General features: G+C 37.7%; 8 protein-coding genes across 10 annotated transcripts; 1 reads left to right on the top strand and 7 right to left on the bottom strand.

Moving 5' to 3' along the window:
• Positions 1 to 26,469: 26,469 nt before the first annotated feature.
• Positions 26,470 to 30,805, bottom strand: LOC113289832 (protein IQ-DOMAIN 32-like). Its single transcript, XM_026539220.1, has 6 exons — positions 30,454 to 30,805; positions 29,646 to 30,041; positions 29,365 to 29,556; positions 29,072 to 29,134; positions 27,291 to 28,971; positions 26,470 to 26,811 (listed from the first exon to the last, which is right to left on the bottom strand). The coding sequence occupies exons 1-6, from the start codon at positions 30,538 to 30,540 to the stop codon at positions 26,792 to 26,794; spliced, it is 2,439 nt and encodes an 812-aa protein (XP_026395005.1). The 5' UTR covers positions 30,541 to 30,805; the 3' UTR covers positions 26,470 to 26,791.
• A 25,397-nt stretch (positions 30,806 to 56,202) lies between these two features.
• LOC113289822 (protein RCC2 homolog) lies at positions 56,203 to 61,418 on the bottom strand. 2 transcript variants are annotated; one of them, XM_026539204.1, is made up of 16 exons: positions 60,944 to 61,415; positions 60,792 to 60,853; positions 60,635 to 60,702; positions 60,178 to 60,299; positions 59,538 to 59,643; positions 59,338 to 59,389; positions 59,135 to 59,252; positions 59,010 to 59,040; positions 58,867 to 58,890; positions 58,593 to 58,717; positions 57,938 to 58,019; positions 57,515 to 57,637; positions 57,343 to 57,396; positions 57,126 to 57,195; positions 57,010 to 57,043; positions 56,203 to 56,907 (listed from the first exon to the last, which is right to left on the bottom strand). In XM_026539204.1, the coding sequence occupies exons 1-16, from the start codon at positions 61,146 to 61,148 to the stop codon at positions 56,564 to 56,566; spliced, it is 1,620 nt and encodes a 539-aa protein (XP_026394989.1). In that variant the 5' UTR covers positions 61,149 to 61,415; the 3' UTR covers positions 56,203 to 56,563. The 2 variants fall into 2 exon arrangements, with proteins under 2 accessions (XP_026394989.1, XP_026394995.1); XM_026539210.1 differs by having other exon boundaries at positions 56,564 to 56,898; positions 60,944 to 61,418.
• Positions 61,419 to 62,501: 1,083 nt separating this feature from the next.
• Positions 62,502 to 67,117, bottom strand: LOC113289814 (tRNA-dihydrouridine(47) synthase [NAD(P)(+)]-like). Its single transcript, XM_026539194.1, has 10 exons — positions 66,747 to 67,117; positions 66,544 to 66,654; positions 66,221 to 66,457; positions 65,590 to 65,989; positions 65,246 to 65,496; positions 63,964 to 64,236; positions 63,476 to 63,757; positions 63,261 to 63,381; positions 62,856 to 63,025; positions 62,502 to 62,737 (listed from the first exon to the last, which is right to left on the bottom strand). The coding sequence occupies exons 1-10, from the start codon at positions 67,026 to 67,028 to the stop codon at positions 62,639 to 62,641; spliced, it is 2,226 nt and encodes a 741-aa protein (XP_026394979.1). The 5' UTR covers positions 67,029 to 67,117; the 3' UTR covers positions 62,502 to 62,638.
• Positions 67,118 to 88,309: 21,192 nt separating this feature from the next.
• Positions 88,310 to 89,448, top strand: LOC113326450. Its single transcript, XM_026574205.1, has 3 exons — positions 88,310 to 88,362; positions 88,455 to 88,505; positions 88,834 to 89,448. Exons 2-3 carry the CDS (start codon positions 88,482 to 88,484, stop codon positions 89,446 to 89,448), a joined length of 639 nt encoding a protein of 212 aa, XP_026429990.1. The 5' UTR covers positions 88,310 to 88,362; positions 88,455 to 88,481.
• A 3,542-nt stretch (positions 89,449 to 92,990) lies between these two features.
• On the bottom strand, positions 92,991 to 94,009 carry LOC113326368. The gene is made up of 2 exons (XM_026574130.1): positions 93,496 to 94,009; positions 92,991 to 93,392 (listed from the first exon to the last, which is right to left on the bottom strand). The coding sequence occupies exons 1-2, from the start codon at positions 93,883 to 93,885 to the stop codon at positions 92,991 to 92,993; spliced, it is 792 nt and encodes a 263-aa protein (XP_026429915.1). The 5' UTR covers positions 93,886 to 94,009.
• Positions 94,010 to 94,059: 50 nt separating this feature from the next.
• On the bottom strand, positions 94,060 to 94,892 carry LOC113326287 (F-box protein At3g07870-like). Its single transcript, XM_026574066.1, has 2 exons — positions 94,874 to 94,892; positions 94,060 to 94,676 (listed from the first exon to the last, which is right to left on the bottom strand). The coding sequence occupies exons 1-2, from the start codon at positions 94,890 to 94,892 to the stop codon at positions 94,060 to 94,062; spliced, it is 636 nt and encodes a 211-aa protein (XP_026429851.1).
• Positions 94,893 to 105,836: 10,944 nt separating this feature from the next.
• Positions 105,837 to 109,833, bottom strand: LOC113326221. The gene is made up of 6 exons (XM_026574009.1): positions 108,994 to 109,833; positions 108,634 to 108,802; positions 108,047 to 108,559; positions 106,926 to 107,941; positions 106,526 to 106,772; positions 105,837 to 106,231 (listed from the first exon to the last, which is right to left on the bottom strand). Exons 1-6 carry the CDS (start codon positions 109,831 to 109,833, stop codon positions 105,837 to 105,839), a joined length of 3,180 nt encoding a protein of 1,059 aa, XP_026429794.1.
• A 931-nt stretch (positions 109,834 to 110,764) lies between these two features.
• On the bottom strand, positions 110,765 to 117,547 carry LOC113289801 (ankyrin-3-like). 2 transcript variants are annotated; one of them, XM_026539181.1, is made up of 13 exons: positions 117,437 to 117,547; positions 117,268 to 117,330; positions 117,097 to 117,162; positions 116,831 to 116,995; positions 116,566 to 116,697; positions 115,718 to 115,857; positions 115,397 to 115,486; positions 113,794 to 113,919; positions 113,231 to 113,383; positions 112,381 to 112,482; positions 111,572 to 111,742; positions 111,407 to 111,486; positions 110,765 to 111,298 (listed from the first exon to the last, which is right to left on the bottom strand). In XM_026539181.1, the coding sequence occupies exons 1-13, from the start codon at positions 117,465 to 117,467 to the stop codon at positions 111,247 to 111,249; spliced, it is 1,371 nt and encodes a 456-aa protein (XP_026394966.1). In that variant the 5' UTR covers positions 117,468 to 117,547; the 3' UTR covers positions 110,765 to 111,246. The 2 variants fall into 2 exon arrangements, with proteins under 2 accessions (XP_026394966.1, XP_026394970.1); XM_026539185.1 differs by lacking the exon at positions 110,765 to 111,298 and having other exon boundaries at positions 111,407 to 111,484.
• Positions 117,548 to 136,835: the final 19,288 nt, after the last annotated feature.

The raw sequence follows: 136,835 nt of genomic DNA, 5'->3' as shown, positions 1-136,835 counted from the left end.
TTCATGTTCAGAGCACATCTTTAGATCATAACCTCTTAAGTTCACAAACAAGTTCGCAGACTTAAGTTAATCGGTTGAGTTTTCCAAACTCAGCAGAAATTCTCGGAAAGAGAACTTCCGCCAGTTCGCGGACTGGGTTCGCGGACTTAGCACACAAACGATTTTTGGAAAATCCAGCAGAAATTCTCGGTCGAGAACTTCCGACAGTTCGCGGACTGAGTCTGCGGACTGGGTTCGCGGACTTGGCAAGCCAATTCCACAATACTCCCGATTTCTCTTGATCAACAAAGTTCGAAAACTTCGGTTCAAGGAATACATGGTTATGTAATCTAAACTCTCATTTCAATCATTGAGACATTCTCAGAGGACGCTATGTAGCCGTTATTCACAGACCGATTCACGTCAGAGCAATTCTCAAATTGATTGAAACTTTTCATGACTTTCGTCACTAGGTGAAGATAAACTTGATCAAAGCGAAACGCTTTACCAACACACGATTTCGAGATAAAAGATAAGCAATGAATGCTCAACTCGAAATGTCAAATGTGTATGATCTAGTCTATATAGCATACAACTTTTGTCTCATAAGAAGTAGGAGATAAAATAGATAGACTTTTGAGTGATAGATAAGTTCAAGTCTCCACATACCTTTTTGTTGATGGAGTTCCACGGTTCCTTGTTGTTGATGGTGGATTTTAGTTCAGGGTTATAAGTGTAAAACCGAATTTATACGTTGACATCCTGCAAAGGATAAAGCCATTAATAAAGTGATGAATAGTTCTTCACTTTTCTAATTCACCTAGAATGGAGCATGTGGCAACAATCCCAGTATTCTGTGAATCAAATACACAAAACTCTTCCAGGTTGGAGCATGTGGCAACAATCTCTTGTACCCTGTGAATTTATAGCATTAATACATGACTAGCCTTGTATTTCCTGTTCCGCTGAACTCTCATTAGTGCGGAATGACGACTGAGTGTTGCTCTCAGCAGAGTAACATGAATCTCCAAGCATTAATAATGAGGCATGCACGAAATACTCGTACATGCTACAACTCTCGGTGTGTCATACTAGCCCGATCGAGCATCTGGACTGTCTACGTCAGTATTAGAAATGATCACGACCATCCAACTTCACCGGCATAATTGGATGGCTTAGATCGGACCCATAGCCACCAGGAAGGTATTGGCGTGTTCACCACCGGCCCAACGTGGGCCCCACATGGTCGGCCTTCCCAAAAGAGAAGCGTGGCTTGCCAATTCGTCCATCCAAAGCAGCGTGGACGTGAAACCCTAATTAGGGTTTGCGGCACATCACATGTGTCGCAAATCAGTCTCAACCATCCATCTTCGCAGGCATAGATGGAGGGTGTAGATGTAGATTCAAAGGGCCCAGAGCATGTCAACACAATCACCGTGGGCCCGCTTACATACATGACTAATCGGTCAAGACCAACTATGGTTGGTCGTCTCGATTCGTGCGCCCAAACTAGGCATGGCCACGCGTTTGCAACTGCAAATCGATCTCGACCACTCAACTTTGCCAGACAAACTGAGTAGCTTAGATCACATCTTCACGGGACAGTAAGGTACGAACGTGTACACTGGCCTACCGACTGTACGCCTAACTGATCGTCCAAGACCGACCATGGTTGGTCGTCTCGAAACGCGCACCCAAAGTAGGCACGACGTGCGGTCTTCAATTCCTTTGCGGCATGGGATTTCTGTCGCAAATCAATCTCAGCCGCTCCTCTTTGCCAGGCAAATTGAGTGGCTTAGATCGCATCTCCATGGGACACTGAGGTACAAACACCTACACCAGCATGGCGTCTACACGCATGCCCAATCGGCCTTGTCGAAAACGTGTCCCATGCTTGGATTTGACCAAGCTAAAGGTTGGTGTTCGAGCACCTCCTAACCCTAATCCGACGGTCGCAGATGTGGGTCTCAAGCCATCTCGTCCTTCCAACTTCACCATCTGGGACGGACAACCTAAGACAGGATTTAGGCGACCAGTGAGGCATCACCACGATCACCTTCCACCACTCTTACACACAAAGTGATCGGCCAAGTCAAGACTTACATGTACAACCTCCAAACGAGCACTTGAAGATGGCTGGACGTGGTGCTATTTTAAGATGCTTAATCCGCGACTTAATTCGTTAAGCCTTAAAACAGCGATGCTTCACACATGCTGAATATATTCGATGCATTACCTGCATAAAATACACACGATACTTCATAAGTATCGACTTCCTAAATAACTTAGTTATTTACTCTAGCATCACATGCTACTTTTTATGGGTCCCACGATCCACACATTCGAGACATCAAACATGTCACAAACTGGGGGATACTTACTGGGGTATTGGTCTGGCGGTTTACAGCGTGCAGCGCACAACGCGCCATCACAAGAACGTGTAAGGAAGACATGGACGGTTAGTGATGATGGGAGAAGTGGGAAAGATTGATCGTGTGACACTAACACACGCAACTCCACTACTCCATCACTCCACTTTATCCACTTCCCATGAGAGATTTGGGTTAGGCTCAATGACTTGTATAAATAGGTTCTCCTCCCTATTTCCAAGACAGAACAAGACAACAAAAACCAAGTGTTGATACAACCATATCCAAACACCAGAACTGATAGCTTACATTCTGCAAGCCAGTTCAGCTTTCGGATACAAGTCATCCAACACCTCCACAATCTCAACACCTTCTTCGCTTCCCTCCCTAAGATCAACCCCATCTCCTTCACTTTGTGACCGAAGCAAGTCTGAACCGACCATTTCTTTGTTTAGGACGGAGTTGTACAGATTGATTTCTCGAATCACAAGCACTCCCGTGCAGTGCATTTTTTTAGGGTTTAGATTCATTTCTCATTCACACACCCCAAATTACCAAAACCGGCAGAAATAGTTTTCACCCATAAAAAATTGGCGACCACAGTGGGAGATTAATCTCTCGGTTGCAAAATTGAATTCTCAATATTCATTCCAACCTTCTCAATTTTGGGGATAGATCTTGGTTTAGATTCAATCATTAACCTATTCATCTTCGGTTTTTATCTCGGTTTTCATCTCACGATGTATCTTCACCCGCTAAATTCTTCGGAAACCATAAATGATTCAGATATCATGGGAAGTGTGCCTAGAATGCTGGAGGATGTCCTGGAAAATCAAGCTGGTATCGCTAGAAGGCAGAGCGAAACCTTCCGCCTTTTGAATGATATAGCAGCACAATTACAAGAAATATTGGCAAGCATTTACCCAGACAATGCAAGAAATGCTGAATCCTTATCTAAAAGTCATGCCTTTACGAGTGGAGATACAGAGAGAGCGCGCAGCCACAGGGGACTCAAGAAAGATGAACAACATGGTCCAGCTGACGACAGAGACTCGAGACAACTCCATAGAAGAAAAGACTTGTCCGGGATGCCACAACATCTGCCGGATAAAGAAAAGGAGCTTGTAGCTTACGGAGCCTTGATGGAAGATTTGTATCTCAAGACTCTTGTCGAAGCTCAGAAGACTGCCCAATCCACAATGACCTTTCAACCAAGTGAAGAAATGCTCGAGGAAGGAGAGATCAATCAAGTAACACGTGAGTATAGAGGATGGGAGCGTTCAATTCATTCACTCAACAGTGATATTACGATGCCTTCCGCATTCCGTCACCCGGTCAAGCGATCCGCGGATATGATGACACACACTGGTCTTCCAACTCCGTTTCCGAAGCGTGCTTCACATCAAAGCCACATAGATGCCACTAGCGCAAGAATAACTAGACTCAAGGTATCTGCATTTCCCGTTCCCAACGAAAAAGATTTTGGAGATGTTGGAGGCGTGGGTACGAAACAGAGAGGTGGAGCTGCCTCCTGTATGGCATCCACCGACCGATCAAGAAATAATGGATCCGAGATATTTTCATTATCACCGGTTCCTTCACCACCCTACCAGTGAATTTAACGCCTTGAAGCGCATTGTTCAGAAGAAGCTTAACTCAGGAGAGTAGCTTTCCCTCTCTGAAAATTAGTGCGGATGATTTCCTTGGAGAGGTTGCTCGGGAAGATTCAGTTTCGTGCAAATGAGGCTCCAAAGAGCAAGTAAGTTCTATCAAACAATTTTACGACAAAGATAGTTTTAGAATTTACTGGGGACTTGACATCCCACACACAGAGAAAGAGATTCGATGATCAAACATCATGTTTGCTTCCTTTTCACACGATGTTTACAATTTCATGTGACATGTATAATCATTCGTAACCAAGATGAAAATTCTATTTAGAATAATCTCTTCCAGAGAATTAATTGTTCATAAAACTATCTCAAAAACCAATTCAAAATTCAACCACCTATTAGTTCAAAACCTGAAATCAAATTGTGAAAGGAAATCCTCATAATCACTCAAAAACATATAAAGAAAGAACACAAGTAGGCGGCACGAATCCTTCAAGGAAAGTCCTTCATCAGCAACTCATCCTTCTGAGCAAGAGCAGCTTTCATCCTTTGGAGTGCAGCCTGTTTCAGCTTCAACTCCTTAGACAACTTTTCAACCTCTTCTTCCTGGCAAGAAATACAGTCCGCAGAAGGAGCTTCGTCTTGCAATTTCTGAAGCTCCTGGATTTCAGAGAACCCTTTGAATAACCAAGGAGTGTTGAAGTCGTACTGCACAAACACGTCCCGATGGCACTTCCAGTCTTCAATCACCTCCTCAGAAACACTGCGACCGGTCGTGACGCTCATCCCGTGAATGGAGAATAAAGCTTCTTGGACGCGATTGACCAATGCAAGGCGAATTTTGAGCTTCGTAGTGGTAGCAATGTGGTCTTGCTTCTTCCATATCACCGTGTATAACTCCTCAAACTGAGCTGGCACACTGAATCCCCCAACCAACACATGACCTGCATAAGGGGTACCAAAGGGAGGATCAAAAATAGCCCCAGGAACAACAGGTTGCCTTGCCAATACTTCATCAGGAACCTTGTCAGCTACAAGAGGCCTTTCAGAAGAAGTCACCATGACTTCCTTATCAATGGGAACCTGCTCAGGAAGATCTTTAAGGGGAGCCGCCTCAGCATTAGAAGATGTTGCCTCTCCTGCATTCCTCTGGATGTCCACTTCACTCTGAATGTTGATTTCCGTCACGACCTCGTCTACAAGCTCACTAAGGTAACCACTTGGGGAGGCACTCCGTTCAGTCGAGCTTGCACCATCTTTGTCATTATCTTGAAGAGGATCAGTATCACCAGACCTCTCCTTAAAAGCATCGCCAGACTTCTCATGAAGACCAGCATCGCCAGACTTCTCATGAAGACCAGCATCGCCAGACTTTTCATGAAGACCAGCATCGCCAGACTTCTCATTAAGACCAGTATCGCTAGACCTCTTGTTATGACTACGAGACAGTCTTGTGAAAGCATTTTCTTTCGAGATTCCCTGATCGCCAACAAAGGATTACCTTTAGTGAAAGTTGCTCAGGAAGAACGAAACCAAGGGATCAAACAGAAAGAAATTTAAAAACCTGCATATTGGAGGAATTGAGGATCACCGAACCACATGCCTTCTTCTTAGACCTCACTCCTTCTTGGGGACTGCAGTCGTCAGCTCTGGTTCGTTTACCTGGGAGTGGTTTCAACCGAAAATGCTCCTTCAAAATGTCAGAAGACGGTTCGCCGCGGGAATCTGTCACAACCTCCTCCGAGAATTTCTGAAAGGTTAACAATTGATCTCTCCAAAATTCCTTATACCTGTCGGTTACCGCTGGTTTTCTTCCGATAGGCCAGAAAGGAAGACTCTGCACTGACGAAAATGTATCAGCATTAAGAATGTCCGGGAAAAGTTCTTTTGGAGCCTCCAACGGACGAAGAAATGGAACACCCTGGTCAAATCCCATTTGTCGGGCAGCCCTGTCAATATTGTACGGAGTCACGGTGAATGCTTCGTCAAATAAAGATGGGATATATCCCGGAATGCAGCTTCGCAAGTAAATAAGTTCCCCAAGACTCGCGGTTTCGGCATCAGTAAGCAACACAACATCAGGAACAGTAACAAAAGTCTTTGGTTGAACAATGGAAGGGTGGATCGGTCCCCATGGGCGGAAATCTATGGATTGCACATTTTCGAAGACATCCACGAGATTCACACCGACCCCGGGACGTCTTTTCTGCCAACGAAGTATTCTCGAACCACCATACAAATTGTTGAGTGAAGTTGCAGCAACAAGAGCATAGCTTTTGAAATGTTCCCACAAAAACGCCTGAAGAAAATCGATGTGGATATTTCTTATACCCATTGGAAGCATGCATATCCGTCGCTAAGGCGTCCAGATGAGAATACAGTGATCCAAGAAACAAGGCACCTAGGGGAAGGACCTCACCTTTTGCCAGCCTTATAGCAAACATAACAAGATCACCTCTTATAGTCTTCCTTCCAGAACCGTCGTCAAATATGCCTCTGGATAACCACAAAGACAGGAATGCAATCACGCTGAGCTCGTCTTCCAACTCCTGACCGGGTTTCGAGTCTGCAGGAGACCACTCCGACACCCACCAAGTGACTATCCTTCAAAATATAGCATTATAATCACGACGCTCTGCATCAGAAAGTTTATAAAGAAGTTTCCGGCAACAGGCAGGTTCATCAATGCAACAACGCTTTCCAGAGTAATGGTCATCTCTCCCCATCTACATATGGTTGTATGAGTATATGGACGCCACCGAGGAATGAAAGTGATCAAGCCTGCATCATCCTTCTTAATCTGAAGAGTGGCGGATGCCATGACCGCGTCAAGGATTTGCGCCTTAATCAAATTAGCTTTAATACTCTTATTATTCAGCATGCGTCTCATCCATCCTTCATAAGGACCCAGCGGGGTATGACAGATCTTGAAGCCAATAGGAGAAGGTGGATACTCATTTCTTCAAAGACAGAATCTCATCACAAGTGCTGAAGAAGAGGATGGATCAGCTTCCATATTTTATGAACCAGAGAGCAGGACTATCTTGTGAGAATGATGCTTTCTAATGTTCGGAAAAGGCACGGTGAACAACTCATCATCTATGTTTGGCATACCTTTGAAGCTTTCAACACTCCCTGACTTGGCATCAACATTATCCCCAGAAGACATCTTAACAGGAGACCTTTTTTTCATTCTACAATAAAAGACAGGGGAGTCAGTTCTTGCATGAAAACGCATGGGATGTGTAGTCACACACGACAGAACACACATTCACGTTGGAGTACACAAGGCTGGGACAATCATACAAGCAAGGCTGGTATTGGGCCACGCAAACAAGACTGATATCATGACAGTAGGCTGGTGTTGGGTCACGTCAAGTCGGTATTGGTCAGGACCGATCAAGGTCACAAGTATGGTGTTGGATCACGTCAAGTCGGTATTGGTCAGGACCGATCAAGGTCACAAGTCTGGTGTTGGGGAACGTCAAGTCGGTATTATAACAAGATGGACCACGTCAAGTATTGGGCCACGTCAGCAAGCAAGACCGGTCGAGGTCACAAAACTGGTATATGGTCGATGTTCAATTAGGCGTACATAGTGGGACTCACGTTCAACCGAGCATATATGGTGAGGCCCGCATTCATCCACACGTATTATAACACGGTTTTCTTTATTCATGGGAGTCGTGTCTACGAAATTCAAGCCAAGGGTTTTTCAAGCTATAGCCTAAAAGCTAGGTTTTGCATGCAACAATGGGAAAAAAGAAGCAAAAAACAACATATTCATGGATTCACGACTTGTTTACTAGGCAATCCTAGCAATATCGGCGATTTTGCTATCAACTTGGGTGAGGAACTAATCATGATATGTCTTGCAAAAGGAGTTTACCTAAACAATTGGAGTTTTCAAAAAAAAAAAAAAAAAACGAACAAAAAGAGGATGACGAAGCACCTACCTGACGGACGAATAGCGGCGGTGGCGATGAAGTCCGGCGACGTGCGGCAGCGTCAGCAACAAGTCCATCACAGCACGTCCGGCAACGACGAGTATCGTGAATGGGAGGAGCTAGGCGAGCGAAGGAAAAAAAAAAGAGGGGTCAGTCCCCTTTTATACAAGAGCAATTAAAGAATCCCAATAGAAGCATGATTCCTTTACCAGCTCGAACACCCAAGGGAGAAAGCCGGTCCCACCAAGACTCCGCGGTCACACCAGGCATGGGCGTTCAAGGATTCTTCAGGTAAAGATTCCTTTGTCTCGACCTCTTATGTTGTATGAGTCACCATCTCATGCCTACCCCACAATTGATGCAACCATTATGTGCTAGGCAGAGAACTTAATGCTGATGGTGGATTTTAGTTCAGGGTTAAAATTATAAAACCGAATTTATACGCTGACATCCTGCAAAGGATAAAGCCATTAATAAAGTGATGAATACTTCTTCACTTTCCTAATTCACCTATAATGGAGCATGTGGCAACAATCCCAGTATTCTGTGAATAAAATACACAAAATTCATCCAGGGTTGAGCATGTGGAAACAATCTCTTGTACCCTGTGATTTTATAGCATTAACACATGACTAGCCTTGTATTTCCTGTTCCGCTGAACTCTCATTAGTGCGGCATGACGACTGAGTGTTGCTCTCAGCAGAGTAACATGAATCTCCAAGCGTTAATAATGAGGCATGCACGAAATACCCGTACAGGCTACAACTCTCGGTGTGTTATACTAGCCCGATCGAGCATCTGGACTGTCTACGTCAGTCTTAGAAATGATCACGACCATCCAACTACACCGGCATAATTGGATGGCTTAGATCGGACCCATAGCCACCAGGCAGGTATTGGCATGTTCACCACCGGCCCAACGTGGGCCCCACATGGTCGTCCTTCCCAAAAGAGAAGCGTGGCTTGCCAATTCGTCCAGCCAAAGCAGCGTGGACGTGAAACCCTAATTAGGGTTTGCGGCACATCACATGTGTCGCAAATCAGTCTCAACCATCCATCTTCGCAGGCATAGATGGAGGGTGTAGATGTAGATTCAAAAGGCCCAGAGCATGTCAACACAATCACCATGGGCCCTCTTACATACATGACTAATCGGTCAAGACCAACTATGGTTGTGTAGGATCAGAATCTCGCGCAGAAGAATATGCTTGCGAAATTATTAACAACACATCGCGAAGACATCGCAGGATGATTTCAGAAACGACAAACAGATGACATCAACTTAAACATGAGAAAAGTGTGATGATCTTGCGAAAATTAGGAATGTTGTGAATGTTACATTTGTAAGCTTGCGAAAATACCGCAAGCCATATCCGAAATTAGGGGAAATGCTAGTTGTACATGAGCTGTCACCCACTATGTAAAATACCTATATAAAGAGAGGCATGAGAGAGAAAGGGGAGGATTATTATTATGAGAGGATTTTCTATTGTGCAGTATTATCTCCTTCTTCTTCCCCAAAGAGAGCTCCAAATACTCATTAATGGAGTCTCAATTGTAATCCATATGTAATTACAAACAATCATAGTGAAGATCCCTAACCCCGTGGATGTAGATCATATTGATCGAACCACGTAAATCTTGTGTCTTATTTTCTATTTTCATTATTTTTATCTTTATTTTCATATCAAATAAGTTTAGATCTAGAAATTATAGTCATGATAATACAAGGGGTGTGTTGTGGGATTTCCTGCAACTACATTTTTGGCGCTAGAAACATGGAGGAGTAAAGGATTTATCCCTCCTGTAGCTTGTTGGTTCAAAAATTTTCCATGAAGATTAGCTATTGTTCATATTTTTCTAGATCTACAAAGTTTCGGTTCAAAAATGGAAATTTTATGGAAGAAATCACACTTTCAGGGAGTAAACATCGTCAACAATTCAAAGACATGAAAAGAGTGAGAGAAAAAATTAGTTGTTGTGGTGAAATTTAAGGAAAAAATGGAAGTTTCAGTGGAAGATTTTCATGTTCAGGAGAAGAAACAAGGGAAAGACGAAGATAAGATAAGAGGCAGGCGCTGTAATTTCTGTCACAAACAGAAATTCGCACAGATGGTTTAAGGTTGAGCGAACAACAAATAGGTCACCGGTAAGAATTCGCAGAGACACATATTTTTCATTTTCTTCTCATTTGCATGGGAGAATAAAAGAATAAGGAAAAAAAGTTATGTGTTAATTTCACAGAGAGGTTCTTGCAAAATTGGTCCAGAGAGCAGTATGTGCGTTCGTGGTCGCAAGTTCGAATTCGCCTGCGAACATAGTCTTCTTGTTTTTTACAGAGAGCGAAAAAAATGATAATTTCGCAACATTGTTTCATTATTTCGCAAACAAGAGGTAGCACAATTGGTCATCTGCGAAGTTAATGAGTTCATGGTCGTGTGATCACATGCGTATTTTTTCACACAGATATTTCTTTGATTATTTCGCACATAAGAGAGTTGATGATAATTTCGCAAAGATATTTCGCAAAGAAGAAGCTTGCACAGTTGGTCAGGAGGCATGAATGCAAGTAGCAGGTCTCGGGATCAATTCTTGCTTCTCGCATGCTTATTTTTGTTACGCGAAATTTATACAGAAGTGCCTCTCACACAGTTGGAATTTGATTACTTCACAAGAACTTTGATTACTTCACAAGAGAGGCTTAGCACAGTTGGTATGATGCAAGAAAATCCAAGAAGTAGGTCGAGGGTTCAAGTCTCACTTCTCACACTTCTTTTTGTTGCACGAAATTCATACATTTCAAGGCATTTATTCACTTCTCTGACAACAATATCGACTCACATGAAAGATAAGAACCACCTCCTTGAACATTTTACTTTATACTAGGAACGAATAAAAAGATTTTTGATTTGATTTACAAAAAGCGATTCAATCGCACGATTACAAAGATTTCAAGATTTCAAAGATTATAAAGATTACTAAGATTTCAAGATTACAAAGACTTCAAAATTATAAAGATTGCGAGATTTCAAAATTACAGAAAACTGAGAAAATTTAATTTATATGTTTCTCTAGAATATTTCTTTTGCAGAGAATAAAAATATTTTTGATTTGATTTACAAAATGCGGAATCATCGCAGAATTACAAAGATTTCAGAATTATAATGTATTAGAATTTCTCTTGAATATTTAATTTGCTTCAAATGATATGATATTATGAGAATGAAAGAATAAAAGAACAAAGAAACGCGAAAATTTCGCAAGAGACAATCTAAGATCCATAAAAATCTAAGATTAGAATGGGGCGAACCTTTATGGCGTACACCCTAGTTCGCGAATAAAATTTCGCAAGAGGCAAATGTAAGACCTAAAGTACGTCAAAAAAGGGGGTACCTGTAGCATGACTCAGGGAAAAGGTTACACCGCCCCTGGAACCTGAGTCATGGAGATTTGGGGTCAATAAATCCCATCCGGGAGAGGCACCTTGGATTCTCAGCTTAAGCATATGACTCAGGTTGGGTGACTAAGGTAATAAGGACTCTCCCAAAGAGTGCGGAATCTGACCAAGGCGCCGAGGTACACGGTTGAGTCAAGAGTGCCAGGGGCGTTTGAAGCGTACCTTGCGATTCTTGACAAGTCTTGACTTATACTGCACTCGTCCCGAAGAAAACCCCACTTAGGGTGCAGTCTCGTAACCATAAGCCCTATAGGTAAAAGGGATAAGAGGCTGCTAAAACAACTGGTTGTTGTTAAGACCGGATGGGAGGAGCTAACCTTGTATGGTATAAGTACGCCTCCTTGAAGGGGAAACCAGGGGGGAGATAAGGGCGTCACCCTCCATTAGGGAGCTGATAAGTGTCTTAAGACGCAAATGTCATGAGGCTTTTTACTCGCAAGGGTATTAAGGCTTGTCATATTTGTGCGACAATCCTGAAGAGGCAATAATACTAAAGAGAAAGATAAGACGAGATCAATGGGCCATTACATGAAAGTGTGAAGACGTCCTGCGATTTCGTCGCAAGACGAAAATGTCATGGGGCTTTATTTTCGCAAGAATATTTAGGCCTGTCATATTGTCGCAACATTCCTGAAGAGGCAATAATACAAAAGAAAAAGTTAAGGCAAGATCAATGGGTTTTTGCATGAAAGTGCAAAAACGTCCTGTGATTTTGTCGCAATGACAAGAGGTGGCAAAATAAGACCTTTAACTAGGAAGGCAAAATAAGACCATATAAGAAGATGAGTAAGCAAATAAGCTTGCGAAAATGATTATATGTAAGCAAATAAGCTTGCGAATATGTATATGGAAATGAAACTGAGGCAATGAAAATGCTGCAGACTTGATATTATGATCATACTGTTATGAGATACTAATAGTGCAGGAAAGAGGAAAGATGAAACACAAGTAAGAACTTGTGAGGAACAATAACTACACGAAGAGGAATGCATACGCTAAAGAAAAAGCCAGAGAAATGGAGAATGGAGGCAATTTAAAGCTACATCAATTTTAGCATGCAAAATGAGTTAAGTAACACAAACATTAGCTATACATTGCAATAGATAAGCATTCTCATCATACAAGTATCATACTCGCATCATAAAAGCATTGCATAAGCATTTCATGGCATAAACATCGCATACACATTTCATAACATAATCATCATATAAGCATTATATTCGCACAAGTACTTTACAAAACTGTACGGAATAATATTGCATAGCTTCGCAATAATATCGCAGGATTTAGCAGAACTATTCAGAATTTCGAAGGAGTATTCAGAATTTCGCAGGATTATTCAGAATTTCGCAGGAGTATTCAGAATTTCGCAGGATTATTCAGAATTTCGCAGAATTATTCAGAATTTCGCAGAACTATTCAGAATTTTGCAGGAGTATTCAGAATTTCGCAGGATTATTCAGAATTATTCAGAATTTCGTAGAATGTGATTATTCCGAACGATATGATTATTTCGCTCAATTATTTCCTACAATTATAAGCAACTTGAAGAGATTATACTATCGCATGAGCACAAAACATGAGACAGAGGCAAGATGAGAATGAAGAAACAATTCGCACATTCAACATTTTCTCAAAGATTCTACCCTCATAGATAAAGAACATAGGCAACTATGGATTACCAAGAAAACATTCTATGTTCTTTATCTCCTCGGAAAGAATCATTTCCAAAGTGGACGTTCACTAATGAACAACAAGAATCCTCACCAAAAATGGAATAATAATTTCGCACGAATAGAGGCAATACTTATTATTCTCATTCAAGGACATATACTTCTTATATTTCGAGGATTGAGTACTTCTTATACTTCTTCAAGGATACTTCATACTTCGCATACTTCAAGGGTTGATACTTCTTATTTACTTCGCAACGCTCCGAAACTTCACAAAAGAATAGAGGCAAGTACGTACTTTGCAAGTCCAGTATTCTTTCGCTCGTTCCTTCATCAACAAAAATCAAAGACTACTCCAACAACACGTATCTCGCTCCAATAACTACAACAACGGATTTTTTCCTGAAGATAGCTCTTCAAGCAATATTCAAGAAAAAAGAGGCAAGATGTAGGATCAGAATCTCGCACAGAAGAATATGCTTGTGAAATTATTAACAACACATCGCGAAGACATCGCAGGATGATTTCAGAAACGACATAACAGATGTCATCAACTTAAACATGAGAAAAGTGTGATGATCTTGCGAAAATTAGGAATGTTGCGAATGTTACATTTGTAAGCTTGCGAAAATACCACAAGCCATATCCGAAATTAGAGGAAATGCTAGTTGTACATGAGCTGTCACCCACTATGTAAAATACCTATATAAAGAGAAGGCATGAGAGAGAAAGGGGAGTATTATTATTATGAGAGGAATTTTTATTGTGTAGTATTATCTCCTTCTTCTTCCCCAAAGAGAGCTCCAAATACTCATTAATGGATTCTCAATTGTAATCCATATGTAATTACAAACAATCATAGTGAAGATCCCTAACCCCGTGGATGTAGATCATATTGATCGAACCACGTAAATCTTGTGTCTTATTTTCTATTTTCATTATTTTTATCTTTATTTTCATATCAAATAAGTTTATATCTAGAAATTATAGTCATGATAATACAAGGGGTGTGTTGTGGGATTTCCTGCAACTACAGGTTGGTCGTCTCGATTCGTGCGCCCAAACTAGGCATGGCCACGCGTTTGCAACTGCAAATCGATCTCGACCACTCAACTTTGCCGGACAAATTGAGTGGCTTAGATCACATCTTCACGGGGTAGTAAGGTACGGACGTGTACACTGGCCTGCCGACTGCACGCCTGGCTGATCGGCCAAGACCGACCATGGTTGGTCGTCTCGAAACGCGCACCCGAAGTAGGCACGACGTGCGGTCTTCAATTCCTTTGCGACATGGGATTTCTGTCGCAAATCAATCTCAGCCGCTCCTCTTTGCCAGACAAATTGAGTGGCTTAGATCGCATCTCCATGGGACAGTGAGGTACAAACACCTACACCAGCATGCCGTCTACACGCATGCCTAATCGGCCCTACCGAAAACGTGTCCCATGCTTGGATTCGACCAAGCTAAAAGTTGGTGTTCGAGCACCTCCTAAACCCTAATCCGACGGTCGCATATGTGGGTCGCAATCCATCTCGTCCGTCCAACTTCACCAGCTTGGACGGACAGCCTAAGACAGGAGTTAGACGACCAGTGAGGCATCACCACGATCACCGTCCACCACTCTTCCACACAAAGTGATCGGCCAAGTCAGGACTTACCTGTACAGCCTCCAAACGAGCACTCGAAGATGGCTGGACGTGGTGCTATTTTAAGATGCTTAATCCGCGACTTACTTCGTTAAGCCTTAAAACAACGATGCTTCACACATGCTGAATATATTTGATGCATCACCTGGATAAAATACACACGATACTTCACAAGTATCGACTTCCTAAATAACTTAGTTATTTAGTCTAGCATCAAATGCTACTTTTTGTGGGTCCCACGATCCACACATTCGAGACATCAAACATGTCACAAACTGGGGATACTTACTGGGGTATTGGTCTGGCGGTTTACAGCGTGCAGCGCACAACGCGCCATCACAAGAATGTGTCAGGAAGACATAGACGGTTAGTGATGATGGGAGAAGTGGGCAAGATTTATCGTGTGACACTAACACACGTAACTCCACTACTCCATCACTCCACTTTCTCCACTTCCCATGAGAGACGTGGGTTAGGATCAATGACTTGTATAAATAGGTTCTCCTCCCTATTTCCAAGACAGAACAAGACAACAGAAACCAAGTGTTGATACAACCGTATCCAAACACCAGAACTGATAGCTTACATTCTGCAAGCCAGTTCAGCTTTCTGATACAAGTCAGCCAACACCTCCACAATCTCAACACCTTCTTCGCTTCCCTTCTTAAGATCAACCCCATCTCCTTCACTTTGTGACCGAAGCAAGTCTGGAACGGCCATTTCTTGGTTTAGGCCGGAGTTGTACAGATTGATTTCTCGAATCACAAGCACTCCCGTGCAATGCATTTGTTTAGGGTTTAGATTCATTTCTCATTCACACACCCCAAATTACCAAAACCGGCAGAAATAGTTTTCACCCATAAACACTTGTATAGATCTTCGTCGTCGTATGATGAATCGCCATTAAGTCCTTGAGCTCAACTACACTAACATTGACAAACATGCTTAAGATAGAAACGCATGCGAGGTAGACCGAGCTATGCTCTAACACCATATATATATGTATATATGTATATTTACACATTCTTACCATTCATTATAAATATTCCATAATTTAAATATTTCCCTCATATGTCATATCAAAGAGTTTATGGAAAACCAGAATGAAGTGGGCTTTCTCCATAATTCTCCAAACATATATCGTAAAATGAAATGATTCCATTAACATCCACTTACACTTATAGTATAACAGAAAGCAAAACTACAAGGGAAGGGAAGGGAAGAAAGGAGAAAAACCAATGCTTTATAAAATCAGAAGTCACATACAAGGTTAAAAAAATTGGGTTGTTACAAACAATCAGTACTCTTGAAGCCTTCTCAAACACCCCCATCTACAAATATAAAACTAAAGCTCATGGACAAAACTTAGAAAAACATTGTTGATTCCAAACAAATATTATCAAACACAAGTAACGTGTGTAAACCAGACAAAATACCTTCATCCTTTGAGCAGGATGCAACATCATATTCTAACTAATTACATGAAACAACCATATTCTTATGCATGTTATTGGTAGTGATTTCCACGATCTTATTCTTATGCAAGTTAGGTGGAGGTGTTTCGCTAGAGAAAACGGAAGATATGAGTGTTGGTGATTTGAGAAAGAGGAAGGAAAAATCAGTGAAGTGCAGGTCACGTCACTGTGGCATATACTCGAGATGCAAAATCACTCACCACCAATAGTTGTATTCTGATGAAAAAATTCCCCTCATCAATCGTTCAAAGAGTTTTACTCATGACGTAAAATAAAAGCTCTATATTAGAATATCATTGGGACCACACAAAATTATTGTTATGTAGAATTTCACTTAGAAAAGATAAACTATTAATTTTAACATATTTATGTAAAAACATACATATAACAATTATGAAAACAAATATTTATCTAGAAATATTCAAGCTACTCAAAAGATTTCACTTGTTCTGTTATGAATGTAATAGCTAGTTTCAGTGTGTCCCAGTTCATACAATCATCAATTGATACTTTTTTTTAATATCATGTTAAATTAACTTTAGGTAAAATAATAAAGGCGGGACTTAAAAATAACTTATTCCAATACATAGTTTATTTTTATTTATTAGGACCAATAAGTTTTGTTATTATATGGAGGGTAAGGTGCATGGATCATAATCTATAGGTTTTACCTATTATGTAAAAGAAGTAAGTATTGATTAAGGGGAGAACATATCACCATAGTATTGCTTCAAAGTTGTGGTGCAATTGAATTTTCAGGAAGATAACAATGATATGCTTTATGTATAACTATCATTGAATAGAGTGATTTTTCATTTTTAAAATCTCTATTTGAGTATTCTCATAAGTTTTTATCGCTATGCATCTTCAACAACAAAGTCGCTGAATCGAACACATGCAGAACCATAAAAGAAGTTAAAGAATAAAGTATTCAAGACGATGTTGAAGAACCAAGGAAATCAAGCATGGTGGATTTTGAGTTTAAAGATCAATTTATTTTGAATCCATATGTATTGCTAGTTTTGTCGCCAAAAATAACAAAGGGGGAGATTGTTAGAGCATTAGTTTTGCTATTTCAAGCTTGGTGTCAATGTTAGATGCAAAAAACTATATCTTGATTTCTAGTCTACTAAATTCAGGTCTCGGTGTAGGTTTAGAGGTTGGCAGCTGAGTATCAGACATTACTGAATGACGCTCGAAGATTGAAGATCAAGCGAAGACATTTAAATTTGGAGAACTTCATCAACAAGAGGTATGTGAAGACTGGACCATTTTATTTACTCACATGAATTACCATTCTATCCATATGAGGTTATGTTGTACTAGTAGATTTAATATTTCAAAGAAAAAATTTCGAGTCAAGCTTGCCTTGTTAAATATCTCGAAATATCATTCAAGCAATGGGCATTCATAGGTCCTTACTTAGTTCGAAATAATTTATTGTTCAAGAACTATGTTTATGTTATATGGATCATTTGAGAATTTCCCAAGAAAACATATTTTATATCCATCACATTTGGGAATATTTCAAAGCATTAAAACATAGTTTTTAGAACTTACTGAAATCTGGACTCAGGATAGGTACACGTACCTAGTAAACAGGAAAAAAGATAGTAGTATGATCGGGATTGGAAAGGTTTCGGAATATGGGTACACGTAACTATGATATATATTTGAGGTTCCGGAATATAGGTAGGTAGGCGTACTAGGGTTTTGGGTTCGTGAATGGGCACAGTACACGTACCTAGTATGCATACTTAAAAAGGATATGAGTTCGTGAACAACCAAGCGTATGCACACCTAGTATGCATATTGTTGGTCCCTGAATTCATGAACTAGTCATAGGTACACGTACCGCTTCACATACCTACCCAATACGAATTATTATGTTCTAGGTTTAGTAATTTCTTTCAGGAGCGAGATAGATAGAAATCGCAAAGTTCTCTTTGTCTCAAACTTTGTAATTCCTCAGGATATATATTTGAAAACTATTCTTAATTGATTAGTTCACAATTTTTCTTAAGAGGTGTTTAAGAGTCCAGGAATCTCAGCTAACTGAGTGTAAGTGTTTCGGATTTGTGGGGTTTTCTAGCTTTGTCTATTGCAAACATATTTCCGAGCCTTGATTTATTCAATCTAAATGGAAATCAAATAGGCCCATCTGTTTGAGGCATATTGGTACCAAAAGTCTTCACCTTAGCTGAAATAACTCTTAGGTTATAAATTCAGCTAAGGGAATCAATTGTGTAGAGCCTTTCGAGATTCAAGAGATGTAAGGAGCACGACTGCAGCTGAACTACTTGGAGGGTGTATTCGGTCTCAACTATATTCAAGTCCAAAGTCTGATAGTGGGCTAATGTTTGTAGTGGCTTAATACATTTCGGTGTTCAAATGTGGACGAGGTCCCGAGGTTTTCCTGCATTTGCAGTTTTCCTCGTTAACAAAATTCGGGTATTTTGTGTGCTTTGTTTTTTCGCATCATATTGTTTTTATCTTTATAATAGGAATAACACAAGTAGTACGTAACCGACTCTAGTAGATAAGTCCATATTAATTGGGATCGATTACGACACTCGTTCTTGTAGTATTCGTATCTTGAAAGATAGATAACAAGTTTCTTACTTGGCAGAATTCAGATTCAATTATTTGGATACAACTAGATTGATCTTGGATATTGATTTTTGAGATCGTCCAAGTGCTCTGCTAAACAATCAGGTTCACGGACTTTGTTGTCTTAAATTTTTGATTGTGAAGAGATAGAGATATAAAATATATATACATATTGTCAAGGATCATTAAGTTGGTCTACTTGCAATAATATTAGGTTTTGTCCATATAGGTTGCCGAACGAAAAAGTTGGTGGTGTACTTGGTACCCTCTACTTTTCCGTAGGTGCAGGGATACTGAAGGAACGAGGTAACTTGGAGTTTGTTTACTTAGTCTCAACTATACGAAGTTGGTAGTAACCTTTGTAAAACAACTCAATTATGAGAATACTCAAAGTCAGACTAGATATCGGGGGTTTTCCGCATTTGTGGTTTGCTCGTTAACAAAATCTCGTGTCGTGTGATTTACTTTACTTCTGCATCATATTGATTTGTACGTTAATCATCACTTGGTCTGATACAACTCTGTTAGTTCAGTCATAACTAACCTTGATTCAAGTAGACACCTTGCTGAAATAACATTTTACTGATTGTTGCTTAAATAAGATTATACAAGGTAGGTACTAGGTAGGTCTTGAACAAGTTTTATTTGGAAAGATTGTGGTGTACTTGGGTATCCTCGTCATTTCAGACATCAAATGGCAGAGAGTTCAATTTTGAACTTGTGCTTGATTGTTTTATATTTGTGGGGAGTGCGGTTGTGAAATTATAGGGAGATGATAGACTTGAGAAACTAGATCGTGTTCCCCAAGATTTATATTGTTCGGATGAAAAAAGTCCCTTCTGGTTCAAGGCACTCTATTTGTGCGGTACAACGGTATATATACGCATACACACACTTACGTTACATTTCATAACCTTGTTTATGATTTAACTTTACTTACTGTCCATGTTGTCTTTCGCTTGCCTTTAAAGGAGGAAGTGGTGTTGATGGTACACAGAAGATTGTTGCGTATGTGGAGATATTCCAGATCATGATGTGGATATTAGGAGAAATTTTCGGGAAGTGAGAAGAAGGCATGAGTAACTAGGGATGTGAGAAGAAGGCATGCACGTAACCTGGAAGACCCTGTGTTCAAGACGTCGAGCAACCTAGAGATAGAGGAAGAGATAGTTCACTCTTGACCCCCTTTAGTCCCTCTGATAGATGTCAGGTCGATCATCCACTTCCTAAGTATACTACTCCTTAACTATTCCCACCAAGTTTTCTTGTGGTAGCTGGATTTCCCGTACTACCTAAGTATAAAAACTAGTATACTCGTTTCTCCAAAAGGTACATGGACTTCGACATAAAGGTTAAATCGATGCGCATACAAGCCACTATGGTCACTGAAATATTGGAGACGATTCATTAAATGAGCGAACTCTGTAGTCGTGATGTCACCTCCACCGACTTACAATGATGGTGTGCAGCAGTTGATACCGCTTCTGATATGGAATTTCAGGTGTCATGGTTGGATGATCAACTTCAGCTTCTCGAGCCTCAAATTCGTGATGTTGAAGAACTAAAGGCGACAAGAAGGAGTCTAAAAGCAGAAGTCAGAGGTAGTGAAAAGAAGATATTTTTGCTTCGCTCCAAAATGGAAGTGGTGAGACTTGCATACAATTCTGTTAAGCTAGAAAAAGTTGAGTTGTTTGTAAAGGTGTCTACTAGGATAGGTAGCCTTGCATCATTTGAAGCCAACAATAAAGCGACGATCTCTTTGTCACATTCAGTACTTTGTTCATGTTTGGGTACCTTTCATCCATTGGATTGCTAAGGATGTCTGCTTCTGATTTTTGTGTCTATGTTAAGGGTTGTTTTTGTATAGGTATACGGAGAACATTTGCAATAGGTTATGTTGGCAAGATTTTCGTATACGTTGCTTCAACTCAATGCATTTTTCCGGTGGGTTTCCTCTTTTCTTCTCTCACCCTCAATATTATTTTTTTTCTTTTTGTAAGGCGTAATCAATTCGTTTACTCCAGTGAACAAACTTTTTCCATAGGATCATGTCAGACTCAATCTTTAAAAAAAGTATATCAAGAGTTATAGCTCAATTTCTCGATTCAATCCCAACTCAAACAAATAGAAATCTGCGAGTCTGATTGAATACAAGAGAAATAACTTGAACGGTACCACCAATTTTCAAGGATCAATCAATTTTAATTAACAACCAAAGGTTGGATTTACCAATTGATCGCTAGAACGCACAACCTGTGATATTTCAATTATATAACAAAATATAACGTGGAAAAAAAATAACACAGACACCAGAAGTTTTGTTAACGAGGAAACCGCAAATGCAGAAAAACCCCGGGACCTAGTCCAGATTGAACACACACTGTATTAAGCCGTTACAGACACTAGCCTACTACAAACTAACTTCGGTATGCATTGTAGTTGAACCCCAATCAATCTCACACTGATCCAAGGTGCATTTGCGCTCCTTACGTCTCTGATCCCAGCAGGATACTACGCACTTGATTCCCTTAGCTGATCTCACCCACAACTAAGAGATGCTACGACCCAAAGTTGAAGACTTTAATAAACAAATATGTATCACACAGAAAAGTCTACAGTAATAGATAAATTTGTCTTCCACAGAAATACCTACGAGTTTTGTTCCGTCTTTTGATAAATCAAGGTGAACAGGAACCAACTGATATACCAGACTTATGTTCCCGAAGAACAGCCTAGAAATATCAATCACCTCACAATAATCTTAATCGACTAGCGAAACAAGATATTGTGTAATCACAAACAATGAGACGAAGATGTTTGTGACTACTTTTCTATTTTGCCTATCGGAGAAATTAATCTCAAACTAATCTTACGATTGCACTCAATCACGATAGAAACAGCAAGATCAGATCACACAACTACGAAGAAAATAGTTGGGTCTGGCTTCACAATCCCAATGAAGTCTTCAAGTCGTTAACCTACCGGGTCTCGATATAAACTTAAGGTTAAAGGAGAATCGACTCTAGCTTATACAACTAGTATCACACAGGAGGTGTGGGGATTAGGTTTCCCAGTTGCTAGAGTTCTCCTTTATATAGTCTCCAAATCAGGGTTTGCAATCTAAGTTACTTTGGTAACAAAGCATTCAATATTCACCGTTAGATGAAAACCTGATTAGATTCAATCTAATGTCTTTCAACCGTTAGATCGAACTTAGCTTGTTATACACAAATGAAATGCACGTTCATTTAGGTTTGTGCAACTGTACCTAAACGTGTACAAGTCGTTGGTTCAACAGTAGTTAACCAATGGTTAGCCATATGAGCACTTTCATATCAACCTTATTCATTTTCACCATAACTAGTTCAAATGACTCAAAAGAACTAGTTAGAGAGTTGTCCAATTGCTTAGATCTCATATAAGTATATAAGACACAATCGAAGCAAAAACGATTTTGATTCACTCGAATCGATTCATGAACATTATAGCCACGGTTTGCAAATATGCATTCCTTAGTTTATATATGTCTTAGTTCACGAATAAACCGTTTTTAGAAAATAACCCACTCAAGTATGCACAACGGTACACATACTTAAGTACCCGGATTGAGTTTGTTTTCAGTTCACAAACTCTAGCAGAAATTCACTGGATGTGAACTTCCGACAATACGCGTATGGGTACGCGTACTTAGCTTCCGGACATCTTGAACCAGTAAAGTACGCATACTTTAGTTCAAGGATTTTGGACTTACACAAGTATGAGTTCACATACAATGTTTATATCCATTCAAGGTTATACATTCTAAACTTTCATTTCAATCATTGAAACATTATTAGAGGATGTTAAATAGAGGTTATTCACACACTATTTTTCATTAAAGCGATTTTCAAGATATTTAAATAGTCAACATGACTTTCGCACTTGTAAAGATGAACTTGGCCAAAGCGAAAGCTTACCAACACATATTTCGAGAAATAGATAAGCGAGATAAACTCGGCTCGAAATAGCAAATGTGTATAATCGAAGTCTATATAGCAATACGACTTTTGTCTCAAGATAGGTGAGAGTAGATAGACTTTTTAATGATAGATAATTTCAAGTCTCCACATACCTTTTAGTCGATGAAGATTCACCAGTTCCTTGAGTAGTACTTCGTCTTTGCATGATGAACGTCGTGGAGTCTAGAGATCAACTACACTTTCTATCCTAGTCCGAGACTTAGCTATAAGTAGACTAGAAATCAAGACTTATAGTTTTGGAAACTAAACTTGACAAACAAGCTTGAGATAGCAACGCTTGTGAGTTCGACCGAGCAGTGCTCTAACACTTTCCACAAAGCTGCAGACAAGTTGACTCGCATGCCTCATTAAAACCTTAACAAGGAAAACACCGTCGGAAAAACCTTGACCAAGGAAAAAGAGTACAACGTAAAAGTCCAAAATATCCAATAACTTTTCTCTTCCACGACTTTACTCCATTTGATGAGGATTCTTCTCATTTGATCATTGTGCTCGACAATACTGCATAGAACCAACCTTTTAATGTCATCGCAAGCTTCAACTTCCTTTACTCGAGAAACTGGATTCAGTTTTCCTTTGTGCAATTTTTTAATAATGGCTTGATTACGCCAGCCTTTTATTCTCTACTAGCTTTGTCTGCAAAACAATCGTAACCCATTGGAGGAAGAACAAGTACCCTCTATTACCAGACTGCTAGCTAAAAAAATATTTAAATGCTAAATTAACCTGCTAAAGATCAAAAATTAAACAACATGATTATATTTTTATCTCTAGGAGACATGATATGATCTTTTTATGCGAAAGATTTAGCTTAATGATACCAAGAAGATAAAGGAGTTCTTTTCGGGCCAATGTCTCGATATTGGTGCGGGGTAGAACCAAACTTTCATGTTTACTATAAACTCAGTATCAGGTATCTATAGCATATTTCACCTAATATACCATTAACATATCTTTCGTGTAACACATTACAAAGTGATATATCTCATTTGTTGATATATAACCCAAACCCGATCAATCTTAAAAGTAATTAAGAGATCACACAATTCTAGTTGTTTTAGCTTGTCAATTTAAGCATGTACAAACCTTAAAGGTTGACAAAATTAATGGACCTTTTTACATATCGAAACCTTATTTCATCGAGATTTTGCATCTCGAGCATTCTTATGCCTTGGAGAATTTTTTCTGGAGTTTCAATCAAGTAGATGTTGTATACGTCAAATTTAATAAATGCAGTTATGGGCATATAAGATGGTTAACATTTCCATGGATAAGATAAATACTCACTTGGATGATTGTAGAACATCCGTCTGGATCACTTCAAAATGCAAAACGCCCGCTTGATCTCTAGTGAATACATATGACATGTTAATTCTTCTTATGACTGAAAACTTTCAGGAATTTTCCTGCAAATACATGTATCTAGTTTTTTATACAAATACATAGTAACCATATCAACATCGAGTCCTTCAAGGCATACCAGATTTAGCTAAATATTCCATCTAAGGTTTTTGCGAAAGACATTGTCCATTAGTTGACTTCACTTTTCTCACTATGCGGAAACACCCACACGTAGCCAATTACACATTACACTACCGGATGTCAGGACTGCGAACACCCATTTATGGTCAAGTGTAGCACATTACCGAGCGTTTAGACTGCAGTTCCAAAGACACACATTTTTGTGAGAAACTGTTGTTTTGCTTTGATCTCTCCTTTCCAGTTTAACCAATCATTCCTTTGGTGACATTCTCATATAGAGAGTGGTACCAACGTCATCATCTGTGGTAGCATCAATGGATAATTTCACTATGTGACCAACAATCATCGTATTACGATCGCGAATTTCTCTATCACACGTATACCTTATGGATCCTCTCATTTTGAAGTCTTATAACCTCTGCGAAGATGTTCTCTTATTAGGAGAAATATATTCAGGGAATATGATCTTCCTTTGACAGTCTCTTCAAGAGCTCTATCTTTCAACGATTGCGGTTGGTCTTTCTTCTTAAAGAGGAACAAAATAATTTGAATCAACTAGTCATCCACGTTGTAGTGTTTTTTAAATGACACACTTGCTACTATATTCACACTTCTCAAGGGAGCAACTTGATTTGCGATTTCGGAAAATTTTGTATATATGTTTCATTGCTGAAAGCATCGAGATGAGATACATCCTGATTTATCTTGTGCAAACCAGGATACTTCACGCTGTTTTTTCTGGCGCTAGTCTTTCCTCCCCAAAACCGTGGGAAGATTTTCTCATCAAATTCGCAAATCTTGTTATATTAAAAACCGCATATAAATGCAACACATTGTTAAACAGAAACATGACAATGTTTTTATGAGTAATAAGTTCAAGATGCCTAATGAATGTTTCAACTAAACCATTTCATGAATGCAAATGAACAATAAAATTACTCATCAACAATGCGCAAAGCATTATTAAAATGATATGATATTAATAATTGACAATTAAGAGTTCATTAAAAATCTATGCGAGTATAGATACACAACTATCACTCAGGCGATAGGTTGAGTCATCTAAATGATACTTCCATCATCCCGATTAAGTGTGTGGAAACTCGTTATCAAGGATTAGCGCTATACAACAAGCGACCTTAATTTTTTTCAATACATTTTCTTATAAGTATCAACCAAAGGTCGCGGATGTTAGGGATGAAGTCCTAAGAGCATATTCGAGTGAGAAAACAACTCAATATGGACTGAGGTCCACATTAGCCAAATAGATAAACTTTGTCGATAATTCTTTGCGAACGAGAGTATTTTATCCATAATGATTTCAGTAGCTACTCTGAACATTATCGTCAACCAATTAATAATCAATTAGTAACGATCTTAGATATATCATTCTCTAGAGTATGATGATATTCTAAACCATTTGGTACTAAATTTTAATATGCGGGTACTCTCTTCCATGAGATATCAACGTAACGCTCATGGATATGCTCATCGTCAGGAGTTATCAACTCATCACTCAAAAAGAATATGAACGCTATTTGATTAGATTGACACACCTCGTATCAGAGGTTTTCGTCTATGCATGTAAGCATGTTTTCAGATGAAACAATCGTTGTGATTCTATGATATGCCGTACAAGGACTTTAAATATGCCGAATCTAGTTAGTGTACTATTGCTGAACCAATCAACAAAATAATATCTAACACCTTGGCTACTTATTGGTTTAAGAATAGATGAGACAGAGTTGGAACTAACCAATATTGTCGATGATTCTCCCCCTGATCTAGGCAAGATCGTCTCATCAACAAAAATTTATGTTCCAAATCACTCTACCCATAAAGGTAGCAGGCGAAAACAACAATAACACGCACCCAGGACAGATAACATTGCCATGTAAAATCCACAATAAATTATAAATAAATTTTGTAAACATAAGCACCATCTCGATGTCAGTCTCATTCCTGCCAAGGCGGCCGACAAAGATAAACATTAATGAACAGCCCATCAGGTACACGTACCATGTCTTTTGTGCCACAGCGGTAGCTGAACAGCCCATCAGGTGCACGTACCATGTCTTTTGTGCGACGAAAAGACATGATATAATTTGTGAATATCATTTAAAGAAAAGCGAAACTCACCGTCGCTCAATTTTTGAACATCTACCAGGCGCGGCTAAAATCGTTGTTGTCGCAACATATACAAAATGCATATTACGCACTAGCTTTTTAAATAAGAGACGTATATTATGTGTACTGTAAATCTCACATAAGCATACAAGGGTGCTACATTCTGCCACTCTCCTAATTGCTTGCAGAAGCAATTCAAACCAAACTGTTTACCATAAAAATCAGTGGTGAAGCAACAAAGGAAAATTTATATTCTACACCATCAAAAAGGGACGCGGAAAAGCAACAAAGCAGGTGGTATCTTTCAGTTCTCCCCATATTCACTTTCTCATTCATTACAAAAGCCATACAACCTTTCCACCGGCTGATGCCTAGGTGACTCTAGTTGGGTATTCATCTCACCCACTTCTTTTCTGCAACATAGGTATGGTTCAATCAGCACATAATTATAATTAAGAAGAATGCTTGGCATAAATAACTCAACCCCCTAGGTCACTAAGAACTCCCCTGTTCGTGCAATGACATGTGCCTATATATATATCTCTTGGCACAAAAATGGAGCACGTTCTAAACAGAATGTTGCAGTATTTAAGGAAGTATAATTTAATAGGGTAAATGTATGACTTCTAACTATTGCAATTCTAGATGATCAAGTGCTACGCATCACTGGTGAGACCCATAATGCAACATTGTTCTACGATAATTTTTGTCGAGAGAATGAAAGTAGAGAACAGGGTCTGTGGCCATGTGGGGTTATTAATTTTGGAAAGGAACATCTCATAAATGAAGAATAAATTTTGAGAAGATTTTATTGGACTAGTCATGGTTATAATGAATCGTGAGTTGGCTTAAGCATTTATTAAAATAACATGGGAGGACATGAAAAACTCACCATGAGGAGAATTTGCATTGGTTCCTTTTACCCCTTGTAGCGCTTGGGACATTGATCGTTGCATGCGGGGGGACCCCTGCTTTCCATTAGTACTAGGCAAAGAATGCCGCTTCTTGATGTAAATTTCCTTGTCCTGCACGTCAGGACTTGACCTTGGCGACACGAGCACTTTAGCCCTTCTAGACTCCGTGACTTGCATGTAACTAGGTAATGTACTGCTACTACTACTATCCCTTGGCTCCTGGTCAAGGTTGCTGGACTTGGCTGAACCAAATGAACTGCGCCTCTTCGCATTCTTCGAGTCTTTTGACAATTGCTCTGCACTACTTTTTCCGCCTGATTCATAATTTTGATTAGATGGGGACCTCTTGACTACTGGGTGATGCTTTCTGGTCTGGGTGGGCGCACTTCTATCCCATTTATTCCTTTTAGCATTCACAGATACCTGACTTGACGGTGTTCCATATGACTCGGGGATGGTAACATGACTTCTTGGAGATCCTTCTGGTGACGATCTGTATGCTTGTTGATATGCCACAACCTCTATTTGACTCTGCGCATCTGATGCACATCTGTCTGGCTGCCTCTCTTCTTCCTGTTGCTCGACAGCTAAATCGAAGTCCAGAGATTCTTTCTTAGCATCATCGCTACTCCCTGGTTGGAAAGAAGCAGGGCTGGATGAAATGGGCTGAGATGCACAGATATCAGTCCTGGGTTCAACATCAAGGTTTCTACTACTAGATGCAGTGTCAGTTGCCATATTAAGTTCAGAGGTCACTTTTTCCACAAATACAGTTTCCTTCTTGACATCTACACCACCAGCTTCAGATCTTTCTGGGGAATCAAGAGTTGAAGTAATAGAAAGTAAACTGCCACAGTCAGAAGGCGCAACATGGACTTTAGTTTCATGTGGGATTGAACTCTCAGTCAAGTTAGGTTCCTGAGTCTTTTTCCAAGAATCCACAGAAGAAGAAATGCTGTTCAGTTTCGATTCTGCTCCAACATCTTGTGTAGTTGAACTAATCGATTTTCGAGAAGTGGTCCTTGAACTTAGTCCTTCGAATTTTGACTGAACAGCAACAAAGGCAGGATTAGTTGCCTTTCGTGACCCAAATACAGTCTTCTTGTTCTCGGTCTCTGGTTCTTCAGAAGCAACCCTTTTCATAGAACGTTTTGGTTGCTCACTATCTGCCATAGGCTTATCAGAGACGGATCTGCGTGCCGTTTGAGAAGGGGCCGTTGAAAGCAACTCTGATTGCCTTGCGTCTGACTTGGAAGAGGATGCACGTGCATCATTAACACCCGAATCATCAACACAAGGTGGCTGCATGTCATTTGTACTTGTAGAAATTGGACGAGAGGCTTGAAAAACAAAATTGTCCGCCTCATATGTGATCAAATTATCTTCATTATTAAGCGATGTTCCTGCATTTGTAGCTGTAGACTGCATATCTTTCGAGGCAGAGATAACTTCAGCTGGGATCTCATTTCCTACTTCAGAAGCGGTATCTATAACATTTTCATCCTGTTTCTGATTCACAGCTGTAGATTGTTGTTTGTTTGGCTCCAGGTCAGGTGATGAAACAGACATCCACCTGTCCAACCATTGCCATGCAGAATCCTGCTTTAAGGGATCACATTTGATGTGAATTTGTTTTTTGTTTGGTGTTGATTGCATGATCTAGAAGCACGTCAAGGACATCAATGTCAGAAGAAACACAGACCAAAAAGCAACCACTAAAGCATTGAATTATCAAACATAATAATAATCAAATACGTACTTGACAAGCAAATGCATTGCTTAGCAATTTCTCAGTGGAAAACGTATCACTATTTTCTTTCACCTGGCAAAGGGTGGAACAGAAAGAAATGTAAGTGCTTGTCATAGAAACAAAAAGAAAAATCATCAATTCAGGGAGGGGAAAACAAAGAATAAATAAGAACTAGTGGGAGCTCAGCAGAAAGCAAAAATAGAGTATCATTCTACTAGACTATCTGGTGGTGGACTTGAAGGTCACTTGAAGACTTCGAAAAAATGATATGACATTACCAAAGGTTGTACATTGCTATATACCTCATGCCCATCAGGCTTTGTTTCAATAGCAAATGCTAGGTGACGAGCACGGCGAGCTCGGACAAGGACCTGCATTTTGGAGATGGCTTGGACACAGCGCAGGGTTCCTACGGCCTGGTTCCTGACCAAATGCCCACGTATAGAAGCTTGCAACTTTATGACATTCTTTTGCTTCAATAGTTTTCTCTTGGCCTGCCAAAAAAAGTAAAATTAATAAAAGAAACTTACAAAAATAAATGAAAACGGTTACGCATAGTAAATACTAGCACGAAAAGGTTTACCAGGTATCCCCTGATAGCAGACTGAATGACAACAGCACTATCTTCCTCCAGTTTATGATCAACCTTTTTGACATCTTGCTTAAAAATAGAGGGATCAATCACACGAGCATGCTCAGTGGAGATTACAGGTTCACTCTTGAAATCCTTCTTTGTATCAATTAAGGGAGCATTTGAATTTGCTACGCCCGTTAAAGGATAATCACTCGCCCAGTGTGAGACAGATATTTTCTCAGGTGTAGCAAGGTTAGACTGCATATTATAGTTAATGCTGGTTGATTCTAGACTGTCCCTATTTCCAATGGATGGTGATTCTGTATTTGCAGAGTTGCTGAGCACTCTATGCCTAGCCGATCTCTTGCGGAAACTCCACCTACTCTTGTCTGTAGAACGTTTACTCTGAAAAGAAAAAAAAAACAATAACCAAATCACAATTAGCCAAACCTTACAACAAAAATTACCTCACACCTTCTAATTCAAAAGCCAAATTTGAAAAGGAAAAAAATTGAAAGCAATTCCGACATTGATACAGAAATTCAGTGATCCATAGAGTTTGCAAGCTTGAATGAGATCTAAAACAATGCATTTCAGAAATCCTAGGAAGTACTGCCAAATTCAGCCTTGTTTGCCATTCAAAATCTACACTAATAAATATTTGGGATCTAGACTCAACCGAACTTATTTCACTTACAACCATATCTACATATATCTGAATCTAGATCAAGCTTTTATCACAATGAATACAGAAAACAAACTATAAACAAAAGATATAACAAATGAAAAAAGAAACCTAGAAAGAACGATTAGTTACCTCGTTAGGTTCGAGATCATCATCGTTATCTTCTGTATCTCTTGCACAGGTAATGATTTTGAAGCAAGAACCCTTGGATTTCATCATTCTTCTACTGTATGTAACAACTTCACTCACTCACTCACTCACTCATTCACCGGCATTGAATACTATTTCTTTTTATTATCTTAAAAGGACAGAAAAAGTTGAAGAAGAAGAAGAGGAAGGCGGACATGAAGGAAAATCCTAAAATCTAGCAGAATGAAACATTGGATTCCGCCATTTATCAAAAGTCCGTTTTAGATTAACTCCAAAGAGTTTCAGGCTCCACTGACTCCGTTCGTTATTATGTACAGAGAGAGTAGAAAGGAGCTAATTAAAATGACAGAAGAAAAAGTAAAAACAAATTTAAATTTTAAATTAAAGCTGTCAGCTCCGAGTTTTGTCGTTCACTGAATTCAATTTTAATATTATTAAACGTTTGATTATCTAACAAGTGTAAGACTCGCGAGAATTTGAATTTCAATCTCGATTTTATGAAAGAGAAAATGTTAAAAGCGTAGTTCACGTGGGTACTGTAATCTGTAACGTGGTTGTTCTTTCTCTTTACTTGGCAGTTTAAACTAAGGTCAATAATACATGGATTACGGATAGCTACTACGTGACCTGTGCTTAGTATGATGCTAATAATTTCCGGTTAGGACCATCAGTTTTTTCATAAGAGATGTTGACAATGTCGAGGTCTCTGCATCAAAAGCAACGTTGCACATTAGATGGCGCTAGCGCATACGTTCATAAATAGAGTCTTGGACAGCTTTCACATAGGGCTTTGGCCAGTTGGTACCTTTCAGTTTTAGTATTCTCGGGGACTAATTACAGTACACATCTTTAATCCCAATTGGTAGTACTTATTGAAAATGATTCTAATTAATCTCATTATCGAGATTTTCTTGGTATATAGGAAACTTGAGTCAAGATACATTTAATATGTCCAGTTGAGGAAAGGAGACAATCTTTTATGTGCACATGTTTTACCTATCATTGTCTTTACAACCCCATTTAGTATAACTATGACCGTCCTATTTTTAGCTGGAAATTGAGAAACTATGAACATATACACTCATTTGCATTTTCCAGTGGTGATAATATTATGGATCTGCATAGCCAACAACAGAAATGATGCAAGATCGGCCCGGAAAGGGTTGTAATCAGCGGAATGGGAGAGCATCAAAATATCGGGAGAAGTAGAATAGGAAGGAGGAAGAAAAAGTAAGAGATAGTAGTACACATGGTATAAAGTAGGCGATGTGCGGGACCGGAACATGGGGCATAAAACATGTGATGCGGTAGACAGAGATGGGTCGTCCATTCCTACATCGAAACAAAACAAAGACCAAAATACAATTTGAAAAACGGGGGGTTTTAGAGCATCCACAGTGGGCGAGTATAACCAAATTTATGGGATGAAATCCTAACACAGTGGGACGGAGTAAAGATCAAATTTGGACCAAAGATCAAATTCCAGACCAAATATGGTCGCGACCAAATCCCAAATTCTGATATAGTCGGGCGTAAATTTAAAGTACGTTTGATGCTGGGCGTAACATAAATTTACGCTTGTTAACGGGCGGAGATTTAAATTACGCCCGATGAAAATTGAAATTAAATAAAAAAGAAAAAGAATGGGCGGACTTTTAAAGTCCGCCTGATGGAATTTGGAAAAGAATGGGCGGACTTATAAAGTCCGCCTGATGGAGTTTTACAAAAAACGGGCGGACTTTTAAAGTCCGCCTGATGGAATATAAATGGGGCGGACTTTTAAAGTCCGCCTAATGAAAAAAAAAAGGGGCGGACTTTTAAAGTCCGCCTAACGAAATTTTAATCCTGTACCGTTGCGTCACAACACGGACTAAACCCAAAATTTGGTCTTTTTTTTGATTTTTGATCTTTGGTTTTGATCGCACCACTGCAGTTGCTCTTATGGGGGCTGTCTACTATCGTTGCAACAAGCTTTTCACTAAACGGACCTTCACAATCTTTTTGGAATGGTTCCACACTAAGACACCTAACCATTCTTTGATTTGACTCCAATTGTTCACCCGCATTCTAACGATTGAATTCTTTTTTTCCCTTTCTTACAAGCATCTAATCGATTTTTTTCTTTCTTTTTTCTTTTTTGAAACATGCATTTTATTCGTTTAAACAGAGATTTCACGGGAAATGAGTTTCTTGTCGTTATTATCTTGAGCTGAATTCCATGAATCTTTCGGGGTCGTGGAATTGGATTGTGTTATACCCATAAAGCCTGCTATTACAACAAAATTTATAGGTGGGGGAATTATATTGTCCCACGCTGTTAATGCAAGCTTCCCTATAAAGCAAAACAAAAAAAAAAAGCTTCCCTATAGAGCAATCATTCGCCGCTTGATTTTCCAGACTGTCCGCTGCTTGATTTCCTTCTCTGTAGACGTGTCTAATAGTATATTGCTGAATTTGGATAAACCTATACTTGATTTCTGCAATCTGATTAGAAATATACCATGGAACGTCAGCTTCCGAGGTTAGAAATCTCGATAAGTTCTCTGGGTCTGTTTCAAATTGAACTTTTGGTTAGGGGTGTGCAACGGACGGACGGTTGCGGATTAGGGGCCACCCGCAACCAAACCGTCAAAGTTGCGGATTTGGAAAATTGAACCTTGACCGGCCCAATTATCCGCAGATTTGACCTTTGCGGATCAGCGAATTGTATGGACCGGTTGCGGATTAACCGCGGATTATGGGTAAAAAAAAAAAACCACTGCCAAGTGCCAACACCTCACTGTCCACTGCTTGAGTCATTAATCAATAATCATGGCTATCACCGATGCAACAGCAGCTTCTTGGTCTACAGATCTATTCGAGGTCCAGAAGGAATAGCCCATGTTAAGGCGATACACGTTATAGGTCCACTGTGACTATTTGAGCCCTCCAAAGTCCAAATAACTACATTCAAACAATGCTGGGCTTAGTGACCCAAATGCGGTGCGGTTGAATCCGCGGTTTTCAATATTCAAGCGCACCCAAACCGCTAAAACGTGCGGATTTGAGAATCTCATCCGTGTCCGGCCCATACTTCTTGCGGTTTAGGTGAAATCCGCAATTTTGCGGACGGATACGGGTCAAATCCGCGGTTCCGGTTTTTATGCTCACCCCTACTTTTGGCCATCCTCGTTCCGTCGTCGTTGTAGAAGCGATGAGCGTGGCCCAAGTTTCCGCTTTAAGTATAATGGTGATACCCAGGGATTTAGGGCTGCACAAAACCGACTCAACCCACCAACCCAACCCACACCCGCCTGAAATAACCCGCACCCGACCCAACCCACTTAGGAGCGGGTCGACTATGGGTCACAACATCAAAACTCATCATATGGTGGGTCGACTGGGGGAGACAACTTCCCTCACCCGACCCAACCCACCCACCCACCTAAATATTTCTAAATTAATGCTAACCCTTAGATTACCTATCCCAGATGAACCACATCCATTGAAGTGATAATATATAATGCCTAAACCTAATCATCGGTAGCTTCTCTTCACTGAAGAGTCTTCAATCAGTTCCCTTCAACGGCAGTCTCAGAGGCTCAGTTTATTTTTTCATTTTCTCTTCGCTTTGTAAATCAAATCAAAGCATCACCAGTAGCAATCAATCAACATCGTCACCAGTAAACCAACAACCAAAGGTGAGACTAGGAATCATTGTAATTTGTAAATACTAATTAGGGTTTTGTTTCCTAAGATTGATTTTGGGTTGGCTTATTTCAATTGGGTTCTTAATGTAATGTTCATTGTATTTTATGGTGGGTAACCCACCACCCACCCGATCCAACCCACCGTAATGTGGGTCGGGTGAAAATCGACTCGTTGTAATGTTGGGTTGGTTGCGGGTGAAAACTTCTGTTACCCACCATCAGTGGGTTGGGTGACGGGTGAGGCCAAACCCGACCCATGTGCATCCCTACAGGGATTGTGTTATTGCTAAGATTGTGTCGATCCCCTCGTTTCGGCATATAATACCAGCTCCCGCTATTCTATTGAATGATGCTGTCAAATTAATACTCTTTAAAAAAAAGTCCACATAATTGATTATGTTTTTTAATAATCAAGATAAATACAGAAGCTTACTACATCCTGTGATCGCTATTAAGGGCAGACACAAGTCAGACTGGTGGGACTGACCATGCCATATGACTTACCTTTTTAACAGCCCATTGGGCAAGTTCATGCGCAATTATGTTACAGGTGCGACAAGCATACACAAATAAGATAGACTGAAAACTCGAACTTAGGATTATATCCTGGTAAGGAGATCCGCCAAGAAAATCTTCTTATTAATTTTCTCAATAATCATTTTTGTATCACTCTCTCCAGTGATCTGATCGAGCTTTTTCTCCTTCGCAACTTTCAGGGCATCTCTAATGACATAGGTTTTTGCTTCTTCCGCAGAACAACATATAAAGTTATTTGATTCAACATATATGAAACTATGAATTGAATCTCTATTTATAAAACTTTTTCTCTCATTCAGAGAGTTATGAATACAAGCTCTGTCAATGTTAGTTTTATCTCAATCTCTAAGTGGAGACACCAGGGAGAAATAGTCTGATTCAGAGGTATTGCAGAGATACAAGTAAGGATTGAGTGTCTTGATGCAGTCAACAACATTGATTTCCCCCTTGCAAGAATAGTCACTAGTTCTTCAAGTTTATCAATATACACAATTGCATTTCGAATTGTCCAGATTGATCATAGAAGGCAAGCTAATAATGGGAAAAGCTCTGCTCTACTTGACTGATTTTGATATGAGTGTCATTGCATCCAGTATCTACGTACTTGAATGATTTTTTATTTTGAATGCTTAGAAGGATCCATACTCATGTAAGACCTTTGCAGGTGATCCAAGCATGCATAATTGATTTGGTTTTCATTCTACACCGTGGATATGTATAGTCCGAGATATGTGTTATGTTATGGAGAATCTCTCTGACGGTAAACCTCCTTTTAAAGCTTTTCAGGAAAACAATTGGAATCTAGAAGGTATTTTTTATTTCCAAATAGAAGTTCAAAGATCATCAATACTGGTGTCTCCACTTACACTAACAGCTGCATAAGCAGACTTAATAGAACAATTACCATCCTTAGATGAAATCCAAATCCTTATATTACTAGAAGGATCCAGGGAAAGGAGAATATGTTCAATCTTATCTCTTGAAGATTGATCAAAGACGACACTAATTTTTGTTGTATCCCAAGTTCTAGTACTTTTTAGATTTTTGTTAGGAACAATATTTGTTCTTGTTATATGTCCCTAATCCCTATACCAAGAATCCAATTGTCACATCGAGGATTAGTAAAATTTCCTTCTCCTACCACCCATGAAATGCATGGTTTAATCTACTCATGGTGTTATGAAGGCATTTCTATATCCAAGAGGCAGTTGGAATTTAACATTTCCCTTTTAGCATAATATTTAGCTTTAAGTACTTGGCCTAGGAGATAGGTTGGATTCTCAACCAGCCTCCACATACTTTTGGCCATATAGCTAGATTAATAATTTCACTAATTTTGAGGTCAAGTCCCCCTTTTTTCTTTGTTTTCCAAATGTTAATCTACACCAACAAGTGCATCTTTCTCTTCTTTAATCTTGTGTCATCTCCCCACCAATATCTATTGAGGTGACAGTCAATTTTCTGACACAGACTCTTTAGGATTAGAAAGGTAGTCATTTCGTACAAAGACCCAAATATTTTACCAGACTGTCAATTTTTCTGGCTGAGACAAGAATTGAGTTAGCCAGCTATTCACTTTATTCACACCTTCAAAACTAATTTTTCTTTTTAAAGCAACTGCACTCGTGCGAGTATAACCAAAGACCAAAGAGGAAAAAAAAGACCAAATTTTGGGTTTAATCTGATGTGTGACCCTATGGTGGAAAAACTAAATTTGGTCAGACGGACATTATACCAACACCTGGTGTGGGGCGTAGAATATACCAACGCCTGGTGTGGGGCGGGGAGTATACGTTCGCCCGGTGTAGAAAAAAAAAAGAAAAAAAGTGGGGCGGAGGTATTATGCCTGCCCCATGCATTTGAAGTTTGTAAAGAGTGGGGCGGAGGTATTAAGCCCGCCCCACACAAAAAAAAAAAAATAAATAAAAAAGACGGGCGTGCATTATACGTTCGCCTGGTGTGGGGCGTGGAGTAGACGTCCGCCTGGGGTGGGACGTGGACTCTACGTCCGCCTGGTTATGGGACGTAGACTATATAAACGCCCGACTATATTTGGATTTGGTCTTGGTCGCCGACCAAATTTGGTCTGAATTTTAGTCTTTGATCAAATTTTGATCGATGGTCTGTCCCACTGCGCCTATCCACTGGACACTATATTTGGGTTTAGTCTTCCATTGTGGACGCTCTTACTAAAAGAAAATTTGCCAGTCAATTTTCCATTATTTTTTTCCTCCAAATCCTTGTTTAAGATAAAGTTGGACAACATAATTTTCTAGCTTGCTTGGCTGACATGTCAACAGACTTATTACGATTTCTATATACCTATGGATCTAATTACTAATGAAATTAAGATAATATTTGAATTATTTACAATAATGTTGTTTTTTTCCTAACATGCTTGTGCTCTTCACATTTGTAGCATTTTCAAAATTCGAAGAGTCTGTCCCTGCTATGATACGTTGTAATCGTAATGGTAGTGCCCCAGTTAATTACTTTTAATAGTGCCATGCATTCAGCTTCCTTGATCTGCACTCATATATGAAGATACATCTTGAAAATGTATATCCACCTGCAAAATCCCTCATGATTGGTCCAGTAACAGTAATAAAGGGACTAAGGGCATCGACAATGGTGCGATCAAAACCAAAGATCAAAGACCAAAAATCACGACCAAATTTAACTTTAGTCCGTGGTATGACGCTAAGGTAACGAGTATATTTATTCGAGCGGACGTATAATCAACGCCTGATAGTGGAGCGTAGCAATTAAGTTCGCCCAATTGGGACGGCCATAAAGTTAACGCTCGTCATGGGACGTTGATATAATAAACGCCGGATATGGGGCGGCCATATAGTTTACGCCGTGACATGGGACGGTAATATAATGTACGCCCAATGGGGCGTTTATATAATTTCCGCCCGGAGAAGGGCGTGCATATAATCACCGCCCCACTGTATTAGGATCGTAACCAGTATAACCATAAACAGGATTAGCTTTAACAATTTTGAAATCCTCAGTATCGCAGTTATAACCAAGCGCATATGTGTACTGGATTGGCGTTGAATCTTCATTCCACGGTGATACATAATATGTTTTATCCTTTAATATTTTCTTGTATTCTTTTGTAGTCGGGTTCCAAAGGTAAACATTAATGTCATCTCCATCCCGAGTATGGCCAGTCATTAAAATCACACCATTACATGAGCCATGAGTTCTAATGCTTAGGTTTTCCCACTTAACTATTAGAGACTCAAATGGCAATTCCTTCACATTAACAGTTTCAAAGTAATCACCTTCAAATGTTGTTAATGATGATGATTTTTCTAATTAGCATATTCAGAAGAACATCCCCTTAAAAGAAACTTACTAAATGGGGTGGTGACTTTACAAACGCCTGTCATCGGGCGAACTTTAAACAACCGCCTGGTCGGGCGGACATTTCAGCTTCGCCTGACTAGGGCGTACATTATACAACCGTTTGACCAGGGGACGAAACTTATACAAACGCTTCATCCGAAGTGTGTATTATATAAACGCCCGTTAACGGGCGAAGTTTATAACTTCGCTCGACCAAATTTGGTTTTGGTCTCTGGTCCAGACCAAATATGGTCTGAAATTTGGGTATAGTCTGATTTTTGATCTTTATTCTGTTCGACTGCGTCACGTGTCTGGACCAAAAAATTGGGTTTGGTCGCCCATTGCAGTTGCTCTAAGAAGTGTAGTCGTCTTCTTTTCTAATTAGATATGGTATCTTTGCAGTTGTGGTTGACAAAGTTTCTAAGATTGTGAATCATTCTATTATTCTAATATTTAAGGCGGGATTTAGTTTGATATTACATCAAACACACACTTGCACTTGTCGTTCCTAATAAGCATTGCATTTTTGAAAAACTATACCCCTTTTGTCCCACAATAGGTGATCTAGTTCAAGTTTGTGCAATTCTTAAGGTAATGAGTAGAGAAGAATATTTTTTACAAGTATACCCTTATGGATAATAAATAGTAAAATTTGGAATTGATTTATCTCTCAAGCTATACCACGGATATTCTTAAACTTTATATCATTGAAAAGCATTTTAAAACATCAACGTAACGAATAAAAACATAGCTATCAAATTATATGTATTTCTTATACTAACAATAATCAATTAAAATAGTAGTCCCCTGATTTAGGTCGCCTATTAGTGAGACAAAATTGAAAAATGAATATGTCATTTATGGGACGGAGGGAGTATTAATTATCTGAACAATGTGCTTAAACAAGATTGTCTAACTTAGATTTTTAACAAATTTGGTTTTCTTTTACATAACTCTCCCCAAATTTTATCATATTATTTGTCTTGCGTTTATCTTTTTGTTATGAAACCGAGTCAAAGATAATCAGGCATGGTTGCTCATTGTATACCAATTTATTTGGGGTGTTCCGGAATACATATAAAACAGAGTATTCCTCTCATTGAACTTGTATACCTCCGAGCAAATTAGCACGCATATTAGCAACATTGTAATCAAGAGCCAAATTATTTCGGAACTTATTTGCTTTCCTCGTAACAATCATGTAGTATTCATTTTTATTTAAAGAGGGGGATCGTTGACAGCGTCATCCATTGAAAAGATCTAACAAGCTACTATAACTGCTGGATCGAGATATATACACGGTACATATTTAATAAATTCTACTAATATTAGGTGGGTATTTTGGGAGACCATTACCCGATTTAATAAAAAAGCTTTCCAACTCAAATCCCCGTCCTCTCTCCCTCATGTAACATGTTTCTTTATTTCACCTTCTCTATCTCCATCTCTATTATCCTCTTGAGTGGCAAAGCAAGAAAGATTGATCATGGAGTTCAAGAATGAAATCAATGAACTAATTTTGAATGGTAAACAAAGTTATAATTATTATCAATAGCTACAATTAATTTACTTGAACTTGTGAAGTAAAAGGGGTTCACCAAGAATTCATGGGATGTGTAACATGTGTTTGTTTGATTATCTACACCAAGTTCAACTAATCTTCCATCATTTTAGATTTTCAATACAATGATTTTTTTTTCTTGTAAACATATATGAAACTTTTGAAACCCTAGATCTATATGTAAGCTTCCCCAGTATCTATTGCTGGTCACTATGTTCATTTATTTTAATTATTTCAATAATTGATTAAAGACTTATTTGATGAATAGATCTTTCTTTATTTCCATTAATTACAAGTTCTCATTCTTTAATTTATATAGTGTATAAACTTGATTTTTTTCATTTTATTTTGGTTGATAAACTTGATAAAAAAAACATTTCAAAGTATAAAGTTCTTTTCATATATCATCAGTTATTAATGTATTTGTGTAGAAAAAGGAGAAATGTTAGTGTTAAACTTCTAAAAAATAATGCATGTAGGTATGAAATATAAAGATTTGAGAATAAAAAGATAAAGATAAAAGAGTACTTCGAGGGACTCTTACTAAACACAAGGCATTTCAATATGATTACTTTGATAATTCACTTGACACCAGACTGAGATTCCACAACCCCAACATAATAGGAGAATTCCTTACATATAGGTGCACTACTAACTACTTATTCCTAACCGCTATTTGAAAAGGCGATGGTACCCAAATATACCTCAATCTAAAACTCTTCCACCTATAAGTCCTTTCTCCGAAAGTGATTGTCTATGAACTGAGTCGAGACAATACAACTAATCGGTTCACACTTCGTGTGATCGTCTATGTATACGAGATCGAGATAATACAACAACGAAGTATGTTTACTTGATAAATGGTTCAGACTTAACCAAACACAATAGGATTACTATCAAGTAAATAGGAATTAATGTTTGTGTATTTTACTTCTAACTATAATAAAAACAATTATAATTGCGGAAATAGAAAAGTAAAAGACACAACAATATTTTGTTAACGAGGAAACCGTAAATGCAAAAAAAACCCGGGACCTTGTATAATCTAGAGTCGATTCTCCTATAACCTTAGTTTTTTTCACGAAACCTTGTAGGTTAACGACTTAAAGACTTCATTGGGATTGTGAAGCCATACCCAACTATTTTCTCTGTAGTTGCATGATCTGATCTTGCTATTTCTATCGTGATTGACTACAATCGTAAGATTGGCTTGAGATTTATATCTCCGATAGGCAAGATAGAAAAGTAGTCACAAACACCTTCGTCTCATCGTTTGTGATTCCACAATATCTTGTTTCGTTAATCGATTAAGATTATTGTGAGGTGATTGATAATACTAGGCTGTTTTTCGGGAATATAAGTCTGAGTTATCAATTGGTTCTTGTTCACCTTGATTTATCAAAAGATGAAACAAAAACTCGTAGGTATATCTGTGGGAGACAGATTTATTTATTCAATAGAGTTTTCTTTGTGATACAGATATGTTTATCAAGTCTTCGACTTTGGGTCGTAGCAACTCTTAGTTGTGGGTGAGATCATCTAAGGGAATCAAGTGCGCGTAGTATCCTGCTAGGATCAGAGACGTAAGGAGCACGACTAAATGAATCTTTGTTTATTCCGCAGTATTGATCTTCCCCGATCCATATCTTTACGTAAATATTGTGTGGCTCCGTAAGTTCTCTTATGTGAGCATTTCCGATTAAATTAATCATGGGTTCTCTTGTGGTTAATTTATCGAGATTTTTGAATACAAATTCATATTCTTAGGTCGTTCTTGTTGTTCTTTCGGGAATGTCATTTTATGGGGGAGAGTTCTTAATTGAACTTGTGCTTAATTGTTAAATATTTGTGGGGAGTGCGGCTGTGGAATATTATAGGGGTTATCTTGTATCTTTATAAACTCCTTGATGAATGCATTTAGTTTCGGCTATATGATTGCATCTAAAAAAGTTGATATGTGCTTTTCTTTTGGTCATGAAGTATCTCTATGAAAATTTCATTAGGATCCTACTAATTTTTGTTAACGAGGAAACCGCAAATGCAAAAAAACTCCGGGACCTAGTCCAGATTTGAACACCATACTGTATTAGGCCGCTAGAGACACTAGCCTACTACAAAGTAACTTCGGTCTAGAATGTAGTTGAACCCTAATCAATCTCACATTGATTCAAGGTACAGTCGTGCTCCTTATGTCTCTGATCCCAACAGGATACAACGCACTTGATTCCCTTAGCTGATCTCACCCACAACTAAGAGTTGCTACGACGGAAAGTCGAAGACTTGATAAACAAATCTGTATCACACAGAAAAGTCTATTGAATAGATAAATCTGTCTCCCACATATATACCTACGAGTTTTTTGTTCCGTCTTTTGATAAATCAAGGTGAACATGAACCAATTGATAACTCGAACTTATATTCCCGAAGAACAGCCTAGAATTATCAATCACCTCACAATAATCTTAATCAATTAACGAAACAAGATATTGCGGAATCACAAACGATGAGACGAAGGTGTTTGTGACTACTTTTCTATCTTTCTTATCGGAGATATAAATCTCAAGTCAATCTTACGATTGTACTCAATCACGATAAAAACATCAAGATCAGATCACGCAACTACAGAGAAAATAGTTGGGCCTGGCTTCACAATCCCAATGAAGTCTTTAAGTCGTTAATCTATAGAGTTTCATGAAAAACCTAAGGTTAAAGGAGAATCGACTCTATCTTATGAAACTATTATCACACAGGAGGTGTGAGGATTAGGTTTCCCAGTTGCTAGAGATCTCCTTTATATAGATTTCAAATCAGGGTTGCAATCTAAGTTACCTTGGTAACAAAGCATTCAATATTCGTCGTTAGATGAAAACCTGATTAGATTCAAGCTAATATCTTTCAACCTTTTAGATCGAACTTAGCTTGTTATACACAAATGAAATCTAACTTAATTTAGGTTTGAGTAACCGTACCTAAACGTGTACACTTAGTTGGTTCAACAATAGTTAACCAATGGTTAGCCATATGAGCACTTTCATGTCAACCTTATTCATCTTTAGCATAACTAGTTCAAATGACTCAAATGAACTAGTTAGAGAGTTGTTCAATTGCTTAGATCTCATAGAAGTATATAAGACACAGTCGAAGCAAAATCGGTTTTGATTCACTCGAATCAATTCATGAACATTATATCCACGGTTTGCAAAGATTGCATTCCTTATTATATAAATGTTTTAGTTCATGAACAAACCGACACATATTTCAATCATTGAAACTTTCTTGTTCTAAACTCTCGTTTCAATCATTGAAACTTTCTTAAAGGATGTTAAAATAGTTGTTATTCACAAACTATTTTCATCAAAGCGATTTCAAGTTATTGAAATAATCAACATGACATTCGTCACGAGTAAAGATGAACTTGGCTAAAGCGAAAGCTTACCAACACATATTTCAAGAAATAGATAGGCGAGATAAACTCGGCTAGAAATAACAAATGTGTATAACTAAAGTCTATATAGCAATATGACTTTTGTCTCAAATAAGAGATAGAGTAGATAGACTTTTGAGTGATAGATAAGTTCAAGTCTCCACATACCTTTTGTTGATGAAATTCCAGAAGTTCCCTTGAATAGTTCTTAGTCTTCAATCGATGAACACCGTGAAGTCTAAGGAGGCTCAACTACACTTACTATCCTAATCTATCTGAGACTTAGCTATAAGTAGACTAGAAATCAAGACTTATAGTTTTGGAAACTAAACTTGACAAACAAGCTTGAGATAGCAACGCTTGCGAGTTCGACTGAGCAATGCTCTAACAGTAGTAGATTCCAATAGATATTGAAGCATAACCTTGGTGGATGTCCTTGTTGATAACCTAAATCCAAACCCTGGTGGTAGTTAAAAATCTTCTTAATGAGTATATCCATTAGAAAAAATTATCTTGATTTCTATAATCACCTCTTCCTACGCAGGTAGCTAGGAGAAGATCCTTTGAAAAATGCCACCACCCATCATCTTCAAGCTTTAGTAGCAAGAGATTCAACCCAAAACCAGAAAAAAAAGAGATTTAAAACGCTAGATCTCTTCACAACCCTTAACTAAAAATCAAACGGTACTTGATTGTATCATAACAGTTAGACAAAAAGAAAATATGAGAATCTCGCAGGAAAGAGTAGAAACAGAATGAGCAGTAGTCTCGCGGAAAAAAAAGAAGTTAATAAACAATATGGGTTGCAGGTCACTAATAATACCCAAACTAAATAGAGGCGTTAAAAAAGAGGTTTAAAAAAAAGGTGTTATCTTTCTAAAGATGGTAGGCTAATGTTCATCAAGAGTGTGCTTTGTAGCCTCCCAATTTACTATTTGTCATTATTCCAAATACATGCTTCAGTGGAGAAGAAAATGGACAAGATTATGAGATGTTTCTTATGAGTTTTTGTACTTCTGTTAAAAACAAAAGTTGGATTGGTTGGAAGACTACTAGATTACCTAAAGAGAAAGGAGGTGTTGGCATAAAAAAACTGAGATTGCTTAATAAATATTTACAAGCTAAATGGATTTGAAGATATGGAAAGGAGAAGAAAGCTCTATGGAGGTCAACTATTAACCAGAAATTTGGTGGTAATCCAGATGCTTTACTTCTGAATGACCCTGCAAAACCAATTCGTAAAAGCTTATGGGCAGGTATTCTCAAGTCTAAAGATATAATACAACAGAATTCTACTTTCCAAATTCAAAGTGGTAATTGTAATGATCCATCCCTCCACCGATACTGTCCCCACTTAGTCACTGCGGTAATCCGGCAGTGTGGGGTTTTTAACGGGTATCACCGCGGTAATCCGGCAGAAACTTCCCAGATGGTCACCCATCCTTGGATTACTCCCGACCGAGCACGCTTAACTGCAAAATTTTCTGCCAACTCTGGAGTCAATTGTGCTGAAAAGGCCTCGGTATAATGTAGACGTTCCTTGTCTCCTGTGAGAGCAGTATCTGACATAATCTCCCAGCATACTCCCCCACTAGAGCGCAAGCGAATGACCCCTAGTTGTATCCCAACTAACACCGATATTGCTCCCACTTACCCACTGCCGTTATCCAGCAGTGTGGGATTTTTAACGGCACTACTGCGGTTATCCAGCAGCAGCTTCCCGAGAGGTCGTCCATCATGTGACTACTCCCGGCCGAGCACGATTAATTGAGAAGTTTTTCCTACAACTCAATCAAGTGTACCCATCAGGCCTCGGTTTTAGGAAAGGACAAACCATTACTTATATTCCATTCGGCCAACCACTGCCGAATATCACCTTAAATTGGATTTGTCCTCGGCTCCGGAATATGTACAAGCCCAGATCTCCGACGTTCCCCGCCCCTCATGATAAGCACCTGGAACAACCCCGTCCAGCGTACCTTCCCACCCTCGGCAGGTAACCGTCGTCGGCTCTGATACCATTTGTAATTACCTGTCCCTCCACCGATATTGTCCCCACTTATCCACTGCGGTTATCCGGCAGTGTGGGGTTTTCAACGGGTATCGCTGTGGTAATCCGGCAGAAACTTCCTAGATGGTCACCCATCCCTGGATTACTCCCGCCCGAGCACGCTTAACTGCAGAGTTTTCTGCCAACTATGGAGCCAATTGTGCTGAAAAGGCCTCGGTATAATGTAGACGTTCCTTGTCTCCTGTGAGAGCAGTATCTGACATAATCGCCCAGCATACTCCCCCACCCGAGCGCCAGTGAATGACCCCTAGTTGTATCCCAACTAGCACCGATATTTTTCCCACTTACCCACTGCGGTTATCCAACAATGTAGGATTTTTAACGACACTACTGCGGTTATCCAGCAGCAGCTTCCCGAGAGGTCACTCATCATGTAACTACTCCCGGCCGAGCACGCTTAACTGAGAATTTTTTCCCACAACTCAATCAAGTGTACCCATCAGCTTGTCGTTAAAAATCTCACATTACAGTAATATAGTTTGTTTTTGGCTGGATCAATGGATATGTGACTTTTCTCTTTCAAGGATGTTTCCTTCTCTATTTTGATTGTCTAGAAACAAGCATGCTGTCATAAATTAAATGATTATTTTCACTAATAACATCGTTGCTTGGGTTTTGAACTTTACTAGAAATATGAAAAAGGATGAGATGAGAATGGTTGTTGAGCTACTTCATCTTATCAACCCAATGCCACTTATTATGGGTGAGGATACTCTTTCTTGGAATGCTGGTAATTCTTTCACTGTGAGGTCATCTTATAATTCCATTGAGTTTGAAGGTTTGCTTATATTTCCTTAAAAAAAATGTTTGGAATCATATGGTGTCTCAAAAAGATACATTTTTCACTTGGACCTTGTGTCACATGGATGCTCCAACTTTAGATAAATTAAGGATTTAATTGTCATTAACAGTTGCATTTTATGTAAAAAAGTTGTTGAATCCAATTCACATCTTTTATGCCATTTCTTTCTATCTAGTTTCAGATTAGTTTGCAATCTGGTGGATAGTTTGGAATGAGAAAAATAGAAGGCTTTTCCATAATATATATATATCTCACAGGCTTTTGTTGAATGAAGTAAAATTCCTTTTGTACAACTGATCTTTAATTAGGCTATAATATTTTTAGATCCATTTCTCTTGACATGGTTCTACACAATCGGGATGTTGTATTAGGAATTGTTTAGAGTTGACTGTTGTTTCCTTAATTTTTCTTTATGTAAGGCTTTAATTATGTTGGCCTGTTTTGTTTTGTTTTTGGCTACTTTTAATGTAGCATCCCTGTGACTTCCTTTTCAGGTTAGCCACTACTTTGTGGCCTTTGCCTATTTTTTCCGCCTTTAATATATTGCCTTTTTCTGAGGCAAAAAAGAAGAAGACTCAAATTGGTTAAATCTGGTGGTTTTAGTTCATGGCTAAAACTGTAAAACTTCATATTTGTATGTCTGCTTTCTGCAAAGAAGTAGATTTGTTAAGAAGTTGATGAGTGTTTATACCTCTCTGCTTGCATATGTACTGTGTAGTTCAGTATTTACAAAATTTATTAGAATAATATTGGTGCATGTTGCAACGATCCCAAATATTCTATGAATTTTATTTTAAGCTCCTGGTCGCATTATTCATTAACGCAGATCCCGCTGAGTATTTATCCTATGATATGTTCCCGGTTGAACTCTTAACATTGACATGATATGACAATTAATGCTCACCTCAACTGAGTAATATGAATTTTCCGAAGTGTCAAGATTAAGATGTGCATGAAAATACTCAATCGGAGGCACGCCGAGTTGCGCTGCTCTCCAGGATAAAAATTAGTGATTTTGTATCAATGTGCAAACTTCACCAAAAAATCGATTAATTTAATGTCGAGTCACGAAATTCAATTTTTAACCTAATTTTTGCCAATTTACAAAAATTAGGTTTTTTTGCCCCAAAACGGAGCCTGCATGGTATCTCGATCCCTATCAGTCGAGACTAAACCTAGGAAAGTTAGGAAACCGGCCCTGGAGCTAGTAAAAATACAATCCTACCAGAAATCGGAAACCAGGAAGAAAAGGGGAATCCATGTGACAAATTTTAGCAGTAGAAAAAGAGACGCGCCCACGCCACCTGGGCGGTCGATTTTCCCTAGCTGGCGCTTTCCATCACCGATCGTCCTTGCTCCAATTTGTTGTCCATCGGCCCCTCTTCCCAACCAACCAATAACATTGCTCCTAGTCTACAGGCTTCACTCCAAATCGTTGGTCAAAATAGGCTAGTTGAGCAGCTTTTAATAAAGGAAATTAAATTTAGACTGTCCATGGCAGTCCAAAAAGATCACGACTGTACGAGATGGCCGATCGATTTGGCAAGCCTGGCCCCTTCCTGGCACGATCAAACAAGTTCCATGATGTTCCTGGACGGACCCTTTATTATCCCAGCCAATCAAAACTCACCTAACCCGCAAGAAGTGTTCACAATTACTAAGCCAAGGCGATCCTTTCGAGCGACCCCAAAAGGGTCTTAATTAGGTCAAGACTGTCCATGGATCACGGCCGCTCAACTTAGCCGGAAGGATTGGCAGGCTTAGATTCAATCCTGGGCGACCAATGAGGTGTTATTATGGTCACCGATGACCCATCTTTGGCCTTGACAAATCACGTCGCTCCTAGCCCGCAAGTACCGCTCTGAATCATAAGCCAAAGTAGGTCGGTCACGCTGCTTATAAAATCTTAAATAAATTTAACGACAACCAACAACTGCCGCAAATCATCGCAGCTCAAGTTAACCGACTGAGTTGACCGGCCTAGATTTAATTTGAGCTAACCAATGAGGTGCCATGATGACTACCGGTCTTCCCTCTTCTCCGAGGACCGGTCACCTCGTCCTCAACCTACACCAAATAGCTCCTGAAAGTTGCTCAAAGATAGCCAGTCATGCTCCTTATAAGACCGTGAAATACGCGACTGGTCTGGGAAGACTACGAACAACGATGCTTTATGTTAGAGCATAGCTCGGTCGACCTCGCATGCGAGCTATCTCAAGCATGTTTGTCAATGTTAGTGATCAAAACTATGAGTCTTGATTTCTAGCCTACATAACTAAGTCTCGGACAAGGATAGAAAAGTGTAGTTGAGCTCAAGGACTTCATGGAGATTCATCATACAACGACGAAGATCTATACAAGGAACCGTGGAACTTCATCAACAAAAAGGTATGTGGAGACTTGAACTTATCTATCACTCAAAAGTCTATCTATTCTATCTCCTATTTCTTATGAGACAAAAGTCGTATGCTATATAGACTAGATCATACATATTTGACATTTCGAGCTGAGCATTCATTGCTTATCTTTTATCTCAAAATCGTGTGTTGGTAAAGCGTTTCGCTTTGATCAAGTTTATCTTCACCTAGTGACGAAAGTCATGAAAAGTTTCAATCACTTTGAGAATTGCTCTGACGTGAATCGGTTTGTGAATAACATCTACATAGCGTCCTCTGAGAATGTCTCAATGATTGAAATGAGAGTTTAGATTATATAACCATGTATTCCTTGAACCGAAGTTTTCGAACTTTGTTGATCAAGAGAAATCGGGAGGATTATGGAATTGGCTTTCCAAGTCCGCGAACCCAGTCCGCAGACTCAGTCCGCAAATTATCGGAAGTTCTCAACCGAGAATTTCTGCTGGATTTTCCAAAACTCGTTTGTGTGCTAAGTCCGCGAACTTGTTTGTGAACTTAAGAGGTTATGATCTAAAGATGTGCTCTTAACATGAAACATTAAATTACTAAGGAATGCTTTATGCAAACCGTGGCTATAATGTTCATGAGCCGATTCAATCGAATCGAATCATCTTTGTTTCAATTGTGTCTTGTGTAGTTACATAAGATCTCATAGCAATTGAACAACTCTTTAACTAGTTCATTTGAGTCAATTGAACTAGTTATGGTGAAGAAGAAAAAGGTTAATATGAAATGCTCATATGGTTAACCTTTTGGGTTACTATGTTGAACCAACATACACGTACACGTTTGGGCATGGTTTTCACAAACCGAGTAAACGTCTACCCAAGTGTGTGTGACAAGCTAAGTTTTTGATCTAACGGTTGAGAAATATTAGCTTGAATCTAAATTAGGTTTTCATATAACGATGAATAAGGATTGCTTTGTACCTAAGGCAAAATGATTTTTATGGGATATGTATTGTTTGCGTCCGTGAACTTGAAGGTCCCATATGTTGTCAAAAATAAAGTCGTTCATAAATTGGTATTCGTATTGATGAAAGGACGAATGGACTTTTGACAATTACAAAAGTTATGCCTATGCAATCATGTATTTGATGGAAAATAGGATGATATCTTTTGTTTTACAAGGATAAAGTCTATTATGTCGTTATGATGGAAAATAGAATAGATCCTTGTATGTTATCCACGGTATTGATCTTCATTGATCCATCTTGATATGTTTTATTGTGAAGGCTCCATTGTGTGTCTTATGTTGAGCACGATATAACTAAGTCAATTATTCTTATTGGCTTGTTGGTTGTTCCATAAGAGGCTATATGTCGAGCATTAGGAACTAAATTAATCAACCAGTTTGGTTATTTAGTTTGTACTCCATAAGTTTTCTTTCTTATGTCGAGTACATGTAAGGTTAAGGTTGTCATATTCTATGATGAATTTAGTCGGGGTTCCATAAGTTCTCTTATGTTGAGCCTAAAATAATTAAATTGATTACTTCGGTGATTAGTTTGGTTGTTTGTATTCCAATTAGATTAATTATAGGTTCTCTTGTAATTAATCTAGTTGAGTTTCCATATATTCCACAAATTCTTGTGTTGAGTATATGAGCGGCTATACTAATCATGTTCTATTGGTTAATGTAGTCGTATATTCCATAAGGTTTTCCTTATGTTGAGTATGTAAACGATTAAGTTAGTCATCTCCGTATGATTACCTTAGTCGTAGCTCCGTAAGTTTACTTATGTTGAGCACTTTCAGTTAAATTGATCACTTTTATGGTTTGATTTAGTTGCGTTTTCAATTGAATTAATCATGGGTTTACTTGTGATTAATTTGGTTGAGTTTGGATATAGAAAATCATTCCTATGGTTTTTGGTGTCCAATTAAAAAATCCTTCTTTTCTTTCGAAATTAAGGTCGCTCTTGTTGTTCTTTCGGGAATGACATCAAATGGGGGAGAGTTCTTTTGAACTTGTGCTTAATGGTAATATCTTGCGGGGTGTGCGGCTGTGGAATTTTATAGGGGTTATCTTGTATCTTAAAACTCCTTGATGAATGCATTTAGCTTCGGCTTTATGATTGCATCTAAATTAAGTTGGTATGTATTTTTCTTTTAGTCTATGAAATGTCTCTTGTGGAAATTTCATTATGATCACGTTCTTGTACCTTTGCCAATTTTATTGACAAAAAGGGGGATAAATAATGTAGTTCACACTACAAATACATATGGTTTTCGGATCATTGTATAAGGGGGAGTTATTTCCATGATCGAGATAGAATATTGACTAAGGGGGAGTGATACATATCACCGTAGTATTATTGTTAAAGTCGTGATACAATTGGACTTTGATATTACATAATAATACTATGACATTGTATAATAATGATCGAGAATCTCGATTTCTCTCATTGTTATAGCTACGGATCTTCAAAAATGGTGATGCTAAACTTACAACTTTTGGGATCATTGGAGTACTTGGAAGGACGAAGATTACATGGAACGTTGAAGATTAGACTATAGAATAGGAGCCACTAAAGTTTATCTTTTTTGTATTCCATATGTATTAATAGTTTGGTCACTAAAATTGACAAAGGGGGAGATTGTTAGAGCATAGCTCGGTCGACCTCGCATGCGTTGCTATCTCAAGCATGTTTGTCAATGTTAGTGATCAAAACTATGAGTCTTGATTTCTAGCCTACATAGCTAAGTCTCAGACTAGGATAGAAAAGTGTAGTTGAGCTCAAGGACTTCATGGCGATTCATCATACAACGACGAAGATCTATACAAGGAATTGTGGAACTTCATCAACAAAAAGGTATGTGGAGACTTGAACTTATCTATCACTCAAAAGTCTATCTATTCTATCTCCTACTTCTTATGAGACAAAAGTTGTATGATATATAGACTAGATCATACACATTTGACATTTCGAGCGGAGCATTCATTGTTTATCGGTCTGTGAATAACGGCTACATAGCGTCCTCTGATAATGTCTCAATGATTGAAATGAGAGTTTAGATTACATAACCATGTATTCCTTGAACCGAAGTTTTCGAACTTTGTTGATCAACAGAAATCGGGAGGATTGTGGAATTGGCTTGCCAAGTCCGCGAACCCAGTACGCCGACTCACTCCGCGAACTGTCGGAAGTTCTCGACCGAGAATTTCTGCCGGATTTTCCAAAACTCGTTTGTGTGCTAAGTCCGCGAACTTGCGGAAGTTCTCTTTCCGAGAATTTCTGCTGAGTTTGGAAAACTCAACCGATTAACTTAAGTCCGCGAACTTGTTTGTGAACTTAAGAGGTTATGATATAAAGATGTGCTCTGAACATGAAACATTAAATTACTAAGGAATGTTTTATGCGTGTTCATGAGCCGATTCAATCGAATCGAATCATCTTTGTTTCAATTGTGTCTTTTGTAGTTACATAAGATCTCATAGCAATTGAGCAACTCTTTAACTAGTTCATTTGAGTCAGTTGAACTAGTTATGGTGAAGAAGAACAAGGTTAATATGAAATGCTCATATGGTTAACCTTTTGGGTTACTATGTTGAACCAACATACACGTACACGTTTGGGCATGGTTTTCACAAGCCCAGTAAACGTCTACCCAAGTGTGTGTGACAAGCTACGTTTTCGATCTAACGGTTGATAAATATTAGCTTGAATCTAAATCAGGTTTTCATCTAACGGTGAATAAGGATTGCTTTGTACCTAAGGGAAAACCCTGATTTGAAGGATATAAAGGAGACATCTAGCATTGTGCAAAACTAATCCCCACACGTCTGTGTCATACTAGTGCGCTCGCTAGAGTCGATATCCTTTAACCTTTGGTTTTCTTCTCTAAAACCAGGTTAACAACTTAAAGACTTCATTGGGATTGTGAAGCCAGACCGATACTACTTTTATCGTAGTTGTGTGATCTGATCTTGCATCTTCTATTGTACGAGTACAATCGAATGATTGGCTTGAGATTGTGAGAGTTCTCCGATAGGCAAGATAAAGAAGTCAAAAACATCTTCGTCTCACTGTTTGTGATTCATCGACAAACCGCCTGTGTAGTCAGGAAGAATTGTAGAGAGGTGGTTGATTAATCTAGGTTGTTCTTCGGGAAAACAAGACCGGATTATCAATTGGTTCATGTTCACCTTGATTTTATATCTTAAGACAGAACAAAACCTAGAGTTTATCTGTGGGAGACAGATTTATCCTTTGAGAGACTTTTCTGTGTGAGACAGATCTGTTTATTATCAAGTTTGTGATTTTGGGTTGCAGCAACTCTTTGTTGTGGGTGAGATCAGCTAAGGGAATCTTGGATCGGTGGGAGACTGATTGGGGTTCAACTGTAGTCCAATCCGAATTTAGCTTGGAGTAGGCTAGTGTCTATAGCGGCTTAATATAATGTGTATTCAATCTGGACTAGGTTCCGGCCTTTTTCTGCATTTGCGGTTTCCTCGTTAACAAAATTTCTGGTGTTTGTGTTATTTCTTTTCCGCATTATATTTTATATAATTGAAATAATACAGGTTGTGCGTTCGTGATCATCAATTGGAAATCCAACCTTTGGTTGTTGATTGATATTGATTGATCCTTGGACATTGGTCTTTGGTACCGTCCAAGTTATTCCTTGTATTTGATAAAGACTCGCTATTGATTTTAGGTTGAGTAAAAATCAAATCAAGAGAGAGATACTTGAGATACTTTTATCTAGATTGAGTCTGACTGTCTGGTTGATTCTCTAGCAAAGTATTTCGGAGTTAGTCCATACAGATTGCTAAGCGAAATATTGGGTGGTGTTGTTAGACCCCCGCTTTTTCACTCTACATGCATCCATTATGCTGATGCTGCTTGCTTAATAACGATGCTTTACATGCATCGATCACAGAAGATATTTTACAAATATCGATTTTACAAATAATTTAATTATTTAACCTAAAAGCACCATATGCTATTTTTTGAGCGACAGCTCACAACAAATCTTATTCATATGGCTTGACTTACTCAAGTGCCTCATCCAGGTAAATCAAATTATACGAGTAGGCTTTCACCTGGGATCCTTAGTAATATAAATCATGTCAGGCATGACTAAGTACTTTTTCCTACAAATACTCGAGACATCAAACATGTCACAACTAGGGGATGTACATCAGGGTATTGGTCTGGCGGTTTACAGCGTACAACGTGCAACAAGACACGGTTTTCATCACTCACCCATGATCTCCACTACTTCACAACTCCCTTTTCCAGCGAGATCAGTATGTTCAACTATGACTTGTATAAATAGATTTTCAATTTATTTCAACTAGAACATCAGTTATCAATGCAAGTATTCAGAAACCATCTAAAGATTCACAGCTTACACTTTGCAAGCAAATTCTACATTCTGATACAAGTAACAAAACTACACTTCACATAATTGATCATTCTGATCTCAACGCTTTCTTTGCTTCCCTCCCTAAGGTCAACCCTTCTTCTTCATTTTGTGACCGAAGCAAGACTGGAACGACAATTTCTTGGTTTAGGCCAGGATTGTACAAATTGATCTCTCGAATCTAAAGTACTCCTGTGCAGTACATTTGTTTAGGGTTCAGATTTGATTCTCACTGGGATACCCCATTTACCATTTTCTCCAGGATCAATTCTTACTCTACTACGCTAGAACGTTTAAATATCACAATCCAACGGCCTTAAAACCTTGGTAGATAGTGTAAAAATGAGGACCATCAACAGATCCGTCCTTTTCTTTGAAAGAAAAAAAATCAATTACAAAATCATACATCTTAGAGCAAAGTCAATCGAATTTGTCCATTACCAATTTAAATATGACAAATTAGATGACGAGGGAGACCCCTTGACACTTTTATTCTCACACTATCTCACACTTTAGACATTTTTTTGTTAATAAAAACCAAATGGTATCGGACTAGAAGTTAATATTCTGGGTATATGTTCCTTTTGGAAAGCTCTATATACCTACCAAAGACGAGTGCATTCCGAGACGCATAACACCACCATCTAATATTTTGAAAATTAGTCGTTTAAGATCAACGATTTTTAACCATTAAAATTAAAATTAGTAGATGATGAGATTTGGTATTTCGGAATACACTCATTTTTTTTGTAGGAACGTAGAACTTCACAAAAGGAGCATGTCCTCGAAATATTAGCTTCAAATCAGTAAATGCTTGGTTTTTATTCACAAAAAATATTTCTAAAGTGTGAGATAATGTGAGAATAAACCTGCGAAAGGATCCTTCCTCATTATGATTGATTAAATATTTTTAGATGAATATGAGAATAACTGTGGTGAACGACGGATGACTATCTAATGAGTGGAGCCATCAAGTTTTTTTCCGCATAGATTTTGAAGATAAAAGATCATTGAAATGTGCATTCTACTGACGAGACACTTAATCAGGCTCAAGTTTTTGACCATAAACAAAAAATAACTGGATGAAATAACTGTATGCCTTTACATAGCTCTGAGCCTCTGACCGGGCTTGTAGCATTATGGGGCACATCAAATGATTTTCAAGTCAGTTTACCTGCCATGGCATCATGTTGCTCAACAGGCGTGGTCACTGATTACTGAGTAGTGTGCACAATAAAATATCATATCACTGTCCCGTCCCAATGAACTCTGATTTTGGGCATACCAAAATCTTTCAAGGCATACAAAACAATAGTCCCATCTTGGGTGACCTTATAAGGGATACCCTATGGGTAGTTCAATTACCTATATACCCTTAATATAAAAATTTAAAATCAGTTTTCTAATCAAAATCAGTTTCCCTTAACATCTCTTCTTCTTCTTCCTCCTCCAGCCGAACTCTTCCCCCTCCTGCGAAAAAAAAATTCATCATCGTGATTAATTGTCGATTCGTAAAAATTTGATCGTCGATTAAACTCAACCACATAATGACTCGTACAAAGAAAACTAGGGACTAGGCCAACCAAATCATCTTCTAATCCATCAATTGAAGAAGAAGAACCAATTGAAGATGAAGGTGTAGAAACTGAAAATCAACCACCAATTGAACCAGAAATTGAACCAACTGCATCTCCAACTCCGGAAATAAGGATAAGAAAGTAAGTTTTACAAACCCAATCTCCTATTTGTTGTTTTTCATCGATTAAATGACGGTTACAGTGTTGGTTCGTCTCAAAATTGAGTTGCATTTTTAGCCGAATTGTTCATCACAAAAGCTTCTTGTAAGTGTATATGAACAATTCGGCTTAAAATTTCATGAAATTTCAAGCCGAACCTAGTCACAGATAGAGATGCATAGGGGTTCGGCATATTCGATAATCATAATATGTGTCGAACCTAGCAGATTTATGAGGTTCGGCTATTACGATATTCTCAATATGTGTCGAACCAATAATAATATTTTAACCCAAAAAAATAACAAATTGATGTTCGGCTCATACGATTTTCGAAATATAAGCCGAACCAGTAATTATTATTTTTCTGGACTATTCAGGATGTTGTTCGGCTCATAGATGTGAGCCGAACCTCAACATGTTTCGCCGAACCATGATCAAAAAAATCATCTAAACAACCTTTTATAATTCTGAAAATTATCTTAATCACTAAACAAAATATTTAATCACTAATCAATATCGCTAACACTAATCGTAAGGGGCAGATTTGCCATTAAAAAAAATTGGGTTAAGGGGTAAAATGATTTTGCTATTTCACAACCTTTTTTGTCTTCATGTGGTATGCCTTGAAAGATTTTGGTATATGCCCAAAATCAGGGTTCGTCCCAATCTGTCACTACACACTTTCATTGATAATATCATTATGAATTTACTCCATTTATTGTTAGCTGCTCACTGTTACCAAGTTAAAACTGAAACAAGCCAAAATTCATTAGAAAACGTTAAGATTTCATTGATAATGGAAGACATAATAGTCTGGAATTAATTGAAGATTTGAAAACAAAATTACAACTGCTAACAGAGTTCCCCAGCCCCAACCCATGGGTGAAACATTCTCAGATAATCAGGTTAGATTTAAGATGACCTAAGATTATCTTGTTAAAGAGAATGCTTCACAGCACCAAAACATAACAAATTGGAGAGGCAAGGAAATTAGACCCTGCTTAATGAATGAAGCCAAAGACTAATATAATAGTACAATTTGTTATTGTTTTTTGCTTCTCTTTTTTAGGTTAAAATCCAAAGAAGATGCAAAATTTTGGGTTGGGCAGGAGAGGAGCAGGAGCCCTCATGACTTTCTTGGCCTGCCTCTCTTTCCACCCGTTCCTCCCCCGCGTGGCTGGGTGCTTTTCTTTTCCGCAGAAGGAGGCCGCCCACGCCCACGTCCAGTGCCTTTTCCAGCCACGGCCTTCTTTGCACCATTACCTCTTCCTCCTCTACCACCACCACGTTTCGTTTCTTCTACATGACCGTTCTCATCGTCATCTGATCCATTTTCGCTGCCACCATCGTCACTCTCATCATCCTCATTATCAGAATCTGACGAATCTTTAGACTTCTTCCTCTTATTGGATGAAGCTTTAGCACCACCTTTCTTTGGTGCAGGACTTTTAGCCTTGGGTTCTGCAGTCCCTGCAGAGGGGGAGAATCAACATTAACGGAAAACATGACAAAAACAGCAGAAACATGACTCAATAGAATGTAAAGATTAAAATAAACCTAAACAACACTTACCTTCTTCAGAAGCTTTGCCATCATAAACATCAAGCTGCAGTCAGGAAAGAAAATTAGGTCACTCGCGTCAACTGTATATTTTTTTGTTACAAGGATTGTTTCACAACAATGCTTACCTGATCAAGCTTATCACCAACATTTGTTCTATCAACAACCACCATTGAATAAGCTGAACCACAGGCGACACTATAAAAGTAATTATACAGCCAGCCAGATCAAGGATTAGTCTTTTTTATTTTATTGGTTCTCTGTATTTTGAGCGACGCTGGATACATCTTAAAATTTATGCAGCACATAACACAAACAAAGAACAAAGAGCTGCCAAATTCATACCTCATTACATGCATGCCCTCAAGGCTATCAACTTTTTTGGGATTTGCTGAAGATCTACAATACAATGAGCAAACAAATCAACTAAGTTAAACCACGACATCAAGAAAAGTGTAATTTTATGATGTCACCAGCCAACAGGAACATACAGAGAGTAATGAAAACCAAAACTTACTTTGGTCCTTTAGGACCGTATCCAAGCTCTCCGTTCTGAGAATGACCCCAACTTATACACGACTGATCAGCACCAACAAAATTGTGCGTGGCGCCTGAATCCATGCAACGGATATTCCAGCCGCTGATAGTGAGAAGACATGAAAATGCAGCTAATTATAGAGCTGGTGAATACATATACATAATTTATGTTGTGGCTTTTTAACATCATACGAAAACAATCAGCAAGAATAACCCTAGAATTAGTGAAACCAATTAGAAAAAATAATTCAGTTGCAACAGCCAACAGAGCAACCAGCTAGGGGTGTATACATATAAATATACACCAATTTTTAAAAACTAGGTAACAACTAAGTACCAATTAACAATTAGAGTTTAAAGTTTAAACACTCTCAGGAAAAACAAGTAAGTCCTATCATCAAACCTTAAATCCATAAGAGGCTTCGGATACATCCAATCATCGCCTGTACTCTTAATTTTTCCCCACATGTACATTTGCCCTCCACCTGGAAAACGCTCAACTCATTAATACAGCCTATACCAAAAATACACAGTTTTTCTAACTGATCACGGTCTATAAGAGTGTATGGAGTGATAGACGCAAAAACCACATGAATAAAATTTCATCACAAATCAAGAAAACTTGAGGGAACAATGTAATTCACATCATCTCTCAAGACACTTCTGACTATGACACAGTACATATGTTGCCCCCTCTCTCATTTTAGAAACCTTGTCAGGGTATCTTGTTCCTATATGGAAAGATATGATTTATGCCCTGCTTAGCTATGTCAAGAAAACTTAAGAGGACAGTGTAATTCACTTCGTCTCTCAATACAGTTCTGACTATGACAAAGATGGATATGTTGTCGTTCTGTCTCTCATTTTAGAAACCTTGTCAGGGTATCTTCTCCCTATATGGTAGATACGATCTATGCGCTGCTTAGCTAGGTCTAGCACAAACGGTTGTACAATGAATAAGGCCCAGCGTACTGTATACAAAAATGATTCACTAGGAAAAACGAATAATAGAAAATGTTCCATAAACATCTAAAATTTAGACTGAATTATTTTTTTACCAGCAGTGACAGCACAGTTAAGTGCACCAGCAGCCACAACTGCATTGGGAGGTAGAATATTCTGCCTTTGGAAGACATCCACAACACGAGGAGTCCATTCATCTTTCTGCTCTCTATGCCCCAGCCTGTGCACCACAAACTCAAACAGTTGCAACTCAGAAAGATAGACAAAGGTCAGACATAAAAGCACAAAATGCATCTTTAAATGTTACTCCAGTCAAGGATATGATGGCGGAGATCCAATCATGTAACTGAAATATGAAACGAGTCAAACCTTCCATAGCCACCATAACCCCACCTGAATATACAACAGAGAGAGAAAGAGAGATAAATATGTAATGCCAACAACAAATGAAAACAATAGCTGCCTCTCTAAAAGCACAGCTAAAAAAAATAGAGCAGTGAAGGAATACTTACGTGTAAACAAAACCCTTCGAATCCACAGCAACTGGAAGCACAAATAAATAAACAATTACAATTACACTAATACAATGTGAAGAATGGAGGTAAGGCATGCATGAAGGGAGGAAGTTATGAAAAACCTGTATGGTTTGTTCCACATGCAACTTTGACAACAGTTTTCCCAGCAAAAGCGGCTATTGGTTTTGGACGAGGTTGGGCTTCATAAGCAAGCTTCACAGAGCTATCTTTCGTATTGTACTGCAAGTAAAGCAAACAATCTATTCGAATTCCTAAAGAAAACATAACTTGAAAGAATGAGGTGTGAATTGTTTCTTAGACATACCTCATTGTCTGTCCCATGTCCTAACTGACCATACTGTGGAAGACCTGCAGTTCTGAGAAACAGAAACAGTTACGCATATCCACAAGTAAACAACAAAATTTTGAAACATGGAATCTAAAATAGAAAGATGACAAGAAGTGTTCCAATGCATAGTTAAGACTGCCTGAGAATCAAGTAAAGTACAACTACAGTAAACCTACAATATGGACGATCCCTCCACAGATGACAGCCACACAGTAAAATCACCCCCACAGACAACATTTGTGACTTCAGAAACTTGACTAGAAACTGGAGATTGCTCGAACTCTGCAGAAATTAATTAGAGATATGTGAGTTAATCAGCATCAACACAGTGAAAGAAAGAATGTTAAAGAAAATTTCATGTAGGTAAACATGATTTAACCAACAAATGATTCAATAGTCACAAACCAACAAGACCTGCGAGCAAAAAGCTTGATGATCAACTCAAAATAAGAAAGCACTTAGATAAAAACTTTAGAACTACAGAGATAATGTGTTTGACAGGGATGTACATGCTAACAATTTGGAGCGCCAATTCCAGGAGTGCTCTCCACATAATCATACTTAATTTTGGGGAGCGGGATAAACCTTCTTTTTTATTGTAATCCTTACAATGAACTTAACGTTTCATAAGTACAACTCAGTCACTACTTACACAATTTCCGACAGAATTTAAGAATGAACTTTAGAGAAATGACTATATAAATAGATGTGGGTGCTAGCCGCTGTAGGCGCATAGCAACTAACTCAACATATCTATAACTTTTGGGGATTCCGTCAAAAAACATCATCATCAAACCATCAAACAACTTGACTTACCATTCTTTGCTGAACCTGTTCCACATTGTCCATGCTTATTCCAGCCAAAGGCAAAGGATTTTCCGTCATTAGTCACCACCACTGTATGAGCTCTACCAGCGCCTGCTTTCATTATTTTGTGCCTGCAGCCAACGATAACCTTACATTAGTACACCATTTGACCATCAGTAGTAATTCCCACAAGGTGAAGCTGTATTTAAACAGCCGAATGAAAATGTTACATCCATATTAGAGGCAGAGGTGAGTAATAACCAACAAAACTATTGTAAGATTTCAAATAGTCTGTTGCTCATAAATCCATAGACAATATCCAAAAACAAGGTTGGACACTCCAAGCTTCACATTGTAAAATACCTTTAACCTTATATAATCATAATTCAAATTTCTGAATTAAAAAAAAAAACAAAACACAGGAAATTAAAAGCAAAATCACAATTACAAACAGACATAAACTTACTTTGATAGTCCAGATATAACAGTCGGCCTATCACGCTGAATCATATCACCGTGTCCCAATTGTCCCTTCTGCACAACCAAATCAAATCCAATAAGCATTTTAAACAAAACCAAACATAAATTTTCAAAAATCAACTACTATCATTTTTTATTAATACCTCATTTCTTCCCCAGGTATAAACACGACCTTCAACATCCAATGCAACACAATGGCAAGATACTACAAAACACCTCAATTAAATCAGTAAAATGAAACTAAAAAAAAAAAAGAGTAATCAATAAACAAAACACATATTCAGTAGAAACTTACCACAACCAGCAGCAACAAAACGAATGTTAACACCAATAAGAGGTCTCAATCGAGTAGGAGAAATCAAATTTCCATCAGTAGGTCCTTTACGACCTAACGTATCCCAATTGGTTCCACCACAGAACAATAACTCTCCGCCTTTTTCAACATCTTCTTCGATTATCTTTTCTTCCACTTTCTTATCAGCTTCAGCGAAAACCGACATTTCTAGTAAAAAATATAACCGTACAATTCAAAAAAAGAATCAGAAGATGAGAAAATGGTAGAATGGTAACGGCTAGTTTTACTGAGGTTCTCTAGTTTAAAAAGGGCGGGAAATAGGTAGGGTTTTAATGGATTTGATGAAGGATCGATGGAAATAAGTTTAAACCCTAGATCTGAGAAGAAGATGAAGCAGAGCCCGAAATAAGAAAAAATGACTTTAAAAAGATATTTAAAGAAGGAATTGTGAAGGCGTGAGATTTGGTTTTTCTCTTTTTTGAGAAAGAGAGAGAGAAAAAAGGGTGATTTAATTTTTATTTATTGTGGAGAATGTAAATTTTACATTTTAGAGAGTTTAGATTTTTATTTTATTTTTTATTTTTTATTTTATAAGTGTTTATCCATAATAATCTGTTTAATTTAACTTTTCAAAAGATTTTGGGTTTCCCGCCGGTTTGATCAAGCAGGCGGATAATTAAAGGTAAATTTGTAAAACCCTAATTTAGTTTACTTCTTTTGTGTGGCCTAATGGCCTTGGATGCATGGAGTGATGGGAGGAATGATAAGAATTACAAACTTTACAAGGTAGTTGATTTGATAGCCAATACGGAGTTGGTTCATCTACCACCATTGCTTTACGCAAAAATGGAAATGCAAGAGTATCATTTTTTCTAAAACGGGCGAAATAGTAATTATCACTACCATGACTTCATTAAAACATCCATATTCTTGATTATGTGTACAAGCACAGCTACCAGAGATTTTGATAATGCCACTGCAACACTGCGCCATTGTTAACAAGTTTATAAAGAGTGTTATCGCTTGTCACATACAAACTGCATCATTTCTAGCACTTCTTTCCCATGGGGAATCCCGGTTTTGACCAGTAAAGTCAAAACTTAAGTCTAGATGGTCAGTACCTACCTTCTATGACCCATCCTGAAATTTTCTCTTTCATGTTTTTGTTGTGACGAGTTTATAGCACTGACAATAAGTGACAACTCCATAATCAGTGAATGTTAATGTCACACATATATGAAGATAAAGAGTACAAAAGAGAGATCACATGGAACCTATGGTAGTGTTTTAACTAGATGATGTTCAAATTCATGAATCTCAACGGACTATTTCCAAAATTCCAACCACTTTGGTAAATAGCGGCTTCTATTTGTCTGACAGTCAAAATATTTAGTAAACTAGCAGTAATATTTGATCTATTCTCATGAACTGCAGCCTAAAAAGAGAGATCTTCACCTCTAAACAATGCCGTCCAAGTGGACATTACTTAAACTGTTCTATCTGTCATCTTCTGTTACCGCAACCTATTAGCTACAATTTACAAGCAAAATGTAATGTGTTTGATGATGGATGAAAAATAAGATGTTTCTATCTGATATCTGGATTAATTTATGCAACCATGTATAAGAGTTGCATGGGAAAACATTCCATCACCATGACTCCCCCATATGTGAGGACCAATACAATTAAAAAAAATTAACCGTTTTCTGCTTTGTCATACGCGTTGGATTTGTGTTTTGGTGCAAAATGGAAGCCGGCTGGAACTTTGCCGAGCAACATCTCAGAGATCCTTATCTGCATGCACAGGTAATTGAAAACAGATACAAAAAGGTGTAAATGAAGAGCACTTTGAATTTTACAAGTACTTTTAGCTTAAAGTTTGAAGCAAAAAAAATAAAAGACAAACACATACCCAGTCAGCAGCAGACTCAGAAGCCATTAGTGTCTCGAGATCATCACGACCATAGAAGCTTGGTGAACGCCAGTTCAGCTTTGAAGGGACAACATCTAATAGACCCACGGGGATATATCTATACAGATAGCTGAGCCATTCCAGCAGGAAATACCTAGTTGTCTCCACTCCTGCAGACATGAAATGAAATTCAGTATACCTTGAGGCACGAGTCATAATTGCATTTACAGTAGAAAGAAGAAAAAGTATTAGATACAAATACTGGGCACTGCCTAAACTTTTATCTTCATTTTCAATTGTGGGCATGCTCCTGATCATCATTATCCCCATAATTCTGTGAGCCGCTCAAGACTGAATATATGGAAACATTTGGTGGATACATTTCAATAGAAGGTTAGGGCATACCTTTGGTATCAGAACCCCAGTGTTGGAGACCACAACGGACGTAATCCTTGTAAATATCCAATCTTTCACTGGAGCTGATGTCCCAGTGCCTTTGTTCTTTGATTTCAGTAAATAACCAAGGCTGCACATATGACATAACAAGCTATTTAAACACTGACCACTAGGCTGACGTGAAAATGATCTCCTAGAACCATAGATTAAATTTCAAGTCAAACCTTGACTAGTGATCCTCGAGCAATCATGCAAGCTGAAATCTTAGGGCAGTCAGATAAGTGCTTATTCCAATCCACATATGAAAAAACATCTCCATTTCCAAGGACTTGCAACGAATCTGGAGCCTTTCTAGCACACTGGTATATGTAATCCCAATCAGCAGCTTTGCTGTACCGTTGCTGGCGTGATCGACCATGTATAGTTAGAGCAGTTGCTCCCCAACTCCCAATATCTGAAATTAATGAATCAATTCTATTTTTCCCTTCAAAATATGCTGTTCGCACCTGTACCAAGTAAAACACAATATAACAAATCACAATATAAAAGCAGGGTAAAAGCATAAAATAGATTCTTGAAGCATAAACTTAGTGCAGCATACCAATTTTTGTTTATAGAAAAAGGTTAGCTAATCCAGATGTTGCATGGTTTTGCAGATTATACCATTAAAACTGTTTTTGCAGTCTTTGCATATATTTACACAGAAGATTACCTTCATGGTTATAGGTGTATCCACAGTGGCAGAAGCTGCCTTTATAATGCCCTTCATCCTCACAGGTTTAGTAAGAAGACACGAACCAGCACCTTTATTCACAACAAGATCAATTGGGCAACCCATATTTATATCAATGAAATCAACCGTGCATTCACGGTCTATCAGTTCCACTGTGCGTGCTATAGTGTCTGGAAAAGATCCGCATATTTGTACACCAAACAGATCCTCGGATGAATGTCGCCGCAGCAGTGCCCATTCTGAAGCTTGTCCCTATTGTCATAAGAAAGTTGCAGCAAGGAAAGTCAGAAGGCTATTAAAAATTCCGAATCTTTATGTCCCCGTCTGTTTTATCATCACCCATGCTGACCAAGAACAATTTACTACTAACCGCAGAAAAAAAAATTAACTTGCTAGTTCTCAAGCCCCCTCCCCCCACTTTCATAGTAAAAATGCAGTAAGATTGACTTCTTTTTTTCATTTTAACGAAAAGGAAGAGACTTGCAATAATTTAGTATGAGATTCAGGAAAAAGCTACAATGGTTTAATAGATTAACTTTGTGCTGCGTAATCAGGTTGCTGTCTTTTGCGTGTTCCGTTGTTCTTTAAGGGTCCAAAATCAAACGGGAGCAGAATTAGAGACATGTACCTCTACCGTGAGTGATCCTGCTTCATGCTTGTAGAAATTTAGGTCATTTACAGTTCTTTGAGTTAAGGACAGGCTTCCTTTTAACTTTGATCTGTCGGATTTAATTTGTGGGAGTTGAGGCAAGTGATCTATGTTGGCTTTTTTATGGTTTGGCAACAAATCATGATTAGTTTAAGCCAAACCTATAGTGGTAATCCTAGTTAAGCGTATTATCTGTTTATGGCTTACTATGGTTACTGTCAGGTTTAAAGTAGCTTAAAGACAGCACCATGAGGTGGACATAAGACAAGCATGACGTGGACTCTCTTTTAGTCTATTGAATAAAAGATAGTTTTATTAGAGCATGAGGAAATAGAGAAGAACTAGTCTAAACCTAGTAGCCTTAGTAATATGTTTTTATCTTTACACTATGTTACTACAAACCATTTTTACTATGTACAATCTTGATTAAGTTTAGTGTATGTTTACCCTAGGTAGCAATTCTCAACATACGGCATAAGGTGCATAATCATATTTTAGTCTAAGGTAAGATATTAAGGGGCTGAATTTCAGACAATCAAAACATCAGAAAGGTGAAAGTGACCATCTAGCATGTCAAAAGTTAAGAGACTTAGAGGAGCCCAATATACATACCTGCAAGAGATTTGTACACATAGCCATTTCCCCACAAGTTATATCAGCTCCTAAATTCTTGCATACCCTTCTAAACGGAAGATTTCCAACAGTGGTCAGAGGTGCAAGATAAAGCTTTCCACTAAAATCTATAAGCTTCTTTTCACGGGGGTGTAATTTCAGGCAAGCATCAGCCTCTGAGGAGATATCATCTGTTTGGGAAGCTTCTACTTCAGTACGCATCACAAGATCATTTTCCAAGGAACCTGTGCCTACAACGAGATAGCAAAAAAAACAAAAAAAGCTCAGAAGAACAGTGACAGCAAAGACCACTAAAGACAAGCAGATCAAATTTAAATGCCCACCATTATCCATATCACCAGGGCAAGATTCTTCGCTAGAATGTTTTGCCATCTTGATGGGTCGAGGGTCATCGGTTGAAAGAGCAATCTCTACATTCCCCTCTTCCAGCTTCACCTTCTCGGTGCACTCTGTCTTATTAATGGACGCCCCATTTTCGCCAGCATCATTTTCAAAAGCAGTGCTAGACCCGTTTACAATATCTTGATCAGCTTCCACCTCCTCAGTGCACTCTGTCTTATTAGTGGATGCCCCATTTTCACCAGCGTCATTTTCAAAAGCAGTGCTAGACCCGTTTACAATACCTTGATCAGCTTCCACCATGTCAACCTCCCCTTCAACTTCCACCTTTTCCACCTCTCCTCCCTCTCCTTTAACTTCCCCCTTTTTCAACTTATAATTGTCCTGCAAAGAATACAAAGTTAACAACAAAACTAAATGCAAACCACTGGTCGAAGGACAATAGAATTTACAATAGCTATAAAACACAATTGAGAATAAATGTCGCGGCCATGTAAAATAAAACTGCAGATCATTTTAACATAAAATGCAGCAACATCAGATTCAGATAACCAGGTAACAAAGAAATAAGACTCATAATTTTAACCAGATTGTGTTGTCAAAATATGTTCATACAAAGATTCCAAGAGCTTTGAGTTGAGCATCAGCCTTAGGGAAAGTCATAACATTCTTCCACAAAAGCTTCTGCACATCTTTCTTTAGCTCATTCGTTTCATATCTTTCATTCCCCATACCGACAATCTCCATAGCATTCTCATCTTTATGAGTACCCGAGTATCGACAAGCTAATCCATAAGGACATGGCCCTTCAAGACTGAGAAATGGACAATTGCCCTCTAAATCCACAGGTTTCTGCATTTGCAAACAAAAAACATAATCCAATAAAAATTCTCAACCACATAACACATAGCAACAACAATTTCAAAGTACAACAATACCTGAGCCTTATAAACTTCAACGTCGTGGCTGAAACGGCATTTAGCTCCATAAGTACATGAGCTAACACACCCAGTTTTTGCAACCTTTGGACATATACCAGTTTTTTTCTCCTGGAAACAACCGAACAAAAGTATGAATAAACCCTGCAACTATTTTATCATTAATAGACTACTAAAATTAGTAAAAAAAAAAAAAGCACTACCTCTTGACGTTCTCTCTTTAATTGTCTCTTGGATTTCGTATTCTTAGAATACTTAGAATGATAACCATCGGATTTATTAGTTTCTGAAGAAACCCCATCTCCATCTTTAACATTAGGGCAAGGTCTGGTATGTTGAGGAGGACATAAAAACTCTTTTTTCACTGGAGCTATTGATTTTGCTATGAGTTCTTCTGGAGTTAGAACAACATTAACTACTGGATTTGAGATTACTATTGGTGTTTCTACTGCTTCGACCTCCTCAATAGTCGAAGCTCCATCCATGGCGGTACAATGAAAACTAAACTCTTCAAGTGCGGGAGTAATGGGGTTTTGGAGCGGTGTGTGAAAAAAATGTAGATGGGAGTTTACAATTTAGGGCTTTTGCAAATGAGAGCCCGTATATTTGGCTTATGCGGGTTTTTTTAAGAACGATTTTTTGGGACCATGGTTTTTTTGGGGTACCGTGATTTTATTTTGGGTAAAGACATTAGAAATAAATCTAGGTCACCCCTTATCTGAATATTTATATTAATACCTAAATTATCCTCCTGATTAATTTTGGATGATGATTAGTTAGTGTTAATAATAGTTAGTGTAATGATTAGTGAGATGATTAAGTTAAAGATAATTAGTGAGATTAAAAAATTAGATGGTTTTTTTTTAAAGAAGTATAATTATTGAGAGAGTAAAGTTAGAGAAGATGAAGAAGGAAAACATGAAAAACGATGGATTTTACCAACCACAACCGGAGGAAGGGTATTTGGGTATCCAGGCGTGCTTCAAACTTAGATAATGTTGGTTGAATTTCTCCAAACTTTCAAAAAAAATAAAATTTTTATGTAGATTTGGGTCAGTTCGGTTACCATATGTCAAGAACATGTAACCAAACACACCTGAAAGTGCAGTTCGGTTACGTTTTCCAAACACGCAGGTTACCGAACTCGCTCGTTAATGGAGGTTTTGGTCGTACAGTGTAATGTTCGGTTACCTAGGATAAATGGTAGGTAACCGAACTTTGAACTTAACAATTTATTTGGATACATCTTGTGTGTTCGGTTAGTTCGCAAACTTCAACGCAACCAAGTTCCCAACCGAACTGCAGGTTAAAAGTAACCTAGTGTTAGAAGTTCGGTTGGTTCGCAAACTTCAACATATTTTGCGAATCAAACGAACTGGGCTTATATATGCATATATGCAATTAGGCAAACGTTCGGTTACTACGAAATTTATTTATTGGCGAATTAGGTAGAGTTCGGTTAAGAAGTTTCAAAGGTAGAGTTCGGTTACAAAGAAAACTTAACATTTTTGCGAACGAACCGAACTTGTGGACTTCTCATTATTTTCGTAAACTAAACTTCGGTGATATCCTTATTTTGAGAAGAAACCGAACTTATGGACTTCTGTTGTTCTAATACAAGGAGTTCGGTTAAAAGTATTTTTTGCGAAACAACCGAACAGAGAGTTCGGTGACTTAGTTTTAAATCCAATAGAACCGAACTGTTCTTCGTGTTCTTCATTTTCAAGAAGTTCGGTTAGTAAATTAGGATTTTTTGGAAAATCGGCCTAACTGAACATGGCTCTGTAACTCCTACTAAAACCCTATTTTGATGATTTCTATTCGATTGAAGCAATCAAAATCAAATTAAAGTGAAGGGTTTGTTGGAAAATACCTCCGGAGTGGTCCCATGGAAGAATCAGGCTGCGGCTGGCGTCTTTTATACTCGATAAAATTATCATGTAACAGAACTTAATTGTGATTGCATTGATGTTGTTGCAGTTCTTAAATAGGCGGCGGTGGTGGTGGTGGTGGTGGGAGGAGGTGGTGGTGGTAATTGGTGGTTGGTGGTGGTGATGGTAATCGGCGATGGTGGGCGGTGGTGGTGGGAGGAGGTGGTGGTTATATATATATATATATAGGTGGTTATTAGGTTGGTTTTAAATTAAATTAGGTTAAGGGTAGGTTAGTCATTTCAACGTTTTAGGACACCCCTTGTCACTATAGGGAAGGTGGCCTAATAAAATCATGGTCCCCTCAAAAAAACCATGGTCCCTAAAAATCATTCTTTTTTAAGCTGTGAGCGGAACATGCTGTAGAGTTGCGCAAAGTTACACTAACCTTGTGCTTGTGTAGCAAATTGGTCTAACATTTCTTAATAAAAAAGTTGAAGTTTTTCATGTCCGTTTCCTCCATTTTCATGTATTCCAAATTGTTGCACATTTTCCTTTGTAATTTTTTTTTGTTGTTGTACATTCTTTCGACTAAAACATGTAAAAGGATGTTACTTCACCGATGTCACATACTAGGTAATTCAATAATTACGCATACAATGCACCACCATGATGTAGTTACAAGGCAGTGCTACAATGTATTACCATCTTTAGAGACATCATCGGATTGTTGACTGAGACACCATCTCATTGTTGACTGTTCACTGGAGTAAATGAATCGAGCACGCCTAACCAAAACTAAGAAGAAAAACAGTATTGAAGGTAAGTGAAGAGGGGAAAAAAACACGGGAAAAGTGCATCAGGTCTGAAGTGACGTGCACGACAATATTGCCAAAATAAACTGCATCAAAGTGTTCTCAGTATACCTAGACAAATATAAACCATTAACATAGATACGAAAATCAAAAGTAGACATCTTTAACAATCCCATGGATGATGAGTACGTAAACATGAACCAAGTGCTGAATGTGACAAAGATATTGTCGCTTGATTATTGACTTCGAATGAGGCAAGGTTAGCTTTCACTGTATCCACCTTCGCAATCAATTTAGCATTTTCTACCTTAGCAGCATCGTATGCACGTCTCACCTCTTCCATCTTGGAGCGAAGTAAAGAGATCTTGTTCTCATTACCTATGATCTATTCTTCCAGACTCCGGCTTATCGCCTTTAGTTCTTCAACGTCACAAATTTGAGACTCAAAAATGCGAAGTTGATCATCCAACCATGACATGTGACGGTCCATAACATAAGCGGTATTAACTGTTGTACGCTATCGTTGTAAGTCGGTAGAGGTAACATCACGACTAGAGAGTTCGCTCATTCGCTGAATCGCCTCCAATAGCTCGGTGATCATAGTTGCTTGTATGTACATCGAAATTAAGGAAAATTACTTCAGGAAATTATTCTTTAATAACAAACTAAATCAATTACTTCAGTAGTTTCAGATTTGGTGTCGCTTATCAAAAGTGGTATGTTAAATCCTCGATTCGTTTAGACTCGAAACAACTATGTATGGTGTTTTCAAAATACTTGTTGTATTTTTCTTAACGAAAAGGGGGGGGGGAGGATATATGGAGTATGGAGTGGGGAATATATGTAGTATGGAGTGGTTTATAATCACTTGAGAAAAGATATATGCGCTGGAAAATATATATCTAAACATAAAAGAATGAAACGTTGATAATGGGGTAGAAAATATCATGTATACTATATAATTAAATAGCAAATATGTTTGGATTGAATATATGCCTATCTCACCTATAGGGGGTATATTTGTTGTTATTCAAATGCTTCAACAACGACATCTATTTTTGGATATTTGTAGGAATTTATGTTGTTGAAACTTAAAATCAAGAATACGAACATAGAGATAAGAGATTGTTATGTAACGTAATATCTTTGTTTTTTAAAATTCTTGTACTCACCATATGTAAAGAGTTTTTCACTGAAATTGATAAAGGGGGGGATTATTAGAGCACTGCTCGATTGAACCCACAAAGCGTTGGTATGTCAAGTTTGGTTGTCATATTTAGTTCCAAGAACTCGAAGATGCTTGATGTGATTACTAGAGGCAACTTTGTGAGGTTAAATTAGGAACATTGAAATGTTGAAGCTTGTTATTGTTATTACTCATGAAGAACCTGAAGACGTATCGGCATCAACAAACACATCATCTTGTAGTTCGAGGTTAGTAACAATAAATTTGACTTATTACATTTATGTCAATGTTCTTTAAAAAAATAATTTAAGAAGTAAAGTTTATTTACAATGACTTTAGGTGCTGGTGCATTGGTCACTATACTATGATCAAAATGTCAAGCAAAGATACACTGGTTGTTTTATACAACTTGAGTATATAGAGTTACGAAATATAGTTTATCTTTGGACTTAGTAGAATCAACATCTGGTAATTCGTTATTATTTAGTGTGTTGAACTTCTTGTTGAATTCATACCTTAGAATTGTATTTATCACATAGTTTAAGGGAGTAAACTCCCGAAACTAGTTTTGTAATTAATTGGGTGATTCAAAGGATCTACACTAGGACCTATCTATATTAACGGATCTTTACTGGGATCGATCCCCAAAGAGTATCTCTACCAGGATCAAACTTTAAGATAAGGATCTCTACTAGGACCGATCCTAAGGATCTCTTCTAGGACCGACCTTGGTCTAACCAAAACTGTATTTTTGATTTGTCTACTATCTTAGGGTTTTCTTAGACATCGAGATGTAGTTTGGTTAGAATGAAAAGTTCACAAAATGTCGACATAGTCATTGACCATGTCAAAACTCTAATATTTTAATGTTCAAGTATTTTCCTTGATATTCAAGGCATGATCTTATAAACTGAAATTCAAATATCTTTTAGATGCTAAAAAATATATGATTATCATATCTCAGATGTTTGCATACCTCTAGTTACTATATTAGTAAAATATATGGAGCATGCTACTTAATATTAGTTGTCAACTACGAGCGATTTCAGTTTATGAGTTGGAATACAATTGGTATATGTTAAATCTGGAAATAATATTCTTCGGATATCTTTGGAAAATTTCGGAAATGAATATACCTTGTCATCCAAACTAGCCTTGGTTATAACATTATAAATAATGGAGCTTGTATTCTTACAAACTCATCCTTTAAAGCACTGCCTAAACGTTTGTGTGGGAAAACAACTCATTGCTAGAAGAGAGTAATCTAATCAGGTGAAATCTCTTATATGTTTCCTTCATTTAGAGTCTTTTTGGGACTAAGAAACTTTTAGCAGTACCGTTGGTGAAAAGCTAAATCATATTGTTATTTCAGTTTACGGTTATTGATTTGATTGACTAACAGTATAGTTATCCATGATATATCAAACTTGATTATTCCATGGTTCTTATCTTTTGATATAAGGGCACTCAAGTTTGTTGGAGGATTGACTATTACAGATCTATTGATTCAAGATCCGGAGATAATAATTTGATCAATCAGGGTTAACAGATTTTGTTATGCGTGTTGATCATTAGTATAAATTAAGTTGTTTGTTGTGCAGCGGTTACTTTGAAGATTGAGGATTGAAGAATATAAGAATTTCGTTTTGGTATTACGATCATTGTGATACTTCGTGCACACTTGGTTCTCTGGGATTCAAACAAGAAATTTATTTTGATAAAGATTAGACTTGTTGAAAGATCAAATAAACTTTCGATTTGATTTTCCTTGTAGGATATAACTTGCTCACCTAGATAGATTATTTTTATAATTTTTGTCTTGGTTTGATCTTTGACCAAAAGAGTTTATATTGATAAAGCAAAATATCCTTTATACTCAACTTTACTTTTGATCTTCTTGATTTGGGAGATTTAAAAGACGGGGGTACCCATATACACCACAATCTTTTATGTATCAACCTATAAGTCCTCTACCGAACGTGATCGTCTATGGACAAAGTCGAGACAATACGACAATTCGGTTCACACTTTGTGTGATTGTCTATGGATTCAAGATCGAGACAATACAACAACAAGATGACTTGTGCAATTGATTATGGATACAAGATCGAGACAATACGACAACAAAGTGTGTACTTGATAATAGGTTCGATAATAACCAAACTCTATAGGATCATTATCAAGAATGTACATGTGTAATTTACTTTTACTTATAATAAAAACAGTTATAATTGCAGAATAGAAAAGTGAATGACACAGTAAGATTTGTTAACGAGGAAACCGCAAATGCAGAAAAACCCAGGACATAGTCCAGTTTTGAATACTCTCAGAATTAAGCCGTTATACAAAATCTAATACTAACTTCGTATAGTTAAGACCAAGCATACTACCCCTAGCTACTTAGTTCCCTCAGTATCCTTGCGCCTTCTAGAGTCACGCACGTGAATAACAAGTCCTTCGGATCGTATTCCAAACAGCAAAGGAAGAATTTGTTTGGTGACCACTCTAATCAATCCTGCTGGAAGATATAGATGAGTCGTTGACAAAAGCTCTTCCGCTTAATCTAATAAACTCCTTTGTCTGGTTAGATCAATCTAAACATAACTACTGAAATAGTCAAGTATAGATTCACACTCAATCAATATAGATCTCAAAGATAAATATAGAGAATGTCGATTTCATGCAACTAATCAATCAGGTCTATCAAAGATAAACATATTCTAGTTGGATCCCAGCCGATTAAGGTTTGTGCACTAAATCCACAAGATACGAAAACTAATAAGAATTCTTCTTCGTCTTAAAATCTCCTATTGCCTTCAAATACCTGCACAAAACCACTTGAATCTCTTGTGATCAATCACACACAGAACGGAGTTTGTTAACAATGGATTATCATAAGATATCTTTAGATCTAACAACAGTTCTAAAGATCTCGTCGATACTTTGATCTAGTATGAGTGAATCTTATATCAGAAGAGAAGATTCCCAAGAATAAACAAACTAGGTGCAATCAAAGTTTCAACAACCGTTAGTCATTCAGATCAAATCGAAAACTAATAACACTGCAACTATCTAGTTTCCCACCAACGGTACTCGTAGAGCTTCTTTATCCCACAAAAGTCTTTAAACGAGCGGTCATAAGAGATTTCACCTAATTAGGATACTTTCCTCTCCGATTAGATGGATCTACCAGAAACAACAAGAAATGAAGTTTGCCTGGCTGTTAGGATGGTTTGCTAGAAATGCAAACTTAGGTATTTATAGACCAAGGATGTTTGGATGCCAAGGAATTTCCAAAACTGAAAATATTCTCAAGATATGCAATGAATGCCCAAATTCGGTTTTCCTAATTCCAACAAATGCCTGTCCAATATTTCCAAAATTTCTCAATAGAAAATCTCCAATTAGTAAATGCACATTACTAATTTTTATTTTCTAGAGATATGCATTAATTATTGGTAATTAAAGCATATTAAACCAAAAACCTTAATTAAAAGATTCTTAATTTATTTCGGCACGGGATCACCTTGAGTACCAAAGAATATCTTTGAAATAAATGATAAGAGTTATTGCTCGTGTTCAAAGTATGTTGACATCTTTTCACTGCAAATCCTTATTTCATATTTACATGGATTTGCTTCTTGGAATCGGTTCTACCACACTTCCAAACAAGTTTAGAATTGGTTTACTAGTATTCCGAGACTACTATGTGATCTGTCATACCAAATCACAATGGTTAGTTGTGATCGGTCCTACCAAGTCACATACACGGGTTCAGTTCGGTTATTCCAATTGCTAGGATCAATTCTACCTAAACATGCTACTTGTGATCGGTCACACCAGTCACTAGAATCGGTTACACTAATTACAAGGATCGGTCACACAACACTTATGATCGGTCACACCAATTACCAGGATCGGTCACACCAATTACAAGGATCGATCATACCATCTCATGGTGATTACTTAAGATCGGTTACACCAATTACCAAGACCGGTCATACCAAATCATAAGTCTAGGTATTTTGATAGGTTTATACCAAGATACATAACCTGAGTTAAGATCGGTTCTACCAACTCACATATATTGGTCATCAAAGAATATGTGGTGGACCCGGGAAAGCGTATAAAATTGAAGTGAAATGAAAACGGGCCTACAGTAATACCGCAAGTGCACGGTCGTCAGTTGTAGCTCGTGCAAGTACGGGTCGATCCACAGAGACTGGGGGTGTTTGGAGTTTCTAGCTATTTGGGCTCTAAATTGCTATTGGACTTTAGGTATCAAAGGGTTGTGGTACCAATGGGTTATGAATACCCTTTGGAACTGTTAGGCTTTGAATACCCTTTGAGTAAATTGGGCTTAATGGGTTTGTTGTAATGATGAAGTGCTTTAGGCCTTGGGCTCAGTGTAGTGAACTGAGCTTGGGATTAAACCTGGGCTTTTGGTATGATTTGGGCCTTAGCTTTTCACCTGGGCTTTGATTAAGTCCACAGTGGGCTTTTGTAATGAATCTGGGCTTCAGCAGTAGCAGAAGCAGTGCACAGCAGCAGCAGAAGCAGTGCACAGCAACAGCAACAGCAAGTAGTAGCAGCAGCAGTGGAAACCAGGTTGCAGCAGCAGTGGTGGCTGGCACAGCAGGAGCAGGTGCACAGCAAGGGAAAGGAAAGAAAGCAGCAATGGTGATAGTGCAAGCCAAGTAATAACAAAACAGAGATAGTTGCAAACCAAGGCTACAAGCCAAGGGCAGGAGTGTGGAGATAAGCTGACAATGAAGTAAAAAAAAGGAAAAAAAGCAAAGCCAAGGCAATGGCTTTAGGCATTCATCTAGAGTGGGAAGAGAACCAGCTTGCTCACAGTCACTAGTGAGCACTAGTTTCTCCCCACTGCTCAATCAACTCAATGCTCTAAGGCTCTAACCTGGCATTGACACACAACAGTAAACTAATCCTAACATTTGAGAAGCTAACAGTTGACAAAACAAGAGATTCAAAACAGTGACAAAACAGGAAACAAAACCAAAGAAACCAAGGCTGTGAGCCAAGGGCAGGGAGGAGAAGAAGTAACAAAACAGTTAAGTTGCAAGTGACTGTGAAAACAAAATGTGGGTTAAGTTAAGGCTTTGAATCCACCCTTGTGTCCTAGCCAAACAATGTGATCCTAGGTTGAGTTGAAAATCCTATGCATACATCTAGAATGGGAGGAAAACTAATTTGCTCACTAGTTTGCCCCTAGCATTGACTGTCTTTTGACAGAACAATCAATCACAGGCACTATGAGCATCAATCTCTTCCCATAGCTCAATCAACACACTGCACTAAGGCTCTAACCTAGCATTCCACTATCTAACAGTCCACTAAAGCTTCATCTGAGCCTCAGCAGTGAACTCAGAACATGAGAAAACAGATAGAACAACACATGATTAACAGGAACAACACAAAAACTGGAGATACTGGCTAATCCAGTTCTCCCAAAACATCACATTAACAACAACATCAACAGGATATTAAAACATGGAAATCAAATTAAACACATGAACATCAACATGATATTAAAACAGGGAAATCAATTTAAATTAACCCAATTAGGGGGTATCTCGGCTAACCAAGAACAACCTTTAACATCCTACATCACTTCCCTTTTATAGCTTACAACAAAATACCTAATTTCACCAAAACCCTAAATTTGCAAACCCTAACTTTTGGGAAAAATCAAATTCGACATACCCATGTGTAAATTGGCTTCGACCCATGCTTCTTGATGTCCCTCTGATGCTCTTCCTGCTCCAATTGATGTACTGCAACCCTAGCTCGAGTTGTTTCATCAACTCCACACCTAGGTCAGAGAGATGTGGGTTTGAAAAAGCAACTAGGCTAGAGGGTTGGGGTGTCGTGGTGTTGTCGGGTGGTTGTGGTGGTGGTGTGGTTCGAGAAGAAGGTGTACATGGAAGAGAGGCAGGAGCAGAGCTCGACTGCAACTGTCGGGGGAAGAAGAAAGATTTTGGGGAAAAAATATTTGGGGAAGAAGAACTTGTTTGGGTGAAGTCGATGGTTTTGGATGCTAGGGTGTTGAGCGGGTGTAGAGAACTTTGATGATCTGCGACAAGCAGCGATGGATGGGAAGATGGTAGGTGGATCCAACGGCGATACGGAGGTAAGCGTAGAGCGACCGTCGGATGAAGGGATGTAGCAAAACGGACGACCCAAGATGGAGATGGGCGTTGCGATGTAAAGCGGGGGCTTCGGAGTTTGATGCACAATGATGAGGCGACCGTTGGATGACAAGATGGATCCAATCTGACGGCTCTCATGGAAATGGGTATGGATAATGGAAATGGATTTGGGTAAGAGTTTTGGGTCTTGGGTATGCCAAGCCCATATCTTCTTTAAGAACAATTCTTCCTCTTCAAGCCCACTTCTAGTTGATCCGGCTCTTGCAAACATCATTCTTCGCTTCCTCCTAGCGAGAGTCTTTGCCGTTTCTTTGCTCTTTTTGCTTCGTGAGTTAACCAGGCTTTATTTAGTACCTAAAAATGCAAAATTAATTAAGAAAAATATTTATTCTTGAAAACAACGAAAATACAGAATATGGGATAAAATGTAGAATTAATGCACAAAAGATGAGTTAAATGCCAAGAAAAATATATAGAAATATGCACTTTTTAGCACTCATCAATATGCAATGAATAGCCATGCCAATATACCTATTGATTTCCCTTTCGATTCACGAAACAAGTTCATGAATGTACTTCCTTTAAACAAATGTAAAATATTGTTTCCTAGGATGAAATCTTCACCATAACCCATACACATAATTAATCATAAAACTATATACAAGATTATGTCGATGTCATATCTACGAAGTTCAAAAGATAAGCGTCATACTTCGTAGTCTAATTCCTTTATATTATGACCATACTATTATGATCATGTCTCATCACTAGAGTATTATATACAATATGTACAGTATATACAACTTTGCAGTTACGTTTTCAATATAGCACGACTTGAAAGTTACGTTAGGAATGAAATAGTTCAAGTAAATATTACTAACCTCAAGTGGAAGGATGATGTCGTCGTCCTAATTCAATACTTCTTCTCATTCTTCAGGTCTTCAGAGTAATGCTTGTATGTCTCAACATTCCTAGACTTTCTAGTCTAACCTAAACGAAGTTGACTCTAGTATATAATCAAGCGACTCTAAATGAGTTTTGATACTAAAATACCAACGCTTGGTGAGTTCAACCGAGCTATGCTCTAACAAAGATTGACAAGTGAGGTAGTTACTGGAACAGGTTAGGCCTTTAATGTTTCAAGCTAGTTACGATCCAAAGAAGTTGAGAACATAAGTCTTCACAGTGGGTAAAGACACTTAAGATAGTGAACTCTAATTCCTTTTAGGCACAAGGATATTATAGGAACTGAGTAACTAGGATTAATTTACTTGGTCTCAACTATACGAAGTCGCGGTAGTCATTTTGTGAAATGGATTCTCAGAGTATTTGAAATTGGACTAGGTTATGTGTTTTTCTTTTGCAAAATAATTTTCCTCATTAACAAAATCTTATATGTTGTGTTATTTGCTTTACTTTTGTATTATAATTGTTATAGTTATAACTAAAGTAAATACACTTGTACGTTAATCCACTTGGTAAGATCCCATAGTTGGTTCGTCGAATGTTGGAATTTCAGTTCCTTAACCTTTATGATTTACAACTAAATATCATATAAGCTCATTACATGCTGAAATCAAACTTGAAACTAGTATTAGGATACTCAACAACACACGGAAACCAACAACTATATAACTAGAGCATTACATATGATTCATATGACATTTAACCTTCATGACTTATTATCAACTTCTATTTTCTCGTATTACTTCATGATGGATAAAAGTAGATTTGCGTTTAGGGAAAACATGTGAGGCTATAAGAGAGTCCTAGTTATGCTTGTCGCGTGTCTCGCAACATTTTCATAGTGAGTTGGAGAGACACCTCATGGATACAAAGGACACCTCATATAATATGTCAAGCTAAAGGACATGTCATGCTAAGCTTTAACCTTATTTAGCATCAACTATAAGCTAGTCTTAATGCATGATTTAAACACATAAGCATGCCTTAATATGGATTACAACTAAACCGACTTAACATAAAAATAAAAAGAATAGTTTAACCATATGAAGATTTGTTGCACAAAACACCAAAAGTACAAAATCTCTCATTTGTTTAAGCAAAAAAAAAACATATTTTTTTAGAAAAACTTTATAAAAAAACTTTTGATGCTAGCCGCACACTCGAGTTATATAGTACGCTATCCTTCGATTGTAGAGACTTCCACTTTATATTCAATAATCTTTCGGTAGTAATTGTTTCTTTAAGACTACACACGGTATGTGTGTAATAAGTTGATACGAAAAGATTGTCATATACTTGGTACCCTTATCATTTCCATTTCAGGCATTTGGATATCTATAAAGAAGACACCAAAGTGATGAGGTGGTTTAAACATTTCAATAACTTTCTTTCCAATATCTGCACATTTAAATGTATCTCTGTATTTCTTCAAAGCTCCGGCAGGTACTATGAGGTTTACATTACTGTCATCTACAAACAAAATTTGTTTATCACGAAAAGATTATGCAATATCAGAAGAGGTTTCACTCCATTTCGAGGATTACCCTTGTTGTTACATACACTCATTGTTCGTTGAAGAGATGCCGCTAACATACTTGCTCTAAGGGGTTTCATAATGATTATTTAGTTATAGCCACCTAACTTCCCAATATTAGTCTGGGAGAGACAACAAAATTAGCTAAAGTAAACAGTTTCAAATGATCTGAATGATCATACTTCTTTATCTTGTTAGCAAACTGAGTTGCTAAGTCAACATTTTTGTCCCAAAATTCCTTTTCGACAAGGACCATGTTGATGACTGATGACTCACCGCTGGAAATGTGAGATAGTCCTTGGATTGAAACCTGTTTTGAGGCATACCTAATGGTGACAAAAAAGGGTCCCTAGGTTGTGGAACTCATTATGCTTATGCCTTTACTCAATTAGTATTAATATTAATGATTAGATGTTATTAACAATGATTAATTGGTAATGCTAATGATTAGTGTTAAATTAGTAGAAAATCAGATGTTTGTAGAGAGTGAGGTCTTTAAGAAAACAGTAAGAAGTGAAAAAAAAACTTGGTTTTTGAGAATTTAGAGAATTTAGAGATTTTTGTGATCGAAAGTGACGAAAGTATGCGATTCATATGATGTAGGAGAATCTTCATCCCGTAAAGCTAAGATAATGCACATCAACTACAACAATGGTACAGATTTGGCTTAATTTTTGGATTATGAGAATGATTTTGCTCAAACTCAGACTTAATCCCAAGCTCAACATGATGATTTTATGAGCCAAATCCATAAGATGAACACATTGATGAGAAACCTTATGCTAAAAGTACACAAGTATACTTGAACACGATGTTTAATCACTTTTTTTTTTAGTTCAAAAAATTGAACTTTTACAAAAAAAATTGGATGTTCAGTGTTGGGCTAGGCTATATAATTATCCGTCGAACTTTAAGCGGGATGAATAGTTCGAATGATATTTTTGTAGTCGAACCTATATGTTTGAATAATAAATGTGTAGTTCGGCTTATTAGTACTATCATTGTTATTAGCCGAACCTATACTTTATAATTTGGTTTATTCTAATTGGCGAATTACATAGTAATGTTCAGATAACTATGTTAAAACCGAACCTGGTAATATAACTTGATTAAAAACACAAGTTATATGTCCGTCGAACTATAAAAACTAAGTGCTCTACTTTTAGTTTAGATATCGTATCACCCGAACCTAGCCTTAATAGTTGAGAGAAATTTATTTTTTGGGGCCATCTAAGCTTGTCGTATTCTTGTAGATCGTAATTGATGAACCTGTACCTATGCACGATCAACCTTCAGCTACTAATATCATTTACGAAGATAAGAAAGATCCCTTCCATAATGACTTGGTAAGTAACAAATTGAATGAAGTTATACTTTATATTTTAGATATATTCCAAAAGCTTTACTAAGTATATTATGACCTTGTATTAATGTAGACATGGAAAACTAAACCTGAACCAAGAGCTTGGGCTGAGGAACATGCATTGAAAATAAATTGTGTGCTAATGTATAGGCAAGAAAGCCGAGGTAATCGGTTTGAAATAGTTTGTGAGAGAAGTGAGAAAGACGTAGACAAACATAAAAAAGGTTTTGTATATATTGGAAAACCGGAAGAAGGAATAAGACTAAGGCGAAGAAAAGAAAGTGCCCCTTAAAGATCGTTTTCAATTACAACAAAAATGAACTACATTGAACTATAAATTAAAAAAAAAACATGGATAGTCAGTCATGATAACAACCCACTTGGACTTTATCTTCATGGATATGAAGAAGTCTCAAGGATTAAAACAAATAAATACGTAAATAGATAACACATGTGCTACTAAGTAAAATTCTTAGCAAATTGAAGGCGGATGACATGAATAAAAATTATATTATATAAACTATCTATAATGCAAGAAGTACTTTGAAAAGGAAAGATTCGCAAGGTAGGGTGGTTATGCAACAATTGATGTGGTTCATGGTGAAGAGCAACTAAATGGCCCAAAAGAAATTGGATGAATTCAGACAAGTATCACACCTTTTTCTTGCCCACCCAGATTGCGTTCAATTGGCTCTATGCTTTCCACAAGTTTTTATAATGGAATGCACTTACAAGACCAATAATATGATATGTCGTTGTTGAATATAGTTGGCTTACGTCAACCAAGGCATCACTCAACGTGGCCTTTTGTTTTTAGAAAGATGATAAAAAATAAAATTACATTTGGTGGATAAAATAATGTTAGTTAATATTCGAGAGGATACTCCTCCTAGCATCCGACCATGAGAAAGCATTAATTATATATGCTATTAGTAAGATACTTTCGTACGCTTATAATTTTCTTTGCACATTTCATATATAGAGAAACATGAGGAAAAAATGAGGAATTTATGAAGGAGTATTGACGATATGGATAAGCTTCTGCTGACTGAGCTTGATCCTAAGGGAAACAAGCAGAATTACTTCTTCGTCACTCCAATGACGAAGTTTGGATGATGTACCCTTTAATACTCGAGGGCCCTTGGGTCTAGGGATGGAATGACGATCATGTTGTTCGTGAAGGTCCTGTTGAGATCCATCATCACTTTGTTGCTTACGATCCATGAACTTATAATTGGGAAGCCGGTAGATGTAAGTTCCTTTCCTTTATCTCGTCATTTCTTTATTCTTCTTATTCATATTACTTACTATGTTATTTCAGTACATTACTTCTCCTGATGGTGTAACAAAATCTCGAACTTGCAAGAGACATTCGGCATCTCCTCGACCAGAACAGGTAAGGATATATCTTGTTTAATCTTTACTTTTGCCTTTGTTTTTTATCTGATTTGTGCGATAGGATGGCGAAGACAATTGATGGTGAATCTTCTTCAAAGTCTCCTCCTGAAAGAGAGGCCGCAGAACTTTGGACATTTGTTCTTTATCTCATATTCAAGATACGAAACTGAAACCTTCAATAAAGCCAACAACGAGCGAACCTACCGAGACTGAAGTGCTCAGTCCTGCGACAAAGGATATGCCTAAATCATCCGAAGTTGAAGAATCTCATCAAAATTCAGAACCTTCTGCTAAAGATGATGGTACTCAAATGCCGCCCTTGGACAAGATAGTCAATATTAACGATTCAACCATGAAAGCTATTATTGATTCGATGGTTAACAATGAGAAGAGGAGGCAAAAAACTAGCAGCTATGCATCTGATGAGAAGGAGCTAGTTCCTCCCTAATATGAGATTTTGGATTAAAATCCTCGCTTCGTTAAAAGACGGAAATTCGCTTCCCACGAGTCTTATCGATGCGATGACGAAGATGAGTTCTGAATCATTTTTATATGAGAAACTCGACTTGATGATGGATACTTCTTTGGCTTTAAGTCAAGAAAAACATGCACACTAATGATGCTAGTATGATCGATTCCTTATATTTTAGTACTTTTCTGAGTGTTTAACTCGTGAACTAGATCAGTATGCAAACCATTTTTGAACTGTGTCTAGGAACCGGGATTAGTTTCCAATCTGGTATGCAGACTAAAACAGTTTTGTGTTCCCGAACTCGGCAGTGTATCCAAACCGGTATGCAAACCGATTTAGTTTTGTGAACTCCAGAAACAATGACAGTCTTAAGGTTTACAGACCGGTACGCAAACCTAAAACGTTTTATTAACGCTGGAACTTAGTTTGGTTGAATGTTTACAAACCGGTACACATACTGTGACTGAACCAACTCACGAACGACAATAGTATTTGTACCTTGTACACCTACTAACCATGTCGATCATATTTTCAAGTACGTTTCTACGAGATAATTAACATTTGATAATTCTCTAAAAAATACTAGACTTATTTGATCACATGTTTGTGACTCAGAGTTAATGTCTTATGTGTTCATAAAAATGAATATTAAGCTTTTAAGTTCAAACTGGCTAGTTTCGGCTAACCATGTTGAACATAGTCTTTGTACACGATTCAGTTACAGTTTCACGTAACCAAAGTGTGTATCTTGTTTGTGTGAATCATATTCAAAGATTTATCTAACGGTGGATATTGTTTGCTTGGTTCCAAAGCTATCTTAGCTTAAACCTAAAGCAACCTAGCTTTGAATGTTTATAAAAGGGGAACTTCAAGCAACTAGAAACTTTGAATCCCCACACTCCTTTTTTGTGTGTCCTAGTTGTATCTAGAGTCGTCCCCTTCCTAACCCTTTTAGATTTTAGCAACTACAAAGTCTTCATAGGGATTCGTGAATCCAGGTCCAGTTATCTTTCCTTGATAACTCGTGTATCCTGATCTTGATCGGTTGTTGAGTTTCTCACTTGATCAAGATAGAAATAAATCATCAAAGTTCTCCTTGTCTCAAACTTCGGGTTTTATACTTGTGAGGTGAATACTAATCTAGGATGCACTTCAGGTTGCATAAGTCCGGATTTTGAGGTTAGCTAGACTTTGTCTATTGCTATCGATTATCACACCTTTGATCAAACTATTTGATTGTAAAAGGAAATCATATATAGGCTTAATCTGTGAGAGGCAGATTTGGTTTAAAGTCTTCAATTGAGTTGAAGAAACTCTTAGTTGGTATGACGTCAGCTAAGGGAATCAATTGCACCGAGTCCTGCTGAGATTCAAGAGGCGTAAGGAGCGCGACTGTACCTTAATAGGTAGGATACCTTTTAGGGATCAACTACATTCCAGTCCAAAGTTAATTGGTAGTAGGCTAGTGTCTGTAGCGGCTTAATACAGTTTGGTGGTCAATCTGGATTAGGTTCCGCGGTTTTTCTGCATTTGCAGTTTCCTCGATAACAAAAATTCTGGTGTTTGTGTTATTTCTTTTTCCGCATTATATTGTTTATTTTATACTTAAAATATCACAGGTTGTGCGTTGATCAAACATAGCAGATACATCCGACCTAGTTTGTTGGATACGACTTGATTGATTCTTGGACATTGGTCATTGGTACAGTCAAAGTAATCTCTTTGTGATTAGGTTCACAGATTTGTTTCTATAAATGTTCTAATCGCAAGAGAAAGAGATACAACTCTAGATACTATTCCTTGATTGAGTTTAACTCTCGAAGTTGTATTGAGTTGGTTCATACAGATTGTCTAAAAAAAAATGGTGGTGTATTTTGGTACCCCGCGGTTTCACCTTCAATTCATCATCCTTCCATTACACAGAAGAAGCACAATCCATCAAGATTCTCAAAAGATATTTGTTGTAACATAAAATAAAGATAATGCAAAACCCCATTTACATCGTAAATAAATAACATATTACGAGGACCCATTACTCTAAGATCGTATATAAAAAAAAACCCAAGAATCAAAATCTCTTGAGAATCCTAGAAGTACAATCAATTTGCATGAATTCTTTAAGGCATTTTATCCAATAGTGGTTGGGTATTGTACACTACTGTTAGGTGTTCCAAATTCATCCATAATCATGATTATTGTATAATAATCCATGTAAAATAACTACACGTGATCATTTCTACAATTGTATGGTAATCCCTGTGAAAAGCACTACACATGATCATCTCTACCACTTACTAACAAGTGGTAGTTTATATGATGAACCTTTAACGACGAATTAAAAGTTTCAACACGAGGAACCAAGCAGTAGTTGTCATTTGATATTTGGAAAAGGAAGCTGTTTTACAGTCTGTAAGTTTTTTATTTGGATTTTTTGATTTTTCGGATATAGCTGTTTTAAGACAATGGACCAGGTCGGGTCATGCCGGTATCCGTACCCGAAAAGTAGACCGCACCCATAGCAGGTCGTCTTCTTCACAAAGAGTGAAAAACAAAACACTATTTTTGTGCAGTAAAATTTGTTTTTGAAAGCGGGAAATCTGGTCGAATTGAAACAATAATTAAAATTTAAAAGGTTCAATAATTAAATTGGGACACAATTTTGTCTTTGAATTTGTAGTTGCAGGAAATCCTACAACTACACCCAAAGAACAAATCCTAACAACTAACAAGATCAATGGACACAAATCAAATCCAAAAAAATGTAAATGAACTCATGAAAGTAATGGACACCCATTTTCATAATAATCTTGCTATTATAATATGAGATTACAAGAGAATGATTCACAAACTTAAACTCTCATATTCTTTCCAAATCACACACACAGTTTACCTGAAAAACTCAACCCTCTCTTCTCTCTTTTCCCTCCTTTTATATAGATTAGATGATGGATGATGGCTAATAAAGTTCGCGACTTTGTAGGAATAGATGACAACTTCTTGACTTCATCGGCGAACCCTGTTTTTTGCGCAACAATCTACTTCGTAACTAAACCCTTTTCCCGAGGAACAATTCATCTTCGTCATTCTTCCGAGGTTGTTTACTCGGATAATTATCTTCGTTGCCAATCTCGCTTAGCTAAACCTCGTCAATGATGCTGCCAGCCTTCTATCAGCTGATTTGACTCCTCTGTTCACTCATTAAATGCTCAACCACCTATTCGTACAACCTCGTCGGTCCTTCGTTAGAACTTTACACGTGCCTTTATTTCGTTAAATAGGTAGACATCTCGAAAGCGGGAAAGTGCTCTATTGATACTTCCTTGGTACCCGCCATGAATGCGCCTCACATATATTTGAGTTCACAGATTTTACCACGTGGCGAAGAGATTTTATACACCCACATAATTAATTTGAAGTCTATTTATCTTTTACTAATTCCTGGTATTAGATACGAGAACTGAAAATTGATTTTTTTTTTCTTTATTTTGAATGCAAAAGGGATTGAAACTGATCGGTTACGGTTGAATCAGTGAATTTTTCAATGATCTTTGAACACGCAATTTGTTTCTTTAATTATAGTCGATGGAAATTTGAAATTTATGTGAAGATGGGCTTGAATTTCATGAAATCTGGAAAAGTGAGAAGCTGATTTTGATTTTTATGTACAATTATTATGACCGACAAATAACACTGAAGTGACCATATAAAGGTCTCCCTTCGGTCAACCAAAAAAACACGAAAAAAAAAAAGAAACTCAAGAAAAGAGAAATAAATAAAATTAGATTTTGTGCCCGTGCTACGTATCGGGCGGGCCCGAAAACAATTCACCATCATTTTTTTTATATTTTTTTTTATCTTTTGATCATATTTTTAGTTTGGTGTGATGTGGCTTCGTCTTGTCTCGTCATGAATTTTTTATTTGGGGTCGTGGAATTTCGTCCCATCTCGAGATATTTTTGATTTGGTGTGGCTCGCATTCTTGAGAACATTTGCATGGAATATAACGTTTCCTTTCTCCCATGTCTAATATGTAGGTTCCTAATACTGGTTGTACTACTTTTCTAGACAAATTAGGGGTCTTGTAAATCCTTAATTTTTGTTCCTGCCATAACCGCATGATAGAAATAACCACACGTGACAAATCAAAGGTTCTCCTTCACCAGATGAGAAGCCGTCCAATAAGAAATGAATAGGTAATTCAATACAATGAGATTCTCGCAATTCGAATTGTAGAGTTAAGAAATTGAGGCTTTTGTGCACGGAACCCATATTGTTAACGTAATCATACAATGAAGAAAACAAATAAATCAAAAGGGCAGAGAGAAAGGGTGGAATATTTTGGGTGGTCAAGAAGAATAATAAATATAACCCTAATTTCCATCAGGAATACCACATCAAAAGGTAGGATCAGCAGTACGTGGAGCAGCAGCAGCAACAGCAATGCCTTGCTTGCTCGGCAGCAGGTACATAAGCTTGTTCGCACCAACAACAGTTTCGCAGCAGGAGCACCTTGTTCGAAGAAAAACTGGCAGTTACACGGCAGGCAAGTACTGGGGCAGTAGCACATTGTTCGCAGCACATCAGGTGCACATGCAGGTTTATGCGTCCAGCAACAACAATAGCACGATACGGAGCAGCTACATCAGCAGGTGCGCAGGTACAAAGCAGTGGGAGCAGTACGTAGCAACAACATCATGTATGCAGAAGCAACGGGCACATCACAGCAGGAGGTTGCATCAGCTCCATTCGCGCAACAACAACAACGGGTATGCTAGAACAACATTAATATTCATAGATTGATTTGCACGTCGCAGAAGCTCCACAACTTCATGCATGTAGCAATAGATATTCCTTGTGTTGGTTGGCTTCGCAATGCACAATTTTTCCTTCGGTAGATAACCAATCTAAAAAATCAAATTCACAAAGTCAATACAAAAAGGTGAGATGGACCTAAGGAAGTTACCTGCCATCTACAGGCTCAATCAGTTGTACCTGAAACAATCAAAACATGTTAGCACAAATTAAATTAAAGCACTCACGGAACGATAATCTAAAATTCGATCTAATGATGACCTATGATCTAACCTTCTCTAATGGCTTACGCGAGATTTCCAGTTTCCTCCATAAGAACATCTCCAACAGTGGGTGTTAAAAATCCTACGTGGAATTTTTTTTGAGACCCTTATATGAAAGAATTTGTACATATAGTAAATATAGGACCCCAAGACTAGTAAACCATCTCCAACAGTATTTAATTGTTTTTTAATTAATTATTAAAAATAAAATATATGAAATGGAGGTCATTCCGGAGGTCAAGATAAGACTTTCTTTAAAACCTTCAAAATTAATATTTCATCCTTCCTATTTTATAGAATTCACTGTTGGAGATGGATTTAGTTAAAATGAAGGTCTAAAATCCTATGTGTCACTAAAAAATAAATCTTCCACCTTATCTTGTAGATGCTCTAAAGGCTAGGGCTGAACATGGTGTCGGTTAACCGTTGGAAACCGACCGAACCAGACCAATAAGCAAGAAACCGAACCAAACCATTTAGATTTGGATTGGTTTGGTAAAAAATTTTGAAAAACCGACAGTATTGGTTTGGTTTTGGTTTGGCCTGAAAACCGAACCAAAAACCATTGGAAAACCGATAAATATAGACCGTTGATTAATATCAGATAGATTCAATCCACACCCTTCATATTTCTTAAGTTATAACCCAAGTATACATTGATTTCGTCGACCTAATTTTCACTTCACATCTTCGCCTCCTTCTTCACTCTTCAGTTCATAGAACAGAAACTAAAGTTAGGAGAAATCAAAAATCAAATCATGAATCGTGATCTCTAAACTCTAGTAGAATCTAATCATCCCCTCATTCTTCTTCTTCTTCTCCTTCTCCTCCTCCTTCTTTTCAGGCGAAATCTGTTCATATGAGTTTGTAATTGTAACCTGTCAGTGTTAGCTAGGGTTTACTAGTAGAAGGTGTCATCTTCATTCTTCAGACGAAATAAACAAGTGAACATCTAATTTCTTTTAAGAGGTATCATATTTATGTAACTTGGGTTACTTGATTTATATTTAATCTAGGGTTTACTAAAATGATTTGATTTTGCTTGTTTTGTTTTTTTGCAGGATTAAGTTGATTTCTTTGATTCAACTATGGAGGAATCAGGATCAACACCAGTAAGATATTTTTCCTCAAGAATTAGAAAAATAGGATTCTAAAATTTGCAGTCTTCTTTTACTAATTCGTTCAAGTGATTGGTACCACTGTGTCAATTCGTTCTTTTAGCTCTAGCTGAGAGGACATCCAGTGAATTTATCTACTCCTTAATTACAGAATACTTCTTTGTGCATATAAAGTGTATCATCTATCATCCATCCAACTCGAAAATAATTAGTATCTGTATATGTTTTTTTGCATATAAAGTGTATCATCTTCTTTGAATGCACTTTGATATGCTTTTTTTACATGTTATCTGATTTGAATTTCTGCCTTGTTTATATTCAGGCTTCCGTTAACTCAAATGCATTGTTGCCACCACTACATCCTCCTCCAAGATCTTCTAACGCCTCTACTGAAGTTAGTTCAGTTGCAAAAGTACCAACTGCTGGTGAAGCTCCATCTGCACCAGCTGCCAATGTTTCCGATGCTGGTACCATCACTGTCACTGCACCAGCTTCTAAGAAGCGGAAGAAAACTTCATGGGTTTGGGATCACGTTGATCTGGACCCTCCTCCTTCGATAATGGTAACTTGCAAGAAATGTAAACAGAGAATGAAAGCTGACTCTTCTACACATGGGACCGGCTCCTTGAATAACCATTTAAGAAAGTGTCTGAATCTTATTCCTAAGGATTCTGGTCAGTCGACTCTTTCTTTTGAACCTGCTAGGCTGGGAGAAGATGAAAAGTTAGTTGCTGTAACTTTTTGTCAGGATTCGTGTAGAAAAGCATTGATTATATTCATCATAGTGGATGAGCAGCCTTTTAGAATAGTTGAGGGGGAAGAGATATATTGGCTATACCCATCTCTTCAGTGGCATCTGAATCTGCCTTTAGCACTGGGAGGCGTATTCTCGATCCATATCGAAGTTCTTTACTTCCCACAACAGTTGAGGCATTGATTTGTGCTCAAAATTGGTTGAAGACGCCGATTGATCTTGATACTTCTTCCTTGGGACCAGAAGAGGAAGTTAGTTCAGGTATTATTTCATTTGTTAATTTGTTTGTAGTATAGCAGTTTAGCTTATTGATGACATACCACAAAATGTTCAGATTATCTAGTTCATGTATGTCAGCTTATGGGTGACTCATAAAACTTCATATAATTAGCTCATAAGTCACATATAGGAATTATAGATCATTCGCTTTATTTTGTGAGTTGTAAGGTCAAAGATCAAGCTTTATCATTTCAAATCATTAGTTTAGAGTTTGTGATACTTATCTTTTGGAGGTAAAGCAACAATTCCAGTGCTTGCTGTAACTCTCTGGATTTTGCAAGTGGACTGGATTTCACCATTTTGAAATGTCTATCATGCTCCTGAGATTTAGAGGCTGGATCTAAACAGTCAAAATTGGGCTGGGGGATTTAAGTTGCAAGAACTGTAACTCTGTTGTATGCTATTGAGAGATAAATCTTCTACTTCTGAATTAGTTATAGCCAAACAATTGAATTCAGTTTCTCTTTTACTTTGATTAAATTTAACAATCATCTCAGCATCATCATTAATTTCTTCCCTAATTGAATTTCAGAAAATCCTAAACAATCTTCAATTTTTTCTCTTTCAACTCACTGTATACTACTGATCGTGCATTTGTTCATTGCAGAATTTTTGGACTCTCTCTCTAAATCCATGTTCGTAAACATAACAGATGATGATGATGAGGACTAAGGAGTACCAAGGTAATTCATCTCACCAATTGGAAGCATGTTTTCTTTGGATTTAATTTAAAGTCTTAATGTGCTAATTTAGTGCCTCTTAAACCTGTTAAGTTATTACCTGTTCAGTTAGCAAAGAAAGATACATTGTCCTCCTGATGGTGTGTTTACATGTCACGTCTTTTCACTGTTAGCATTTTCATGTATTGCTTGCCATCATGATTAGTGGAAATATACGTGAATTAGATTCTAACTACCAGTTGCTTGCCATTTTCATATACATGCAGTCAGCAACCCTGGAAAGTCTGAAGCTATCAGTTGATTTTGTGGATGCATAGCTGGAAAGTGTCGATGTTGTTTAGATGTTATGGAGACTGTGGATCTTTTGAATTACTAATCTTTATCTTTTGAATTGTGTTTAAGAATGTTATGAATTTGGATTGTGTATGGAATGGGAATGTATGTAGCCTGTAGGTAGGTTTGAAAATCTTTAAACCATGTTTTTTTTTTCTTAGATTTGAACTGTCAGTTTCCTGAAACTGACATAGCAGCCGGTTAACCGATAACCGCTGGAATAAACCGAAACCGGCTAGAACCATTAAGAAACTGAACCAATGATTAATGGATTGGTTTGGTTCATATTTTAAGAAACCGATAGTATTGGTTTCGGTTTTGGTTTGGCTAAAAACCGAACCAAAACCGACCATGAACAGCCCTACTAAAGGCCAAGATGTCAACATCGAAACTCAACTTCAGCTCCTTCTTTCCATGTTTGTAGGCATGTATAGTTAACAACGTGGCTAAAATAAGGCTAATAAAATAATGTCTAGGCAATTATCGGGAAACAATAATGAATTATAATTTCTCTGTTTATTATTTTTCAATATTCTCTTCAAAGCAGCATTATTTTAAACCCTGAAGACATTGAAATCAAATTAAACAAAATTCTTAATTCAAAGTGGAAAAAGTTTGTGTGTTGACCTATAATTAGAACAACATGGAGAAGGAGGAATCAAAAACACACAAAACGTCTTGGTCTACCATTAATCAACTTAAAATTCAACAAAGACTTTAGAAGTTCATATCATCATACACACAAAAATAGAAAAAATCAAAAGCAAGCAGAATAGAGAGAAATAGAATTCATACCTGATTATGAGAAGAAAGGAGTTGATAGTGGAGATCACTGGAGAAAATTAGGTTCGCAAAAGATGAGGGTTTATCGTCACCTAAAATAAAATAATTTAATCATTACCTTATTCCATTATAATTTCATAGCATAAAACGAAAACTAACTAAGAAATCATTACCTTCTGTTGTTGAGAACAAATCCCATAGAGAATCAATCCAAATCGAATCTCACAAAACCCTAAAATAATAAACAGAAACTGATATTATCTCCCAAAGAAATCTTAAATTAATCGTTTCAAACATCAAATCAGTTCTTATCTGAAAACCCTAAAGAGATTCGTAGGGAAAGAGATGGAGATTTTACCTTTTTTCTGTGAAATCTCGAGACCCATTTTTCAAATTGACGGCAACAAGTCAACTGACTCATGAGGAAAAACCATGGTTTGTCGGAGAAGAAAAGTATGGTAGGAGTTTGTTGCAGAAGAAGAAGAAATGTATGGCAGGAGGAAACCCTAATTTCTATTTCTTCTAAATTAGCTTCCAGATTCATCACCCTCTTCTTAGATTTATCTAGATCTCAATATTTACATGAATCACTCACAAAAAAAAGCTCTATTCATCTAGATCTTTGGAATTGAATTCGACAGGGAGAAAGAGATGAAGGACAGAAGAAAGAGAAGAAGAAGAAGAAGAAGAAGAGAATAAACTCTCTTCATATCGGTATCTCTGTTAGCCTTAGGTCTAGTTTGATGTAGGTACTGTCCACACCAACGACGTCAATTAACGTCCAGTTAAGATTCGGTGTAAACAAAGTGTAATGATTTATTTAGGCATAAAAGCTGACAGAAGTATTGTGTACCCATGTTTTTTGCTAACGGCGTTATTAACGGCCAGTTAAATATAAGGTGTAAACAGAGTGTAATCCAGTTTTTAATGTGCGAAAGCTTTTATCTAATTTTAATTTGAGAGAGATGTTATACTCACCGTGGGACGTAGAAGCTCATATGAGCTAGTGTTTTAAAGGAGTGGAGATATCATAATGTACCCCTCAAACACCTCCGAACATAAGTACTGTATCACAAGCTTCTGTAAGACTGACCAAACAAAAGTACTGTATCACAAGCTTCTGTAAGACTAACCAAATCTAAGAAATCTAACCGATTAAGCAAATTTCAATAGAAACAAATCGTAATTCCGTAGAGAATTAATGAGGGGTAGCTAAAGTCCTAAACATGAACCAAGTGCCGAATTTGACAAAGAGGTAGTCGCTTGACTATTGGCTTCAAATGAAGCAAGGCTAGCTTTCACTGTACCCACCTTCGCAATCAATTCAGCTTTTTCTAGCTTAGCGGCCTCGTATGCACGTCTCGCCTCTTCCATCTTGGAGCGAAGTAAAGAGATCTTCTTCCCAATATCTCTGACTTCTGCTTCCAGACTCTGCTTCGTCGCCTTTAGTTCTTCAACATCACGGATTTGAGACTCAAGAAGGTGAAGTTGATCATCCAACCATGACACATGAAAGTCCATAGCGGAAGCGGTATCAACTGTTGCACTCCATTGTCGTAAGTTGGTGGAGGTAACATCGCGACCAGAGAGTTCGCTCATTTGCTGGATCGTCTCCAAAAGTTCGGTGACCATAGTGGCTTGTATGTTCATCTATTTAACCTTTGTGTCGGAGGCCATGTGCCCTTTGGAGGCAATCACTCGACTATACAAATCTTTATACTTAGGTAGTACGGGAAATCCAGCTACCATAAGAAAACTTGGACGATCACCCTGCCCTCTTTTGGAGCAACCTAAGGGGGACATGAGTGAACTACCTTTGCTTCTTTCTCTTGGTTGCCCGACATCTGGACCACGGGCTCTGCCAGATTCAGAGCCAGACTTCTCGCTTCCCTGGTCATTCATGTCTGAATCATCCCTATGTCGTTTAAGCGCACCCCTGATAGGCAATGTGGCGCTCACTTCTCTACAAGTTCCTCCAATATTCCTATCATCATCTAAAAATTCCTCAACTTCCGCAATAATCTTCTTTGTACCACCAACACCACTTCCTCCCTTGAAGATTAGACAAAGAAGGCATGGCCAGTAAGTAAAGTTAAATGATAAACAAGGGAAATGAAAAGTAACATAAGTGTGTTGTGTGTGTGTGTGTATATACCTCGTGAATAGAACGCCTTGAACGATGGCTGAGAGGACTATTGAGGGGACTGTTTTCATCAGAACAGTACAACTCTTGAGGAGAATTAGCTTGCTTCTCGGATCTGTCAGAGCAATGTGACTTGCACGTCAGTGACTTCTCCTTTATTTTTGTGGAACCACAAACATTTCTATCTGCCACTTTGCTCGAGTGAGACGCCTCCACCCCAACTTTAAGAATAGACTTGTTGAGGTTGCTGTCGCTATCAATAGCTTGTATAGGAGATACCGCCTGCTTACCCAAATATTGAGACATAATAAGACTTGGATTAACATCAGTCTCTCTGTTTCCTCCGCTGTTTAATGAAGATTTCCTTTGGTGCTGGATTAACATCATATCTTTTTCTTCCATAAGATTGTTCCCCAAGAGCTCCGAACGAAACCAAGCTGTTTATGTGAGGAACTACATGATAGAAGTTGTTACTCATAAGATTTTCCGAGACTGCAGTTTGTGGATCATAACAGAAGAGACTAGACCTGTAGTGAAGTAGAACTTCACCACTTTTTGTAAGGGCAAATGGTACTACTAAATCACGTCCAACTGGGATGCTGAACTCAATGAGTCGTAATCCTGCTCATTCACATCGTAACTACTGAACTCTCCTTTACTCCTTAAGAACCATATGTCTAGGAATTCATTTTCCTTTTGATGAAGAAAACAGAAGCTTCCTCCCAATACCTGAAGTTCAAAATAGTTCATCACCCTTGCAGCACGGACAAAAGGTGGTGGTGGGAGCAAGTACAACTTCTCACTTGCCAAGTCAAAGGACACAATCTTCTGTTCCTTGTCAAGCAAATGAAGGGCTCCATTTGCAAGTGTAGCAAATGGAGAACAATTATAAAAACCTCTCGGCCAAGTGTACCGCAATGAGCAGTAAGTAGTTTCTCCCAAGTCTCTCCAACCCCTGGCACAACCAAGTGTATATACCTGGACCTGCCCCAAGGTCTGGTTCTTATTAAAGTAGATTCTAACAACTTTGTACTTCTTGATAGAATGATGGTAACCGAAACCACACACCACAGAATGTACCTTATTCTGCCTGAAAAAATCCACTTCTGTAAAACTCACGTAGTCACCAGTGACAGGATTAGAAACATAGGTAGGTTCATAAAGACGATCATAATACTGAGGCCCATTGCCGTCTTTAGAATAGCATATCAACCCATTGCATGATCCAACAATTGACTGATGATGCGTAGGAGGCTGGTTGATCCTTCTAAGTTTCTTATTAGACTCGTTGTCATACTCTCCATAGTAAAGTTGTCGGCCGGGTTCCCGTGTAAATGCAAAGCAAAAAAGGAAACCAGAAGCAACCTTGGAAGCAATAAGAGAAGAATACCTTGAGTTACTACTACCATCGAGCTGAAATAATTGATCTGAGTGCTTATGAGCAAAGGAACAACTAAGAAGAAGGTGTCGCCATCTCTTGCATACTTGTCTGCACTGCAAGACTGAATCAGTGGGTAAGCGTGAAAGTATTTCTATGGTAATTTTTGAGGGGAAACTCTCCATACAAATATGCGTCTAAAATGCAGGTTTACTTCCTCTTAGATCTCAACAGATGCGGATTCTTGGCATTTCACGACTCTTTTTCTTCTACTTCACGTTTTCATCCTGCTCCTACTGAAAGTGGAAGAGCTTTACAGTTAGAAAAAGGTCAAGTGCTGATATTAAAATAGATGCTTTCTTAGCATATTATTAGGAGGCAGGTGAAAATACGTTGGCATGATAATATTAATAAATATCGCAACTTAACTATGATTCGTTTTTAGGTATGGCTCCCATCAAAAGACCCAATACCTAGGTCTGTCTAGTGGAAAATTACTCTCCGTTTTAGAAAGAATCTTCGGTGTATAAGAGTGTGTCAGTTGGTACATAGAGAGGAGGAAGATTACTATTAGAAGGGAGTTCAGTGGAGGGCTGAATTACTATTTTTACACTTAAAGTGGAGTTCAGTGGGAGCAAGGTGTAGAGGGATACAACACGTAGGGTAAAGTAAACTTGAAGGTAAAGGTGTAAAAGTCTAAAACTTACTTACTTATTGACCAATCTTTGTTTTTTTGCGACTAGTTGTTCTTCTCATCTGGTCTAGGTTGTATTTCTTGTAATAGCATCTCAAGAGGATGATTCATAACACCTTCATTAAATTTCCTACTCCACAAATGATTTTAGAGTTTACTATACAACCTTGCTAATGTATTCAAGTGGGCAACTTATATGTTCGACAACAATCAACAAGTAACATGCCACCTTTATACTATACTGATAAAGGCTAAGATATCTTAGTTATACACAGCGCAGCAGACTTTACTTTAATCCCAGAGATTGTTCGATGAATGGCTGTTTAAACTCGACACGCACATTGGTATAAACACACAAGACGGACTAGAAACCAAATTCTTATCTCTGTTAATGAATGTTACTTTCATATCTAACCATCATAGAATGATACTATATCGACTGCGACAGAATCCAAGAAACAACCACATGTGACCAGAAGAAGATACCTAATGAAGGTTTGGTGATCTCATGAACTTCTACATGTTCACTAGGCCTACGCTTCTGTGTATTGTTACTCGGAAAATATTATCATCTGTAAAAACGTTATATAATAGTCATCTAGCAATTTGCAGTCCCTGTGACTGGTTATAGTATCCATCACATTTGTGTTCATTATCTTTATTCAGAAAGATGACTACACATGGTTTACATATAATTTCTGTCATGTTGTGAGATTACATGAAACTGAATCAAGAAGTACTAGCAGCAGGCGCAACTAACTAAACTAAAGTATGGTTAATATACCAAGAGGCAAGAATGGTATCCCAATGTCGCAACATAGCTTGTTCTTCGAAAATGAAAGTGATTATCAATCCAGAAACAATGATTAAACACTTCAGTCAGGTGTTAAAATTACGGCATCATGCAGAATTCAAGTTCACAGTCTCAGGTCATACAAACGTGTACACAGATTATCTAATCACAAAGAGACTGGTGGAATCCCACCATTAAGAAAGTGTTACGAACAATTGATTCAAGATTCAACAAACAAATTAAACTCACAGAGGCAGACTTATTTATTCAGCAAACGAATATTTATCCTTTGGCATTTCAGCAAACAAATTAAACTCACAATCACCGATCAAACACAACACTATGAAATATTCATACCTGATCAAATCGTCCCCTTCTCTTCTTTTTTGATTTCCCTCTCAAGTCTCGACAGAATGAGTCAGGCTTCAATGAGGCGAATCCATCGATGGGTTTTATAACCAACAGGAGGATATGGAGGGAAAGGAAGGCGGGAGAATTTTGTGATGCCGGCCGGATAATATCGAATTTTTGATAAATACTAGAACCACCCTACTATATGGGTTCAATATTTAGAAGCCCCACAAAATGGATCCTCCACTATCAACTCCACTACTTTCATATTTTGATATTTCCAGGCCCAATATTTTCATTTTTAGGACTTCATAATGAAAATGTTTTTTTTGCTATGACAACTTTACCCTTTTCTATTTAAACAAGAATAAAATCAGTAGATATTTTCATTTCTAAATTTTCTTTCTCTCTCTTGCCTCTCTCTCGTTTGTGGAGAAACCATTTCTAAGGTTTTCTGAGATTCATTTTCCACCTTGCGAAGTGATTTGATTCAATGGAGATTTCGTAAAAATCATTCATCGTTGATGGAGAAGATATCAGAGAAGATTCATCCACATGAATCATCATCATCGTCTTCATCTGATTCTGATAATGAAAAGGAAGTTAAACATCAGTCAGTACCTAAATCTTCATCAGCAAAAGGTGTTCATTCTGCTATTAATCGCCTCTTGGGAAGGAAGAAACCTGTTAATCATGTCTTTGGTGGTGGAAAGCGTAAGAATCTCACTACTGATTTTTTGTAGATTTGTTTGGTAGTTTGGTGGTTGATCTAGGTGTTTTGAGGTTGAATTTTGAGCTTGAAGTTCTAGATTTGGTTTGATTTTGTTTGGATTTGAAATAATTTCTGATCTGGTTTTAGTGGACTTAGTTGCATGTTATTGGAGGTGGATAATGATTTGTTTTACTGTTAATTTCATGATCGATGCACTTGATTGGGGTTTGTATGTAAAGTTGATGTCAATTCCTAGATGTTTAGTTTGTTTTGCTTGTCTGTGATCTTATCGAGGTTTGAGTGGCTGTGATTTCTGTGTTTTTGTATACTTAGATTAGGATGTATGAATCAATTAAATATTAAACATGTAAAAATTGAAGCTATATTGATCGGTATCTCACTTTGTAGCTGAACTGATTGATTTCGTGGATATGATTAGATTTACGAAGGTGGAATTTGGGTATTACCAAGCTTGTTATAGCTGTATTTATAAGAACTTGCAATATATATAACATAAACTTTATATTCCAGGATGTGTAACTAGAAGTTACACATCCTGGTAGTTACTGCTAGATCATCATCCAAACTGAATGATGGTCCTTTACTGAGAACAAGCTGGCCATAAAGCAACTGCCGAACAATGTTATCTAGTCATTCTAATATGCATGATATACCTTTCATAAGAACTTGTAATATACATAACATAAACTTTATATCCCAGGATGTGTAACTAGCAGTTACACATCCTGCTAGTTACAAGTTTCGGATAAATAGCAGTTAGACATCCATATGCCAGCATATATAGATACCTAGAAATGTGGCAATCACAATCAAATTTTATGGAGTCATGTTTACCTGAAGCTCACTCGACAACACCATCCTCATCTGCTTAACCACTTTTTTGGTATCATTATCAACACCACCACTCCCTGCAATCCACACATACACGTAAACAATGTATATAGTTATTAAGAGCCTTATTTTTCTGAAAATTCATTTGGTCAATATTGTCATAGTAATTGAAAACAGAAACACTGAAGATATACTTTGCTTCATGTCTTAGCAATTGAAAATCAGAAACTTGCATTCATGGACAAGCATTATAAGATTATATTGAATTAAATTATTTTTTGCGAAGGTAAAGAAGTATAGATTGACTTAAGGTAATGAGAATCACAGAACATGTAGCTTATTTGTTTGAGGAAGATTGTTATTGAAATTTGAAACAGTCAAGTTTGTTGAAGGTAAACTTCAAGACATGCATCTGTGTATTCCTTTTCAATCATCATAAGATAATAGAATTACCGCAATAGCTAACGAAACATAATATGTAGCTTATCCAACAAACACATTTCCGATGCCAGTGAACTTCCCTCTGCAAATAATTGATAAGACAAGTTAAAGATCACCATTACTTCACATATCAATTTGTTTACTTTACAGTCCACCTACATGTCTTTTTGAATTTGAGAGTTGAGAAATTATTTTGTTACGATCTGGCCCAAAATTATTTTAGTAAAATTGATTGGTTGATTTGTGAATGCTTAGATTTTTCATTATGATCAATGTGTTGTGAATTTTCTGCTGCTGCAGCTGCTGATGTTTTCTTATGGAGGAACAAGAAGATTTCAGCTAGTGTTCTTGGTGGAGCTACTGTTACATGGGTTCTATTTGAATTGTTGGAACACCACTTGCTCACTTTGGTCTGCCACTGTTCTATATTGACTTTGGTTGTTCTGTTCTTGTGGTCGAATGCATCTACCTTCATCCAAAAGTGAGTCGATTGATTGAGCGTTTGCAAGTTTTCCAATGGATTATTTTCTTCTGGAGTTGTTTCCTATGAATTTGTTATTGTTCTTTTCAGGTCTCGCCCAAATATTCCTGAAGTCCATCTTCCTGAGGTAAAGAAGATCGAGAAAGTCATCAGCAGTGAAAGATCGAGAAGACTTCATCACCAGAAATTATTGAACAGGTAAATTTCTTCTGTTGCAATCATTTTAATTCGATCAAAATAATTAAGTGATAGATCTCAATATGGAATTCAAAAAATATTTTCATAAATCTCAAAAACTGAAAACTTCAATTTCATTTCGAGAAGATCGAGAAGACTATGAAGTAAACAAATTGATAGGTGAAATGATGGTGATCTTTAACTTGTCTTGTCTCTTATTTGCAGATAGAAGTTCACTGGCATCGGTAAATCTAAGAGGAAACGCCTGGAAACAAGATCCCTTGGTAACCACAATTCTACTGAAATACCCATATTGTTGCTACCTTCTAGTTACACAAGTTAAGTGGATGTTTAACTTCAAGTTACACAGACTAAATAAATGTGTAGTTTCTAGTTACACATGCTAATTAGATGTGTAACTTTTACTTACACATACTGTTTGAATGTGTAACTTCTGTTTACATAGATTTTACTTATGTATAGTAATGGTTGTTACTACTAATAATTTATGTGTAAAATTATTTGTTACATTGTTAACCAGTGAGTTGTGTATTTTTTCTCAGATAGTCAGAATCTCTTTGTTCGACTTTTTACTTGAAAATGTTGCATTCTTTCCATTAAGGTTGCATTCTTTTCATTCTGGTTCGATTTTAGTTTGCTTATCTTGAATCTTGGACTACAAATATGCAGTTTGATTAAAGAATTTGTGGTGGTGTTGATGGTGGAGGTGCAGGTTTTGGAAGAGGATGCGGAGGCAGTGGTGGTGGTGGATCAGGTTTTGAGGATAATTTGGATTTGGAGTTAGTGGTGGTGTTTTGATATGAAGCTGAGAAGTTTGGTATGGATGTTGGAGCCGTACTGTACACTGTAAGTTGGAGATACTTTACATGATCTTGCTAGAGCATTTTGAACAATCAAAAGTTGATATGGTTCTTCAGGTGACTATTTATTGGTTTCAAATGGTATTTTGTTGGTTTTTATCTGGTACTGAAAGGAAATCAAGGTTGAGACGAGAATTACAGACACTATAAGTCCACCAATGTGACGAGAACTACAGTCACTATATCTGTGTCATTCCCTTCTAGCTTCTCATACAAGGTCTTTCTCAATTCGCTTGTTTGAACATGACTGTATATTATTTTCTCAGACGTCTTTACCTTTTTATTGTCAGCATAACTTGTCAACTAAAATGCGTTGCATTGTTAACTTCCTAGGGATACTCAGGATATGATACGGTCGGGAAACCTTAAACTTCGTTGTTTGGTTGGTGAAAGTTTAATGTTTACAAACAAGTTCACTGGCACATTAGTCAGTGTATCGAGATTCTGATAGAAATGTCTTTCTACCCTTTTTTTTTTTTTGTTTTGGGATATAATGTACTTGACTATGCAATGGTTTGCCTATATTTAATATATTAGTATTGTATGAATTTTGTTCAGGATAAGATATATATATTTGAGTGGTATAAATCGGTATTGTACGTTTTATGGTTGAGAAAAATAGTACTAAAATGTATTCGGTAATCTTAGGCTCAAGGTTGTGACCGTTGAAGAAGTAGAGAGGCGTTTTTCCTGGTCATCCGGCCGTGCTACAGATGCTTTAATTTGGAAACTTTACTCGAAGTAAGTTTTCCATTTTAGTTTTCGTTTGATTTCCGTTTTAGTGCTCCTTGGTTTTCATTTCAAACCAATCAATCTGTTAAAATTTGCAGGAAGGTCTAGCTGTGATTGATGATGGTCGCAGAGACTGTAAGCGCAGGTATTGGTTTGCTTGTGTATCAGTTTGTGCCTCTGCATAGGCACGTTTTTTTTCATGTCCGAGGATATACTAACTGAATGTGTAACTGCTAGTTACACTATCTGATTGGATGTGTAACTTCCGATTACACGTGCCTTATGCACGTGTAACTTCCGATTATACAAGTCGTATTACACATCTATTTAAGTTCTTATTGCAACTGATCTCTTAATTGTAATTTATTCACTTAGTTCCTGCAAATAGTAAAGCAGTTTATTTGCCAGTTGTGTATTTTTTTCCTTTTTAAGTTGCATTGTTATTGTGATCCGACCATAAAAACAACTTTTTCGTAGTGTGATTGCAATTCAAGAGATTTCATTTAACAAGAAGAGCAGATACTTCATTTTAATCTGATATTATGGTACCTTTTTGTCTTATTACTTTGCAAGACAACTATATGCAGAACAAACTTGTGAAACTTGTATGCGTATTTCTTCAGGTCCTGATTCGGTATAACATAATTAATGGTGAGTTACCCTATGTATTTAAAACTTTTTTTTAGCTCTGACATGTATGATTTATTGCGCTGGGAATCTAGGATCAACTATTGTTCTTATAATATCAAATAACGTGTCTTGAACCTTGTTAGTATGATGCTTTGATGAAATTTTTTGCTAGTAAGATGCATTTTTAACTTTTGTGGTTCCAGGTATATGAAACCCATGGCCGTTTAGCTCTGGAAGTTGAGGACTTTCCGGAGTTTAATCAGGTTGACCACTGATTTGCTGTAAGTTATCTGACCTTTATTGGATGTGTAACTATTAGTTACACATGCTAATTAGATGTGTAACTTCTAGGTACACAAGCTAAATGGATGTGTAGCTACCAGTTACACATGCTAATTAGATGTGTAACTTATAGATACACATCGCTAGGTACACAGTCCCATGAAATAATGCATATTTTTGTTGTTTTTTTTCCAGATTCGACACGTTTTGGTGGTAGAGGTGGTGGTATACGAACATGTTTGTATGAGGATTTGAAACCAGTAGTGGTGTTCTGGTGGAATAGGTATTGGAACATGTATTAAACTTTCTCTTGCAAGCAAGTCATTATCTATACAAATCAGGCAGTCAGTTGAGTGATAAAATAAATGACTTCATGTATTGTAACTTATAGATACACATGCTAAATGGATGTGCAGGTACTAGTTACACATGCTAATAAATAGATGTGTATCTACTAGTTACACAAGCTAATTATATGTGTAACTTCTAGGTACACATGCTGATTGGATATGATATAAAGTCTATGTTTCATCGTATGAATGCAATTTAAATTTTTGTTGAGTTGCTTTCTTCTTTTGAACTTGCCACATTGAAGTGCGTCAGTTTGCTATGAATTGCTAGTTTGAACTGTTCTTTCACTATAAATTATAAATTGCTGATTCAAATGTGAATTATGGTTTTCTTAACAGGATTTGTAGTGAGGACAAGCTTATGTCTTGGAGTCATTTCACAGTTGAAGGTGATGTTGAGTTCAAGGTTGTTCTTTTTGTTCCTCCAAAGGCTCCTCATGATCTGTGTGGGAGTTACTACACTGCCCAGGTACCTTAACTTTTTGATGGGTTTGATGTTTGTATTTAGTGTTTTAATGAAGTCCGCTGTATTTAATTAGCTTGTATGCTTTCCGTAGTAATTAGGAAACATTTATAGATCGTATTCAATTTAGATGTTTCGTAGTAGAACATGTGATATACACAAGTTATTTATATGTGTAACTTCTAGTTACACATGTTATATACTTGTGTAATTTCTAATTACACAAGTAGGATGCATGTGTAACTCTGAATTACACTAGACATATGCATAAGTAACTTCTAATTACACATGCTAAAATGAAAAAACTTTGCAACCAAAAATTACACATGCCAGTTACACAAGCTAGTTGGATGTGTAACTGCCAATTACACATGCTATTTCAGTGTGTTAATATTGAAAATATATTTGTCTCGTTTTCTGAAAAGTAGTATTGCTCTCTTACTGACAAGTTTAATGAGACTAATATTTTGGGTAAGGGTGGGTTTGGATGTGTTTATAAAGCTCATATTGATGATAACAATCTCATTGCATCTGTCAAGAGATTGAATTTCGAAAGTCAAGATGCAAAAACTGAATTTAAGGTTTACTCAACTTCATTTATAAAGATCATTGCAAAGTTTTCTTTTTCATTTTTTGGTCATTCTGATGTTAGACTGAATTCGAATTACAAAATGAAGTATATTCGTCGAGTAGTATTTGACATTCGACTATAATTTCCATACTGGGTTATTGTATTTATGGCGAGACGAAGTTCATATTTTACCAATTGATGCATAATGGATCTATAGAAACTCAATTGCACGACATAACTATTACTTTTTGAACGTTTTATGTCAGACGTTACTGAAACTTGTAAAGGTTGACACTATTTTAATTGACATTACAGGACATTCTCATGGATCGACTCTCACGTGGCACCTGCGAATGAAAATTTCTCTTGATACTGCAAGGTTAGTCCAGCATGCCTCGATTTATATGTTGTTTCTTATTCTTCGGTTACCCGGAAATGTTGAACCCTTAACTCGTATTTTTACCGCAGAAATCAGTGGTTTGAAAATTATAACATTTGGTAATCATGCTTATGTTCTTGCCTTAATTTATTGAATTCCAATATGAATGTGTAACTGTTAGTTAAACTAGTCAGATGTATGTGAAAGTGAATATGTTGTTCATTTAATCTTATAAAAACTGATTGCTTGTTGTTATATTTCAGGATTCCGATAACTTCATAAAAGCTAATTGATTATATGTGATATCGGTCTCGCTGGAATTGGAGTTTATGTTGAATACACAAGTCAAAAGCATGTGTCACTCTCAGTTACACTAGATAGATGCCTATGTAACTCTCAATTACACTAGACAGATGCGTGTGTAAATTCTAGTTACACATGCTAAAAAATTGTTGTAAATAAATATTAAATTAATACATATATTTGTAATAATTTTGGGCTTAGTTTTAAATTTTATTTAATTAGGGGCTTAGTTTTAAATTTTATTTAATTATGGGCTTGACAATAAATAAAAGGGTATGAATGTCCTTTAATAACTCGGGGCCTAAATTTAAATTTCTTTTAATTAATGGCCTCATACTATGGGTTATCCATGGGTTGGGCCTGAGCCTAATTTCCCCTTTTTGATTTTATATTTCCTGGGCGCGCAGGAATGAAAATGGAAATCATCCCGGCCTCGGGGAGGCGGTCACGTGAGGTCCTACGAGGTTATGTCCTTATGTACTTAGGTGCCTCCAGTCGAAGTTGGATATGGGGTTGTTCACGTGTGTTTTTCTTTTTTAAGGGTCAACCGGTGTGCATTGGTCGTTAGCTATCAAAATCATCAAACCTCATATTTGTAGGCATTTTATTTTGATACTTTTTAGAAAAGAAAAAAAAATCCAAAAAAATGAGAAAAAAAAATGAAATATCATAATGTATCCCCTCAAACGCCTCCAAACAGAAGTACTGTATCACAAGGCACAAGCTTCTGTAAGACTAACCAAATCTAAGAAATCTAACGGATAAAGCAAATTTCAACAGAACCAGATTCAAGATTCTAGAGCCGGTTATCGGCGATATTGATATTTTTCGTTTGACATTTCATCAAACAAATTAAACTCAAGATTTTTTTTTGTTCAGCAGAAAATTACCAGTTGTAGATACCTGGAAAATGCCAAAGTATAATATCGCCCTTCCCATATCCAAGAAGAGATGCTAGAGAGTATTCCCTCCAAGACTGCGGAAGTCTTCCCATATTCTAGAGAAAACGCTACATAGCGCCCCTTCCTGTTGACAGGCACGTGCACAGTTCAAGTCACGTGGGTTCATAAAGAAGAATCTAAGGTACAATTGTACTGTTGTAGGGACAGATGTAAGATAAGAAAATATAGAAAGCATACATGTTGGACATTCTCATTTCAAGAAATGTCTATAAATAGGGATCCTCTCTCAAATGAGAGACTTGGAGCTAACTTCTTGTGGCTAACCATGTACTACTTTCTAGAGTAGGCTTCCGACTCTACTATGATATTTGTACCCATTACACCAGTCTACCAAGTATGCAAACACGATAATGTGAAATATAATCTCGGTAAAGAAAAAGATGTATAAAAATCATACCTGATCAATTCGTTCCTTCTCTTATTTTTGATTCTTTTCCTCTCAAGTCTTGGCAGAATAATGATTCAGTGAGGCGATTCCATCGATGGGTATTATAACCAATAGGGGATATGGAAGGAAAAGAAGGCGGGAGAATTTTTTGATGCCGGGATAATAACACTAAACAAGAGAAATGGTTTTATTCACAGAGGAAGCAAACCCACATCCAGAGCTCACCAATTTAGGGTTTTGTTTGAGGTTTTTTTTAAGTATCAGAGATGAAAATGGAAATGAGAGTGGTTTTGTTGGGAATGTTGAACTGGAAGTGACGCACCATCACCACCAGGTCCACCACGTCGTTAGGTGAGGTCCAGCGTCACGTCGGTAGGTGGGGTTCACCCAGGCAAGGCCACCAGTTGGCCGTCCTTAATATTTTTCGACTATTTTTTTCAAATTTCGATCCTGGATTGGTTTGGCTTTATCCTACCTTGGATTTGTTACTCGAACTAGATTTTTTTTTTTGATGTTAAATATTTGGAACTTCGTTAACTTGAAAGAAATACATTGTCTGATAAAAGCTGGTTCTCAACAATGCTAGGAGGATTATCGAACCAGGTATTGGTAATACCATTTCGCCTGCTGAACTTAGCTAATTTGTCAACAGCTTTATTACATAATCTAGGAATGAAATTGCACTCCCAATGAGGGATTGTTTTTAATTTATTCATTGCATCAAGCAGTATGTCTTCATTTTCCCACGCAATATCCGGAGCTAGTTTGTTGATGTAGCTTTCTATCCCCTTGAGGTCTGTTTCAAAGACTATATGATTGTGCTGCAACTCTTTACTCCATCTTACTGCATCAAGGAAAGCTAGACACTCCGCCTGTTCAGAGTTGATTACTCCTGTATAGCATTTTGATTGACATCCCCTCCACTTTCCTGCATGATCACGTAAAACAAAAGCAACTCATGTTAGTCCAGTGTTAGGATCAAAAGAAGCATCACAATTTATAGTAATAAAAGGGAAGATTGGTGGTCTCCATTGAGGTGATATTTTGTCCTGCGAAGTGTTATTAACCTTCGCCTGTTTAATGCCAAGATTGCCAATGTATCTGGCAAAACGTAAGGCCTTCCTAGCGGTGGTTATTGGATTTAGTTTTTTATTCTGAAATTGAGCTTCACATCTATCATTCCATATGGACCAAGAGATGATCATTGTTGTATTCAACCAACCATGTTGGGAGGACTGCTGCATGTCCTGTAAAAACCAATTTTCAAAAACTTGTGCAATGTTGTTAAAGCTTCCTGATAGAACACTGGAGACGCCAGGCACTTGCATCAAAACTGCTTTTGAGAAAGTGCAGTGGAATAGTATGTGCATCGTGCTTTCAACAGATTGAGAGCAAATTGGGCAAGACTGGTTGATGTAGCTGCAGGCTTTGGCAAGTCTTTCCTTTGTATGCAAAATATCTGATAAGCACTTCCACAAAAAGTGCCCAACTCTTGGTCATGTTTGAATGCTCCAAAATTGCTTCCAACTGGTTGTTGAGTTTTGGATCTTGGTAGAGAATTGCATATTGCCCAGACTAATCTCTTGCAGTTTATAGTATGCTGATTTTAGTGAGAAAATTACATTCCTTGTTAATTTCCAGATCAATTTATCTGCCACTGCAACTGAAATCCTCATGCCGATGACTAAATTAGTTGTTGCTGCATCAAAAAGATGTCTGATCAAATCTATATTCCATTGCCTTCCATCATGAGTAAAAAGTTCATTTACCCAGATATAGCTTTCACTATCAGTGACCCCTTGTCTAGGAACTGGTGGTTCATCCATGCCTGTAATCCAAGTATCCATCCATATTTTAATTTTATCGCCTTTCCCCACTCGCCATCTGTTGTTTTCTTTGATGAAGGGAATCTGCTTCTGCACTCCATTCCAAACACAAGAACAATTGGTCTTGTTACCAGTGTGAAGAAGAGAAGTACCTGGAAAGTATTTAGACATCATAGCTTTAACCCATTGAGCTTCTGAATTTATGCAGATTCTCCAAGCTGCTCTAACTAGAAGAGATTTGTTAAGAATCTTCAAGTCACAAAATCCTTGACTCCCTAAATGTTTTTGCACACTGAGACGCTTCCAATATGCAGTATATGTTCCCTTTTTTTCCTCAAAACCCCAGTAGAATTTTCTTTGCATACTGTCGATCTTGTTAACTGTGTCTATGGGAATTTGTATACAACTCATAGAATAGGCTGGTATGGTACTTGTTACATTTTGAACCATAAGAGCTTTGCTGCACTGAGTCATAGTCTTGACATTCCAGTTTGATAACCTGTGTTTAAATCTGTCTACCAATAGAGTAAAACATTCAATCTTATTCTTGTCAATTAAGAGAGGGATGCCCAAGTATCTTTCATTGGAGTTCATCTTGGGTACCTTCAATCTACTAGTAAGTAACCTTTGAAACCTCTGTGGAACATGTGCACTGAAGTATACACTTGATTTGGTAAAATTTACCATTTGGTCAGACGCAGCACCGAATTTTTCAATAATTTTCAGTAGATTGTTGACATTATAGAGATTAGCATTAATGAATAGTAGGCAGTCGTCCGCGAAGAATAAATGGGAAATTGAGGGAGCTCCATCTGCAATTTTGATACCCTATATTTTCTTATTCTGCTCGGCATGTATTAGCAGGCGAGAAAAAGTTTTCATTATTATGATGAAGAGATAAGGTGACAAGGGGTCACCTTGTCGCACTGCCCTTGTTGGCTGATAAGAATCACATGGTGCACCATTTAGAGTTATAGAAATCTTTGTTGTGTCGATGCACTGTATGATCAAATTACACCATTCTGGGAAAAATCCCATTTTAGACATGACATCCATGAGAAATGGCCACTCTAGCCTATCAAAGGCTTTCGACATGTCTAGCTTTAAAGCTAGATATTTTGATAACTCCTTTTTATTCTTCATTGTGTGCACAATCTCTTGAGCAAGATGTATATTGTCTGAAATCTGCCTCCCAGGTACATATGATGCCTGTAAAGGAGATATAATCTTCTTCATGAACTTCTTCATTCTTGAGGACATAATCTTAGAGATTATTTTATATGAAGTATTGCATAATGCAATGGGTCTTAAGTCAGATGGGAACTGCTTGTTTTTTGTCTTAGGAATTAGAGAAACATTGGTTGTGTTTAAGCTCTTGAGAATGTAGCCAGTTCTGAAAAAATGCTTGATCATCTCCACCACTTCATTGCCTACAATATCCCAATGAGTTTTAAAGAACCCTGTTGGGAACCGTTTGGCCCAGGGGCCTTCCAAGACTTCATACTTTTTAAGGCTTCGAGTACTTCAGCAGAATCTGGAATTTTCATCAACTCTTCATTATCTGAGGTTGTGATGACTTGTGGAATGTAATGAATTATAGCATCATTCTTTGCAGGGGAGTAAGTATGTGCAAGGAGTTGTAATGTGTCGTCAGAAGTTGCTCTAAATCTTCTCTTGTGGTGCACCAGTTACCATTGTCATCTTTTAATGTAGCAATGTTGTTCTTTGATCTGCGCCTAGCATTTGCATGATGAAATCTTGTGTTTCTATCCATCTCTAGGTAGTATTCATCCCTCGCTTTTTGACCCCAGAAATCATTCTGTATTTGGTGCCAATGCTCGATTTGATTCTCCACTTGTTATACCTGAATATCTATGTCTTGTTCATGATTCCCAGATTGGATGGACTCTAGTTGTTGATGAAGAAGGAAAATATTGCTCTGGATGTTGCTAAAAATTTCTTTGTTCCACTTCGATACATGCTTTCTGGTCAGTATCAAGTGTTTTGATAGTTTATAAGCATGAAATCCACTAACTGGTTGATTCCAAGTTGTAGCTACTTCCTCTTTAAGTGTCTCATCTCTTTCATAACATTGGAAATATTTCCAATTCTGTTTCTTGTCACAATTTATAGAAGAAGAATCTAACATAATTGGGCAATGGTCTGATCCCAATTGTGGCAGATGAAGTAGCTTGGCATCTGGAAAGTGAATAACCCACTCATCATCGGTGATGGCTCTGTCAAGTCTTGAGCGTCTTATACCCGTACCATGAGCACTACTAAACCATGTGAAAGATCTGCCTGAATATCCCATATCTTTTAATCCAGCTTCATAGATTAAATGAACATATAGAGCATCTCGAGAAGAAGAAGTATACGGATTTAAAGCACGAGAAGTAACATGAGAAGTATTAGAAGTACTTGGGATGGTAACAGTTGCAGAAGGCCTATTTTCATTACTGAAAACAAGGTTTAAGTCACCCATAATGACCCACGGCTGATGTATACTCTGACTTAACTCCTTTATATATGACCATTGCTTCTCTTTATTGTTGGGATAAGAGGAGCAATACATACATGTAAGTAACCAAACTAGTTTAGAGGGGTCGTCTTGCACTAAACAATTAGTAATCCAAGTATCTGCATTTTCAACTTTAAAGTAAAATTCATCTTCATTACTGAAAACAAGGTTTAAGTCACCCATAATGACCCACGACTGATGTATACTCTGACTTAACTCCTTTATATATGACCATTGCTTCTCTTTATTGTTGGGATAAGAGGAGCAATACATACATGTAAGTAACCAAACTAGTTTAGAGGGGTCGTCTTGCACTAAACAGTTAATAATCCAAGTATCTGAACAAAAATCTAGAACCTAGTTAACTCAGTTTTCTCCGATTTGCAGAGCCTCCTGAAAGAAGATGTTGTGATTTTAAGATTTGTCGGGTGTATAATTACTCGAACTAGATTTTCTCACGAAAAGAAACACACCAAGAAGATAAAATCATTTCCAAATATTGATGTGACGAACTAGGAGAAATTGATAATTTCTCGTGCTAAGAGCATAAACATGAAGTTTGTTCATTTTATCTCACTATGAACTCAACAAACATGAAAAATGGATGGACAAACCAACAAAATTATTGGTTTGTTGAGTGAGGCAGAAGATCTCACACGCGCTTGATAGAGAACCGCGCGGTTGAAGCAAAAACGCCACCGTGCTATATTTAGGATTTATCTTTTATTATTATATTTATTAATTAAATAATTAGTGGGACCCAACTTTTATTAGTTTATATTAATAAAATCACTACTAGGACCTAAAATACTACACAGCTCAACAACAAAAAATATTTGTTAATTGCCATATGAATTGCCCTAATTATGCTACAACCTCTTCTTTTTTTTCTAATGAACCGTATCTAAAAGAACGATTAGAACCGATAGCAAGAAAATAAGTACCGAAAAAATGATTAACACTCATATAAAGATTCTCCCTCTTGTTGAGTAAATGTGTAGATTTACGTTCTAATAAAAACTTCCGTAAAAAGACAGCTCAAAGTTGGTCATAGGTTTCAATTAACTCAGCAGTCAAACTAAATAGCCAAGATTTGGCTTTTATCTCTCAAAGAAAAAGGAAATAACCTAAGTTTCAATTCATCATCATCATCATCTAGGTTTCTCATTCTTAGGGTAATACAAATTTCCGGTACTTACTTTCCTGGCTAAAAAGAAAACCCAATGGAAGCTGCAGTCAGTATCGCGGGGAAAGGCAAACTGATACGTGGTACGGTGGTACCAACTAAACTTGCACATCAAAAGTTTTAACCTTCGTAAGGATTAAAAGAATTCATAAACCACATACTGTCCAACATGTCACTCCTCAGTGGTAAGTGGCACCCAAATCACAAACCTAGGAATTCACAAAAATAAAATTCAAAAGATGAAACTCGTCAGATCATATTTGGGTTAGTTTGATTAAACTTTTACCATCCTTCATAAACTAGCAGTATACTTCAGCTACCAACTAATGTCTTCTAGAATACTTCATTTACAGAATTTGTTCCCATGTGAATTACTTCTCATCATTTTAATGCTTTCATCTCCACATTTTTCAGTTATCTTTTACACTTTTGAGATAGGTCACTCTAGCCATGATAGCTTCCCTGTTAAAGATACAAAACTATATTAGTATGAAACAAATTAGATCAGTAAAGCTGGAAAATATCATATCAGGGTTCTTGATGTTGGAGATGAAGGTATAAAAACTTTACATGTACGCATCTTGAAGCTCTTTGTTTTCCGGGTCGAGCATCACACCCTTCTTGAAGGCAAGTGATGCATCATTGTACCTCTGTGACAAAAAAATCAAGCAAAAAGTTGAAAAGGGATATTGTTTATTGCCTACTGGAGTAAGGAAATAGAGGGAAGGTACATACTTTCAGTATACTGTGTGCGACACCCATCCTATAGTGAGCCTTAGGCCATTCAGGCCTTTCATACATGCATTTAGTGGCATAGTCAAGCGCTTCTATTCCATCATCCAGACATGCATAACAGGCACTCAAGTTGGATAATACAGCTGCATCTTTTGGAGAAATAGCCAAGGCCTGTGTTTCCATTACAAAAAAGACTAAATCATCAAAGTAATCAACAAAAAAGGAAATATGTTGAGTAATCAACTCAGTATATCAAAAGTATCCACGGTCATTGACATATATTTCTTCCTATAGGTACTCCATACGCTACCAGAACACCAGAACCAGGTATGTTTAGATGTCAAAATCAATCAAAAGAACTAGAGGAATACACCAAACACGAGACTTAAAATTTTAATTGTAAAATTCGAGATCATAAAAAGAATGATAAATGAAAATCACTAGATATAAAAGAAATGCACACAAAGAAAAAGTTATCCACACCCTAGATGCTCGTATGTTTACGTGAAAGTGAGCAGTTCAGTGATGAAGCTAAGAAATATATTTCGTGTTAATCTAATGAGTTACCATTGCTAATTTACACAGACATACATGCCACAAAGACGAAGAAAGGTCGGGGTACTAACTCGTCATGATCAAAGAGTAAATAAGTAAAACCTAAGGAAAAAAATGTCCAAATTACTCAGAATTTAAATACCAAATAACATCTAGCAACAGAACTTATAAGCTGTATAGATTCTTGTCCAATAACCATTATGGATATCTAACGGCTGCATAAAGTGCAAAGGATTTCATAGAATGAAAACTACCTCTTGAAACCAATGAGCTGCCATAAGATACTGTTCTCCCTGGAATGCATCTCTTCCTTTCGATTTTGCCTGATGGAATTTCTCCTCGGCATGGACTACCCTCTGCCAAAGATTTTCCAACTTTTTCATGAATACACATCAATTTTTTTATAAACCTACAGAATTAGTCATGAATGCATACACGCATATGATATGTGAGATGATAGAAATTAGTATGGTGCACCATAACTAGATGCGTCAAACAAGTCGGCTTGTCTAGTAACAGCAATAGCTGACCTGGCATGCTAACAACTCAAGCTAGAAGCCTAGCCTTAGCTTCAGCGTGAGACTGGCCTTCTATAAAGTGGGCCACAGCCGTTGGCTAGCCTGTGTGCATGTTGTTTAGAATTTGTGTATACAAATTATTTTGTGAGAGACAGTAAATAGTTCAAGAACTTCAATGTTTCGTAAAAAACTTATGAAGTAAACAAGCCTCAAACTCTCCGGCATGCTCCACAGGTAGTTGACTAGTAGAGGCAATACCACATAGCAAGACTAGTATGTAGTTATGAGCAATTTTTTATGGCGCATAATTGCTTCCAAGAATATTGGTATAACGGCTTATTATTATTTTTTCAGTAACCTGGGGGTTTACAAAAAGTAGGATTACAAACATGATAACTCATAGTGGAGGCGAAAAAGAAGGGAAGCCCCCTAGAGGTAGAAGAACTGGTGGATGGGAAAGATGAAGCTGTCAATGATTTTCACTAATACGAAAAGGAGATAGAAGAGCCCATTTGCTAAGTAATCGTGAAAGGAAACGAAACCAAGTTAGACAACACATTGGGCATGTATGATATAAACTCCATACCTGCGTTTTGTTTGCAGCAGAATTTACATCCTTCATTAGTCCACCAATGCTCCAATCAGGATAAGTTGGAATGCGAGATGTCACAGGAAAAAGAACCCGAACAATTGGATGGTTGCACTCAATAGCGGCAATTTCTAATGCTGTCAGCCCTGCCTGCAATGAAACAGAACCAAATTAGATAAGAAACTGGATGTCACATAGCAAGAAATTTTGTACTGAACAAACATGCTACTTATAGTTCTAATGCAATAAGGTTCAAAGCAGTTGTGAAATCTTATAAAGTATTTGCTTAGATAGCCTTGACATAGATATGAAATAGATTAGGAACATAACTATCAAAGGAATCAAACACAGGCGAAGAACTAATCCTCACACTAGTGATCAGGTACAACTCATGAAGAAGGTGCATGGACCTGCATAATCAGCTATATGTGGAGGGAAAACGTACTTAGATATGAATAAGTTGTATGAACTAATCCTCATACTTAGATATGAAACAGATGCCAAAATGTGAAGAAACATTGAGCAAAACACTGAGCAAAAAATTAAAGCTAAATACATACATTCATTGTATAATTTGGATCTGCACCAGCTTCCAGTAAGCGCTTGATATCATCTACGCGTCCATCCCTTGCTGCAAATATCAAAGGTGAACTTCCACATGATACAGCATTTGGGTCAGCGCCTGCCTATATATATGAGAATAGAAAAATTTATTACATGTTCCAGGACACAAAAGCTATGAAAGGTGCATATATATATGATACGTTCTGGAGATAGTTCAGAAAAGGCAAAAACCAGAATAAATAAGAAAGGGTGCCAACAAACCACCCTCGAAAGATACAAGAAGAGATGAGCAAAGCGCTTAGAGAGCTTACAGAAAGCTACTATCTAAACAGACTTGCCCAATGAAATCAGCAAACTATTCTGGAGATAATTTCATCAATACATTACATCTTCCAGAAGATAATGGGATGTGAAAAAATTACAGAAACATGTAGTTTCGAGAATGCAAGTAGTAAGCCTGACTGTGTTTCCAAAACTGCAGAATTATGACTCCCGCTATTATGGTCCATAAGAATTATAAGGCTCCATACTAACATTTTGGTTTCTGTTCAGAATTTCATAATAATTCTAAGAGCTTGAACAACAAGAAAATATAATATAAGAGAGATGAATGATCAGGCATAAAAAAGTACTAGAAAAATAAAAGGAGTCGGACAAGTCTAGTTGCGACATACAATGGAAACAGTTTACTAATACCTGAAGAACTTGACAAAAGATACCAAGTAGTAAGAAGAAAAAAAGAAGAAGAGAGAATAGACTGGCTGACCACAAATTTTAGTAACTGGTCTTGTTAGCAGCTCATAACAAGAAATAAGAGTAACACTCAGGGTAGAACTGCAAGCTTTATTCACAAAAAGCAGACAGGTTTATGCCTCGACACCAGGTTAACCAGAGAAACGCTGTAACTAATTCACCTCATTTAGGTGGACCAGCATTTGGGTGACTATATCCAAATCTAAAACAACCACATAGAAACGGCTTTCTACAAGGTCAAATAAGAAAAACACAACTAATGACAGGCCTCATCTGTGAGAAACTAATTAAGCGATGACAACCTACTGATACAAAAAACAAGAAATAAAAAGTAACTGAGACACCGTTTCGGAAAAAGAATTTAAAACTGGAATTCTTTTACATCAACTTTTTCAGTCTGAAATTAAATAGTCAACTCTGAAATTTAAGATCGTTGATCGCCATAATATCACGTAGTTGCCAAATGTTTGCAAACTTTGTTGGTTGCAGTGCCAGGGATTAGGTTTATAAATTAGCATTAATGGTTTATAAATTAGCATTAATGCAGAATTAATAACTAATTGGTCAAACGTTAATATCAATGCAAATTTTGTGGGTTGCGGTGCCAGAGATTGGGATTGTAAACCAGCATTAATACAATGAGGTAAACCCGGATAGATACTAGTAAAAAAAGAAGATGGTGAAAATTCTCAACGATACACACACGCACACAAACATATCAGAACACAAATCGTAGTTGCCTCTTCTGACTTATGAAGGAACATAGAGCTACAACTTCCAAAACTTGCCTTGGTTTAAGTAAACAATAAAACATTGTGCCACCAGAAGGTTTAGAAATTTTGTAACCTGTAGTAGAAGTTCCATAGTTTCCCATGACTTGCCAAGAATCGCCGACATTAGTGGTCTAAGCATACCCTGAGAGGTAACAACATTGGGCTGCATAGTAAAAGACAGTCTGTAAAATTTCACTTTAGTTAAGTAAGCAGGTACCATATGCTGCTCTTAAATAGAGATAATTGTCCTAATAATTTTTACAATTAAAAATAAACTGCATAAGGTTACAGAAAGAGGAAGTTGGTAACTTGGTATGTTTTGAAGCTGGCATTCTAAATATCGACTACCTTACAGTCAGCAACTGTTTAATACCAGCAGAAGCACCCAACTTACATTTGCACTGTGATCCAACAACACTCTAACGGCACCTCGATGACCACAACTAGCAGCCCTTTGAAGGGCAGTGCCAGTCCTACTTGCAACATCAACGCGTGCACCCCTTGAAAGTAACAAGGTCATTATCTTTGTATTACCTGCACATAATCTCACAAGAACCGCATGCTTACTCATACGTTCGAATATATCAAGATATCTGGTAAGAAGTTAAGAAACATCTTACTGGTATTCAGACTTCATAACCTACTTTGAGGAAGTTGAGTCTTTACACAGGTCTAATGAAAAATACACCAAGATGGAGTATTAGCCCTGTCTGCTGAATCTTTGGAAGGCATTTAATATAATTCATGTGGGCTTGAACAACTAAAACCTTGTGTAAAGTTGGGACTAAGATATTCCTAGACCAACAAATCAGGATGGCTCACTAGTAGAATGACCATCCAGCCAGTCAAAGAAGTCATTATTTTACTATGATATTGATATCCATTTGGTTGGTTATGATTTATCTGACCCCACAAATAGGACAGTGTTGTGCCTCCTTAACACGTAATGGCTAATAGCATGTAGCTAGGTCTACTAGTAATTGGAGATCACATACATGCACTAAAACTTAATTCACGCAATGAGGTACATCCTCCACTCCAGTAGTCCAGTGTGTCCACAGAACTCACACCAGTGAAGTTTTTAATGCAGTCACAATAGTTTCCAGATAATAAATTCTTATTAACTGTAATATTAAAGGTACAATTAAATTGTAAGGTGGGACAACATGTTTAGATTTACGGACACCGGTGAAGATCAAACTAGAATCTAACAGAAGCCGGAACCATTTAGAGAGGGAGTACCTATCTTTGCAGCACAGTGTAAAGGCGTGTAATTCGTATCAGTTGCTGCATCAGCATTGGCACCCATTTCAAGAAGATATCGAACCGTTTTCAAACGTCCTTTTATAGCTGCATGATACAAGGGTGTGTGACCTGCAAAATAGATACAACAAGAAGAATATATATTTAATTGTTACAGTAGCAAATTTATCTGCATAAAAAACAATTGAAAATCACACAAGGAAATATGACATTGACAAGACAAAATCTCTTCATAATATAATACCATGTTCATCTTTGGGATCCACATCAAGTTTCAACGTCTCAATCAAATATTTGCAAACTTCTAAACTTCCTCCTGCAGCAGCAAAATGAAGACATCCTCTTTCATCTTCATCTCTCATCTTTCCAATCGTAGTTGCTACTCCAATCTCTTCACATTTAGCATGATCTGAAGCCAACCCCAAAAAATGACCAAACAAGATTTTAACACAGATTTTTACAAAAATTTAAATAAAATAAAATCAAATAGACATATACTGTTTTTCTTACACTTGAAGTTATGGATTTTATTAGTGTAAGCAGCATTAAAAAACGCAAAATGTGGTGAGCTTGATTCTGCAAGAACAAAACAAGGAAAAATAAAATAAAAATCAAGACGAGGAAAGAGTTAAATAAGTATATAAGGAGTTCTAAGAGGAGGGAGAATGGAGGAAGACAGACTTGGTGAATATTCCCGATCGTCCACAAATCTATCCATAGCTTGTAAAAACATCGTTTCTTGAGCTGCAAATGAACAAAAATAAAAAACACGAAACGAAGATCAAAATCAAGACGAAGACAGTGAAACCAAAGAAGAGAATTAGTTTTTTCACAGACGAAGAAAACCCACATCTAAAGCTCTCCATTTCTAGGGTTCTCATCTCAAGAGGTGTCTTTCGAGTATCAGAGATGAGAAGGGAAATGAGAGTGGCTTTAGAGGGGTTTTATTGGGGATATTTTCTTATTAGGGATATAAAGTGTGTGAACAGTTTGTGTGTCAAGTCAATTAGTTAATGTTGACTTGACTTATGTTGTAATAATCTTAGATTCTTAGTGTCCGGATCAAGGTATTGAAAGCGTGAAGCGTTTTTCATTTTTAGGAAGTGATGCTTATGTCGAAGCGTGAAGCTTCGCTTCATGGTTGATGTTTGAAGCGGATGTTTTCTTATAAATAAATTAGTCGTAACTAGTAATTATAAATTTATTAGGAAGATAATATTTATATAAATTTTATATAAGTCCAATTTTTATCAAAAACAAAGCGTGTGTACACCAGTTCAACCTACTCCAGACGAGTGGGAGGTGGGGTGTTCAATTCCCCCTTAAAACATGAGCTTTACATGACCGCTTCAGAGCGAAATGCTGAAATTTGAAGCGAAGCGTACGCTTCATGAAAGGTGCGCTTCACATGACCGCTTTGAAGCGAAATGATGAAATTTGAAGCGAAGTGTACGCTCCGAAGCGTGAAGCATACGCTTTTAAAAACCATGGTACGGATGCAGTATTATTACAGCTAATTACTGTCTTTGAATACTGTGTAAGAATTCGGAATAATATCCAAAATTAAATGTTTCTCATGATATAAAATGATCCAAAGAGTAAAATTTTCATCATCTGCTAAAATTCTTTCTCAATAATCTTTTGCAGAAATTTAAGATTCAAATACCCTTTTTGAACCTGGCTAAATTGGGGCCTACTGTGATTAATTTGGGCCTACCACTAAAAACCAAAAAGGCTCATTAAGAAGTAAAATCTAAAAACCCCTTATCCCCCTATTTATGTTAATGGCTAATATGCCCTTATTCATTACTGATGATTAATTAAGTTGATATTAGTGAAATTAATTAGTGTTTGACTTTGATTATAGTGTTAGGATTAGAGTAGAAATTCATTTCCTCTTTTAAGGTTTGGAGGGAAAGAAGAAGGAGAGGAAAAAAAGAAAAAACTAGGATTTGTGATTTTTGTTAGCAAAAATAAAACTTTATAGTGACGATGAAGACTCTAGTAGTGATGAAGAAGTGGGTGCATCAAATTATCATGATTCGATCCTACCGAATTGGATAATTTGTTGAAAGAAGAAGAGGATGTCAACCAAAGAATGCTTGAGGATATTATTCAAGCACAAGAACAATATCGTCAGGAACAAGAAGGTGATGATGCTTCTAATAAATATTTATGAGTTGTAACGATCTACAAACATGTATTTGGACGGCCCGATCGCTAAAAAGGAAAAAAAATTTCCCAGAATCGGTTTATTCGATATCACCACATAAACCGATTATGGAAAAAATCCCCAAATTGGGTATCATAACCGGTTGTTGTTCATCACCATATAAACCGATTGTAGTAAATTTTTGGGGCGATGGGTACCTGATCAAAATCGGTTTATGTTGTTGATGCACATATGCCGATTCCTTAAGTTGGATTTTCCAATAAAATTCACGAAGTTCACAATCATTTCATTGACGTATACATATAATCCGATTGTGGAGACGAAATGATACAGAAAAAAGGATGACCAAAATCGGATTACATGTCATGCAATGTGAACCGATTGTGAAATATGGATATTTTTATCTGAAATCATCAAGTCCTTAATCGGTCTTTATAATTGGTCATATAATCCGATTATTTAAAATCGGTTGTCTCGACTGTGCCACATAAACTGATTCTAAATCCTACACCTTTCGATATATGTTGTAGATTGTTGCAGCATTCGACGAAGATCAACCCAAAGTCGTATCTCTGCTGGGTGTTGATACCTCTGCTCACTATTTCACTGATTTGGAATGGAAAGAAAGAAATGATGCAAAGCAATGGTTTATAGACAAGGGCATAGAGATCAAATGCGCCTTAGTTTTAGGTCGTCGTCCAAAAAGAGATCGTTTGGAACTTGTTTGTGAGAGAGGTGGAAAACAAGAAAGTCACCGGGCAAAGGACAGACCGTACGAGAAGAAGACGACAAGGGAATACATTACTAAATCAAATAAGTATGGTTGCCCGTTTAAGATTATAGTTAATAGACCCAATGGTAAGGTATACAAGCTCGAGAAAGTGATGAATGGTTGTCATAATCATGGTGATCCAGAATCTCTTATTGGACACGCGGCCGTTTGTGGGTTGAAACCACATCAATTGGAAATGGCAAGGTCGATGAAAGCGTGTAAACCAAGTGACATCCTTAGGAAGATTAAGGAGGATGATAAGGATAACTTTTCCACTTTGAGGAAAATTTGCACGGCAAGAGCAGCCTTTAGGAAGAGGAAATGGGATGGTAGAGCGGTTATGGAACAATCTCAGTGGTTAGCCGATCAACACGGATACACAATGAAGAAGCAGGTATTGGAAGGCAAAGTGACTCGTATTTTCTTGGCGCATCCGGAGATGATCAAGTTGGCTCAATGCTTCTATCAAATTTTGTTAATAGATTGTACGTACAAGACCAACAAGTACAACATGTCGTTGTTAAACATAGCTTGCCACATCCCCGACAAGCAAACTTTCACGGTAGCAAGGGGCTTTATGGATCGGGAGAATGATGTGATATTTACTTGGATGCTAGAGACCTTGAAGGAGATATACAGTGGCGATCAAACTCCGAGGATCATAGTAACGGATAAGGACCAAGCACTAATGAATTCCATAGGAGTAGTTTTTCCGGACGCTAAGCATTTTCTTTGCACATGGCACATACAATGCAATATTAGAAGTAATTGTAGGGGTCATATCCAAAGGCCAAAGCCACAAAAAGGCACCGCTCGTGAAAAGGAGGAAGATGAGCGTCTTCAAAAACTAACTCCGGAACAACGAGAGGAGGACAAGAAGAAAAGCAAATCAGAATATGAAGCGAATGGGTTACTATAGAAGGCTTTTCAACATCATTGGGATTTAATGGTACACTCAATGTCCGTGGCCCAGTTCGAATCTTATTTGGAGAGTTTTATTAAGCCATGGAAGAAGGACTACGAGAAATATGTGGTTTATTTCTTGAAGGAATTGTTGGATCCATACAAGGAAAAAAAATTCTATGCTTACACCTAACAACACATGCATTATAAGAATGAGGCGACAAGTGTCGCGGAAGGATGTCATGTGATAGCTAAGGAATTCAACCTAAAACTATGGTTATATTTACACCTGTAAGTATACAGGGTCAGATAGTAGATAATGAATAAGCAGGGGAAGTCCACATGGACAAGGAGGGAGCTGGTGTTGTTTCTACTTTTCTAGTGACAATGGGAATGAATTTTGTGTTGTGTTGAAACACAACTGAGCTGTTTTGGTATGTGACTGAAATAGTGACAGAAAGTAAAGCAATGCAACAGGGTACTAAGGCTTCGAATCCACCATTTTACCTAAGCTAAGGCAATCTCAGTTCAATACTGCTCTTGTCCCTTGTATAGTTATCAGTGAGCTTCTTGGCTCAACTGACTAACTAGATGGCAGTGGAGGTTCTATGCCTGCTGCTCATCAAAGGGTTGGGTTAGAAAGGAGGCTAAAGGCACTAAGATAATTCTAAACCTTGTGATAGTTGGGGCTCTCACACTGCAACTACCCGCAGAGAAGCCACTTAGGTGTTTTAACAACCTAAAGGATGTTCTTTGATTAAGACTATCCTAAAAATTTCAGCACAACAAGCACAATATCTAGCTTGGATTGAATTAGCAGAAGCATCATGATTTCATCTCCCCCTTAGCAATTAAACTAGAACATGATGAATTGAACAACTGAAATTTAACAGTTGAGGTCCTGGCTATTCCAGGCCTCTTGGTGGTGCTCTGGCTATTCCAGGCATGCGTTATACAACAACCCAAGGTCTCAATTTATAGTTGCACACGTCTAACCCTAGAATCCCCAAAATATCAGAATTAGGGTTTCAAAGAAATCAAAATTAAATCATACCTACTTTCTGAAAACACTCAATAACGTCGACCCATTCTTCTATTGCGTCTTCTGTGTCTTCCCATGCCTTCAATTGCCTTTCTAGCTCACTAATTTCATCAACCCCTAAAACTAGGGTTTCAGTGGGAAGAATAGGTTGAGGGGTTGATGTAATGAGTGGCTAGGGGATAAGAGAATGATGGGGTGTAGTTGTTGGCTGATATGAGAACTCGTGTTGGTGGTTGTGGTGGTTGAGATGGAGTTGGTGGCGGAGGCGACAGCGTCGCTGTGCAGAGAAGGGAGGAGAAGAAGATGGGTTCGATATTTTTGGAGTAGGGGGTGTTTGGTTGGGTTAATAGATTTGGGTTCTTGGGTGTTGAGCAGACTCATCAAGTCTTGATGTTTGGATGGTGAAAGGCGTAGGATGAAAAGATGAAAGAATGATCCAACGGCTCGATGGAAATGGATATGAAGCGACCTTTGGATCTGGGATACATCAAAACTGACGATCTGAGATGGAGTTAGGTGCTGTAGTGTTAGACAGGAGCTTCATACTTTGATGCTCGACGATGAAGCGACCGTAGGATGCTGAGATGATCCATCCGACGGCTGAATATGAAGGCGGGTATGGATATTGGAAATGGGTTTGGGTGAGGGTTTTGGGCCTTGGGTATGCCAAGCCCATATCTTCTTTAAGAACAATTCTTCCTCTTCAAGCCCAGTTCTAGCCTTTTGGTCTTGCGCACAACATTCTTCGCGGGTTCCTTGTGTGATTCCTCTTGGCTTCCACCACTTTTCTGCTCTTTTTGCTCCGCAATTCATCCAAACTTTATTTGGTACCTAAAAATGCAAAATTAATTAATAAAAATATTTATTCTTGAAAACAATGAAAATACAGAATATGGGATAAAATGTAGAATTAATGCACAAAAGATGAGTTAAATGCCAAGAAAAATATATAGAAATATGCACTTTTTAGCACTCATCAAATACCCCCAAACCTGAATTTTACTTGTCCTCAAGTAAAACAAAACTAAGGAAATCCTACCTATACCACTGTCGCTGGTCTCTCGATTGCATTTAGCGAATGCAATAAGCCTTTTAAACCACCAAGTGTCCCTAGTGGACGAGTGAAGTCTCGTGAAGGTTTGCTTAGAACGTACCTACAAAGTTCTAGGCCAAAATATAAGCTCAGATTCCATCAAATGTGACATATGCAAGTCAGTTTAAGCTCACAGCAAAATGGAGATGTCAATCTAGCTACCAAAGGCACAATCCTAGCACTGATAACAAATAAAGAATGTGATAAGAGTGTAAAGTGTATCTACACATGTGTAAAGAAAGATCGGATGTTATGACTACTAATCACCAAGAGATAGTTTCTCAGGCTAAGAACCAAGGTCGAAATCTAGCTAGCTGTCCGGACTTTACGAGAATTGTGAATGAGTTGGAGGTATTTCACAATTACTCGCGTTGTACATCAATGGCATACACCCTCCTTGCTTATTACCATGAAACAACAAAATGACTCTTTACATGACTCTTATTTACATTGACTACTCTCTTTTATTTTTGGAACAAGAGAGGATGGAATTGATAAATACTTGATTTTTTTTATTTATTTATTTATTTATTTATTTTTTTGATTTTTTTCTGAATATATACATCGTTTTTTTTTTTTTTTTAACACTTGCTAACACTTTTGATACATAACAAAAAGAAACAAAAAATTACATGACACTTTGCAAGAGGTAGCCCTTTTTGATGCACCCAGTTAAATTCGATGGTTGTCTTTCTTAATGTAACCTCCACTTCTATCCCAACCAACCAAAGAACAAGCTAGTCAAGTTTCGTTCAGTATTCTAAAGTGATTGGCAACTAAAACTTCCGATAGAACACCTCAAGATGAGGCTATACATGTATTGGTAGATCGTGCGCGTGCAAGTTTCTTATCACTATGTGAATTGTGCTAGAATCAGGGTGCCTAAATATCTAGACTAAGACTCCTAATAAAATACATATTTGCACAAGAGTCAACATTTCAAGGTAAATGAGCTCCATTTTTATGATTTTTTCAATTTTTTAATTTTTTTTTTTTCATTTTTCATTTTTTTCAAAAGAAGAGTTCTTTTTCAATTATAGCATGTTATCGGGATATCTACTCTATACCCCCAAACCTAAACTAAACATTGTCCTCAATGTTTCAAAAGATATAAAAATTATAATACAACATATGAAGAGGATATGCTGAGTAGAGAAAAAGGAAAGAGAATACCCGATTTCGGCGAAAGCAAGATTAGAACTCCGTTATTCAAGGCAAGAATCCAACATATGTCAGCCGAGATCATATTGGATTAGCAAATATATACAAAAGGAACAAAAGGTTTTTAAAATTTTTATCTACTGGATTATATACAAAAATTCACCATACACTAACAATCTAAAGAGTTGAGGATCAACCCAAAAGACAAAGTGTAGATTTCAACAGCTTCACACAATATAACAGGAAGAACGCAAGTGAACTGTGAAACAAAATGAGCTACCCCCAAACCTGGATTTTTCAACAGATAAAATTTTGGATACAAAATCTCGCAGTTTTGGGGGTTCATCATGCACAAGGTCTAGCTCGAAATGAACTTTGCTAGGGACGGGCACATGCTAATTCCAACTGTGTCTCCTCAAAGATATTATATTAGATGCAAAATAGTCCAAAGGAATTGGAGCACACAGTTCCAAACCTAGGTTGGCTTCAGAAAAGTTGGTTTGACAATATCGGTACAAACCAAATCTAGGTTGGGTGGAAGGCCATCAGATTTGTTACTGTAGGACGATAGGCACATCATTATTAATCAATCAACATCTCCTAAGTCTTCTACAAGTGTCACAACATGCTCACCATCATCACACAATCAGAATCAACATCATCAGAATTATTCTCATGCATCGGCAAATCAGTGGAAATCACAACGTGACCCAGGTAGAGAATCAGACACAACAATTATATTTTCATGCATATTAGTGTCAACAGAAGATTCTATATTACCTAAGTCATCTTCATAGGACAGATGCACATGCTCAAAATCAGTATCAACATCACATGTATATGGAATACTAGAAGAAACATCATTCATGAAGGTCGAGGCAGAGAAGCCTAATGTATTTGAACCCAAAGGTTCCATAACATTTTCAGTATAGACATGTTCTTCTAACATAACATCATAATCATCATCATCATCATGATAGGGATTTTGCAATCTAGGATAATTTTCAATCCTAAGGTCGGAGCTATCACAAGAATAAGACTCTAACTCATGGGGGTGACTCATACCATGTGGCGTTGTCCCTGTTTCCCTAACAGATTCCCATTGATGGGTTTTCTCTGCAATTTCAGCTAAAAATTTCCATGCATCATCCACAGATTTATCAATAAATTTACCATTACACATAGACTCAACCATGGTTCGAGATTTAAAGTCTAGTCCCTCATAGAGGATGACGACAAGTCTCCACTTCTCAAATCCATGGTGCGGACATTCGCTCAACAAATCATTAAAACGTTCAAAATAGTGAAAAACAGTTTCCTCATCCAATTGGACAAAACAATTGATACTTTGACGAATAACGATGGTCCTATGATGTGGAAAGAATTTTTTGAAAAATAGATCTGTGAGTTGGTCCCAAGTGTTGATTAATTGTGGTCTCAAACCGTAAAACCATGTTTTGGCCCTTTCCTTTAGAGAAAATGTAAACAAACGCAATTTCAGAGAGTCTTCGGACATATGATCAGGTTGCATAGTCCGACAAATTTGTTCAAACTCTCTTACATGAGTATAGGGATTCTCAGAATCGAACCCTCGAAATATAGGAAGTATTTGTATCATGCTTGCATTTATTTTAAAAGGGTTATTGGTTTGAGGTAAGACAATACATGATAATGGAATTTTTATTGTGGGATACATGTATTCATGGAGAGCACGAGGTTGGCCCATATTGAAAAGACACAAAGCCCACTATTTGGTTTTTTATGGGAAAATTTTGGTTTTAAAGAGGTAGAAAAATTTGGTTTTTAATTGGGAGCAAAAATTTTGGTTTTAGTATTGGGAGCAAGCCCACATTGGTGGGAGAAATTGCTTTGCCAAGGGAAGGTGAACTAAGCCCACAATGTGTATGCAAACTGAAGCCCAATGTAGCTTTTGAAATAGCCCAACTGTTGCTTGTTTGGTCTGCGGCCCAGTTGGGCTTTTAAAAGTTCAGTTTTTCTAATTTAAAACTACAGGCCCAAATCAATCTAACACCACAAGCCCACAAGCAATTAAACAAACAAGCCCACAAGAAATTAATTACAAACCCAACAGAAAAATGGAAAAAATTATTACAAGCCCACAAATTAAAAATGGAAGCCCACAGGTTGGGTTCTCTTAATGGGTTTAGGCTTATTTGCTTAAGCACAGCCCAGCTGCTCAGTTTGGTTGCAAAAGCCCAGTTGGGCTTTGGATCATCCTTCTTCAACTCCTTAACAGAGGCCCAGTTGGGTCACAACTTCTACTCCAACAGCACCAGCCCAGTCCAGCTCAACAGATCAGCAACTCATCAAGGCAGGTTCAGGCTTCAGGCAACAGTTCTGGCACCAGCAGTGTTTTGTTTAACTCAAGCCCACATAACTGACTGTGTAGCAACTTCAACAGCTGCAGTCTTTGGTTCTCAGTGCTGCTAGCAACAGCTTCTCAAGTCCATTAACAACTCCTCAGGTACCTGCAACAGATAGAGTTAATTAGTTCTTGCAACAACTCAAAATTGGCTCAACAGAGATAGCCAACATAGCACAGAAACAATGGTTCAGTGCACAACAATGGGAATGAACATAGAAATTGCAGAGATTGCAGTTCTTAGGAACCAATTTGAATTGGTGCAAAGTGACTATTGCATAGCCATGAAGAACAAGATTCAGGTGCAGTGCAGCTACGTTACACTATGATACAATCTGAGTTGTAACTGAGATGCTGCTGTAAGCAAGAAAAGAAATGGAGAACATGACAAGATACAGTGATGCAGTGATGAAAAGTATGCAAGTTATGCAGTGAGAGCAATGAACAAGAGGATGGATGACAATAATGCTTATGACAGTTAGGTAACAGTAATGCAAACTAAGCTAAGATGAAGTACAATAAACTAGCAAACTAACAACAATTAATGATAATGCAGTTAAAGCTACAGGCTTACACTAAGTTACACCAAGAATACAAGATGCAATGATGCTATGAATATGCAGTATATGCAAGAAGATGCACTAGATAACAATGCAATATATGCAAGATGACAGTGCAAGAAGGGAATGATGGTTATGGACAGCAAGCAAGAATGCAAGAAAAACAAAGAGACAACACAGCGCCGCTACCGAGTCCCCGGCAGCGGCGCCAAAAACTTGATAGCTAAGGAATTAAACCTAAAACTATGGTTATATTTACACCTGCAAGTATACAGGGTCAGATAGTAGATAATGAATAAGCAGGGGAAGTCCACATGGACAAGGAGGGAGCTGGTGTTGTTTCTACTTTTCTAGTGACAGTGGGAATGAATTTTGTGTTGTGTTGAAACACAACTGAGCTGTTTTGGTATGTGACTGAAATAGTGACAGAAAGTAAAGCAATGCAACAGGGTACTAAGGCTTCGAATCCACCATTTTACCTAAGCTAAGGCAATCTCAGTTCAATACTGCTCTTGTCCCTTGTATAGTTATCAGTGAGCTTCTTGGCTCAACTGACTAACTAGATGGCAGTGGAGGTTCTATGCCTGCTGCTCATCAAAGGGTTGGGTTAGAAAGGAGGCTAAAGGCACTAAGATAATTCTAAACCTTGTGATAGTTGGGGCTCTCACACTGCAACTACCCGCAGAGAAGCCATTTAGGTGTTTTAACAACCTAAAGGATGTTCTTTGATTAAGACTATCCTAAACATTTCAGCACAACAAGCACAATATCTAGCTTGGATTGAATTAGCAGAAGCATCATGATTTCATCTCCCCCTTAGCAATTAAACTAGAACATGGTGAATTGAACAACTGAAATTTAACAGTTGAGGTCCTGGCTATTCCAGGCCTCTTGGTGGTGCTCTGGCTATTCCAGGCATGCGTTATACAACAACCCAAGGTCTCAATCTATAGTTGCACACGTCTAACCCTAGAATCCCCAAAATATCAGAATTAGGGTTTCAAAGAAATCAAAATTAAATCATACCTACTTTCTGAAAACACTCAATAACGTCGACCCATTCTTCTATTGCGTCTTCTGTGTCTTCCCATGCCTTCAATTGCCTTTCTAGCTCACTAATTTCATCAACCCCTAAAACTAGGGTTTCAGTGGGAAGAATAGGTTGAGGGGTTGATGTAATGAGTGGCTAGGGGATAAGAGAATGATGGGGTGTAGTTGTTGGCTGATATGAGAACTCGTGTTGGTGGTTGTGGTGGTTGAGATGGAGTTGGTGGCGGAGGCGACAGCGTCGCTGTGCAGAGAAGGGAGGAGAAGAAGATGGGTTCGATATTTTTGGAGTAGGGGGTGTTTGGTTGGGTTAATAGATTTGGGTTCTTGGGTGTTGAGCAGACTCATCAAGTCTTGATGTTTGGATGGTGAAATGCGTAGGATGAAAAGATGAAAGAATGATCCAACGGCTCGATGGAAATGGATATGAAGCGACCTTTGGATCTGGGATACATCAAAACTGACGGTCTGAGATGGAGTTAGGTGCTGTAGTGTTAGACAGGAGCTTCAGACTTTGATGCTCGACGATGAAGCGACCGTAGGATGCTGAGATGATCCAATCCGACGGCTGAATATGAAGGCGGGTATGGATATTGGAAATGGGTTTGGGTGAGGGTTTTGGGCCTTGGGTATGCCAAGCCCATATCTTCTTTAAGAACAATTCTTCCTCTTCAAGCCCAGTTCTAGCCTTTTGGTCTTGCGCACAACATTCTTCGCGGCTTCCTTGTGTGATTCCTCTTGGTTTCCACCACTTTTCTGCTCTTTTTGCTCCGCAATTCATCCAAACTTTATTTGGTACCTAAAATGCAAAATTAATTAATAAAAATATTTATTCTTGAAAACAATGAAAATACAGAATATGGGATAAAATGTAGAATTAATGCACAAAAGATGAGTTAAATGCCAAGAAAAATATATAGAAATATGCACTTTTTAGCACTCATCATCATGGACGTTTGAAGAGCTTGCTCCGAGGGAGCCAAAACAGCGTGGTTACGGTACAACAAGCCATCCATGAGTATACCAAGTCTGATATCATCAAGATAATGCGCAAATGGAAGAGAGTAGGATGAAAATCATCACAAGCTACAAGGATTAACATTGGTTGATTAGACATTTAAACTATAGGGTGTCTCACTGGGCAATCATTTTTATGATGAAGAATTACAAATATTATGTGGAAAACTGGATGGGGGGAAGGAGATCGCATGTTCATGTACGACGATAACGGCCTTGGGATTTCCGTGTCGTTACATGATTGCGAAGTACCAACAAGGAATTCCTTTTGAAGTCATTGATCCGTTTTGGAAGCAACTAACTTTCAAACCACCCCCAACCGAAGAACCACTCGAATCCTTTGTGGAGACGGATATTGAAAGAGAAATCATCGAGAAATATGCCAAAAAGGATGGTTTGGGACGAAAAGTTTTGATGTACGACTTAAAACTAGCCGCTAACCCCCATATGGTACCGGTCGGAGAACCAACGGTGCTACTGCCGACGGGTAGACCACCTACCAACATGGATAGGAAGGAAGAAAAGAACGAGTTTAAGGTTGCAATGAGAACCGTAAAAAACCCGTTATTGAGTCATAAAAGAATCTTTTGTCAACATGAGCGTGAAGACGCTGGAAAGGCGAGGGTACCCAAATATACCTCAAGCTAAAACTTTTCTTACCTATAAGTTCTTTCTCCGAAAGTGATTGTCTATGGACTGAGTAGAGACAATACAACTAATCGGTTTACACTTCGTGTGATCGTCTATGGATACGAGATCGAGACAACACAACAACGAAGTGTGTTTACTTGATACAAGGGTTCGGACTTAACCAAACACAATAGGATTTCTTATCAAGTAAATATGAATCAACGTTTGTGCGATTTTCTTTAATTATAATAAAAAAATTATAATGTGGAAACATAAAGTAAATGACACATGAAGATTTTGTTAACGAGTAAACCGCAAATGCAGAAAAACCCGGGACCTTGTCCATAATTGAATACTCTCAGGATTAGGCCGCTACACAAAATTACATCTAACTTCGTATAGTTGAGACCAAGCAACTAAACCTATAGTTCACCTAGTTCCGTCTGTATTCCCACGCCTCCAACTTATAAATAAGTCACGTACTTGGAACAATTCCTTTGGTTCGTATTCCAAATAGTAAAGGAACAACAAATCTGTTTGGTATAAACACTATTAAACCAAGTGATATGAGTCGGACAAATGCTCTTCCGTTTATCTTAACATAAACTCCTTCGTCAGGTCCTTAGATCTATCTTATGTTCAATTACCGAAGTAATCGTTTAATATTAAGCCAACAACACTATTAATCCAAAGAATTGTGTTGATGCCGATCTACTCAATTAATCAATCCAATTTACCACAAGGATAAACCGATTATTATTTGTATCCTCTTTTACCAAAACAAGTATTGTGCACACCAAAGATTATAAAACCCAAGTCAGATCTTCAATATCTTCTTTGTCTTCAAATCTTCAATAAAAACCTACACACAATCACTTGAATCTCTTGTGATCAATCACGCACAGAACGGAGTCTGTTAACAATGGATTATCACAAGATCTTCTTTAGAACTCACAACAATCTAAAGATCCCTGTCGAAACTCTGAACTAGTTTGAGTGAATCTTATATCAGAAGAGAAGATTCTCAAGAATAAACAAACTAGGTGCAATCAGATTTCAACCACCGTTAGTCAATCAAATCAATCGAAAACAAAAGATAAACCGCAATTATCTAGTTTGCCACCAACGGTACACGCTAGAGCTTCTCAATCCCAAAGAAGACTTTAAACTGAGCGACCACAAGAGATTTCTCCTAATTAGGTTACTCTCCTCTCCGAATAGGCGGCTACACTAGTAACAACAACAAAAGAGGAAGTCTGTTGTTACGGAGGGTTAGTTTGCTAGAAAGGCAAACTTCAAGTATTTATAGACAAGGAAGTTTGGACACCAAGGAATTTCCAAAACCGAAAATATTATCAAGATATTCATTAAAGCACAAATTCGGTTTTCATAATTCCTGGAAATGCTCTGTCTAAAAATAATAATCGAAATCTCTCGGAAAATCTAATTAGTAAATGCACATTACTTATTCTGGAATTTCCCTACAAAATGAAATTAATAACCTTAATTAAAAGATTCTTAACTTACTTATGTTCCGATCCTGGGATTCTCTTCCCTTAGTCGTTAAGGAATATCTTTGAACAATTAAAGAAATAAACATTCACAACACATGTTCAAAGTATGTCGACATCCTTACTTTGTAAGTTCTCTTTCACACTTACAACCTTGAAACCGATTTGCCACACTTCCAAACAAGTTTAGAATTGGTTCATCTGACTTTCAAGAACTATGTGATTGATCAAACCAACATTCATGGGTTTAACGGTTCTACCTCCATGTGAGTAATGTGCATAGTCACACTAGCTTTCCAAAATTCGATTGACTAGGTACTAGGATCGGTTCCCCACATATATATGGTAGAGGTAATTTGTGTTACCTCCCCTGTAAAGAATGGTAATTTGCATTACCTCCCCTACAAAAATAAAATTAACAAAACCTCATCTCATCAGTAATTCCGTCTATTCCAAGTTAGCTGACTCGGCACTAACTTACACGTGGTTTTTATTAGGGGAGGTAATGCAAATTACCAATCTTTACAGAGGAGGTAACACAAATTACCAATCTTTATAAGGGAGGTAATGCAAATTACCCCTATAAAATAAAAAACACGTGTAAGTTAGTGACGAGTCAGCTAACTTTGAAAAGACAGAATTATTGACGAGAGGAGGTTTTGCTAATTTTATTTCTGTAGGGGAGGTAATACAAATTATCAATCTTTATGGGGGAGGTAACACGAATTACCCCAAAAAATCTAACTTATATGTGTTGCACATGTCCATAAGATCGGTTCCCCTTTCTGTTATAAACCTTGTTGCACCCCATACAAGGATCGGTTCCCCTTTGTGATGTACTGCACCTCTTACTAGGATCGGTTCCTGATAAGCACGTATGTGCTACATTTTATACCCATATTTATGTTAACTAGGACTCGATATTTTACTAATAACATTATTTTAGTGTTTTTATAGAAAGTACAAGCGAATCCGATCATCCGTAGGATAAACGACTAATATTGGAGCTTAATGGTCTTTGCGGAAAAATCAACGAAGTAACTCGGGGATGGAGTCTAATTAATTTGGGCTTCAAGTTAAACTCCATTAGCAGTTGAAAAATGTGGACGTGGCAGACTCTCCACTACAGTTCCTTGGGATCACATTCTAGGGCATCAAACTTCAATTCCCATTCTTATTTATCAAAACAAAGAAAGGCAAAGAACAGTATCTCCTCTTCTTAACAAATGAAACGAAAAATTAGATATCGAACAGCAACATCAATTGAAGTTCAGGGGTTTGTTTGGCCGGAACTGGTTGCAACTGGTGGTGATTGTTTTCTGGTACCTCAATACATGGAGATGGTTTATCAATGGGACTCATGGAAGGAGTATGGCAGCTGCCTGAAATAATAAGAACTGATGGGTTTGGTCCGAAATGGTGTCTTCTCGTGCCTACGATGGGTGCAGTGGTATTAGTCTCGAATGGGAAATGAAACAGCTCTCAATACTCGATGTAGAAATAATTGGCAACCAACAAGTTAGACGAACATAACTGGTTGTCTGTGGGGTTCAGGTTGAGCTAGTTCAACGAAGAATTGGTGGCGCAGATGTTGAGAAGAGCGTACTGCCATGGTGGTCATTATTTCGGTGATGGCTTAACGGAAAGAATTGCAGTCGATTGAATTAGTGGGTTAATCTGACCAGTGGTCCATGGTGTTGAACCAATGGAATGTCGAGGACTGATTGCAGTCGATGTTCACGGCAACAGAATTGAAGCAGATGGAGTCAGGTGTGTTGGTCTGCAGTAACGAGAATGGAGGCTGCGGCTGTATGCTGTTGCTGAGAGCGAGAAGATGAATGTGCTTAGTAAGTCGAGAAAAGCTGGTGCTGGGTCAGGCTTAACAAGGAGTAAATGGCTTTACTGTGAGCTCGTTGTTTTCTGACTCGGAAATAATGAGAAATGGAGGTGTATTTGCTGAGATGGAGACTCTGGAGATGAACTGCATATTTGTGGCTGAACTGAAACAAGTTCTTTGGCCGGAGTTGGGAAAGGAGATGGTCGACTGATGGAGCTGGTGATATTATTCACGGACAGCAGATGGAGTAGGTACCATGAGGCCGAGCTAGAGAAAGTACTGTCGCCGGAGTTGGGAGAATTGGCCGATAAATCAAGCAACTGACGAGACGGAGATGGTCAAGGAATCGAAGTCCATATATGGGCTTGATGGATGATTGCAGCTGGTGTTTGAATTAATAAGTGAGTTGGCTGTTTGATCGAATGAAGATGGCTGCAGTCAGTGAAGTGGAGATGTGTGTATGTGCTGTGCAATCGATAAAGAATTTGACGCAATGAAACTGGTCTTGTGGTCAGCTGGGAAGGAGCTGAAATTTGGATGGACAGAAGAACCGAGAACGGATTCACAGCCAACGTCTCACTGTTGCAGCAGTGAAGTGATGGTCGGTGAATTTGGAAACTAGAATTGGTGTTTGGGCTGGGCCTGGCAACTTGGCTAGGTCTTGATCGCTGGACTTCTGGTGATTGCAGGACTGGATATAAAAACGGAACAGAAGTTTCAGGAAAGGGGATCGGCCAGAGAGCCGAAAACAAAGACACAAAGGAAGAGGCGGCCGGAGGCGACGACGACTGCAGCTACAGAGCCTTGAAGAAGACAAGGGTTTTGTTTTCACTTTCATTTTCGATTTGCGAGTGATTCATTTTAATATTTTTTTTATGGTTTTTGAGAAAGCCATGTATTGCTAGAATTTTCGTAACTAGGGTTTATGTTGAAACCACATGGAGTTTTAGGCTATTTTGAATTGAATAAAATTGAGCAAAGACTATTATGATTTGATTAGATTAATTCTTGATATTATTTATTGATTAATCGAAATACGAGTTGTTACTTCACCGGTTTTGTATACAATAAGCTTTGTGCGTAATTGTTAGGTTCATAATTTATTTTTGTCTCGTTATTTGATAATTCCATGCTTGGGTTAATATCTTTGATGGGTTATGCTTAGAAGAGCCATATAATAGTTGTGAATCAATATTTTAGTTCCGTATAATTTTCTCGCTGATGCAATTTGATGGTTCATGCTTGGGTTTAATCTTTTGATGTGCCATGCTTAGGGTATACCAGTGATATGCGGCTCTAATACATATAATAGGTGATGTCGATAGAACGAACGATAAATAAATATTCATGAATTATGTTTCATTTCAGTAATTGAATAGAAATAGTGGTGGATACTATAAACCCTGGTTATCTATTCTTCCACTGAATTCATTTTGTTACTTTAGTTTATTTTTCTGTTATTGTTCTTTCAAAAATCCAAAAACATCTTTATTTGTTAGTCCATTAGAGATATTGATTACGGTATTTCCACCGCTCCCCGTGGGTTCGACCCGTACTTGCCTCTGTCTACTAGTTAGACACCGTGCGACTGCGGTTATTACATATAGGCAATTTCAAAAGCCTATCAATTTTTGGCACCGCTGCTGGGGAGCGGCTGTGGAATATTGTGATTAGTATTTTTGATTTGTAAATAGTTTGGTTTTTATTTATTTATTATTATTATTACTATTTTATTTTATTTTTATAGTTTTTTTTTTAGTTCCATTTGACTTGTTTTATTTTTTAGAATTTTGTTTCAGGTATCTTTTCGAGGATGATGACTCTTTCTCAGGAGACGTCACCTAAGATGACACTGGCAGAATATAAGCGTAGAAATGCAAATTATCAGGCAACTTCATCTGAGATTACGCTTTGTGAATATATGCATAGGCAACGGTATGGAGTTTCTGCTCCACATGAGGTAAGTGAAGAATCGCCTCTAATGATATATGAGAAGTATTACAAACACTCACCGCCTAGTTTGGAACAAAGATTGAGAGTTTTAGAATGCCAAAGAATATATGCTGCTGATGATGAATCTTGCAGTGACTCTCTGTTCCAGACAGAACATATAAATGACCTGTGGATGCTTGTGTGGATGATTTGCCTAATCCAATAGATGAATCTATCTCACAAGATCATTCACCCGACTTAGAGGTTGTTTCTAATCCCCTAGACTTCCAAAAGTTACCTAATTTAAGTTAGAATTGTGTGCTTCTAAAATTTTGTTGGGGTACTTTGCATATCTAAATACCCAGAGGATTTGCCTGTTCCTAATACCGTGCATGAGCCAATTGATATTTCTCCAGTCTCAATAGAATCCTCATACTTTGTTCTTTATGCACTTCCTTGTGCAATAAAAACTTGGTTTAGGGGTAAATCTCGGTGTTTGATAGTTTCAGTGTCTCCACATTTTCATGATATTAATGTGAAGCTATCGTTTGGAAATATTGTATTTTGGGTTGATCCCCAATTTTCAGGTTGTTAATTTATGGGGATCCTTTATGTACATTCCAGTAGGTATTTCTATTTTCTTGTTTTATTTTTATTTGTTTATTTTCGCATATTATGAATTTTCCATCTTAATTTTTACGTTGGATGACTCAATTACATTGAGGCCAATGTAATGTTTAAGTATGGGGGAGTGGCTAAGGTTTTCGGTTTCGTTACTTCAAAAAAAAATCAAAATTATTATTTTTAGAGTATTTTTTATGACCAGCTGTTTGGCAGGTCTATAATAAAAAAAATGATCAGCTGTTTAGCGGGACTTTCTGACTAGCTGTTTAGCAGACATCTCTCGATCTTGCTGTTTAGCGGATCCGTCTAGCTGTTTAGCAGACATTTCTAAACCACTATTTAGTGGTTCGTCTCGCTGTTTAGCAGACTTCTCTAAACCACTGTTTAGTGGTTCTGTCTTGCTGTTTAGCGGACATCACTCTCTATCAAGTTGTTTAGCGGATATATTCTTTGTTATGCTCGAGGACTAGCAAAATATAAGTGTGGGGGTGTTGATAAGCACATATGTGCTACATTTTATACCCATATTTATGTTAACTAGGACTCGATATTTTACTAATAACATTATTTTAGCGTTTTTGTAGAAAGTACAAGCGAATCCGATCATCCGTAGAATAAACGACTAATATTTGAGCTTAATGGTCTTTGCGGCAAAATCAACGAAGTGACTCGGGGATACAGTCTAATTAATTTGGGCTTCCAAGTTAAAGTCCATTAGCAGTTGAAAAATGTGGACGTGGAAGACTCTCCACTGCAGTTCCTTGGGATCACATTCTAAGGCATCAGACTTCAATTCCCATTCTTATTTATCAAAACAAAGAAAGGCAAAGAACAATATCTCCTCTTCTTAACAAATGAAACGAAAAATTAGATGTCGAACAGAAACATCAATTGAAGTTTAGGGGTTTGTTTGGCCGGAACTGGTTGCAACTGGTGGTGATTGTTTTCTGGTACCTCAATACATGGAGATGGTTTATCAATGGGACTCAGGGAAGGAGTATGGCAGCTGCCTGAAATAATAAGAACTGATGGGTTTAGTCCGAAATGGTGTCTTCTCGTGCCTACGATGGGTGCAGTGGTATTATTCTCAAATGGGAAATGAAACATCTCTCAATACTCGATGTAGAAATAATTGGCAGCCAACAAGTTAGACGAACATAACTGGTTGTCTGTGGGGTTCAGGTTGAGCTAGTTCAACGAAGAATTGGTGGCGCAGATGTTGAGAAGAGCTTACTGCCATGGTGGTCATTATTTAGGTGATGGCTTAACGGAAAGAATTGCAGTCGATTGAATTAGTGGGTTAATCTGACCAGTGGTCCATGGTGTTGAACCAATGGAATGTCGAGGACTGATTGCAGTCGATGTTCACGGCAACAGAATTGAAGCAGATGGAGTCAGGTGTGTTGGTTTGCAGTAACGAGAATGGAGGCTGCGGCTGTATGCTGTTGCTGAGAGCGAGAAGATGAATGTGCTTAGTAAGTCGAGAAAAGCTGGTGCTGGGTCAGGCTTAACAAGGAGTAAATGGCTCTACTGTGAGCTCGTTGTTTTCTGACTTGGAAATAAT

This window comes from Papaver somniferum, chromosome 1, assembly GCF_003573695.1.
Source record: "Papaver somniferum cultivar HN1 chromosome 1, ASM357369v1, whole genome shotgun sequence".
NCBI lineage: Eukaryota > Viridiplantae > Streptophyta > Magnoliopsida > Ranunculales > Papaveraceae > Papaver > Papaver somniferum.
This window is presented reverse-complemented; position numbering and strand designations above follow the sequence as displayed.

Coding starts and splice junctions, on each gene's coding strand:
- LOC113289832 (XM_026539220.1), bottom strand. CDS start 30,540: ATGATGAAATCCAAGGGTTCTTGCTTCAAAATCATTACCTGTGCAAGA. Junction 30,042..30,453: donor ATGATCTCGAACCTAACGAG/GTAACTAATCGT, acceptor TTTTCTTTTCAG/AGTAAACGTTCTACAGACAA. Junction 28,972..29,071: donor GCAATGCATTTGCTTGTCAA/GTACGTATTTGA, acceptor ACGTGCTTCTAG/ATCATGCAATCAACACCAAA.
- LOC113289822 (XM_026539204.1), bottom strand. CDS start 61,148: ATGTCGGTTTTCGCTGAAGCTGATAAGAAAGTGGAAGAAAAGATAATC. Junction 58,891..59,009: donor TCGAAGGGTTTTGTTTACAC/GTAAGTATTCCT, acceptor TTGTATATTCAG/GTGGGGTTATGGTGGCTATG. Junction 57,638..57,937: donor AAGCCTCTTATGGATTTAAG/GTTTGATGATAG, acceptor TCTCACTATCAG/CGGCTGGAATATCCGTTGCA.
- LOC113289814 (XM_026539194.1), bottom strand. CDS start 67,028: ATGGATGGAGCTTCGACTATTGAGGAGGTCGAAGCAGTAGAAACACCA. Junction 66,458..66,543: donor TTGAAGTTTATAAGGCTCAG/GTATTGTTGTAC, acceptor TTGCAAATGCAG/AAACCTGTGGATTTAGAGGG. Junction 65,990..66,220: donor TCAAAGCTCTTGGAATCTTT/GTATGAACATAT, acceptor TATTCTTTGCAG/GACAATTATAAGTTGAAAAA.
- LOC113326450 (XM_026574205.1), top strand. CDS start 88,482: ATGGAGGAATCAGGATCAACACCA. Junction 88,506..88,833: donor AGGAATCAGGATCAACACCA/GTAAGATATTTT, acceptor GTTTATATTCAG/GCTTCCGTTAACTCAAATGC.
- LOC113326368 (XM_026574130.1), bottom strand. CDS start 93,885: ATGGAAGAAAAAGATATGATGTTAATCCAGCACCAAAGGAAATCTTCA. Junction 93,393..93,495: donor CAAGGCGTTCTATTCACGAG/GTATATACACAC, acceptor CTAATCTTCAAG/GGAGGAAGTGGTGTTGGTGG.
- LOC113326221 (XM_026574009.1), bottom strand. CDS start 109,833: ATGGGTGACTTAAACCTTGTTTTCAGTAATGAAGATGAATTTTACTTT. Junction 108,803..108,993: donor AACAAGACATAGATATTCAG/GTATAACAAGTG, acceptor GTGCACCACAAG/AGAAGATTTAGAGCAACTTC. Junction 107,942..108,046: donor AACAAGGGCAGTGCGACAAG/GTGACCCCTTGT, acceptor TCAAAATTGCAG/ATGGAGCTCCCTCAATTTCC.
- LOC113289801 (XM_026539181.1), bottom strand. CDS start 117,467: ATGAGAACCCTAGAAATGGAGAGCTTTAGAT. Junction 112,483..113,230: donor CTGCTGCAAACAAAACGCAG/GTATGGAGTTTA, acceptor AATCTTTGGCAG/AGGGTAGTCCATGCCGAGGA. Junction 111,299..111,406: donor GAGCTTCAAGATGCGTACAT/GTAAAGTTTTTA, acceptor TATCTTTAACAG/GGAAGCTATCATGGCTAGAG.